This window comes from Dromiciops gliroides, chromosome 6 (genome assembly GCF_019393635.1).
Source record: "Dromiciops gliroides isolate mDroGli1 chromosome 6, mDroGli1.pri, whole genome shotgun sequence".
In the NCBI taxonomy this organism is placed as follows: Eukaryota; Metazoa; Chordata; class Mammalia; order Microbiotheria; family Microbiotheriidae; genus Dromiciops; species Dromiciops gliroides.
The window spans coordinates 1,883,022-1,995,176 of record NC_057866.1 but is presented as its reverse complement, the minus strand read 5'-3'; the positions used below and the strand labels follow the sequence as shown (position 1 = coordinate 1,995,176).

Genomic DNA, 112,155 nt, shown 5'->3' with positions numbered 1-112,155 from the left:
GCCTGGGCTGAAGTGTCTGGCCCCCAAGGTCTTGCAGACCACCTGAGCCTAAGACTGGAGCAGTGTGTGATTCCACCTGGCTGCCAGGTCAGCCCCAGTCCAAAGCTGACCCAGGGCTTGTCAGCCCTGACAAGGGAGGAAAGGGGCTGGGGCAGCCCAGGGAGAGCTCCTGGTGAGGCTTCTGCTGGGGAAGGAGGTGAGCACCTTGGGGGTCCTCCTGCTCCCTCCTCATGTCTGCCCAGAAGGCTCCCTCTGCCTGCCTCCTTGGCCATTGACTTTGGAGTGGGCCTGCTGTGGGCCCAGCTGGGGCCTCTGGGGCCAGGTAGGCTTTGGTGGCATCACAAGCACAACCATCTCAGTAATGCTGCCTCTTGGGTGAGGGTAGACAGAGGCCTAAGTGTCCAGGGGCTCAGGAGCTTGTTTTCTCTCCCTGGGCAAAGACCCTGGAGGCTGGGGCCCCTGCCCCTGCCCCTGTTGTGCTCATAGAGGCTGACCCCATTCTGCTCCTCCCTTCTCTTTCTCCCCATTTCTCGTTCTGCTCCCTCCAAAGGGCTTTCAGCCGGGCCTTCATGATGTCCTTCCTAGCTGCTTGTCCACAGCCCTACTCCCCATCCTCCCTCAGCCCTGTCACCAGCACACACAGCCTCCTAGCCCTAGTCCGTAATTCCTGATGACAGCAAATGTCTCTCAGGCCTGGGGTCCCACCTCAACACAGGCCAACTCTAGGGAGGGCTTGGAGCTCCTCTTGTGGCCTGATCTCGGCACTTGGCAGTCCTTCCGGGATAGGATGATTCCCATGAGGAAGGTGAGTTATTTAAGGGGATCATGGTGGGTGTGCAAGGAACTCATTGGCAAAGAAAGGGCTGGTGACTGCCCGGCATAGCACTGTCCTGTAGAATGGTGCCAACAGTTCCAAATCTAAGGTAGTTAGAATGTTAAAAAGCCCCAAATAGTCTGGGGACAAAAGGAAGAAGCAAAAAGGGGCTGGAGCCCTCCCAGGGTGAGGGCCCCAATGGGCCAGGATGGCCAGCTACTCAGCGCCCACCTTGCATCAGCACTCCTTGCAGTGAGCCTGACCAGGAGTGACCCACGAGGGATCACCCAGGCTCTCTGTCAGTTGGGCCAGAGTGGGGACTCATCTGCTTCGCCATAGCAATTCACAGAAACTGTCTACCAGGGCAGAGATGGGGCTGGGCTCTGTTCTGGGGGAGGAAGAGCCTGTGCTGATGCCAGGCACTGTCTAGAAGAATTCCCTGGCCAAGGAGAATGTTGTTTGGAGTGGGAAGGATAGAATGACAAAGACTGAGCTGGAGATGAGGAGATGGAAGAGTGTCTGAGCAGACCTACCCTAGTTGGGTTCTAGTCAAGAGGCCCAGAGGAACCCCACCCTGGGCATGCCATGAGGATGGGCGGAGCCAGTGTACTGGGAGATATAGAGATCTGCAGATACACTGTGCTCATTGGCGATTCTTTTTAAAAAAGCATTTAATTCAGGTGAGCAAAACATTCATTCAAAGATTCTCTTGAAAAAGACATCTCCAGAAGCCTCCATCTGAAGCATGCAAGATTTCTGGGAAATTCTACCTCAGAGAGCCCCTTCATCACCAAGGTCTTCACCGCAGACTTTACTGCCCCCCTACCTCCTTCTTAACTCTAGTCTCTAACGCTGAGGTAGCCCTTCTCCTTGCCAGGGCAAACGCATTTCTCTGCACGTACCCCCAGTGCCATCCCATCCTGCCTGCTCTGGCAGATTGCCCCGACAAACTTTAATCTTTGTCTACTGGCTTCCTCCCTCCCAATCTCTGCCAGCTATCATCTTCCATCTGTCTTCCATTTCATGGTTAAACTCCTTGGGAAAGCCATCTACACTTGGTACTCCCACATCCCTCCCCTTCCCCTCTCTTGTAGACCCTCTGCAATCTAACTTCCAACCTTGTCATTCAGCTGAAACCGCTCTCTCCAAAGCTACCTTGATCTCTTCTTGACGAAATCGAGTGACCTTTTCTCGATTCTCACCCTTCTTGACCTCTCTGCTGCCTTGACCCCGTCGATCTTCCTTTTCTCATGGGTACTTGATCCCTTATAGGTTCTTTTGAGGCAGCTGTGCTGGTCCTGAAGTCAGGCACACTGGAGGGCAAATCTGTCCTCAGACACTTCCCAGCTGTGTGACCCTGGCAGGTCACGTCACCTCTGTCTGCCTCCGTTTCCTCGACTCTGAAATGGGGATCATCAAAGCCCCCACCTCCCAGGGTGTTTGTGAGGATTAAGGGAGATGGTCATTGTAAAGTCCTTGTGGCTTTCCTCCATCCCTTCTCTCCACTGGCATAGCCATTACTGGGTGGAGGCCCTTGTGAACTCTCTCCTGAGTGATTGCGATAGCTTTCTATTTCCACTTGCTGTTGCCAGTCTCCCTGCATCTGTGCATCCTTCATTCAGCTGCCAAAGGGGTTTTCTAAAAGTGCAGGCCCTCCCTTAATCAGGAAACTCCAGTGGCTTCCCATTATCTCTGTTTGCCACCTAAAGTCCCTCAAAATCGGACCCCTTCTTGCCGGCCTCCTGCTGCCTCCCTTCTAGCTGTGACATTCGGTGACTCATCTTCTGTGCTTCCCTGTACAGGGTAGCTTTGGGAAATGGGAGCTGTCACTCGAGTCTCAAGGCAGGCTCCATGTGAAAGTGCCCAGCCCTCCTGAGGGTTCCTGGGGGCTTTGCTTCCTCCTAAGCCCCTGGATCAAGCCTGAAATCTTGTGCCTTGGTGCCCAGGGCCAGGAAGCCCAGGGGCCAGAGTAACTGGGCATGCTCCCCTGGAGTTCCTAGTGTGGTTTGCTGGGTGGATGGGAGTCCTACCTCCCACAAGCCATCTCAGACAGAGGGCTGAGCCAGACCCAAGCACCACACTTCAGTGACACGGGACAGGAGGGACAAGGAGTCTGTTCGGAATGGTCATCATGCCCATGGGTCATCTTTAAGACAGTAAGTGGAGTCAGAAGCCATGAGACCCCAGGGCTGGGGAGTGGAGAGTGGCAGCCTTCTAGCTTTGGGTCGGGGCTGGGGGAGAAGAGTGTCCCAGCCTGGGTCCATGCCTCAGTCTCCTCCTCTTTTCTTCTTCCTCCAACTCCTCCCCTACTTCCTACTTGTCCTTGGCCCAGGGAGGATGCTGTGAACTTCCTGGACGATTTGGAACTTCTCGATGGTCCCCAAATACCTAATGTCTGTATTTGGAGCTGAGGATAAACTGGATGAAATGAAGAAAGGTAAATCCAAGGTCCTGTAAGGAGCCCAGCAGGGAGCCAAAGGGATTGCAAGTGTTCCTGAGCTACCCCTTGGCCTTGTGTATCCTCTGGACTCTAGTCCAGTCTCCCCAAGATTCTGTGTGGACACATGGAGGAGCATGGCACAGACTTTTGGGGGGGGGGTTTAGTAAGTGCTCTTCTCTTAGAGCTCATTAAGTTTGACAATGATGGGAGCACACCGATGGGGGCCTGTGAGCGCCAGAGCCCCCTGAAGTAGCACTATAGGGCAGAGAGGAAATGGAACTCCTGGTGTGCCAGGGTCTGTGCCTGGGGAAGGGCCCCCTTACTCTGCACCTGCCAGCCCTGGGCAACTTTCAGGCTTGGGTCTCATTCCCTTCCACCAAGAAGCCTTCTCTGATCTCTCTCCCAGAGCACCCTGGCTGGTTCTCCCATGGGCTGCCGGTTTCAGGACCAGGAGGAAAGCTGAGTTGCCTTCTCTCAGCCCTCTTCCCATTCGTTTCCAGGCTATAGCTGCTAGTTGAGGGAGTGAGGGTTGAACCCAATTGCTTTGGCCTTGCCTGGATACTTTGGGCCATTTGGATACATACTCTCACACACACTCACTCACACATACATACAGAGACACATACAGACACTTACATACACACACAGACACCCACATACACACAGACACATACTCTCACACAGACACACACACGGAAACTCACACACATGCACATAACAAGAAGACACACAGACTTATAGATGCTAAAACTGAAAGGATGTAATATTTTTTTTTTTTTGGTGAGGCAATGAGGGTTAAGTGACTTGCCCAGGGTCACACAGCTGGTAAGTGTCAAGTGTCTGAGGCTGGATTTGAACTCAGGTCCTCCTGACTCCAGGGCCGGTGCTTTATCCACTGCAGCGCCCCCTAACTGCCCCCAAGGATGCAATATTCTAAGGCTACTCCAAGCTGAAATGACACTGAGAAGGGAAAGGCTGTGTGCATCTTTGGCTCTGAAGTGAGTCACTGACCCACCCTATGCCTCAGTTTCCTCATCTGAAAAATAATGGCAGCAATACTAGCTGACAGGTCTATAGCGCTCATAGAATTACAGAGGGACATAGGCACGCCATCTTGTTTAAGCCTCAAAACAACCTCGTGAAGCGGGGACCACAAGTGTTATCACTCCCATTTTACAGATGACAAAGCTGAGTCCTGAAGAGTAGAAACGACGTGTCCAAGCAGTAGAATTCGAATACAAGTGTCTCCTGATGATAAGCCCAACACCCGTGTTCCTGTGCCATGATGATAAAACAAATTCATGGACTCCAACTTCAGGACCCCTCGTCAGAGGATATCTAAGAAGGTTCCTTCCAGCTTTGACCCCGGGTGGGGCTATTCAACTTAGTACCTGACCAGAAACTCATTCATTTATTATTACTCATCAATTATGAGTAAAGTAAAAATTTACTTGTATCCTTATTCATTCTTTTAATCATTCAACCATACTTGTTCATTCATCCACACATTCATTCTTTCATGAACTCATTTGTTCATTCAATCATACTTATTCATTCATTCATTAATCCATTCATTATTCACTTATTCACTCATTACTTCATTCACTCATCCATTTATTCATTCAATCACTCATTCATTGGTTCACATTCACTTTTTCACTCATCTCAATTTACTTATTCATTTGCCTATTCATTACTCATTTACTCATTCATTTATTCATATTCATTCACTTATTTACCTATTATTTCAGTCATTCATTCACCTATTCAATCATTCATTCATTCATTTACTTATTTACTCATTACTTCATTCATTCACCTATTCATCCTAGCATTCATTCAGCTATTCACTCATTTATTTACCTATTCATTACTCATTTATTCATATCCTTTCACTTATTCACTCATTCATTCAATCACTCATTCATTAATACTGAGCGCATTCTGCTTCTTTTGCCTGTAGACTTTTCTCCTGGACTCTGGGTCAGTTGAGTAGCCTGGATATATGTGTGTGTGTGTGTGTGTGTGTGTGTGTGTGTGTGTGTGTACATATGCATGCATGTATGTATGTTTTATGTCCCAGGTGTGAGTCTCCTCTCTCCAGCTTGGCTCTAAGCTCTAAGTTCAGGGGCCAGGTGTCATCCCTTGCTTTCCACAATTCACAGCATCTTTGTCCTGGGCTCTGGCTCCCAGATGCCTTTCCCAGTCATTGACGCTGGGAGGCATCTGAACATCAGAACCAGAGGGAACCTGACTGGTGGGTCCCTTTCGTAACCACTCCTATGAGTGAGCAGTGCTGGCTGGTAGAGAACCACTGTTTTCTTGGTGTTAATTGTCAGGCCAGAATTAGCATAAGCAGCAGAGAATTGATCCATACTTTGTTGCATCTCAGCTTCAGAGGCTGCTCTGAATGAGTAAATCATCTGTGAACAAAAACTCCTACACTAACTCTCCCTCCACTTTAGTCTTGGCTTGTAGCCTTTTCAAGTTAAATCATTTAACATCTGACCTTGATGCTGTTTTTGTCCTCATGGAAGGCATCTGACAACATTGCTGAAAACATCAGGCTAAAAAGTATGGGAAAAAGCACACAGCCTCGCTTCACTCTATTAGAGACTAGGAAAGTACTAAAGCAGTGTCCATTATCCAGAGCCTGGGCGAGCGTGCTTCTGGGAAATCAATGTGTGACACTGACCAACTTCTGCAGCCAACCCAGTTTTGCTGTAGTTTCCACAAGCCCTCACAGGTTATCAAAGGTTGTGGTCAGATCAACAAATGCTGTGTACAGACCCTGTTCTACTCCTGCCATTTCTCCTGGAGTCGTCACAGCAGACATATGTGGACTGGTCCTTGGTTCTTTCTGAAGCCATGCAGGCTTAGAACTCATGATAGAAAATGTTCTCAACATCCAGAAAAAAAGATTAGGAATGCAGATTGAACCAGATTGTTTCTACTTTTGGACCGGGTTTTTTTTTTTTTCTCTCCTTCTTTTGTGAGGATTTTCCCTTGTGTTCTGATTCTTCTTTCACAACATGACTAATGCAGAAACATGTTTAATGTGATTGTACATATACAACCTATATCAGACTGCTTTCCTTCTTGGGGAGGAGGGAGGGAAGGGAGAGGGGGAGAAAAATTTGGAACTCAAAATCCTTTGAAAACAAATGTTGAAAACAGTCCTTACGTGTAACTGGAAAATAATAAAATACTTGTATTTAAAAAGAAAAGAAAAGAAAAAGAACAAATGAAGCCATGTGGGCTCTCAGGGAGGTGATCATCTTCCAGGTGAAGGATCTGCTCATTAAGGAGGTCTCTGGAAAGAATCTTGCCGGCAAGGACTGAAAGAGAGGGCCCTCTGTGGTGGCCAAAAGACTATCGTGGGGGAGAACGCACACTGGGCAAGCGCTGTCCAGGAGGTCAGAGAGGGCACAAGGACATTGCCAAGGTCTCTCTGAAGAACTCGTGATTGACCTGGCACAGGACCGCCCAGCTCCTCGGCCAAAGAAGGTGTGGTGCTCTCTGAGGAAGGAGAACTGCAGCCACTCAAGGAAATGTGGGATGCACCAATTTAGATGTTTCTCTCCCCAACATGCACACGGATGATTTCTGCCCGACCTGCGGTAGCGCCTTCTGAGTTTCTACCGGCCTGATCAGCTTCAGTCAGACACACCGCATCCAGACCCTGACATTGTGAGGTCACTTTGGTCCTCGGAGCACAAAGGACAGCAACCAATGAACAGTGAGTCAGTGATCGATTCCCTGGAGACTCCTTGAGGGGCCTCAGAGACCCCTGAACAGGGGCCTCTGTCTTTCAGAGGAGGAAAGGGAGCCCTTGCCCTCCACAGGGCACTAGACCAAAGCTACTTAAACTGGGGGTCACATAACTGGGGGTTGTGAAAAGTTTTCTATCCATTTTAGATACCTCTATACCCCGGGTCACGTGAACACTTTTTGGGCAAGAAGGGGTTAGTTACCTTGCCCTAGACCCTATGGAGACCACTGTGGGAGCAGAGGGTCAGAGCCTAGTAAGACTCCAGGGATCCCTTCGGCCCCATCCTCCCAAAGTTCAAAGTTCCAGCCTGCCGGGACACTGCCGAGTCAAAGCCAGCAAGGAGATGGGCCCCGTGAGGACACCAGTCAGAAGGCCGGAAGGACCACTGAAGTGACGGAACACGGCCATGACAAAGGTTGTCAAGGAGCAGGATGAGACGTGCTCAGGGCTCAGTGGTCCCGCTCAGCTCCATTCGAGCCGTGCGAGGGACCTGCAGCCGGGCCACCCCCTCTCTGGGCCTCAGTTTCCTTCTTTGTAAAATGAGCTGAGTTCGACGGTCTCTAAGGGTTCCTTCTGGAAGGACCCATTGGATATATTAAAAGTTCCCTTGAGTGGGAGCACCTGCCCCAGCCAAGCCTGCAGCCTCCCCAGGCCAGCAATGCCAATGGCCAGCTGGGCAGTGTGGTGTGGTGAGTGATTCTGACAGGGTGACGTCACTGAGAGATGGATCTGACATCCCCACCCGGGTCAACCTATCAACAGACACTGTGAGGGCTCAACATTGTGTAAACGAGCTTGTCTAGACCCAGGGATCTCTTCGGCAGGTTCAGATTCCTCTGTAACTGGGTTAAGAAGGGAATGGTGCAATTTGCTTACCATGCCTGGAGGTGTGTGTGTGTGTGTGTGTGTGTGTGTGTGTGTGTGTGTGTGTGTGGTTTCAGCAGAGGGAGAAATTTGAGGATATTCAGTCAAGTACCCTTGGGTGGGGACATGGGCCCAGGGTACACAGGAGGGGTTTAGTCTGTGTTTAGGCCCTGAGGAGAGCTAAAGTTCAGAATGAATATCGGTGGGTGGTGGGGAGGAGGAAGGGGTGGAACTCTCCTCACAGTGGACATGCAAGGGCCTGATTAGATGGAGCTGTTTCCCAGGGGATAATGCCAATGTTTAATGTAAGATCTCTGGGAGGGCCCCCAGTCAGGAGACTTGAGTCCAAACCTTGGCTCTTCCACTAACTCAGGTCATGCCCTGGGAAGTCCTTTCTTGTGACCAGGTCTCAGTAGTTTTCATCTGCAAAATGGGAGTGGTGAGGGGGCAGCTAGGTGGCACAGTGAATAATATACTGGCTCTGTATTCAGGAGGACCTGAGTTCAAATCCAACCTTAGACACTTAACACTTACTAAGCTGTGTGACCCTGGGCAAGTCACTTAACCCCAATTGCCTTGCCAAAAAAAAAAAATGGGAGTGGGGGTGATGGGGTACAGTTCTCTCTCTCTCTCTCTCTCTCTCTCTCTCTCTCTCTCTCTCTCTCTCTCTCTCTCCCTTCCTCCCTCCCTCTCTCTCTCCCTCCCTCCCTCTCTCCCTCCCCTTCCTTCCCTTTCTCCCTCCTTCCCCCTTCCCTCTCTCTCTTCCCTCCTTCCCCTTTCCTCCCTCTCCCCCTCACCCCCTCCCTTTCCCTTTCTCTCCTCTCTCCCTCCCCCTCTCCCCCACCTCCTTTGCTCTCTCTCCCTCCCTCCCCCTCTCTCCCCTCCATCCCCTTTCCTTCCTCTCCCCCCTCTCCCCTCCATCTCCTTCACTCCTCCCTGTCTCTCTCTTTCTGTCTCTGTCCCTCTCTTCACCGAGCCCCCTCTCACTGTCCCCACCAGTGAGATGGCTGAATGGAAGAGAGTGAGAGAGGACACAACTTTCTGCTGAGAGCAGAGCCTCACAGAGGGTAGCTGGAGGCCCGCCCAAGAGAGGAGCCACAGGGAGGACCGAAGTGTCCGCAGGTGGATTGGGAGAGCTAAGCAGCTGAGGGAAAAGCTGCTTCCGAGGGGCTGATGTCCTAGGACTCAGGGGTTGCTTGGGACTTGGCCCCTTGGCTGTGGGTGTGCTATCATGCCCTAGCTTCAGTCCAGTCCCCACCATTGTAGGTTAACAGTTAGAAAGGTGATGGAGGCGAATCCCATCCGACAGAGGGGAATTGGAGGCCTGGCCAAAGGGCACACAGGCAGTTCAGAGGCCTCCGGCTCAGGCCCAAGGTCTCCCCCTGCCCCCCCCCCCCCCCCCCCCCCCCCCCGGGAAGCTCACTCTTCCTGGTGTCTAACCTAGTTCCCTCGCACTTCCATTCTGCCTCAGGTAAAGTTGGCCAATGGCTTCCACCCTCCCTTCCCATGCTGGGTCTCTGGGTTCACCTGAGCTGCCCGGCTGGCAGCTGTGTCTGCCCCTGTTTACACTGCCCAGGCCTTCTTTGGGCACAAAAGCCCCCTTGTTCTGGGGCCTTCTGGGCTTGGCTGAGAATGTGTCCAGCGACACCCCCTCCCCTACTTCCCAGCCTTGGTACAAAGGGCTTCTTCCTGGGGATGGGAGCAGTGTGGAAATGGCAGGGGGGGGTCTGGTCCCTGAGCCCCCCCATCGGGCACATCCTCCTGCATGCCCCTGCCAGCTCTCTGGCTCCCCGTGAGTGCCAGGAGAGCAGGGCTGACTCCATTGCAGCACCTGGGCCTGGCCCACAAGCAGCCCAGTGCTTGTTGACTGACTGTGGGAGGTTTGGGGGTGCCGAGAGCTAGTGCCCTGTAGAGGAAGGGGCTCTGCGAGCCTGGGAGGGCTTTGCTCTTGGCCTGGCTCCTGGGCTGTGACCCATTTCCCTGAGGAGGTGGTGCTTCCGAGACTCCGTTTTCCCATGTATAAACTGGACCTTATCTTTCATGCCCTCCCCCCTCACACTGTGGCCTCACTTTGGGGTGAACCTAGAGCCTTGTCCCCAGTCAAGTCAACAAGCATCTACGGAGGGCCTACCATGCCCCTAAGTGGAATGTTGAGGAGGGAGGAGACCCAGGCTCTGCTCCCAGTAGGCAAGTCATTACCTTGCCTGCGCTTCTCCAGCACTGAGGGTGGGGACCCTTCTTCCCCTCAGGCAGCGAGCGCACAAGCCCAGGCCAGGCACTGTGTGGAGTCCTGGAGATCCGCGTCCCTGCCCTCTGGGGGCTTACCGTCTAAGGGAGAGAGGGGTTGAGGAAGGTCCCCAGAAAGGGGAGACATCTCCAGGAGTGTGGCGGGTCGACTGGCCTGGGCACCCCCTCCAATCGGGGCCAGAAGGTGACCAGTAGGATGCCGTGACCGCCCAGGTGTTGCTCTGGCGCTGCGCGTCCCCGTCTGTAATACGGGGTGAAGGTGCCCGCAGGCGGACCGGACCCCAAGCGTCTTCTCCTCCCTCCTCCAGGTTGGGGTGCGCAGTCAGGCAGCCCCAGCCTCACGCGGACACTTCCGGGGCTTGGAAGCTACCTCAGGCGGGGACAAGCTCTGATGAGCTACAATGTGTCAGGCTCCGTGTCAGGTGCGGGGAGACAAAGCTCCAGCCGACCAGCTCCTGCCCTGAAGGAGCTCGCTGTCCCGGGGACAGAGGCTCAGCCATAGCGGGCTGCCTGCTCCCTGGGCCTCAGTTTCCCCATCTGTGACCGGAGGGGTCTGTCCCGGATGGGTCCTGAGTCCCCCACCCCCACCCCCGCCACCCCACTTTAGTTCTAGGATTCCTTGTCTCTCTCGTCTCTTCTCCTGGGGCTACCTCAGTCTCCACCCCACCCGCACCCCCATCCCCACACCAGGCGGGACCCCTCAGTGCGTCCCACTCCCTCCCGCTCCTCTCTCGCTCCTTCTTGCTCTCCGCTCTCCAGGCTCCTCTGCGCTACGCCCAGTTCGGCCGGCAAGGGGCGCTGTGGCGCCGCATCGCCGCGGTTCTTCGCTCTGCGCGGACTTCATTTCCCAGAAGCGCCCGGGGCGGGGCGGAGCGGCGGGAGTGTGGTCACGTCCGGCGGGGCCGGGGCGGCGGCGGGGGAGTAGGGGGGGTGCGCGCGCGAGCCCGGGAGTGTGAGCGTGTTTACTTCCGGTCGCCGCTGCCGCTGCTGCCCCTACCGCTGCCGCTGCCGCCGGAGGGAGACTGAGGCAAGCCGAGGCGGAGGAGGACAAGGCGGCGGAGGAGAGCGAGGCTCGGCCGCCATGGACTGGCTCATGGGGTGAGTGCGGGCGCGTTGCGGACGCAGGTGGGGACCCGCGGGCGCGGGGGGGGGGGTTCCGCTGCCCCTGCTCCCGGCGTTCAAGGTCCTGGAGCGACCGAGCGAGGTCAGGGCTGGAGGGGAAGGAGGAGGGGGGCTCCGCTTATCTGGGATAGAGAGCCGGGGCATAGGAGGAGCGGGGCACAGATCTCTGGGTGCCTGTTCCCCGCTCTCCCCCGCAGCGGCCTGCGCCTGGGGGTGGGGAGTGGGGGGCGCGGGGTGCTGGGCTCGGCGCGTGCCCTGAAAGGCTCCTGCGGCCTCTCCGGCCACCGCGTCTCCAGCCTCCGAGCCTTTGCCTGGCCGTGCGTCCTCCCGGGTGACGCGACCTGCCTGTGTCCTGTTTGTCTCCATGTTGTCCCCCGAGCCCGGGAGCCCCCGTAGGGTGGGAGCCCCTGTGCTCAGTGCAGCCCCCGGCCCAGGATGGGCACCTCATCCCTGAATGTTGACTGACTGGCTGACGATGGACAGGCGGCAGACCCTAGGCTGGCTTCTTTGGGATCCTGGGGCTACCGGAACCCCAGTGACTAGTGAGGCTTTGAGGGGTCCCAGCAGGACTGATGCGTTTGGCTTGATTGGGGGTCCTTGGTCTGGGGCCCAGAGATGAAGCCCTGTTTCCTTGGGATCAGTTTGCTTTGTTGTCCTGTGTCTTGTGCCAGCACAGGGGCAGTGCCCTTGGCAGTCGGAGGAGGGTGGCTGTTGGCACCTACAAAGGGCAGCTTGATGTGCCCGCTTCTGTGGGGTCTCGAAGACATTTGTCTGCAGAACGTCCAAAGGGGGGTCCTCAGTGCTTCCCAGCTGAGAAACTGGCTTCTCCAAATTCAGATGTGGGCAGTTGTTAGCTGGGAGAGAGAGGGCTCATGGCTGGGAGGGTTGGAAGGGATCCTGCCCTTGATGCTGCCCCCCCCTCCCCCCCCCCTGCCTCTGGAGATGGGTGGTGAGAGAGGGAAGGCACCACGACAGACACTGTAAAATTTGTGTGTGTTACTCATTAACTTGGGCTTGGCCTTAAAGGGTCGAGGGGTGCGTGTTATTTATGACTCTTCCCTGAAATTTGCCAGCTAGTGATCAGTATAGTCCAGGAAGCATTTATGGAGCAGCCAGTGATTCTCAAACCTGCCGGTCCTGCCCCAGCTTCCCAGCTGACCTCCATCTCATCCCCAGCTGGATGTGCAGTCGACACCTTCAACCTGTCCCTTTCCTGTTACCGTAGAGGGCACCTCTGTCCTTCCAGTCCCCTCTAGGAGTCATCCTGGATTCCTCATCTCCCTCCTCCTGTCTGAGCACTTGTCAAGGCCTGTGAGACTTTTCACCTTCTTGATAGCTCTTGTCGATTTCAGTTCTGCAGTATCTCTTGTCCATTTCACCTTTGCAGCATCTCTCACCTCTCCAATGCCCCCTTCTCTCCTGACACCCTCATCACCTCATGCCTGGACTATTGCAGTAGCTGCTGGGGGTGGGGGGGCGGTGTGTCTGCCTGCTTCAGTCTCTACCCCCCTCCAGTCCATCTTCCATTCAGTCATCAAAATGATGTTATTTTTTTTATTTTTTATTTTTTTTTTTTTTTGGTGAGGCAATTGGGGTTAAGTGACTTGCCCAGGGTCACCCAGCTAGTAAGTGTTAAGTGTCTGAGGTCAGATTTGAACTCAGGCCCTCCTGAATCTAGGGCCAGTGCTCTATCCACTGTGCCACCTAGCTGCCCCTAAAGTGATCTTCTTAAAGCTCAAGCCTGTCGCCCCCTACTCAGTAACCTCCAATAACTCCCTGTCATCTCCAGCATCAGATAGAAAATCCTGTTGGGCCTTCAGAGCCCTTTAAACCCAGCACCTCCCTACCTTTCCACCTTATTCCCCCCTCCGCCCAGCTCTCCAGCCCAGCGATACTGGTATCTCCTGACTTTTCCACAAATGAGACACACAGTGGGGGCTTCATCAATGCTGTTGGCTTGGCTGGGCCTCCCACATTTAAGGCATTGCTCTTGCTGCTGAGGGTCCACACCAGAGCATCTACTGCTGAGCATGCAGGCCCGCCCTTAGTGCCTGACTTTTTGAAATGCGACTTTGTCATTTGTGGCCACACGACCATATCACAGACACCATTCTCCTCCTGTCCCCCTCCCCTTCTTGGTCCAGTCTTGCTGCCCTCTGTTCTGAGCAAGGCGAGGCAGTTTTATCTATCTTCTGCTGCTCCTGCTGCTTCTCAGGAAAGCGGGGGGACCCACAGGAAGCCTGGCGTGTGGGTGACGGCGCTGGCACTCAGGGAGCACGGCGCTGGTCTGGTTCCTGTTCACAGACATCTTTCCCTTGAGGCATTTTGTTGGGAGGGTCTCCGGCGTGTTCACGGGTGGTAGCTCCCATGTCTGTGGGTGGGAGGTGGCTGGAGGAGGAACCAGGCCACTTAGCTGTGGTCACACCGCCCCAGGCGGAGGCCCCTGGTGCTGGCTTTGTTGTAGGCAAGGCAGCTGCTTTTGTCACAGTACAGCAGAGGGTGAGTGTCCTTTGGGCACCAAAGCCTCAGGACTTCTGTGAAATTTGAGGCTGTTGCTTTATCTCCTTTTTGGCAAAGGAGGGCTGTCATTGCCTTTTGTTTGGGCCCCAGAGAGGCCACAGGGGTTGTCCTGAACAGCCCTTGGGGCCTCTCTGGCTCTGAGCTCTGGGGCTCCCCGGGAACAGGCTGGGCCCCCTCTTCCTTGCTGCCATGTAGACTAGGGCACTGAACGTGACAGTGGCCTTGGAAGGAAGGGAACTAGCATGTGCAGAACACTTACCGTGTGTCAGGCACGCTACAAATAGAGTCTCACTTGGTCGTTGTGACACCCTGGGAGGGAGGGGCCGTTGTTAAACCCATCTTACAGATCGGGAGCCCTCAGTAGACTTCGATGATACGGCCGGCCTGGACTTGGGTCTTTCACTTTCCAGGCCAAGCCTGGTTCTTTCCATGGGGCCACCAGCTGCCCTGCCAAGTGAGGTTTCCCACCAGCCCTAGGGAGGCAGGAGGAGGATGTGGCTGCCCTGTGTGGGCCGCAGACACTTGTCTTCCACAGACACATGCTTTTCAAGCCTGGTCAAAGTTACAGATCAGTGCCAACCCCTGGACTTAGGCAGTGGGTGCTCCCTGCTGGGTTCCCAAGGGCAGCCCGACTTTGCGCTCTGCCTCATCCTGAAGGTAGAGATGGGTCAGCATGCCCCAGGGCCCTGTCCATGAGGCGCTTAGCCTGGCTCATCCTGTCTTCTGTGAGGCGTGGTCTTTTCTCCTCCTGCCTGTGGTGGCACCCTTGGTGGGAGGCCAGGCCAGGCCTGGGGCACCCAGGGAAATGTGTGCTGGTGACCGAGAGAAGGAACAGGCAGGCCTGTCTCCTCCCGTGGATCTGGGCCCTTTCCGTGAGGGATTTGGGTTTCAGAGCGAGAGGACTTGACTCGGGCCGCGTGTGGTTCAGGCTTCTCAGCGACCGTGCAGCCGGCACTGGATCAAGTTTTCTTCAGGTGCTGCTGAGCACTTGGGAGACTTCATCCGTCTCTCTGGGATCTCTGTCTTTGGTCCAGTCTCGGCAAGTGCTTCAGAGACCCAGCACACACCTATGTGTCACCCCCGTGGCCCCCACACCCCAAGGACGCAGCATTTCTCTCCATCAGATGCTGTGGATTGGCCGCCGCCCCACTCCCAACACAAGGTACTCTGAAAACTTGCACAGAAATGCAGGCGTTTGGGAAGAGCAGAGGGGATGGCCCGGGGGTGCCCGCAGTGCCCTCGAGACCCACAGCACTCAAAGCAGCTTCTTCCCCTGGCCGGCTTCTGGGTCCTTTCATCTTGCTTGTTCCTTCAGCCAGTTCACCTTTATTAACCCTGCTGTATTCCAGGCTCTGCGCTGGGCCTTCACTCACTGGGGAGGCTGAGCTCCAGTCACGTGGGAACTGAGGGCTCCTGGCTGCCAGCACTGATGTTGGGGGGCTCCCAGAATGGAAGCCCCTCCTGTTAAGCCCCTCCCAGACTTGTGGGAAGGCTCCCTTAGGAGCCACATGCTTTGTACAGCTCCATGTCAGCACTTGTTCTTGGCCTGGTGCAGGGCAGTGGTGCCTTGTTTTCCAGAAATAGAGGGGGGCAGGGGAGCCTTTGAGGGGACACCTTAGGAGGAAAGGATGCTTAATATCTGACCTGCTGGGGGGATGTTCCCATTCCCCTCCCAGGCAGGGGAGTCGGGGAGATTCTGGGGCGCAGGGAGGCCGAGACAGACCTCCCGGCCTTCCAGTCAGCCCAGAAGGTGACCCCTGAGCTCTGCGGTGTAGGAGGGGAGGACCCGGGTGATGAGGGCATCCAGGCAAGGCCGGCCTGAAAGTTAGGGGCCGCTCCACCATCTGGGGCTCTGGGGAGCACCGGAGATTCTTCTGTCCTTCCTGAGGCCCAGGAGTAGCAGGGAGAGCCCTCGGCCAGCTGGGGACCAACCCGGCTCTCTCTCCTCCCACTCCTTCTGTGAAGGTCTGGCTCTGGAGCCACTTGTCCAGCAGGGTCAGAGTGGGTGTTTAGCACTAACTGTCTGGCAGGCCAGTGGGGGATGGCGTGGCCAGCCGTCTTGTGGGCTAAGTGGCCAGAGCAGTCAACACCGTGACCAGGTGTGGATGAAGAACAGTAACAGCAAGAAGAACAAGAAGATTGGTAACAAAACAACAGCCAGAACCGTCACAGTCGTCATAATCAAGCAGCAACAAGAGTGACAGTGACAGCTGAGACTCGGAGAGCCCTGTAGGCAGACGTCCTCTTACTGCAGGTGTGAGCAGACTGAGGCAGCCGGAGGTTGAAGGGATTCATGGAGGGTCATAGAGCCAGGATTTGAACGCAGGTCTTCCTGCTTCCAGCTCCATCTGTCATGTTTCCTAACGGCCCCCAGGGCCGGAAGAGGCAGAAGAGAGGAGGTCAGAGAGCCCTTCGTGTCCTCGAGAGGTGTGTCGTGATGCCTATTCTGAGGTTTGGCTGAGTCACCAAGACAGAGGTGGGAGGGGACTGGACTGACTCCTCCTCTTCCTCCCTTGGCATGTCTCTGCATCCAGGGTTGGAGAGAGTGACTGAGCATGTGGGAGTCTTGTGGAGGGTGCGAGAAAGGGGCTGAAAGAAAGTCTGCAATGAACAGACAGACCCCCTTGGGCGTGCAGGCGTTATTTCTGCTGCTGGAGGGCCAGTGCCCAAACCCTGCCCAGCCCTGGCCCTCTGAAAGCTTCAATTGTTCAGGATCCCCTGGAGAGAGGGGCCAGACTGGCCCCAGGGAGATTGGAGATGGGTGGGGGGAGTGTTCTCGGTGATAGGTTGGCAACACCCATTCACAGCCATCCATGCCCATCCATCGAGGACATATATGTTTCCTGCAGCTGACCCGACTCTGCCTCCTTTTTGACCTAGGGGTGCCTTGTGATTGAGCGCCAAGGAGTCATGTCCAACTCCTTCACTCTGTAAGGGTCCTGCTCACAGGTTGTGTGAGTCAAAGATAGGATTGGAACCCATGACCCTGGACTCCAGAGCCAGTGTTCTTTGTCTTGTCCTCCATTTTTTCTTTCATGTTGTATGATGAGCCACATAAATAGTAATCAAACAATTAGTTACCATCATTAGTAAAGAGTCTGTTTCAAATCCATAGATAGCAGCAGTGTCACACAGGGGCAAAGAAACTGCCTTGTCTTGGGGGTGGGGTTTAGAAAGACTTGACCTTTTCCTCTGAGTGGTCATGTGCCCTAGGAACTTCGCCACAGATGGAGGTAAGTGTCGATGTAGACCCCAGGGCTTGTCCCGTGTCGTTTCTTAATTCAGGACATTTCAGTAAGCATTTATTAGATACCTTCTGTGTACGGGTCGTGTAGAGTGGGGCAGGTATTTAGTGATCCTTTGCTGCAGGCTGCTCACTTTACCGATGGGAAAACTGAGGCCTGGAAGGATGACGTGGGATTGTGCCAGGGACACCCGGCTAGCTGCTCTGCTCATGCTGAGTTAATCTTTGTAGATGAACCCCATTTCAAACGAGATCAACGCAAACCTTGCATTACTGGACCGGCAGGGGAGGAGATTCTTAGGCCTCTTCTCTGGAGTGCACAGGGGGGGCCTGGGATTCTTTGATACAAGGAGTGTTTGCTGTGGAGGTGCCTTCATTTGTCTGTGGTCTTAAACAGTGATAAGCATCGAGAAAAGATGGTGAGATGTTCTCTGATCAGTGGCTTAAAAGGGGCGGATCCTCTTGGAATACCCCGCCCACCCAGCAGAGGGAACACAGGTGGACAGACAGGAGCCGACGGTTGGGTGACTCTGAGAGCAGAGGCAGAGGACACTGTGGGCAGCGGCCAGATACCCTGGTGCAGAGCGGCTGAGCCCTGCCGCCTTGGCTCCAGAAACGGAGGGGCTCATGCTGATTCAGAATCAGTCGTGGCTTCTAGAAATGACTGAAAAGTTATCTTGGAGACCAGGCTTGGCACGTGGGTCATTACAGCCTATTCCTGTAGGTAGCAGAAAGGGGATGGCCCCAGAGACCCAGAAAGACCCAAGCAGGTGGCTGGAAGTGAGCTTGCTCTTCTTGCCAGGCCCCTGAACCCCTTGAATGACCAGCACTGGCTGCCTCAGGAGACAGACCTGGTCTGGGGGCCAGTCAGCTCTGGGAGGCTCCATCTCTTTTATAGACTCACAGCTGACAAATCCCACGCTCCAAAGGCTGATCTCAGCATGTCCTTGAGAAGTGGCCGATAATCTGCCTGGGCCTGGAGCATGTCACGTGCTGAGGGGGTGTCGTCCCTGATCCAGAACAACTCAGGACCAGACATTTGGGGTTTTAAAAACATAGCGCTTGAGTTTTTGTCCAATTACGTGGAAAGAGTTTTGTGAGATTTTGAATTCCAAATTTTTCTTCTCCCCTCCTGAAGCCGGCAAGCAGTGTGACATAGGTTCTAGATATGCAATCATGCTAAATATATTTCCACATTAGTCTCGTTGTGAGAGAATGAGAAGAAAAGGAGAACAACACAAGAAAGAAACTACAGCAACAAAACAATAAAAAAAGTGAAAGTCTTTGGCTGTCATCTGCATTCAGACTCCACAGTTCTTTCTCTGGAGGTGGAGAGCGTTTTGCATCATGGGTCTTTTGGAATCATCTTGGATCGTTGTCTTTCTGAGAAGAGCTGATGTCTGTCACAGTAGGACCGTATATTTGTAGTGATACCTCACACTTTCCCCTGGATCCCTGGCCTCCGAGTTGTCCCAAATAACAAAGGATATTTTTCAAAGGAAAAGACAAAGGGAAGAAATAATCAGCAGAGCCTGCTAATGTGCCAGAGAATCTGAAAGCACACAGTGGGGTTTTTAACAGGTGTGACCCCACCAGATAGACATCCCTTCCGGTTTCCCTGGTCTCTCCTCTGGCTGCTCCTGGGGTCACTCACGGGCCTGCAGAGGGGGAGTTAGGGCCACTAATTCTAGGACAAAAAGCGGGCATGTCATCTCTCTGTGGACGAATGGGAAGGACCCTATGTGTCAGACAGTAATAACAGGGCAGGGGCAGTGCTGAGTCCAGGGTCTCCTTTCAGAAGTTTGTCCTCGAAATGAGAATCTCATGAGGTGATGGGGGTGCCGGAGGTGATGGGGGTGCGGAGGTGATAGTGGTACGAAGGTGATGGGGGTGCCGGAGGTGATGGGGGTCATTAGGAGGAAGATAACTGACCTTCCTAGAGGACTTGAAGATTTTACAAAGCACTAGGTGGTTAGGACCTGGGATTCCATCCATGTGGGGAACTCCCAATGTGGAAACTCCTTTGGTGGGTGCATGTTAGTGACTCATCTGTAACATCGAGTCTTGAAGAAACAGAATTTGGCTCTGCCTGGTGCTGTGTGAGCCTAGTCAGCTGATGCCTAATAACACAGCCAAAATGGGCCACAGAGAGACTTGAACCCGGGTCTTTGTGACAGTGCGGCAGCCGTGCCCTGCTCCCTCTCTTGTGGACGCCTCACATATATCATGTCTATGGTCCAAGTATAGCTATTCCCCCCTCCTCCCCCCGCCCCCATTCCTCCCAGTGCACATCATCAAGGACCGAAAGGAAGGGGATCAGGCCTTCGCTGGCGCAGAGAACCCCGCAGTGGGAAGGTCTTGGACGGGGGAGGATGTCACGAGGCCCAGCAGGAAAGGACTGTTTCTTTCCCAGAGCTAAAGGAATACGTGTGAGGCCCTTCCTGCGGGAGGGAGCTGGGGGCTCGAGAAGGCCCCAGGCATCGCCCAGGCTGGAGGAAGAAGAAAGGCAGTGGCGGCAGGTGACGCAGCCGTCGGGTCTGTTTCCTCTCTGGGGCAGGTCTCCAAGCTGTCCCCAAGGACCTTCCAAGGTGACCACCGCCCATGTCTGGGGATTCACCTGAGCCCAAGGGACACGCTCCCAGGCACCTGGAAATGCTACCAAGGAAGAGCAGGTTCTGGGCCTCCTCCCTGCCCATGGGCATGTGAACAGCTTATCTGGAGGGTGAGAGCCACAAGCCTGGACCACAGCTCCCACACCCCCAGGTTCCACAGAGCCCATTGGGAGCCCAGAGAAACAGGCAGAGTGCGAGAGGAAGAAAAGGCCCCCTGCTGTGGCTGGGCTGGTGAGAACAGGAGGAAGAGACCCCCTCCACACGCCCCAGAGAAGCTGTCTCGTCCTACTGTCCCATTTGACAGATGAGGAAACTGAGGGCTGGGGAGAGTTAGCGAGTAACTGGAAGGTCGCCGTGTCCCCTGCTGGGCTTCCTCCTAGCTTTCCGTCTAGTGCTGTCCCTTTTTCCTTGGGAGGGGAGACAGAAAATGAAAGACTGATACAGATGTTTTCTTTTTTTGGTGAGGTATTTGGGGTTAAGTGACTTGCCCAGGGTCACACAGCTGGTAAGTATTAAGTGTCTGAGGCCGGATTTGAACTCAGGTCCTCCTGACTCCAGGGCGGGTGCTCTATCCACCGCACCACCTAGCTGCCCCAACTGATACAGATTTTAAAACTATACAAGGCAGGTGCCTGCTATCTTGCTAGGGAGGGAGAAGACTGTTTGCTTCTGCCTACCACAAGAAACACACCGTGGAGGGCAGCTGCTTTGAAGGAAGCTGATTGTCAGAGACCCTCAGAATTCCCAGGACGCAAAGTCCACAGAAGGCACCACCACCGAAACCCATGGCCTTGAATATTGGCACAAAGGTCCAGCGCTGAGCTGGTCAACAAGAGGAGCTCACGGGCCTGACGCCAGGGCCCAAAGCGGGCCTCGTGGGGGCCCCGAACCGCTGTGGGGGGAAGCCGAGAACTGGGCCAGAGGGGCATTGTGCAGGTGGGAGTGGTCTCTGAGGAGGTGGGTGCGGGCCTGGTGGCCACATGCCTGGAGCAGCTGCCACCACTCTGGGTGGTCCTTTCTGCACGGTTTGCAGAAGGGTCGGGTCAGCCCTTTGCTTCATGTGAGCCCCAAGGGCTGGGGTCACGTGGGGCTGCCATGGGAGAGGAAAAGCTTCTGAGAGCGTCTGACCCCCCTGGGAGCTTTGGATTCAGTTCAGGTCCCATTGCTTAGGAGGGAGCCTCCTCAGGAGGGAGGCAGAGAGGGCCAGGGCCCAGGGGAGTGTGTGGGGGGGTGCTGCCGTGGGAACATCAGCTGAAGGGGGAGAGGGAGAGTTAGCCCAAGGAAGGCAAGACTGAGAGTGGGGCATGCTTGTTAGCTGAAGCTTGAGGAGAGGCCGAAGGCTGGTTCCATCGGGCCCCACGAGGATCCTGGGTCAGATGTTGGGACAGCTTTTGGTCCACTCGCAGGCTTTGGCTTCAGTGGTGTCTGGCAGCCTCGGAGGAGTTGCCCCAGAGGGCCCTCGTCCCCTTTAGGGAAGGGGGCGTGTTGCCTCGCTCATGTTTGAGATGCTGTTGGGCATGAGAAGGAGGGATGCCAAGCCTGGCTCTGGGCAGCTCATCCTTACAGGCTCTGTGAGTCCCAGAGCTTGTCCGGCTGCTGGGCATCAGCCTCGTGGGCTGTAGCAGGGTGGGCGATGGCATGGGATGACGCCATTGGCATCTGGCCATCAGAGCCCTGGGACTCTATAGTAGGAGGCTGCTGGGAGAAGGGCTCCTGCCGGGGCCAGAGGCCTCTGGGAATCGGCGGGCCTCACTTCCTTTTTTGTGGAGGTTTCCCTGAGTCATTGTTTCCCAAGCCGAGTTTCCTGGCTCTGTTTACCCTCACCTCCTGCCTCTGACCATTTTTCTCCTTGACGTGCTGTTGGCCTCTCTGGGCATGGCCCTCAGAGCTTCGTTTTCTCACCCTCTCTTTGCTTGGTTTCCCCATTGCTCAGTTGGGCACTTGAAAAAACTTCAGGGGCACTTTGTCACGTGGGGCATTTCTGCTGCCGTGGACCCCCACTTCCATGCCGGGGGCCTTGGGGTTATCGGGTGGCAAGTGGCAAGAGGCCTGAGCTCGTGGCTGCTGGGTCCGAGTGAGGCAGCGTCCAGCCCTAGGCCCCAGTGACCTTACCCTGTTAGTGTCATTACCCCTCCCCTGGGGCTGCCCCTCATCCTCTCCCCACCCTGCCGTTGGCCCTGAAACCAGGCCTTCTAAGCACGGCTGATCCTGTTCCTTCTCTCCTCAAAAACCTTCCATGTCTCCCCATTTCCCCGTGGAAGGAAGTACAGCCTCATTCTCCTACACAATGTGGCATCCCTCCCTTGTGCCCCCAGAGGACCCTTCCTCTCCGGATCCTCACCTCTAGCCGGTCCTGTCGCCCTGGCCACGCCCTTGCCCCTCCCCCAACATTTGCCAAAGCCGGAGCATGCCCTTCCACCTTCCTTATCTGCCCCACATCTAGATTCCGGTTCCAGCTTCCGACACCCAACCTTCCTCCTCCACTCCTCACTGTGATTCACCCAAGACCTGCGTATTTGACCTTCTGAGCATCTCCTGCAGCAAAATGACACCACAGTGCGCAGAGCCCTGGGTCTGGACTCTGGGGGGCCCTGGCTAAGTCACCCCCCCCCCCTTTGCCTCAGTTCCCTCAGCTGTGAAATGGGGACAGTCACGGCTCCCTCCCAGGCCAGTTGTGAGGATTAGATGAGCTAATCTATCCCTTAGCCCAGGGCCTGGCACGTGATTATACTATGTCTCCCACATCTTCCCCCTTCTCTCCTCTGACATTGCCCCCACCTGGTGCATGCCTGGACCATAAGACCCTGAAGGGGGGGGTCTGCCCACCTCTGACCTTACCCCATTCTCTGTTCAGATGTCAGTGATCTCCCTAAAGTAGAGGGCAGACCCCGCATCACCTCCGTATTCAGTTAATTCTCATGTTTCCCTGTCCCCTCAGCATCAAACTGTAGCTTTTAAAACCTCTTAGAACCTCCCCTGACATTTCCACACACATGTGCACAGATACACACTGTGCATGCACACATACCAGGGGCAAGAGCCTCCTTCTCCAGCCTCCAGGCATTTCTTTTTTTTTTTTTTTTTTTTTTTTTTTTTTTTTTGGTTTTTTTTGCTGGGCAATGGGGGTTAAGTGACTTGCCCAGGGTCACACAGCTAGTAAGTGTCAAGTGCCTGAGGCCGGATTTGAACTCAGGTCCTCCTGAATCCAGGGCCGGTGCTTTATCCACTGTGCCACCTAGCTGCCCCCCAGGCATTTCTACTGGCTGTGCCCCAGTGCCTGGCATGCCCTCCCTACTCAAAGCCTCCTCTCGCCTTCCTGGCTCACTTCCAGGCCCAGCCAAACTCCTGCCTTCTCCAGGGAGTTTTTCCGGATGCACCTTCACACCAGGGCCTTCCCTCTGTGATCCCCTCCCTTTTACCTACGTAGACCTTGTTCGATGCTGTCTGCTTCTCCTCTCCCTGCTAAATGTGAGCTCCTTGAAGGCAGGCTGTTTGGCCCCACTCTCAGGGCCTGTGTGTGCTTCTCTTGTCTCAGTAGACCTTCAGACCCTCGAGGGCAGGAGCCACGGCTTTGTCTTCCCCTCATCCCTTCTCAGGTCACACTGGCCCTTGTGTGGTCAGTCTCAGGTGTTTGTTGAGTGAATTAGCTTTTCTAGTTCACTTAAAACAAGTGAACACAAACACTTTCTGAGCCATCGGGACAGAGAAGAGGAAGTGTCGTGGGCATGCTGCATCTGGCCTTTGTTGGGGGTAGGCGGCAGCATCCTCCATTGGCCTCCCCTTCTGCCTCCTGGGGTTTTGTGAGGCCGGCTCGCTTGTTGTGTCTTCACTCCCATTTCCTACTCTGGGTAGCCATTCGCTGTTTGACGGGTGCCCCCTTCGCTTCCTATTCTTTGCCTCTACAAAGTGCTTGTGTCAAGGTAGGCCCCTTGATCTCTTTGGGGTACAGGCCTCGGAAGGCCAGGTACATGCCAGTGGCTTCTGGGGCACCCACTTCCAAATGGCTTTTCTAGACTGGCTGGGCCCAGCCCCGTGGCCCTCTTCCCTCCACCCCTCCAGCATCTGTCTTTTTCCTTTAGTCAACCTGATGAGTTAGGGGGTGGAACCCCAGGTTTTAGTTTGCATTGCTCTAATTGTGAGGGATATGGAGCTTTGGAGAGCTTGGATTTCTTCCCCTGAGAACTGCCTGTCTCTTGTCTGACCATTTATCCATGGGGGAATGACTCCTATTTTTGTCAGTTTGCATCCATTCCTTATATATCTTAGAAATGAGACCTTTATCAGAAACTTAGGTGGTACTTGTTTCTGAATGGGAACACAGATCCTTGCAGGGATGCTCTCCCATTGGACGCTTTTGGGGGTCCCCAGGAGCTTAGTGAAGGGGGGATGGAGAGAAGTCTTTGAAACACCATGTGTCCCACCCCCAAGGACCCCAGGCCCAAGGGAGAGGGTGCCCACTGCTCGGTCTCCAGTTACTCCTTAACTACCAACATTGTTCTGAGGGGAAGTCAAGGACTCACTTCTTCCATCTCCAGGTGCCTCCGCTCTAGGGTTTGATTGTAGAGGTAGTGGTGGGGGCAGCTGAGGGGGTGGGACCTTGGACAAGGCCCTTAGGGTGGAGGGGCAAGAAAGGGAAGGGCCTGGGGATAGGAAGGAGACTGCCAGAGATTCTTTGCCAAAGGGATGTCCCAAACTCTGCCACATTTGTCCTGGATGTGGCACCTAGAGCTGAAGCCCCAGTGAGCTGGTTAACAGCTGGTTAAAAGACATCCTGTGAAAGAGGGCCTGAGGCAGGGTGTGAGCAAGTCAGGCCTGAGGAGTCTCTGCATTCAGGAAGGAGGGCTGTGAAACACTCCATCCCCTTGGGTGTAGCAGCGCCACGACTTGGTCTGGCTTCCAGAGGTTCCCGAAAGGGGGCAGGGGGAAGAACCTGTTTGTACCAGATATCTATAGCTGCTCTTGTTGTGGTGGCAAAGAACTGGAAATCGAGGCACCAAACAAGTTGTGGGGTACAACTGCGATGAAACACTGTTGTGCTGTGAGAAATGGTGTGCACCATCAATTGGGCAATGGCCGAACAAGTTGTGGTAGATGAATGTCATGGAATACTGTTGTGCTGTAAGAAACAATGAGCAGGAGGAGTTCAGAGAAACCTGGAAGGACTTGCATGAATTGATGCTGACTGAGAGGAGCAGAACCAGGAGAACACTGTACACAGTAACAGCAACATTGTGTGATGATCAATGGGGAGAGACTTGGCTCCTCTCAGCAGTGCAACAATCCAGAACAGTTTCAAAAAACTCGTGACAGAAAATGTTCTCAACATCCAGAAAAGAGAACAGTGAATTATGAATACAGATTGAACCAGACTGTTTCTACTTTGGGGCTGGTTTTTTTTTCCTTCTTGTTTGAGGTTTTTCCCTTGTGCTCTGATTCTTCTTTTGCAAGATGACTAATGGAGAAAGATGTTTAATGTGATTGTAAATAGACAACCTATATCACATTGCTCTCCATCTTGTGGAGGAGGGAGGGGGGAGAGAAAAAAAATTGGAACTAAAAATCCTGTGAAAACAAATGTTGAAAACTCTCCTTATATAGAACATGGAGCTGGAAAATAATAAAATCCTTTAAAAAAAAGAAATGACAGGCAGGTGCAAAGAGAAGCGAGCAGAAGAGGCAAGAGCACCTTGCATCCTGAACAATGCTCAGCTGTGGCTGACTCGGCTCTTCTCAGCAGGGCAGTGAGCTGAGACAACTCCAAAGGACCCAGGATGGAAAATGCTCCCCCTCCAGAGAAAGAACCGAAGCCGACTTTTCTGTGTTTGTTTTTCTTGTTCTTCTTGTTGCTGTTGTTTTTATAACATGGGGAACATATTGCCTCCTTAATGTAGAATTTGGAACCTAAAACTCTAAAAGGGAAAATCTTCAAGTAGATAATAAATGGATTAAAAAAGAATCCCTCATTTCCTTCAGGACTCACGCCAAGCATCACCTTGTACATGAAGCCTTTTCTGATGGTCTCTGCCCTTTGTCTCCTGCTCAGGTTCTCTCCCTTGGTCCAGTGCAAACTCCCTGGGAGCAGGGCCTGGCTCGCTGGGTTTCTGGCACGGACTGCACACAGATCAGATCCTCAGTGCTTATAGATGGATAGGTGATAGTGTGTGAGTGCGCTTTTAGGCAGTGCTCACAAACAGGTGACTAGAAGTGTTCCCCTCTGGTCCCTCTTCTTTTGAGCTTCACCCGAGTGCTCATTCCCTGTCTTTGGTGGCACATTCAATGCTGTTCCTGGGGAAGTGCAGGGTCTGCCCTGATGTTTGAAGACCAGGCACCTTTGCCGAGAGGTCGAGAAAGCCTCCCAGGTCCAGCGACTGACTTGGGACGGCCTCCTTTTTCACTCTGGAAGTTGGTGACATAATCTTGATGTTTGGATGGGGAGAGCCCTCATTGGCCTTCCTTAGCTCCTCTTCAGCCTGCTGCTTTCTCTCTTTTCAACATTCTTTTTTTTTTTTTTTTGTCTGTTTGTTTTATTTTTGCAGGCAATGAGGGTTAAGTGACTTGCCCAGGGTCACACAGCTAGTAAGTGTCAAGTGTCTGGGGATAGGAGAGGAGAGGCCGAAGGCTGGTTCCATCGGGCCCCACGAGGGGCTTTGGTTGCTTGTGCCCTCAGGCCCGGGCAGGGTCAAAGGGCAGGAAGGGAGGGAACTCAGTCCTCCTGAATCCAGGGCCGGTGCTTTAACCACTGCGCCACCTAGCTGCCCCTGCTTTCTGTCTTTTAAGGATTATTTCCCATCCTGTCTTTAGCTTGCTTTGGGTAGCCTTGTCTCCCCCATCAGAGGGCAGGGACTGTCTTTGCCTCTGCGCTGAGGACAGTGCCTGGGACAGAGCAGGTGCCTAATAAATGTTGCCTGATTGATTATTGGCTTGGAGGGAAGGCCGGCCTCGGCTCCTGCCTCGGTGCCTGGTCTTTGCAATCCATGGGGTGCTGGTCCGAGCCTCAGCCTCTTTGGGAAGCCTCTCAGCTTGGCAGCCCGTTTCTGTTTGAAGGACTCTTTGCCTGGTGGGCTCAGCCTGGTCCCCAGAGCCCATTTTGATGCTTGTGCTGCCCGCCTTCTCAGCTGTTCCCCTGCCCCCCCCCCCATTATGCCATCTAGACTCTACTGCAGCCTGGGTGAGGAGCCGAAGGATGTCTCTGTGAGTGGCAGCCCCTCTCCATGGAAGCAAGCGAGTGCTGGGGAAGTGACGGCCCCAGAGAAAACCCCTCGACCTTGGCTGTGGAGGGATGGGAGCGGTGGGCATTCAGACCTCTGCCCTGCCTTGACCCAGCTGGAGTAGGCCGAAGTCACTCGGTGCCCAGGTCTCGAGTTTGATGATGTGAAGGACACTCCAAGGCGGGGAGTTTAGTGGGAGGTCCTGTGATCCTTGCAAGTGCTGAGGGAGGGAGCAGGCACTTACTATGCACCTGCTGCGTGCCTAGTCTGCCTCACAGGCAGTTTGGGCTCAGCCACTAAGAGGGACCTGGCAGGAAGATCTCTCTCAGCTGGGGGGTCCAGGGAAGGTTTCATGCCTTCATTCGGGAAGGAGAGAGGAGCCACTGGAGCTGGCGCTCCAACAAGAGTGTGGATGGTATAGACATCCCCATCTGGAGGCCCGTGGCCAGGGCTGGGGACCTGCGTGGGAAGCTAGGGCCCAGCTCTACCGTCCGCCAGCCCTAGGGCTTGAGTTAGTGAGTGCTGGAGTATCTTCTACAGGATTGTAGGCTGAGATGGTCGAGGGGGGCCTCGTCTAGCTAGCGTAGCACGGCTAAGTGGGGACGTGCCCCAGAGGAAGGCCCTCTCTCCTCCCAGGCTGTTTCCTGCTGACTCTGACCGCAAACACCCCCCAGCCTGGGCGTGCAGGCCTGAGGCCTCACCTCAGGGGTCAGACAGCTTGGCTTTCTGAGGAAGAGCCTTCGGGGACACGGGCAGGGGGCTCGAGTCCAAGGCGGACATCAGAGGGAAGGTTTTCCTTTCCCTGTCGCTGGCTGTCCAGATGACGAAGCAGGTGAAGGGGCCTCTGACCGGAGACTGGACTTGATCCTGGCACGTTGGGGTCGATGGTGATGGAAAGAGGAAACCTTCTTGTTGATGAAGAAGGAGGAATCTGGTCCTGGGGACATGAGACCCCTTTGCCACCTGGACGAAGCTCTAGGGACGATGCCCAGTATTTTCTGGTGGTGGCAGAGCCTCCAGGAGGGCACAGAGGTGGTTTTAGTCTGGGGGTCGGGCGGGCAGAGGTGCCCGGGCTGGCTCCTCATCCCGAGTGTATTGGTTTGTTCACCACACCCCGACCGATGGGAGGAGGCTTGGCGGCCATGTGGGGATCACCCTGGAAGCAGGTGGCCGTGTCAGTGCAGGTGAGCAGAGGCCATAGCTGCCCAAAGGCTGGGAGAGGCTGGACAGAAGAAGAAACAAAGCAAGGGCAGTATGGTTGATACTGAAACAAGTCATGAGCGGGTAACGGGTGATGGATGTCACAGGATGATTCTGCGCGGGAGTCTCACTGGATGGCTGGAGAGTGTCATGATCAGCAGATAGGCTTTCCTAGCCATGTGTCTGTGAGGCTTTGGTTGCTTGTGCCCCCAGGCCCGGGCAGGGTCAAAGGGCAGGAAGGGAGGGAACAAACCCACTTCCAGCAAAGCCCTCTTGCTCTTTCTTTTCCTTTTTCCAATTTTTCCAATTCATAAGTATTTGTTTCTTCTCCTTCACGATCTCCCTTCTCCTGTTGAAAAAGGAAAGGAAAAGAAAATCCTTGTGGTCCAGTTGGCTGTGGCAGACTCACATGGCAGACCCACACTGCACATTCGCAGGCCCTTCTGTCTCCTCTCTGCCCAGACGTGAGAGGGCTCTGGCTCCGGCCTTGTCCATGGCTGTGCTTGTTCTGCTGGGCGCTCTTCTCTCATTCCTCCTTTCTGGTGCTGTCATTTCTCTGGGCCCAATTAAATTCTGTCATATGTCCCTTCCCTAACCAGTAGGCATCCCTGAGGCTTCCAGTGCCTCCCTTATGGTCTGTGGGTACTCAGGCCCACAACAACTGACATTAACAATATTATCTCCTTTGATCTTCATAACAACCCTAGGGAGGTACAGACGAGGAAACTGAGGCAGAGCCCAAGGGACTCGTCCAGGGTCTCCCCTATTAAGTGACTCCTTCCCTGCACTACCTGGCTGCCTCTGAAGGCCTGGAGGCTGAGAGGGAGAGGCCTCTGGGAGCATCCTGTCTTTGGAGAATTGATTCCATTGGTATCTTTTGTTCTTGTATCACTCAATTTCCCTGGTGTCCCCCTCCCCCATCCCACTTAGCAAAGAAAAAAGAAAAAGAAGCTAAAGGCCGTGCAGCCTGAAAACCTGCAGTGTCCTGCCCCCACGGGTGAGATGTCTGCTCGAGTTTGGGGGCTGGCAGAGGGACACCCCACAAGGGAGGGAGGGAGGGATGGGGGGGTTGGAGCAGATATTCTCTCAAGGGTTTGTACCTGACAGACCTTGGTGTGTGTGTGTGTGTGTGTGTGTGTGTGTGTGCACACACACGAGCTGCTGTATGTGAGTAAGAAAGCATCAGGTTGTGTGGGTATGAGTGTGAGAGTGTCAGGGTGTGTGGGTTTGTGAGTATTGGTGTGTATGTGTGTGTAAAAGGTGGTACTTGTTACTTGTACTTGTGGGATGGGGAGGTGAGGGGTGGGGCTGGGGGCATGGCCACCTTTCTTTGTGCTTGGCCTCTGTGCTTAGGAAGTGTTTGTGAGACCCTCCTTCAGATGAGAAGGTGCCAGGCTCTCTCCAGGGGTGGGAGGAAGCCGTGGCCTCTGGGCGTTCGTGGTTCCCCCTCCGGAAGTGGGCCTCTTCCCTGGGCCTCATTAGCTCCCTTGCCACCTGGAGACCACGTCCACACTTGTCCCCATAACCTGTGGAGGAAGGTGGGTGGGGACAGGAAGAGAGGCCCTGCCAGCCAGCCTCCTCCAGCAGGAGGGCGGAGTCCCTTGCTTAATGGGAAGTGCTCATTAACTGTTGATTGACTGACTAATGGTCATTCTGGTTAGATGAGTCTAGGAAGGCGGCTGTCTGGTGGGCGGGGAGTGGTGCTCCTCCCTGAGACCCAAATGCCCCTCTTACCTCCTTTCTCTAGTCTCTCCCAGCTTGTCACCATGAGTCCTTTCCGTTTTCTGGGCTCTCCCCACCCCAGACATGGCCATTTGTCCAGTGCAGAGCCTGCACATGGTAGGCACCCAGGAGAGGCTGAGGAATTGGCAGGGCCTGGTGTGGCCCGAGGCAGAGCTGGTCCTGCATCCCATGCCCAGTCACCTGCTTTTGCTCCTGTCTAGCAGCTGATCTTTTATCTACTAGGAGAGGGATGTTTTTGTTTCCTGAGCAATGAATGTGCCACTTGGCACAGCAAAGGACCGAGCCCCCAGGGCCGGGCCCTTGATAAAAACTTGTTGATTCCTTGTGTGACCTTGGGCTGGTCATTTCCCCTCTGGTAACTGATGAGAATCTGATTAGATAATCTCTCCTCCGCTGTGATGGCTGGTGTGACCTCCAGGCCTCCATGGGAGGGGCTGCTTTGGAGTCCAGAGGAGCTTGGGAGGCCCCTCCCCTCCTCTGGGCCTTAGATCCCTCACCTGTCACAGGAAGGGATTGGCTGGGTGATGCCCCAGGGTCCTTGGACCCCTCTGGCCCTTCTGGGTGGGTTTATACAATGGGGCGATTCCCCGTTGTTACTGCTTTTCCTCCTCCTTTCCCATGGATCCCGCTCCCCTTTACCTGACTGTAGCGGACTCCAGTCAGTCAGCCAGCATTTATTGAGCGCCTACTACATGTACATTCTCAAGGCTGGGCCTGAGAAATGAGATGCCCTAATGTGAAATGTGAGAACACATTTGTGCAGCTGTCACTGTGCTAACACCTCCAGGCAATGGATGGGGATTGGGAAGCCCTGGTCCTGGAGCTGTTCAGGAGAGATGGAGTGGAATAGGGGGGCTGCCTCCCTGCCGCCTGCCCTCTCCCACTCTGTCTGGGGTCCCCTGAGCCTTAGCCACGATGCCATTGAAAGCAGCTTGGGAGCCCCGCTGCTGAGCTGTGCAGCAGAGGAAGTGGAAGACTTCCGGCATTGGCTCTTGTGGTCTGCTGGGGAGTCACTGTCCACATTTCCAGGGCGTGTTTCAGGCCTCGGTGGGCGCCCCATGCTGCTGTCTGAGGGGAGGCCTCAGCACCGCTGGGCTGGAGCTGCTGGCCCAGACACAAATGTGGAACCTCTCCCCCCCTCTCCCCCAGGCTCCTGGAGGCCTCCAGCTATCCTGGTCTTTGCACTCTCCTTGGAAGGGGAACAGATTGGGGTGCTAGGGGTGACACCCCAATATTCTGGCGGGCTCCTCTTTTGCCTCAGAAAGCCTGTGTAGAGGGGAGCTGGGGGCCCCTTGCTAGACAGGCAGCCCCCCACCCCCACATTCCCATAGGAGCCATCTTAGGTAGTGTGGGTTCACAGCTCCTGCCCCATGATTCCCCAGACGAGGGCTCAGTCCTTTGCTGTGCCAAGTGGCACATTCATTGCTTAGGAAATTCCCCAGAACCCTGAACTCTCAAGCCTGGGGCTACCTTTAGGGACTTCCCCAGAAACCTGGGGCTCAGGGACCCAAATGGATGGAGGCCTGTGGTTCCATCTAGTCCAGTTCTGGGAGGAGAGAGGCGGCCCATGGGGTAGGTGGGGTTGGGAGGAGGAAGGAACTCTTGCGGAGAAAGGAAATTTTCTGAGGCCATTGTTTTCTCTGGTCTCCACCCCTGCTGTGAGGGCAGCCTGGAGACTGGCATTAAGAGGAGGTGGGGGGGCAGCTAGGTGGCGCAGTGGATAAAGGACTGGCCCTGGATTCAGGAGGACCTGAGTTCAAATCCAGCCTCAGACACTTGACACTAGCTGTGTGACCCTGGGTAAGTCACTTAACCCCCATTGCCCCGCCAAAAAAAAAAAAAAAAAGAGGGGGTGGGAATAATAAAAGAGCTGGCACCTGAGGAGTGCCAGGCTCCTGCCACGTGCTTTACAGAGGGAGGTACTGTTGTCACCCCCATTTCACAGATGAGGAAACTGAGCAGACAAGTTCAGTGACTTGCCCAACGTCACATAGCTGGGAATGATCTAAGGCTCAATTTGAACTCATCTGGCCCTGGGCTCTCTCCCAAGAGTGTGAGGTAGTCAGAATGACCTCGTTATCTTTCCAACCAGGCCCTGACTGCTTGGCTTTTCTGGTGCTGTAGCTCATTGAGGGTCCTAATCGATCATTCAGTCAACAACCTTTATGAAGCATCTCCCTAAGGAAACCGCATTTACACCAAGTCATTTGTTTACTTAGGTCACTGTTAGGGGGAAATACAAATGAGACACCCACTCGTGGCAAAGCACACCTGAGGGACTCACATCCGAGGTGATCTTTGAAGCCGGTCAGGGAGTCTGAGGGATGGAGGTGGGGTGCCCAGGACCAAGACAAAGGCACAGACGTCCTGTGGGAAAAACAGCCAGAGGTGCCCCCTGCCTGCAGCAAAGACCCTGGGAAGGGGCCTCTACTCAGTCTGGAAAGGGGGGGTAGTGAGTGAGTCTGTGAAGGGTTTCGAATGTCACATGTGTGTGTCTTTGCATGCGTGTGTATGTGTGTCTTTGTGTGCATGCGTGTCTGTGTATTTATGTGTGTCTGTGTATATGTATATCTACGTGTGTGTCTGCGTGTGCGTGTGTGTGTCTGTGGGTTCAATAGGGACAGAGGAGCCAGGGCGGAGAAGAGTGATTATGTGATCTGGGGGAACAAAACAAGTTGTTTTTGGAACATGCTGATTTCAAGATGTCTGTGTGACGAGCCATTGGAAAGGTCTGGCAGAAGCTGGGGATGTGGTGTCAGAACTCCATGAGAGGACGGGGCTGGAGGTGGACCCGAGGGATGATTCCACTCCTGGCGGGGAGAGGCCTCATGGGTCCTGCAGAGGCTGCAGGAGGAGGTAGGGACAGAGGCCCAGAAGGCCCAGGCAGGGACATGGCATCCCCGATCAGGAGCTGGATGGGAACCTCAGAGGTGAGAAAACTCGGCTTTCCCGTCCCAGGTCCCTCAGAAGGGAAGAGGAGATAGAGGTGCGCTCACAGCCCAGGGCTCTCCCCTTGGCACCTGGGAGGAGCGAGAAGCCAGAGTAGCCTTTCTAGGGCTTTCACTTGGAAAGGAGAAGAGATGGAGAGGACACGGGCGGGAGGGACAGTGGGGTCAAGGGAGGGCTCTCTGAGGAGGCTGTAGGGAGGTCCCTTGGGCAGCTGGTGGAGTAAAGGGGGAAGCCATTGGGATGCTGGGGAGCCGTGTGGAGGGGTGGAATGAAAGGGCAGGGAGGGTTCGGTGTCTTGGAGCTGAATGTGTACCTGCCAAGCACTTTGCATATAGGATCTCAGTTGAATCTCAGGACCACCCTGGAGGTGGTGCTCAGTGACTGACCCCCATTTTACTGTTAGGAGACTGAGGCAGGCAGAGGAGGAGTGACCCAGTGTTACATCCAGATTTGAACTCAGATCTTCTGGATTCATGGCCCAACAGTCCTCCTCCTCTGTGAGGGCCCTGTGCTGGGGGTCTTGCAATTGGAGGAAGAACTGGCGAACAGGGGAAGCCGCTCAGATTTGCCTTCAGGCAAATGATATGAAAAAATGAAGTGGATCGGTCATTTATCCGGTCTTTAGTCAGTGAACACTGACTGAGCACCTGTGAGGTGCCAGGCCTCATGCGGAGGGCTGGGCACACAGAGGAGGCAGCAGGAGCTCACCAGCCAGTCAGTGAGCACTCAGGGCCCAGGACACGGCAGCATCTAGGGGGTTCTTCTGTTTGTTGCAGCAAAGATGCTTGGTTTCCCTTCAAGGTGGCGGTGCTGGCCGTGCCTGACATGGGGGAGCAGTGGCTTTGTGAATCAAAACTGGGGAGGAAGGGATCACCCCCTGTGAAGGAAGGGGGGCCTGCCATCCTGACCCAAAGCAGCTGCCAGCTGCCCAGAGCCACAGGCCCACCAGCCCTGCTTCTAGGTCACCTGCAGCTGCTCTAAGGACCACCTCAGTTGTAAATGAAGCCTCCTACTGTGTGTTGTAGGTGCCTGACTGTGAGCTCCTTGGGAGCAGGGGGTCTTGCGTGTGCATGTGTGTGTGTGCACTGCTGCTGCTACCACTTCCTAGCTGTGTGACCAAGTGTGTCTGCCTTCTTTTTCTGAACGGTCAGTAGGGATGAGAACAGCCCAGAGGATCCGATGAAGCCATGTTTGTGATGGGCCTCTCTCACACACACACACACACACACACACACACACACACACACACACACACACACACACACACACACACACACACACACACTGCTTGGTAAAGGCTTGTAAGTGCCCCAGCCTTGGAGAGGGGTGGCTCTGGCCATCCCATTGGAAAGAAGGTTCTTCTCCTTTCTCCCCCTTCATGTTCCTTTGGAGCAAAGTTTGCTTTGTGGCCATTGGGGTAGTGGGACAGGCACTGGACACAAGGCCTCACATTGCCTCTTCACAGACATCTGAAACTTGGTGTCCACCAGAACACCCCCCACCCAGGGGAAGCCAGTTGCCCCGACCTCTGAAGGACGTTACCCTCTCCTCCACCACATCCATTCATCAGTCGTGCCCCTCCTAATTCACACCCTTGTCACTTCTTTTTTTAAAAAATTAATTAAATTAAATTAAATTAATTATTTTGGTGGGGCAATGAGGGTTAAGTGACTTGACCAGATTTGAACTCAGGTCCTCCTGAATCTAGGGCCGGTGCTCTATCCACTGTGCCACCCAGCTGCCCCACCCTTGTCACTTCTTGCCTGGACTGTTGTAACAGCCCCTCATTGGTGGCTGAGCCTCCCCCCATTATCTACCACTAAGCTGCCAAGGTGGTTTTCTTAATCTCCTCCCTCCGCTAATGGCCAGATTCCCTCCTCAATCACCCTCAGTGCCTTTGTCCCAAAGCTCCCCTTCTCCTCCCATTCCACCGCTCATCTGTCTGGGTCTCAGAGGGTTATCTCCCTTTACCCGCAGCCTCCAGCCCAGGAGGCCTAGCCGATGTAACCAGAAGCTGGCCTTTGGCCCGGGGTCCTCTGCATGCTCCTCTGTGCTCCAGGGGTGGCTTCTGACCTTCGTGCTGAAGGGTATTCTCTCCTGCCCTGTCTCCTTTGCTGGGGCCCACGCCCAGCCATGCCCACTAAACCTGCGTGTCCCAGAGGTCTCTGGCCTGAGTCCTTTCCTCTTGTAGCCCCTTCCTCCCATTCCAGCCTTCCCTGTCTCAGTTATCTCCATTGGGTCCTGTCTAGAACTTGCAGGATGGAGTTGTTGGTGTGTCCTCTCTCCCATCCTGGCTCCACCTCATTGACTTGGATCCCCAGGGCTTGGGGCGTGCCCCTCAAGCATAATCACCTTGAGAAATGTGACCTCCAGAGTGGGCCAGATGGGATCACTGGGCCGCTTTATGATCGCACGGAGACGGGGCAGGAACCAGCCCTTGCTGCCCCTCTCGTCCCTCCAAGGAGTCTGGAGATGGAGACGCCGTTGTCGCTGCCGCCTTGTGGTGCTCCGCACTGTCCTCTTCTCCCAAACGGGGAAGGGCCGCTGCTCCCCCGGTCGTCGGCTTGGATGTTCAGAGCCGCCTCGTTCTTTCTTTGGGTTCTTGGTGGCTGCTCTTGGGCTGCCCCCTGGCGAGCCCCTGGGAGCCATTTCAGCTGGGCCAGAATCCAGAAGCTCGGCCCCTTTAATTCTGAGCCTTGGGAGAAGATGGATGGAGAAGAGACAGGACACAGGGGAAGCAAGTGGCTGGGAAGATGGGCTGAACTCTGCCCTTGTGCCAGTCATCAGACATCGTGGCTTTACGGGGACGCCTGCTGTCCCAGGAATAGCCGGCACATGACGGAATGGCTTCATTTAGAAGATAAGGCCTCAGAATAGCCACCCCGACATGGCAGCTGCCGGGGGTGGGGTCCAGACGGTCCGTGTCTGCAGGTCATCGGGGATATCCCCAATTCACTGAGGGTGGGGAGGCAGCCCCCCCCACCCCCCTGGAACAGCTCCTCAGTCATCTCTATGTAGATCTTTCCCAGATCTCTTTGTCCAGTTCCAGGGGTAGGGTGAGGGGCCCCATCATCAAGAACCATCTGAATGCAAAGTGCCAGGGACGGACAGAGGGTGAAAGAGGTCATGGCTGCCCTGCTGGGGGGCGGGGCGGGAGGGCAGCCTGCGCCACCCAGTGGGATTCCTTTTCCTGGCACCGGAGGAATGTTGGATGGGAGGGCGGCAGTAAAGTTTCCCTGACTATTGGCACATTCCCCTGGGGAAAGTTCGGGCCTCCTTGACCGTGGGGCATCATCTCCTCTTGGATCCAGGGACTCGAGAGCCTTCCTCAGAGCTCGACCTTCGGGCCGTACGCACGTTCTGTCATTTCAGGAAAATGAGAAAATGCCACATAACCCTTAGGAGCGAGAAGAGAGTTGGGAAGGACGTTTTTATTTTCTTCTTTGATGCACGTGGCTTCCAGAACTTGTCCAGAAGTCTTTGTTTGTGGCCACAGATTGCGCTTTGAGCTCTGTTCTCTAGCCAGCCTTTCCTTTGTGAGGCGGAGGGTCTTCCAAAGGTGGTGGCGCCTCTTTAGGTGCCCGTGTGCAGGCCCTGGGGTCTCCTCGGTCGATGAGGCGTGGCCCCTCCGCCCCAGCTCTTAGTAGGAAACACGGGTGGTGTGAAACGAGCCCTCCTGGCCGAGCTCCTCTGGGCCTTCTCGGCCCGTGCCGCTGCTCTTTGGGGGAGGGGGCAGGGCTTGGAAGGCAGGTGCTGGGCTCCCAGTCTGAGCATGCCCCCAGAGGACCTCTCCTCACTCCTGGGGCTCTTTGTGCTATGAGGTTGTTAGATTGATTGGCTTCTGAGGCCCTCGTCTTTCCTTCGGGTGGGGAGGAAATAAACATTTGTGAGGCACCTACTGTGTGCCAGGTGTGCTAGGTGATCCCATCTGGGCCTCAGGACGCCCTGTGAGGTGGAAGGGGCAGAGACTTTCAGCCTGGCTTTCAGAGCAGATCCTGGCTTCTCCCTCTGGAATTGTCTCTGTAGGACTTTGTCGATCTCCAGATTGCTTCTGTTTGAGAGAGAGCAGCCAGGTGTGGACTTGCAGAGCCCTTGGGGAGCTGAAGGCGGGGATGTGCCCAGCGCATGGGCTGGAAGCACAGCAGGTCAGAGCTGGAGCCTGGGGGTCCCAGTGTGTATGCTTTCTTCTTCCTTACTCTCTCCTTGCCTCTGTCTCTTTCCTAAGTGTTCTTGTCCCTGCACCATTGAGGGGAGATATCAGGAGGAAGCAGCTGGGAAAAGCCATGAGGTGACAAGAGCTAGATCCTTTGAGAGATGGGCAGTTGTGATGCAGCGCCCGAGAGGGGTCACCCACAGGCCTCATCACGTGTCTACCCCAAGCATGGAAGACCTCCCCGGAAGCAGGCGCTGGAGTGCCGAGAGCTTGGGCAGCCATGATGGTGCCTCCTGGGCCGTGGCCAGGTGTTCCAACTTTTGTCCTCCTCTGGACTCTGGAAGAGAGTGAGGCCATGGCGTTGGGCAGCTCTGCGCCCCTGGCATCCTGTGCCAGTCAAGATGTTGGGCGTGGGTCTTCTTTGAAAACGAAGCCCCCCCACCATGGCATCGGTTAGCCGTTAGCCTGGGCTCTTAGAGGAGCTCTCGGTCCTTTCTCTGCACATGTAGAAACCAGCTGCCCGCCTGCTCTGGTCTTTGGCATCAGTCAATGTTCTTAAACACTTTATGGCCTTTTTGTATCTGCCTAAAATATAGTGCTTGGTGTGTGCCAGGCATCCCCTCGTCTAATAATCTTCACTATGGCCCCGGGAAGAAGGCACGATTATCTTGGTCCCCACTTTGTGGATGAGGAGACGACCCAAGCAGAGGTGCTGTGGCCTGCCCAGTCACACAGCCAGGGAGTGTCTGAGGCTGGATTTGAACTCGGGGCTGGAATGTTGCAGCTGTAACCCTGGTTGGGCCAGTAGCCAGAGGCTGCAGTGTGTAGCCCGTGTACCCCTCCGTACAGATGCCCCGATATACCGGTGGGTATCTGCGTGTCTGTGGTCAGTCAGTAGTCCTCGTCCATGCTGGAAGAGGAAGGAGAGGGCATCACGATGTCGCGGTCAGCGTGCGGTGTGCCCGACTGGCGGCTCAGACTGAACAGCCCTGGAGGTGCCACCACACTGGAGTGGGACCCTCCAGAGTCAGTAAACATCCATTAAGCACCTACTGTGTGCTGGGTACTGTCTGTGCTAAGCTCACAGTGTGATGGGGCCATGACATACAATGGAAGATGAGAGAGAGAGGGGAGGCTCTGGAAGGGAGAGGCTGGGGAGGCTCCCTGGAGAAGGCCGGCCTGAGTTCTGTGCATTCCCTATCTGTAAGGAGACAACTAAATATCCAGTGAGCCACCAGGGGGCGCCGAAGCGCACAGGCCTCCTGTGCCTCCAGGGAGGAAGACTCTTCCCCGTTCAGTTGTGGCTTCAGAGACCTGTGAGCTCTGTGACCCTGGCCAAGTCCCTTCACCCTGCTGGCCCCAGTGTCCTAAAATGGGCTAGAGAAGGAAATGGCCAAGCAGCCCAGGAGCTTTGCCGAGAAGGCTCCAAGTGGGACGCGACTGAATACAACTAAACAACAAAATCTCGATGTCCACAAAGATACATAGACTGAGTACAGCTCGTCATTATTCTAGGTGCTGGGTCTAGATCTCGCCCCGCCCCTCCCCTCCCCCTGCCTCCATCTCCCCCTTCTCTCTCCCCTCCCCCTGCCTCCATCTCCCCCGTTCTCTCTTTCTTTCCCCTGCCTCCATCTCCCCCCTTCTCTCTCCCCTCCCCTGCCTCCATCTCCCCCCTCCCCCTGCCTCCATCTCCTCCCTTCTCTCTCCCCTCCCCCTGCCTCCATCTCCCCCCTCCCCCTGCCTCCATCTCCCCCTTCTCTCTCCCCTCCCCCTGCCTCCATCTCCCCCTTCTCTCTCCCCTCCCCCTGCCTCCATCTCCTCCCTTCTCTCTCCCCGCCTCCATCTCCCCCCTTTTCTCTCTCTTTCCCCTGCCTCCATTCTCCCCCACTTCTCTCTTTCCCCTCCCCCTGCCTCCATCTCCCCCCTTTTCTCTCTCTTTCCCCTGCCTCCATTCTCCCCCACTTCTCTCTCTCCCCTCCCCCTGCCTCCATCTCCCCCCTTTTCTCTCTCTTTCCCCTGCCTCCATTCTCCCCCACTTCTCTCTTTCCCCTCCCCCTGCCTCCATCTCCCCCCTTTTCTCTCTCTTTCCCCTGCCTCCATTCTCCCCCACTTCTCTCTTTCCCCTCCCCCTGCCTCCATCTCCCCCCTCCCCTCCCCCTGCCTCCATCTCCACCTTCTCTCTCCCCTCCCCCTGCTTCCCCTCACCCCAGTAGCTGTTGCAATGATTCTTCCATCTTTCCTTTTCCATCCCCCCCCCCTCCCCAACACACCTGGCTAACTTCATGTTGTTTGATGCATCCTTTGTTGCCATTTAGTTTTTAGAATTTTAATTTGCCTTTTTTTGTTACTTTGAATGGACCAGCGGGACCATTTACATCTACAAAGACCACCAGAAGACCAGGATTGGCTGGAAATCACCAGTCTCTGTCCTGTGAGTGCTGGCCTCAGAGGCAGGAAGACCTACCTCACACACTGGGTGTGTGACCCTGGGCAAGTCCCTTAACTTCTCAATGTAAATCCTCAAGAAGGTGCCAACCCCCATTGGTGAAGGGAATTTCCTTCCTTGGGAGGTCCAGGGTTCCTGCTTGAGTTCCCAAGCTGTCCCCTCCACACTTTCCTCCCTTCTCCTCTTGTGCCTAAAAATGTGTCTTGGACAGTCTTTGCTTTGCTTTGGTGGCTTTTCTCTCCCTTGTCCTTTGCCTTGTCCCCTCTCTCCTGAAGCCCACCTGGAGGCTGGTTCTCTCATCAGAGCCCCTCGCTCTGGCTGCTCTGTCTGCTGCGGCTGTTGTGATCATTCACCGTGCGCTTGGTGCTGATCCAGCGGGTTGGGGGAATGGAGGCTGTGCCCGGGGTGTGCTCTCTGCTGGGCATCTGCTTGGGTACAGTACTGAGCTCTCCATCCTGATTCCTGATGGTGTTACATGCATGCCACCTGCAGGACTCGCAGCGCTTTGGGCGACCGGCCTGGAAGATGGCCCCTGAGGCATTCTGAGGGACCTTGAACCTTTAGGAGGTGCCTCCTGTGTGCAGACCCACGTGGCTGCCATGGAGGGCAGTGCAGGCAGGGCCACAGACAGAGAGAACGCCTGCTGTCAGCCCTTCTGCTGGTCCGTGCCTGGGGCAAGGGGACTGCTACACATGTCCTCCCCACTTCACTGGTGACGGTCAGAGGGTGGTCACAAAGGAGAACCCAGCCCCGCATCCAGGTCCCTTCCCACTGTGGTGTTTTGCCTTGTATGTCTTGTCCTCTGTCGGAAGGCTCCCTGGTACCATTTGTCTGCTCTCATCCTGTCTCGAGTCACTTAGAGACAGGGGGGCTGAAGATAGAGCGCCTGGCCTGCAGTCCGGGAGACCAGACTTCACATACTTCCTCGCTGTGTGACTCTGGGCAAGTCACTTCATTCTTTTGACCTCAGTTTCTTCATCTGTAGAATGAGCTGGAGAAGGAAATGGGCAACCCCTCCAGCATCGCCGCCAAGAAACCCCAGATGGGAGCAGCTGGGTGGCACAGTGGATAAAGCACTGGCCCTGGATTCAGGAGAACCTGAGTTCAAATCCGGCTTCAGACACTTGACAATTACTAGCTGTGTGACCCTGGGCAAGTCACTTAGCCCTCATTGCCCTGCAAAACCCCCCCCCCAAAACAACAACAACAAAAAACAATTGGGGAATGACTTAAAAAAAAAAAAAGAAACCCCAGATGGGGTGGGCTGAACAACCACAGCAATTCCCCCCCTCCTTTTTGATCTCTGTGCTTGAGGCCCACTGTCATCCTTTAATGCTCTTGGCTTTTTTGGCCCCGCTCCCTTCTCTGGCTTCTCTCAGGACCCCAGGGTGAGTTCATCTGGTGCATCTGGGGACCTGAGCCAGCCCCACACGATGAGGGGCTTGCTTCCTATTCCCTGCCCGTTGGTCACTTTTGTTCTGTCCTTTCCAGCCCCAAGAAGATGGGATAAGAAGGAGCCAAGAGGCTGCCTCTTTTTCCTCACTGGTGACCGTGTCTCTGCTGGCTTCCTCCTCTGTCCCGCTGTGTGAGTTTTACCCCCTTCTGGTACCCCTGGCTTTCCTCCCCATCTTTGACTCCCTCTTCCCCCAAGCCTGCCAGGCCATGCCAGGCCCATTCTCCTTCTCCCCCGAGTGGTTTCTCTGTGTGAGCAGAGCTTTGTGTAGAATTTTCAGTCAGGGGATCCCTCTTTCCTTCTCTTTTCTCTTTGAAATCTGCTCCCCTCAGACCTGGGGGCATGCCAGACTCAGCGGTCACTTCACCCGGGCCGGTCGTTCACTCATTGCTTCGCCTGCCTTCTGAAGGCAGGTCAGGCAGTTGTGTTTGTGCTGCCGAGGCCGGCTGATGCTCCTCGTCCCGTGGGCCAGGCCAGCCACTCACTGCCCAGACCCCCGCCCTCTGTGTGTCCTCATTCTTCTGTGAGACTGCTTCCGCTCCTGCTTTTCCTGAGCTTCCCTGGATCTTCTCCCAAACACTTCCCACCACTTAACCTGATTCCTGAGCCTCTTCCATTGGGTAGAGGCTTCCCCAGCCCTCTTGGTGGTGAATGATACATGGGCTTTCCAGAGTCACATCCCATTTCTTTCAACAAGTGTTCACTAAGTATCTGTTCAATGCTGGGCACTCAGAGGCACACAGTCATTGAGACTGTGCCCCTGACTTTGGGAGCTTGGGTCCCAGGTCTCCTTCCGCCAAGCCCCCAGGAATCCAAGGAGGTCAGAGTTCTCTGTTTGTGTTCGGCCTTTGGGCGCTTGTGTCCAGACCTGGAGGGCTGTGGAATTTACGAGGGGCTCCTTTCTGGGGTTTGTCTGGGGGCTTTCCTTCCCTGTTCTTTCTTCATCACCCCCCAGCCCCCGGTGAGCTTGGAGGATGTGGCTGGCCAGATTTCTCCCAGTCCCTTCTTTGTCCCTCCAGCCTTTGCAGGCCTGGGCCAATGCCCTTCACTGGAAGCATTCTCTCTCAGAAGCCTTCATCTTTCCCTCCAGCTGCAGTGTCTGGCTTTCTTTGGACTCTGTGTGCTTATTCCCAAGCCATTGGGTGGCCAGGAGAGCACAGGGACCTCTTCTGACTTTACCCAGCAGTGGACTTGGTGAGCGGACGTGGCCTCCGTTCTTTTCCATGTCTTCCTCTTCCGCCTACCCTGAGCAATGTGAATGGGCCAGGTGTGCTGCGGAGAGTTCAATAAGCATGCTGAGAGGCAGACACTGGACCTCTGCTGGCCTTTTCTCTGGAGTCTCTAGTTCAGTGGGGCTGTGGCCTCAGTGGAGAGAGAGTGTGGCTGCTTTGTCTTGCTTTCTTCCCTCTGAGATCTGGGTCTGTCTTCGTCTTTTTCCTTTTCTTCGTGCATGCTGTCCCTCATCTCCTGTAAATTGACATGTGAACTGGGTCAGCGACTGCAACATGGATCTGCAAGTGGTGGGCACAGAGCAGGCCTCTCCTTTGTAGCAGCTGGCCCTGTGCTAAATGTTTTCTAGTGATTATCTCGGGACTCTCCCAAGAAGTGTGTTACGTAGGTGCTGTTATCCCCATTTTATAGTCATCCTCAGCTCACACAGAGGTGAAGAGAAGTGCCCATAGTCACCCAGCAAGTAAGTGTTTGAGGCTAGATTTGAACTCAGGACTTTCTACTTCCAGGGCCAGTGTTCCCTCTGACCACTGTACCCCTTAGGTGCCTTAGCTAGGGAAGGGGAGTAAGAGAACTAGAAAAGGTGGAGGGGGTCAGCTTATGAAGGACTTTTAGAGCCCAGGAAAGGATTTTTTTGTTTGATCCTGAAGGTCCTAGGGAACCATTGGAGTTTATCGAATGGGGGGGGGGGTTGGGTAACATAGCCAGACCTGCATTTTAGGGAGATCAGTCTGACAGCTGAATGGCGAATGGCCTGGAGTGGGCAGAGACTGAAGGCAGGCAAGCCCTTCAGCAGGATATTACCATAGTCCAGGTGTGAGAATGTGAGGGTCTGCACCAGGGTAGGAGCGATATCAGAGAGGAGGGGATGTATTAGATGCTGCTAAGGTGGGTTCCTCAAGAGATGGTGCAGAACCGAAATAGACAAGTGATGCTGCAGAGGTGATATTGACCAGAGATGGTGTAGAGGTGAAATGGACCAGAGATGCTCCAGAGGTGAAATGGACCAGAGAGAGATGCTCCAGAGGTGAAATCTGTGTTGAATATGGAGTGTGTACAGGGGTGAGAGTGAGGAGTCCAGGATGGTTCTTGGGTTAGGAGTCTAGGGGCTGGGATGGGGGCATTATCCTCTACAACCATGGGAAGGCAGGAGGAAGGAGGGTTTAGTAGGAATGTGAATGAGTTCAGTGAAAACATTTTACTCCTACTTCTGAAACCTTTCATTAAAAAGGAGGAGAAGAATTTTCGATGAGAGTGGAGTGTGCTATGTCGACTGTTTGCCAGGTCTTCACTCCATCTCTGCGCTGATCCAGGGCTTCTGAGAGGGACAGGCACATTCTAATCCAGGGCTGGGTATTTTCTTGAGGAATCCTCCCAGCTGTGGTTCTGGTGCTAGAGCCCCACTTCTACTTGTCCTCAGTTCAAAGTCCCCTTTCTGCTGTTTCCCTTTAAAACCAAACCATCAAGGGGCAGCTAGGTGGCGCTGTGGATAAAGCACCGGCCCTGGAGTCAGGAGGACCTGAGTTCAAATCTGGCCTCAAACACTTAACACTTCCTAGCTGCGTGACCCTGGGCAAGTCACTTAACCCCCATTGCCTCACTAAAAAACAAACAAACAAAAAAACCAAACCACCAAGTCCAGCCACCCAATCAGACAAACCAAACTTGCGAGTAATTTGCAGGGTAGTCTTGAGCTCTTGTGATTTTCCCAGCTTGGCCAAGGCTGGAAAGAAGCTATGTGGGTAAATTGAGGTAGGCCATGAGGACAAGAGCTTTATTTTGCAAGAAGCTTTCATGTGCATAATGGTGTCTTATTCCTGGGTTTAGCTCGGAGATTTCCTCACCATTTGCAGATTCCCTTTTAAGGTGGAAATATTCATATTCGGTATTCATCAGCTTATTTATTTATTCATTGAATCATCCATTTGTTTATTTTTCTATTCATTCATTCGTTTGTTTATTTAGTGAAGCAATGAGGGTTAAGTGACTTGCCCAGGGTTACACAGCTAGTAAGTGCCAAGTGTCTGAGGCTAGATTTGAACTCAGGTCCTCCTGAATCCAGGGCCCGGTGCTTTATCCACTGTGCCACCTAGCTGCTCCCCATGTTCAGTATTTCTTAAGTAGCTGCTCTGTGCAGATGTCTGGAGAGCACTTGAAGAACTGGTGAAAGTTGCAGAAAGACAAGAATGGGTTTGAGCTGAGAACCCCCTTGAAGGTAGGACCCCTTATGGGGCTCTTGTTGAAGTGGGTCTCAGGCCAAGATGGCCTCTGAGGTCCTGCCTGCCCTGGGGCTTTTGCATCAGACCATTCTGTCTGTCCCTTACATCTTACAGGCCTGCAGAGGAATGTGACTTGCCCCAGGTCCCACAGGTGGCCCACCGTGCACCGTGAGTGATACAGCTAGCATTTGAGGCCACAGCCTCTGCTTCCACCCCCTGGGCTTCCTCTTTTGTCTCACATGCAACGAGAGATGAACCAGAGCCAGTGTTCTTCACACAGACCACAGACACTTTTAAAGTTAGAATAATAATAATCATCGCCAGTTTGGTCAAACATTTTAGGTACATTTTCTCATTTGAAGGTCTGCGAGGATCTACGACCTTCGTTTTATAGTCACAGAAAAGGACACTTGGGGAGATGGTTGGCTTAGGACCATGGGGTGAGTAAGGGTCTATGGCAGGATTTGAACTCTAGGCACCACTGACCAAATCATATGTGCTTGAATCCAAGACAGACCATTGAGATCACAAGTCTGTGCTCCAAACAGTGATGCCAGAAAGGCCAAAGTGGATCAGTTCTAAGAAGACCTGCCATATCTTCTAGAAATGATGAATGCTAGAGAAGGAAATCAAAAGATAACTGGAATAACAGGCAGGTTTAGCCTTGGAGTGCAAATCAAGCGGGGCAGAGACTGGTAGAGTTTTGTCAAGATAACTCGCTGGTTGTAGCAGACGCTCTTTTTCAACACTCGCCAAATGGTCAATATAGAAATCAGACTGGTTTTGTGCTTGGCAGCCCAAAGTGGAGGGACTCTATACAGTCAGCTAAAATAGGACCTGGAGCTGACTGTGGATCAGACTTAAATTGAAGAAAGGATGTAAAAACCCCATCGGTATGACCTGAATACCACCCCTTATGAATATGAAGTGGAGGTGACAGATAGATTGAAGGGATCAGTTCTGGTAGAGAGAGGGTCTGAAGAACTATGGCCAGAGGTTCACAGTACTGGGCAGGAGGCAGCGAGAAAAAAACATTCCAGAGAAAAAGAAAGCACAGTGGCCTCTGATGAGACTTTGGAGCTGGCCAAGGAGAGAAGGAAAGCAGGAAAAATAAAGCAGAAAGGGAAAGCTGCATGACGGGATGCAGAATTCTGGAGAATGGCGAGGAGAGAGAAGGAGGTTTCCTTAAACGAGCAATGCAAAGAAATAGGAAAAACCCCATAGAATGGAAAGACGAGAGATCTCCTCAAGAAAATCAGCAATGTCAAGGGGAAGTGTCATGCAAATATGGGCATGACAAAAGACAAAAATGGCAGGGACTTAACAGAAGAAGAAGAGGTGGCATGAATACACAAGAACTACTCAAGAAAGATCTTCCCATCACTGATAACCATGATGGTTACTGTTCTAGAGCCAAGCATCCTGGAGAATCAAGTGAAGTGGACCTTAGGAAGCTTTGAGGAAGCATGAGCTTGGGTAGAGGTGGAGAGAGAGTGGAGGCCGGAGAGGCCTGGGGTGCTGTGGTCCGTGGGTCACCACTGACCGAGTGAACAGCAACCACAGTAACACTCATTCCATTCTTTCCACTGCATGGTGGCAAGGATGTGACTAGAGGGCTTTACGAGGCCCATTGGATGTGGCTCTTAAAGGGCTGGTAGGATTACCCTAGGTAGAAAAATCACGACTCTGCTGGGGATTCCAGGCATGGGATGTGTAATGATTGGGACTGGAATTAGATCTGGGAGTGGGGGTGGGGAGGTGGGGGTGGTTTAGAGAGGACCTTGAGGAGTTCCTTTGGGCAAAAGGAAGATGATGGCAGATCATGGAGGGCTTGAGTTCGAGACCAAGCAGTTGGCATTGTACTCAGTGGTAACAGTGACAGTCCTAAGAAGTTGCCTTTATCGGGAGCTAGAAAGCAAGGCAAGTGGGATCAGCCTTGTTACCCCGTGGCTGAGGGCCCCTAGTTCCCTTGTAAGCATTGGAGCCCAGGCTGGGGTTCAGATGTCTGAGGCTTAGACCAGCATTCTCCCTTGAACCTGACTTGTCCCTGGGTCTGCAGTGAGAGGAGGGTTTGGAGTGGTGGGAAACCATCCTGTGCACAGCATTTCTGATGTCCTTAGTGTGGGGAGCTTCCAGGTGTCGAGAAGCCCCATGATGTAAGGCCTGGGACTTAGGAGCTGCTGTCTTCAGAGGGCTCATGTGCCGGTTAGCCTGAAGAAGAGAAGACCAAGGTGGGTCCGCAATATTAGATGGAAGAGAAGAGACATGTTCATAGTGGTCGAAAAAACAAGTGAACAAACGAGTGAAGGAACAAGGTCCTGTTCTTGCTTGGCACTGAGCATACAAATATAAAGAGAGAGAGAGCTGGGTGGTGCAGTGGATAAAGTGGTGCTGGACCTGGAATTAGGAAGACCTGAGTTTCAATAATGCTGACTAGCTGGGGGACCCTGCGCAAAGGCAGCTAGGGGATGCCTCAATGCCTAGAATGCTGGGCCTGGAATCAGGAAGACCTGAATTCAAATCCAGCTTCAGACATTTACTAACTGTGTGACTATGGGCAAGTCACTTCACTCTGCCTCAGTTTCTTCATCTGTACAATCAGCAGGAGAAGGAAATGGCAAACTTTTCCAGTATCTTTACCAAGAAAACCCCAAAAGGGGTTACAAAGAATCAGACATATTTGGGAAAAAATGGACTAAACAGTTATCCTGGGCAAGTCCCTTAAACAAACCCTGTGCCTCTGTTTCCTTTTCTATAAAAGGGTGACAGCAGGGCCAACTAGGTGGCGCTGTGGTCCTGGAGTCAGGAGGACCTGAGTTCAAATCCAGCCTCAGACACTTGACACTTACTAGCTGTGTGACCCTGGGCAAGTCACTTAACCCTCATTGCCCTGCAAAATAAAATAAATAAATAAATAAAATAAAAAAGGGGGACAGTAAAAGCACATGCCTCCTTCCGGCGCCATCATGGGGGAGATGCCTCCTGCAGTGGGGAGGGGTTAGGGAAGGCTGCCGTGAGGCAGCCATTTGTCCTGATCTTTCTGGAGCATTGTCCGGGCCACTGTTCCTTGAGCAAGGGTTTGTGGATGAAAGGAGTCTGAAGAGGCAGCTTCCAAGGGATTTCTGCACAGCGCCAGGCATAGGGGAGGCGCTTGGTCACTGTGGATGGATGGATGGATGGATAGCTGTTGAACAGGTCAAGGACACAGCTTCCTATTTGTGGCCTATGTTTGCTCCTGTGATGCTGGCTAGGGAACCTTCTGCCAGACTCATGAAGAAGCAGCACCAGACATACACTGATTTTGTCTAATAAAATGAAAGGCTGTTATTGTGCATGAGGGACCTCAGGCTGTCTAGTTGAGCCTCTCCTCTCAAGGAATCAGAAGTCCTTTCTATTATGAATCTGAGTTGATCAGCCATTATTCATTGAGTGCCTGGTGTGGGGAGGAAGGAACCAACACATATCAAAAACGTGGAGCCCTACTGTAGAGGGAAATCCAAGAGAGCTCACGTATCATCTTCGCATGTAGGAATGTAACAGCTTAACCTTTTAATATCCCTTTTGATTTCTTTTTCCTGTCTACCTTTTTATGCTTCTCTAGGGTCTTGCATTCGAAAGTCAAATTTTCTATTCACTTCAGGTCTTTTCATCACAAATACCTGAAAGTCCTCTTTTTCATTGAAGTCCTATTTTTTCCTCTGAAGGATTATACTCAGTTTTGCTGGTTAGGTGATTCTTGGTTGTAATCCCAATTCCTTTGCCCTCTGGAATATCAAATTCCATGCCTTCTGATCCTTTAATGTAGAAGCTGCTAGATATTTTGCTGTCCTGATTGTGGCTCCATAGTACTGGAATTGTTTCTTTCTGGCTGCTTGCAATATTTTCTCCTTGACCTGGGAGCTCTGGAATTTGGCTATAATATTCCTGGAGGTTTTCGTTTTGGGATCTCTTTCAGGAGGTGATGGGTGGATTCTTTCAATTTCTATTTTACCTTATGTTTCTAGAGCATCAGGTCAATTTTCCCTGACAATTTCTTGTTTTGATCATGTTTTCAGGTAGTCCAGTAATTTTCAAATGATCTCTCCTGGATCTATTTTCCAGGTCAGATGTTTGCCCTCCATTTTTTTTATACATTTGGATTTGCTTTATTGTGTCTTGGTTTCTCATAAAGTCACTAGCTTCCATTTGTTCAATCCTCATTCTTAGGCAATTCTTTTCTTTAGAGAGCCTTTTTCCATTTGGCTTTTCAAGCTGTTGACTTTTCTCATGACTTTTCTGTATCACCCTCATTTTTCCCTTTACCTCTCTGACTTTATCTTCAAAGTCCTTTTTGAGCGCCTCTGTGACCTGAGACCAATTCATCTTTTTCTTGGAAGCTTTGGATGTAGGAGCCCTGATGTTGCTGTCCTTTCTTGAGGGTGCCCCTCAATCTCCTTTGTCATTATAGAAACTTTCTATGTTCCTCATCTTTGTCTGCTCCTCTTGCCTGTCTTTTATTTGACTTTTAATTCCTTACAGTGGGGCCCTGCTTCCAAGCTTCAGGGGGTCCCAGGTGGTACAGTTTAAGGAGAGGTGCGTTCTGCACTCACCTGACCCCCCAGGCCTACTTGCTCTCCAACCAGAAAACAACATTTTTGTTTCACTGAGTTGATCGCTCTGGCCAGCCTGCACCCCCCTCCCACGGGCTGCCACCAGTCAAGCAGAAGGTGAGATTTTTAGCTTGGGCTTCAAGAAGTCTGGGAGCTTGGTAGTTCTAGTGGAGGGGGGAGAGTGTTCCAGGCCTGGGGGATCCAGAAGGATACCCAGAACAGAGAGATGGAGGGTCTGGTGTGGGCAGCCAAGAGACTGTTGTCTCTTAAAGAGGGCAGGTGGAGAGTAAGGTGTGAGAAGCTGGGAAGGGGAGGAAGGCTTGGGTTATTTTACAGCTGCTCCCCAGGGCCCCTCCTGAGGACCTGGGTGGGGGTCTGAAGTTCCCACCTTCTGGGGAAGCCGTGCCCACTACTCTGGGGGCTTTCCTCCTGACCAGATGGAACTAAGCAGGAAGGCCCTTCTGAGGCCCAGAGTCAACTTCTCCGTGCCCCAGCCCCAGGCCTACTGCTTCTCAGGCAGCTACTCCCCACTGATGTAATCTGGGCACAGTCACCTCCCTTAAAGCATCTGTACCCGCCTGTCATTTCTGCTTATGGTTTGTGGGCCCTGCTTAGGGCAGGAGCTACCTGGCTTTGCCTTTCTTTGTTTTCCCCTTGCCTCGCCCCCAGCCCAGGGCCTGACAGTTATAGGGGCTTAAGAAATGCTTATGAATGAGGTACTGACCTAGATTTCGAGTTTAGGGGGAAAATCCATTTCCAGGTTATATATGAGCTAACTGCAGTCCTGAGCTCACTGAGATAGCTAAGGTTAGGCCTGGGTCTTTCTCCCCCGGTTTTTTTTTGGGGGGGGGATGTCAGGGGAGGAGGGGGCTAGTATTGGTTAGTTTTGTTTTTGTGCAGAGTCGTAAAGGCCTTATAATGAAGCACTGGCTTTGGCCAGGCTCCCAGCCTGGCCAGCAGCCTGGCCCCCGCCCTGGCTCCCACCCTGGCAGCCTCCCCTTTTGCCCAGTGGCTCCTCAGGGTCTAAATTTTGCAGCAGAGCTTTTTATACTAGCTGGGAGGGGTGGGCGGGGCGGCTTGGCTGGCCTCCGACTGGCTGCCTCGGTCAGCTCGGAGCTTGCTCTTTGCTCGTTGGCCCCCGTGGATGGGCGTGTGTTTGAGGACTCAGTGGGAGGCGGGACAGCCTTCACAGTTCTCCTCTTCCTGGTTTCTCGGTGCCTGCTGGGAACAGAGCCCTGTTTGTTGTTGGCCGGGTTTACATTTCCTCATTGAATGAAGGCAGCTGCTCCCCAGGGGGGGCAATGGCCTGGGTCTGAGCCTCGCGTCCAGAGGTTCCCAGACCCAAAGGCTTCTGCCAGTTTGACGAGGAATCCCATGGAAGGCAAGGGAGGGGCGGTGGAAGTGGGGTTGGAGGTCACTCTGTTTGGGACCCAGGCCTGCTGTGCTGCCCAGAGCCAGGGCCAGGAAGAGGCTTAGTAGGGTCTCACTTTGGGGGCTCTGCCTGTCCCAGCTGAGTACACGTGCCCTTTCATACTGAGATGTGGGCACAGAGCCATCAGGGATGATTAGGCAGAATGACAGAAAAGGCTGGGACACCTGTTTTGGAGACTGGTTCAAGTCAATCTTCTGATGGGGGTGTGTGTGTGTGTGTGTGTGTGTGCATGAGTATGTGTGTCTTGCGTGTTTGTGTGTGTGTGTCTTGTATGAGTGAGTGTGTGAGTGTGTCTTGTGTGTTTGTGTGTGTGTGTCTTGTGTGACTGTGAGTGTGCATGTATAAGTGTCTGTGTCAGGGGCAGGGAATATTTTTGCTTTCTAAATTTAGAATAAAAGTCCTGGCTTCCTCCTGGCTTGGTGGGAAGCAGCCACCACGCCCTTGTTCTCTCTGGGCATTACATCAGTTCCTCAAACTTATCTCCTCCGTATGGAATCTTTGCAGTAACCCCTGTTTTCCTGCTCCGCCATCCTCGCTTCCAGACACGGTCACTCCTCAGAAGGGTTTCTCTAAACTCTTTGCTGCTCCGAGTTGCCCTGACTCAAAGCGATGCTTCCTTGCTGTGATCCCTCTATCTCTGGGCCCAGCCCTGCTGTCAGCCGGCCCCCTCCCCTCAGCTCGGCTCTCCTGGCTCCACACCCCATGCTCAGTCCCCGTACCCAATGTCTGCTCCAGGGCCTCTGCCAGCCTCCGAGCTGCTGGCACATGGCCAGCTTCAGCCTCCAAAGAGGGTGAGCCTCCTGTCTCCCTCTTCTTCTATAAAGGGAAGCGCACACATCATTGGGGCTTCCAGCTCTTGCCAGCCATTCAGAGTGGTCTTTAGGGCTGGGCTAATTTGGTGTATTTTGGCCCCCGCCAGCCACCTCCCCCTGAGCCTCCTTCATTCCTTTTTGCCCGGGGTACCGGGGGGTAGGGGTTCAGTGGAAGAAGATGGGATCCCTATGCACCCACTAAGTTGTTTCTTGTACTCAGCCCCTAGAGAAGGTGCCATTGACTGAGGGATGCCCAGGGGAGGGCATCAGCCAGACAGCCGGGCTGGGTTTGGAGGGAGAAGCTGAGGATTTTCCCGGGATGTGCTCTTAGCTCCCGGTGCCTCTGGCCAAGGCCTCTGCTCTGCCTCGGGCCTTCATTTCCTCCTCGGAGCTTGTACCCAACCTCGTGTGGCGCGTGGGGCAGAGTCAGGCTGTCAGGATCGCCTGGATTCCAGGCCTTTGGGGCCCACAGCCCCCAGGACACCCGGAGGCATCTCAGGCCGAGCCTGTCATAACCAGAACTTTCTCTTCTCCCTGCATTGCTCCTCTTCTCATCTTCCCTGTTAGCTGTTGAGGGGCACCACCCTTGACTCTGTCACCCAGTCTTGCCATTGGATGTGGCTCCTTTTCTCTACTCACACAGCACCCCTGGGGCAGCCCCCCCCCCGTCACCTCTGACCTGGACTGTTACTGTCAGAGGTCAAGAGGGTTGTTGGAGCCGGCTCCTTGCTTGCTTCCTTTTCCCTCCTTGTGCTTGGCATTCAAAGCCCATCCCAACATGAGGACCTCTCTGTACCTGCGTCTCCTCCCCAGCCTGGATGTCCGCCCTGGCTCCCTTCGGGTTCAGCTCCAAGCCTGCCTTCCCTCTGCTCTGCATGGCCTTGGTCTGGCTTTGGTAATGATCCTGTTTTCTCCTCGGTTAGAATGGCATTGCTTGGTAGGCCGGGACCACTGAGCACTGAGCACTGTGCCTGGCCCCCCACCGGGCTCACGAGAGCTTTGTTCACGCTTGTGGATTCCACGTGACTAGAAGATAAAATGGACTGTGTGTGCTCCTGTGGTAGGTGCGGCACAGTCTTAACAGAATCAGCCAGACTGGACCATGAGGAGCCAGCCCAGCACCCAGTCCATAGTAGGTCCTGGAATGTTTGCCGGCCCCTTTTCTTGTGGGAGTCACCTAACGGCTCTTTTGCTTGTCAGATGCTGGGGGCGGCTCTTCCATGAGCCCCTTGGGCTAGATCTCCTCCTGGGAGAAATATCAGAAAGGACTTTAGAACATGAGACATCCCAGGGCAGCTAGGTGGTGCAGTGGATAGAGCACCGGCCCCTAGAGTCAGGAGTACCTGAGTTCAAATCCAGCCTCAGACACTTGACACTTACTAGCTGTGTGACCCTGGGCAAGTCACTTAACCCCAATTGCCTCACAAAAAACCAAAACAAAAACAGAACATGAGACATCCTGTCTCCCGTCATCATTGTTGTCTGGTCACCTTTCAGTCGTTTTTGTCTCTTTGTGACCCCATTTGGGGCATGCTTGGCAAAGATAGCGGAGAGGCTGGCCATTTCCTTCTCCAGCTCATTTTACAGATGAGGAGATGGAGGCACAAATGATGTTAAGTGACTTGCCCAGGGTCACACAGGTAGGACATGTCTGAGGCCAGAATTGAACTCATGAAGATGAGTCTTCCAGACCCTAGGCCTGGTGCTCCAGCCATTGTGTCACCTTGTACCCCATTGGCACAAACGTGGGGTGGCTGTCCCCTGGCCTCCTATACCTTCCTTCAGGTAACAATAACAATGATGATAGTAAAAAAATGACTAAAATTGATAATACCACCTACCATGTATCAAGCACTGTGCTGAGCACTTTACAGTGTTATCTCATTGGATCCTTACAACAGCCTTGGCAAACTGAGGCAGACAGAGGTTAAGTGACTTGCCCAGGGTCACACAGCTAGTTAATGTCTGAGGTTGGATTTGAACTCGGGCCTTCCTAACCCCAGGCCTGGCCCTCCATGCCCTCTGGTGCTATGTCCCTCTTCCCTCAATGCTGGTGCCTTCCCTCCATTGACCATCTCTGGTTGATCTTGTTTGTGTTTTACATGTACAGAGTTGTCTGCGTGTTGTCTCCCATCAGAGCGAGTGCCTTGAGACCCAGGATGGTCTTTGGCCTTTCTTTGTGCCCTCAGCACTTAGTGTGGTGCCTGGCACACAGTACGTCCTTAGCCAGTGCGTGTTGACTGGACTGTAGAAATGCCAGCCATTTTTTCTAGCTTCAAAATGAAGCCAGTGATTTCTTCGTGAGAACAGGAGGTGGAATGCAGCAATTCTGGGTGACCCGAGCCAGGACCCGGGCAGGGGGTGTCAGGGCGAAGGCAGGGGCGGAAAGCAAGCGTCTTCCATTGTGGCTTCACTTCAGTGCCCGGGCTGGATGCTTTTGCTTTTTCTCCCTCAGAAGGCCGTGTGAACAGTAGTGGGGCTGGATATAACCCCATGCAAGGGACAGGCTTTTCTGTGCAGCCAAAGTGTGAAATCATGAAATGAGTGAAGAAGCTGGAGTCATCACCACCTGTCACTGACCTGCTTTCAGACCAGGAAGTAGTTGGGGACCTGCCTGGAGGCCAAGGCCACTCTAGGCATCTAAAGTTTGGGCAGCTGCGTGGTGCAGTGGACAGAGTGCTGGGCCTGCAGTCAGGAAGACCTGGGTTCAAATCCAGCCCCAGGCACTTCCTAGCTGTGTGACCCTAAGCAAGTCACTTCACTCTGTTTCCCTGTCTCCTCATCTGTAAAATGAGCAGGAGAAGATAACGGCCAGCCTCTCCAGTATCTTTGCCAACAAAACCCCAAAGGGGGTCAGAAGAGTCAGACACAACTGAAGTCTCTGAACAGCATCACCAGACAGGGAAGACGGGGGAAAAGGAGGGGAAGGAGGGGAATTCTTTCAGCTCCAGAATCATCCTTCCCCTCTGCCCCTGCTCCCCCCAACAGCGACTGCCGAAGCTCGGGGGTCTCCAGGGAGGAGGAGGTGGCACCGTAGGCCGAGTTTGACCTCTGACTCTTCTCTTGCATTACTTTCTCCCTTCCTCCAAGTGGAGCCACTGGGCAGAGGCCTCTGCTTGTCCTCAGTCGCCTTTTAGAGGCAGCTTTTGTTTTCTCTGTCTCTGGCTGAGGAAGGGGAACTCTTTGAGGCTCTTGGTGTTGACTGGGCTTTGGTCTGCTCCTTGTTCCCCAGATGAGCCTCCAGGGAAGGTCTTGGGATTTCAGGCAGGCCTTTCCCAGTTACCAGAGCCTGAAGGGCTCTGGGCTAAAGCCCTTCCGCCTGCCGGACAGACAGTCAGACAGACATGCACACACGAGGTCCTTCTTGCTCATCCCTGGAGCTCTCAGGCGTGTCCCGGTGTGTTTCTGTGTGAGCAGAGAGCAGAGGAGCCTTGAATTTGGAGATCCGAGGGTCTGCCCTTCCCAGGTCCCTTTCCTGTGACTGCAGTGAGTTGTCTATGACCCCTACAGGGGAATGAGAAAGAATGCGAGTGAGAGCACGTGGAGATCAGGCCAAGCCAGCCCAGCTAACTTCCCTTGTCTGGCCTAGTAGACATTTGGAGACTTTTCTGCCTGGCTCCAGGATGAATGGTTGGTGTGTGGGGTGCTGGGAACGAACCTTGATAGGCGACCCTCCTTGCCTTCACTAGCCCAGCCGAACTCCTCTTGGCTTGTCTTTAGACCAGAGTCATGGGCGCTTTGGGGGTGCCGGCAGCCTTGCCCTTCCCTCTCTATCCCAACTGTCTTTTGGCACACTCTGTCCTTGGCAGTGGTCCCCGGCCTCTGACGTCAAGGTGGTGAGCTGTGGTGGGGACAGCCCAGTTTATATTTAGCCTCTGTGTTCCCATAATCACTTCCAGAGGGATATGGTGGAGAACACGTGGCTGGCTGGGGCTGGGACTCCACCAGAACCCCCAAGTTGGGGAGGAGAGAAGGGTTCCAAAGAAATGGATGTGCAGAGAACTCTACAAACAACTCAGCTGTCACTGTTCTTGTCCCCTCTTCTCCTGATGAGTCTTGTCAGTGGCAGAGCAGTTAGTGCCCAGTTAGGCTGTTGGTTGTGAGTTCTGAATGGTTAGAACGCCCGAAGCAGTCTGTTATCGCTTCCGAGGGCCTGTGAAGCACTCTACAGATAATCTCATTCACCCCGCACAACCCCCCTCCCCCCGGGGATATTAGGGTTCCCATTTCACAGTTGGAGAAACTGAATCAGGCAGTTTAGTGAGTTGCCCTAGATCACACATCTGGTGTGTGTCTGAGGCAGGATTTGAACTTTGGTCTTCCAGACTCCAGGTTGTAAAGGGAGACTCTCCATTCCTCTGCAGACTGTCACTATCTGGCTGTCCCCTGAGGCCTGGTCCCTTCACTTCTCTTCCCCCATTTTCCTCTCTGTCATATTAGATTTTCTTCCTCTTACTTCCTCCCCTGTGATACCACACATATGAGGGGGTGCCAGAACAAACAGCGTGTCCTGAAAGTTTTAGTGCTGTTTGACACTTCAGTGGCTCCCAAGTACTCTAAGACTTTAGGAATGCCTCTGTCCCCACCCCACCCCTGTTCCCCCTCTCTCTCCTTCTCTCTCTGTGTCTCTCACCCCCTCTGCTTCCCTCTTTTCCTGTCTCCTTCGATGTTCTATAAAGAAAGCTGCCTGGTGCTGGCTGTATAGACTTTGGTTTTTGCCTGTACTCGGTCCTGCCGTCTCTAAAGGACCGCCATGCACCACTCCTTGCACAACTCCTCCCACTGCTCCTGGACATGAGGGAGCACAGCGCATTCCACCTCCAAGCATCCTTTACTTGCTGCTCCAGTCCTTGGGTTGTAACCTGGACTCTTCATGTGATCTTTGGTTAGAGATATCACCAGAGAGCTGCAAGAGCCCACATTGCCAGCTGAGCACAAGGTACTGATGAAGCTCTTCCCTTGGCCCAGTGGGAACTGCTGCTGAGAATGGATGGGTTGGCGGTCTGTGGAGCTCCCTGCGACACCATCCCTGGGACCCTTGATGTTGAAGGTCTGGGTTTCAGTCAGAACTAGGAGGGATCACCTGGGGCATGTGGCTTCCCCCAAGAGGGATGATTACATACATGTGTTAGAAATGCGGCTAACAGCTCTAGTGTTGCTCGCAGGTTGCCGCCGCTCAAAGAATCCAAGCAGGCAGCTTCTTTATTCATCTTTGTAAAGCTGGGTACTCTTCTGAATGTGCGGGAGAGTACACCGAAGTGAGGTCCCTTACCTCTACTTATACCCCTCAAGGGGCCCTCTGGACCAATCACATGACAGTTCCCTTTTACATTCAGCATTACAAAAACAACCAATCACAGTGTGTATATGATAACTGTAAGGATGAATCAGATTGCATCAGTCAACCAGTCAGACTGCCCTGTTAACATCCGATCAGATTGCACTGGTTGACCAATCAGGTTGCGGCACTAGGCCTTAACCTTATTCTGGGCAAGAATGTCCCCATTCCTCACTAGAATAGTGAGAACACACAGAACCATAGGTCACTTGTCAAGAAACACAACTTAAGTTGGGGTTTGAACATCGGGGTCACACAGGGATCACCTCAGGTGCCTCCAGGTGAGCTCCCACAAAGTCCAGGCCCTGTTCCAGGCCCTGCTCGGGCCTAAGGCCCAGGGGCCTCTGCTTCTCAGAGCCTTTCGGGCTGGCGGCCCCCGCTGGGAAGCTCAGGCAGTGAAGTGGTGAGACTTGGAACTCGACTCCCTCTCTGTCTTCAGGGCTCTGAGAAGAGTCCAGGTGTGGTCTTTTCTCTCAGTCCCTCCTATTTTTATTGCATCATGTGTGGACTCTGCTCATCCCACTGTTCATAAAATGTCTCTACCTCCAAGTCTAAATCGGCCAACCCGGGCTCCATCTTTTCGTAATACCATCGTTCGATACCCTCTTTTCCCTGTGGCTAAAGACACCACTTGCATTCCCTCCACAACCCTGGTGATAAGGTTTATGAAAAAGGTCTTAAACAAAGTATGAATAGTAGACCAGCTGCAGCACATATTAAGAAGAACCCTGGTTGTTTCCACCACTTTCCACCAAACCATGATATCCAGTTATTCTCAGAGAGGGATTCCCACCTTTGCACAGGTACAGGAGCCATTTTTCTAATGTTAGCTTGTTCTGCCAGGAGGTCTAATGCCTGGGCTGTCTCATTCGTAACCCTTTCCACCACTGCTCGCAGCCTAATTGACTTGTTTAATATGTATATGGCTGTTCAGTATCCCCAGCTACCATCTCAGGCCCAAGTGGCAGGCTCGTTTGTTTGAATTATCCTTTCGAATGGCCACTCATTTCCCCATCCAGTGCTAGTAAGACTGGTATCTAAACTCCTTTTAGGTCTCACTTCTCCCAAGTCCTCATACAACATTAGGCCTAATCCTTTGCCTTGACCTTCTTCTAATAAAAAGAATTCTGGTCTAATCAGTCCGATGTAACAGACCCCTACCCAGTTCTGGGGTAACTCAGAATAAGCAATTTTTCCACAAATCCAATAATGTCCCTTTGAGGCCTGTTGTGTTTGTTTAAAGAATCTTGCATGATTTCCATACTGGCTAGCCATGTAAGGCAAGTGATATAGATCCAAGGGGCCCCAAAGACCCCCTCTTCTTTTATCAGAGGGATCAAACCCATATCTACACTCCCACAAGGCTTGTTCTTTCTTCTCTCCCATAACGATTTGTTGAACTCCAAAATTCGTAGAACCCTAGGATCGAAGTCCCATTTTTGTGATGCCACTTCCATATTAGCTGTTTGGCATTATTTACTTTAATGAGCTGGGACTGGCAAGTCCAGGCACAAGAACTCTAACCCAGTGACACTAACTTCGTCGACCCAGTTAGTCTGGTTTAGACAATATTGCCCTTCAACTTTCCTGGCCAGAGTCGACTTGTGTCTTTTACTGGGTGCCCCCAAACCCATGCCATTGTGGGTGTCAGATTGATTATGTAGGTGACAGTGGGAATGGTACCCAGGACCATGGTCCTGATAACTGATAACCTCCATAAATCCAGCACCAAAAATACCAATGCCCAGGACTCCCTCCCTCCCTCCCTTGGTAACAACTTGCCCTTAGATATGTTAGAGCTCACTCGATCCCCCACCCACTTTGTCAGAATCCAATCACCATCCATCCTATTGCCAGTGACCTTAATGATGTTGTGAACGGCGAATAGCTAGGCCAAGAGGCCCGCGCTTCACCAACCTGGCACGACCTTCTTCGTGTATTCTCTGCACAGGTGGTAAATCAATCCGATGCTTAGAATTCCTTTTACCAGTCTGCTAACAACAACCCCTCCCCACAAAATACCCATCAAGCCCTATTTCTTCTTAAAGTCGCTTTCAGTGACTATTCCATGGAAACCACAGTCCAGTTCTCAGTCCGGAGGGCGACTCACAGGTCCTTTCACTCGATATAACGAGTCCGCTCCTTCTCAGCTGTCTGAATGGCAGTCTCAGTGGTCTGCCACGCTCGGAAGGGGCCTTCTCAAAAAGGAGTGAGCTTAGTCTCTTTCCAGGATTTGATGAGGACCCAGTCACCTGGTTGGGTTTTGTGGACCGGGAACTCCAGAGGAGGGGTCTGAATGAGAAGACTCTTAATCCTGAGTTGGGACAGAGAAGAGAATACTGCCGGCACATAGTTCTTTACAAATACATCCTTAGTCTCAAAAGTTGGGAGATCTTTGTCCCTACCCAGATATGGGAATCCAAACAACATTTCATAAGGTGAAATCCTAATATCTTTTCTAGGGCTTGTCCTTATCCACATTCAGAAAGGTCTTTCCAGGGGCAGCTAGGTGGTGCAGTGGATAAAGCACCAGCCCTGGATTCAGGAGGACCTGAGTTCAAATCTGGCCTTAGACACTTGGCACTTAATATCTGTGTGACCTTGGGCAAGTCACTTAACCCTCATTGCCCTGCAAAACAAAAACAAAAAAAACCCAGAAAGGTCTTTCTGAAGAAAGTAGAGCTAGAACAGGTACCTCCATTAAAGATTTCTTTAACCCCTCAACCAAATGAATTTTCTCCTCCCAATTCAAAGTGTTAGGAGCTTCATCTAAAAGTTCTGTATGTAATCTGTTTGTCTTTTGGGCATAAGAGTCAATCCGCGGCCTACAATAACCAGTCAGTCCCAGTAACTTCCTCAACTCTTGCCTGGTTTTTGGTAAGGGGGGCTCCACTATCCCCTTTATTCTCAAATTGGATCTTCAAAGGTTCTAAGTAATGAGCGAGAAATCCTTCTTCTTTAACTCCTGAGACTGTTAGTTTCTCGCTGCTTAATTTGCTATATAGCGGTGGTACTACCAGGGAGGCCTCTGCAGCCCCAGCATCACAAGAAATGCCACTTCCTCCATCCCTGGTCCCACCTGTAACTTTACGAGGGGCTCTGGGTAGGTTTTCAGACTAAAGAACCCCTGACACCCCTAGACTTCATCGAAGGTCATGAGGGGCATGACTTGCTCTTCCCCCTTTAATATGGGACATTCCCTTCTGAAATGCCCTGGTTTCCCCCACTGATAACATTTAGCTCCCTGTGGGCTTCTTCTTGGGTATCCTTCATCCCTCCTCTGACTTTGGATTTTTATACCGGGGGAACTACCTTCCATTTTCTTTTTCATAACCTCCTCAACTGTTGAAACCATTCTTTTCGCCTTCTGTTTCTGTCTCTCTTCCTCTCTCCTAACAAACACTTTTTGAGACTCCCTTAACAACTCCTCTAGAGGTCTCTTGTTCCATTCTTCTATTTTCTGCAATTTCTTCATGATGTCAGGCCAGGATTTGGTGACAAAATTTACCTTCAACATTCCCTGAGCTAGTGTGCTCTCAGGATTCATTCCCGAATATTTTCTCATCTGGTCCCTAAGTCTCTCTCAGAAGGCCAATGGTGATTCCTCTCTGTCCTACTTCACATTAAAAGCAGCTAGGTGGCACAGTGGATAGAGCACTGGCCCTGGAGTCAGGAGTACCTGAGTTCAAATCCAGCCTCAGACACTTAACACTTACTAGCTGTGTGACCCTGGGCAAGTCACTTAACCCCAATTGCCTCACTTAAAAACAAAACAAAACAAAAATAAATAAATAAATAAAGCTTTATCTAAATTTTTAAACTTGGGGACTGCTTCCTTTATTCCTGCCACAAGAAGATCCCCTTATATCCCTTATATGTCCCCTATGGGCCTGGTCATTGCTATCCCAGTCCGAATCTACATTAGCGAACTTCTGCTCTGCAGCCATAATGCCTTGACCTGGAGGGTGCTGCCTTTCCCCTATGGTCATAGCAGTTTTTCTAATCGTTCTTCTCTCCTCCCCAGTAGCCCCAAATTACTTCTATAATAAGCAACCTTATAAATTCTCAGTAAAACCATTCCTTGTCTAGGAATTTCAAAACCCCTACCAAGCTCTTTTCTGGAGAGTTTACACATTAAGGGGAATCTAGAAAAATCTCTTTTTCTGTGTCTTTTCCCATGGAATAATTTACCAACTTTCCCCCTTATCTCCAAAATTATTCCAGTGCTTTCCTCTTTGTCTTAGAGAGGAAACAAAACATGGTCTATAACGAAGTGGGTAGGAGTACCAGATAATTTAAAGTTACCTTAAAATTGGTCAGTACTTAACTTTAGTTTGCAGTAGCTAACTGGATCTTCCAATCAAACTCAATTATGTTTTGGTCCTTCCTGGACTCACAACTTTTTTTTTTTTTTTTTTTTTTGCGGGGCAATGGGGGTTAAGTGACTTGCCTAGGGTCACACAGCTAGTAAGTGTCAAGTGTCCAAGGCCAGATTTGAACTCAGGTCCTCCTGAATCCAGGGCCCTGCTTTATCCACTGTGCCACCTAGCTGCCCCACAACTCACGACTTTTTAATCGAAGCTTAGCACTTAAAGCCACTGTATGCTCCTTTTTTCTCTTCTTTAAAGTTTCCAAATTGTTTCTACTGTCAGCGCAAACAGGGTCCAACTTACTTTCTACTTGCAGACCCTTTCCTTCTGCCTTTGATCTCTTTGAGGCCCATTACATCCCTGGGAGAGAGATTGCTGAGTGGAAGGGGCTGTCTGATTTCATGGTCTCCAGGTCAGTGGGACCAATTCTCTATTCCACCAACAATGTACTCATTTATCTAGCCTCCTGTAGCCTCTCCAGCCTTCATTGTCCTAGTCTTCTGTCATTGCCCATTTGCTGGATGTTAGGGGAACTTGGGGTTGTTTTAATATTGATTTCTCTTATTACTGGTGATTTAAAACTCTTTTTGGGTGTGGTGGTTGGTAATTTATATTCCTCTTTTGAACGTTTAGTGCTCATCCTTTGACCCCTGACCTCAAAGGGTGAAATTGCATGTTGAAGGCTTTATCATGATAGCAATTTTCTCCAAGTGCTGGTGTGTTTATTGGTCAGCTGCCAACATGGAGCAGACAACACAGAAGGCCCCAAAGAGGTCTCTGTGCACTACCTGCAGTGCCCAGTACTGGGCAGTGGTGTGCAAGGAGGCCTGAGCGTGCTTAGCGTAGGAGACATTCCCAGAGAGGCTCCTGACGCGGTGGCTGGTGGCTTCACAAGCAGCCCAGGGGCCCAGAAATAAGGGCCAGACGGGGCCCATCTCCTGGTCAATGCCTGTTCTCCCTAGTGCCTAGGCCTCTGAGATCCTTCTCCAAGTATAGCACAAAGTCTGTATTTAATGCCCAGACAGCCCTTTAAGGTCAGGGGTTAGGGGAGGGAGAAGGATAAGAGAGGGGAGAGATTTGGGGGCTGGGGACAGAGAGTCAGAGTCAGTCTGTGTCAGTGTGATGGTTGGGGGAAGGGTATACCCTGGGAGTGGTCTCCCTGGGGTTTTCTTCCACTTTTTACTTTGTCCTTCCATTCCAATGAGATCTCTTTTAAGTCAGCCACTGTTTTGCCTTTCTTTGTAAATCCCTGTTGCCTCTGTCAAACTGGATGTGCAATAGGTGTTTTAAATTCATTACATCCCAAACTGAACTCATTATTGCCACCCCAACCCTCCGCCACCTCCTACCTTCCCTATTACTGTGGAGGACACTGCCCTTCTCCCAACCCCCAGGAGTCATCCCCCAAGACACTGCCTTCTGTGCCCTGACATGGCTCTGGCCCCGGGGCAGACGGAGCTACTGAGGGTCTGCCTGTTTCCCTCTCCCCTGCCCCAGTGTATCCTCCAGCCTCCAGAGCAGCTTTGCTGAAGCGCGGGTCCTGCTGTGTCGTTCCTTCACTAGTAAATGCCAGGGGCTCCTTGTCATCCTTAGGATCAAATATAGAATCCTCTGGCCTCGCAAGCTCTTTGCAGCCAGGCACCTTCCTGCCTGCCCAGGTTTCTGATACTCCAGTCACCACTCCATATGCTGCAGCCCAGTGACCCTGGCCTCCTTGCTGCTCCATCTTCCTGCTCTGGGCAGATCTGCTGTCAGTCTTCCATTCTTGGGATGCCCTCCTTAGCCCTGTCTTCTGGTTTTCTTTAAGTCACAGTTAAAATACCACCTTCTGTAAGAAGCTTTTATTGATGCCTTCCCTCAAAGATTCTCTCTCTCTTATACACACGCACACCATATATACATGCAATGTCCATGTCATGCGTAGTATGTGTATGTTTTTTGTGATGTATATAATACACACGTATATGCACATTGGGTATTGTGTGTATATTGTGTGTGGGTGTACTCCCCCTCCTTTTTCTCTCTCTGCTGTCTCTCCTCTGTCTCTCTCTCCTGTGTCTCCTGTCTCTCCTATGTCTCTCCTATCTCTCCTCTGTCTCTCCTCTCTCTGTCCATAGCTGTTTGCAGGTTGTTTCACCCTTCGCCTGGGGGCTGGGCCTTCCTTTATATTGCCATTGCTTTGCAGCAGTGCCTGGCTCATAGGAGGCGCCTGATCAGAGCTCATTGAACTGCCTTGAATCGCTTCCTAGAGAGGCCACTGGCTTTAGGGAAGCTTGAAACCCATGCCTGAAGCCCAGCCTCCTGCATTTCCTCCTCCCGTGGTGTCACTTGAGTCACTTCATTTCCTTCCATCTCTGTCCCTTCTGTGTCGGATGGTGGTATCGAATGAGATGGTCCCACAGGTCCATCCAGCTTTATCCTATGACAAGGGAGCACAAAAGGCATGGGAGTCTTTCCCAACCCTTCAACACAGGACTACAGCTGTGGCTGGTGTCACTTTCTGCTGTCAGGCCATGTCCTTGGTCCCACGGTTGCCTGTTGTATGCAGGGCCACTGGGGGAGAGAGAGGCCATTTCTTGGCCAGATGTCCAGACTGATGACAATGAAGAAAATGCCTTTCTCCAGTGCAGTTGTCAGGCTGCTTCTGGACTGGCTGGTGCTGGCTGGGGCCTCCTGGTCTCCCTCTCTTTTTCCCAGTTACATGTAAAGATATTTTTTGAGTTCCAAATTTTTCTCCCACCCTCCCTTCCCTCCCCTCTTTCCAAAGCCAGCAGGCCGTTTGATATAGGTTATCCGTTACAATCACGTTAAACATATTTCCACATTAGTCATGTTGTAAGAGAAGGATCAGAACAAAAAGAAAAAAAATTCAAGAAACAATAAATAACAACAACAACAAAAGTGGAGATAACCCGCTTGAATCTGCATTCAGACTCCACAGTTCTTTTTCTGAGTGTGGAGAGCATTTTCCACCATAAGTCTGTTGACATTGTCTTGAATCATGGTATTACTGAGAATAGTTAAGTCCTTCACAGCTCTTCATCAAACAATGTTGCTGTTTGTCTCTGTGCACAACATTCTTCTGGTTCTGCTCACTTCACTCAGCATCAGTTCATAGAAATCTTTCCAGGCCTTTCTGAAATCCTCCTGCTTGTCATTTCTTAGAGCACAATAATATTCCATCACCATCATCTACCACAGCTTGTTTAGCCATTCCCCAGTTGACGGGCATTCCTTTGATTTCCAATTCTTAGCCACCATCAAAAGAGCTGCTAGAAATCTTTTTGTACAAATAGTTCTTTTTCTCCTTTCGGGGATATCTTTGGGATACAGACCTGGCGGTGCTATTGCTGGCTCAAAAGGTAGGCACAGTTCTGTAGCCCTTTGGGCATAGTATGGAGAGGTGTTGATGTTATGCTTAAGTCTGGCTCACTGTCCCTGCCATCCATGGGTTGTTCTTCTCCCAGTAATGCTACCTAGAACACAGTTACTCCGTCTCCTGCATAGGACCCTGTAGGCTGGTTTCTTCCCCAAGGCTGCTCTCATTCTCTGGACATCCCTGGTTCCTGCAACTGCTTTCATCCATTACTTTTGAACAATTAGCCTTTTAAATGTTACTTAAGTCACTTTCTTAAGCCCAAGTGACAAATTAAGTTCACAGAATTTAGTTCAAGATCTTGCATGGCTTTCCGGCTGGGTTGTGTCTATTTCTCCTTCTTGTAGTGCGTAAACCAGATCACTGCAAAGATGGCAGCTGTGGTGGTCCATGCATCTTGTCTAAGTGAATGGGCTTTAGGGTGGGGTGGCAGTGTGTGCACTGTAACCATCCCAGCCATTCCATTGGCTTTGGTGCCTTGCTGGGGCAAGCAGGACAATGCATTGGTTGGCTTGGTCTGAGGTCAGGATGCATTGCCCAGCACGACCATCATTTCCCATAAGAATAGAACAACTTCAGGAAAAAAAGGACATTGCCTCCCTTTCTTACGACACCTTGTCCCCCAGACCATCATCCCTTAGGCAGGAGTGTGTGTTGTCAGAAGCATATTCTCATCCCTGTGGGTGTAAGGGGTGCTTGTGACACTGGCCTGTAAGGGAAAGGAGAAGCGCCCAGGGACATCTGCCAAGAGAGAATGTGGGTCTCTGGTTCCCTTCTTGGGTTTATTCACAGCATTTTCTCTTTCCTGTCTACACTCATTCTGCCTGGTCTTGCTGAGAAGCCTTAGCCACAGCGAAGGGACTCAGGCCTCCTCAATAGCGGCCTCTGTCCAGGAGCTTAGCATGCGTGGACTACTCCCTCTTCTGGCCCTGACCTCGCCCAATAAAGAAGCTTGGCGCAGGCACTGCCCTCTGCGCGCAGATTGGTTCTCTCCAAGTTGGCTGCAAATCCAGAGTTGTTTGACCTGTGTCTGCTGGGCAGTATTGACATAAAGTGGTGAAAACATGTATGCACCCATGTGAGGTCAGAGGGCAGGTCAGAGAGTGCTGAACGAGCCTGTGGGACTGAGCCAAGTGTCTGTGCTTATGGCCACTTGGTTTAGCAGCTTCGGTTTGGGGAAGAAGAGAATGGGTACACTTTAAAAGCCTTCTGACTGGCAGATCTCTTAGTAGACAAGCATTTTCTTTGATGATTCCCAGAAGTGTGCCAAAGGGACTAAAGACGTGCCCCTGACCGGTCACCCGTGTGCCAGGCTCCACGTGGTCTTTCAGCTTGGTGGGACAAGGGTCTTGCTGAGTGCCATGACTCCTGCAGAGTCAGGCCCAGATGGGAGGCTTGGGGTTAGAGGCAGAGTGCTGGCTCACAGTAGTGTTCCCAGGGAGCTTAGAGAGCAGGTGAAGCTGTGGAGATGCCAGGCCCTGCCCTTGGGGAGCCTCTTCTCTTTTGGGGCAGGCCGCATGCTGTGATGTAGCTGCTATCTGGTGCCCATGGGAAGCAGCAAGAGAAGCCAAGGAGAGGGCCGGGATGGATGCCCGGCCATTTGCCAATGGATGCAGATAGGGTGGCGGCTGGTGACTCTCAGACACTGCATTTGTTTGCTTGGTGCCATCGGTGCCCTGGCCTTCTCTTGTCGCCTTTCTCATTCTCTCTGCTGATGCCAGTGTGACCAATCCATCTGCAGGTCCTCATTCTTTTAAAATGGGCACAGTCCTGCACCCAGGGCCATGGAGCTGGGTGTCTGATGGGAACTTGCTGCCCCATGACTGTCGCTTCCCTTGGCGTGGCAGGTGGTGCCATCACCCACCCAGTTATTCAGCATTGATTAGGTACCTGCCATTTTATAGATGGAGATGAAGAAATTGAGTCAGGGGATAAGTGACTTGCCCAGAGTCACACAAGCAGGAAGTGTCTGAGGCTGGACTGGGACTCCTGTCTTCCTGACTCCGGACCCCGTGCTCTGTGCCCTGTGCTGCCCCCTAGCCACCATCCAGGGGAAGCTTGTAATGGTTTATCTTCTCATCACTGGCCCCAATGCCTTGGGACTGTCATTGCAAGAACCCTCTGAGGGCACTGTCTTTGGATTGCTGGCCTGATTTACTCTTTCATCCATTCGTTTCCACCTTTAACCAGCTGCCCCTTCCAGCCTTCCCCACTGTCATTGTGTGGGATGACATTGTGCCCCGCAGCTGCTCCTGCAAGGGGTTCTGCTTCCTGCCCTGCTCTGTGACTGAGGCCAGAGGAGGCCTTGAGAGAGCAGAGCAATGCCAGGTCGCTCTCCACGTCATAGACTAACTGGGAACTGCAAGCCCGGTACAGGCAGACAGACAGCATTGAGTTGGCCCAAGGGATGGGGGCCACACTTGGAGAGCCCGGGTGGGGGCTGCAAGCCGTGTGTCATCAGCTGCACTTGGTGTCTGCAGGATGATGGGCCCAGTCGGCTTCCTCCCGGCCTTATTCAGGCTCTGGGGATTTGCCTCTGGTGTCCCAAGCCCCTTGATAGCAGGCTGTGGATGTGGCCTCTGTGTTGTGACAGTTCTTTCACTGCCCAGCCTTTGCTTAGAAGACAGTGTAGAAGCGCCTGTGAGAGTTAACAGGTGTTCCTCTGCACACAGAGTTGCGGAATGTGTGCTCGGCATCACTCAGACTGTTTTATGGCCTAGCTTGGGGAGGTGGGGAGGGCAGTGAGAGAGAAGGTGGGAACTGAGGGGAGAGTTGCTCCTGAGCTCTTCCTGGCTGGTTCAGAAGCCCCCAGGGTATTTGAGAAAGCCTCTCCATAGTCTCAAGGGACCTTTACCTGTCTCCTCGTCCTCCCAGGTGGGAGAAGGGGTCCTAGAAAGTGCTCTGCTCCACTCTTTTCCCTTCCCCACCTTATCAGGCAGGGCCCCTCAAGGGCTTCGAGAATTTCCCTCCTGCCTTGATCCTAGAAAGTCCAGGCTGTGAGAGCCCATCTCCCTGTCCTTGGCCTCAGTCAATAGCTGTTTTTCAAAGTAGCAAGCACTGTGGCTGTGTGTAAGCACCCACCCTTAACATGGGAGTCCCCGGAGAAACCACAGCATGGACTGGAAGCTGCCAGAGTGCTGGGGCCCTCTCTGCCTGCCCCTCACATGGACCCCCACTCCCTGCAGACCCAGCCATTCAGCCAATGTGCCTTCTCAGGTCTTCAGGACAACCCTCCCCCTCCCCCTTCCCCCCCCCCCCCCCCCCGCCCGAGTTTGCCACCTTGCTTCCTCCCCTCCTCCCCCCCAGTAGGATGTAAGCACCTTGAGGGCAGGGGCTGGCCTTTTTGCTTACTGTTGTAACCTTTCTGTTACATTGCTGAGCACTGTCCTAAATGCTTGCTGACTGACTGAAAAAAAAAATGACTTCTCTTCATTCTTTTGCAAATCTTTTTTTGTTTTGGTTTGGGTTTTTTGGTGAGGCAATTGGGGTTAAGTGACTTGCCCAGGGTCACACAGCTAGTAAGTATTAAGTGTCTGAGGCCGGATTTGAATTTAGGTACTCCTGAATCCAGGCCCAGTGCTCTATCCACTGTACTACCTAGCTGCCCCTACTTCCCTTCTTTCTTTTAGGGATTCTGAACCTGCTGCCACAAACTGATTTTTTTAATATTTGATAACCGTGTTTCAATATTGGTGGCACAGTGCATAGAGTGCTGGGCCTGGAGTCAGGAGGACCTGAATTTAAATCCTGCCTCCTAGCCATGTGACCCTGGTAAGTCACTTAGCCTTATTTGCCCACGTTTTCTCATGTGTAAAATAAGGTGTGGGGGGGCATGGCAAACTGTTCCAGTATCTTTACCATGAAAACCCCAAATAGGGCCGGAGTCAGACCCCACTGTAAAGGACTGCAGAACACCTCGGTCTGAATAGTGGGCTCTCTTTGTAATCCGCCACATTTTAGGCTCCCATTTCAAGCCCGGTTGTGGGGGGTCTCCAGAGGCTTCCTGGTCAGGCTGCCCAAGGGGTGCTGGGCCTCAGGAGGCCCAAGAACCCCTCCTCTAATGGACGGAAGGGAACGAATGGCCATGAAGTGCCTGGTGTGTGCCAGGTGCCAGCGAAGGACTTCACAGATAATCCCCCTGAAAGTTTGGTCAAAATAAACCCTAACTCTTCAAGCTGAACAGATGTTCAAAGGATAAGGACATTGTCATAGGAGTAAGGGTTTTTTTTGGGGGGGATGGGGGGCTGGAATGGCAGGAGAAGGTAGAGGGCTTGGCTTTTGTCTGCAGTAGGGCCCTGGCATGGTGAGAGGCAGGGGAAGAGGAGCAGGGTGGGGCAGAAGGCACTGAGTGTGATAGGGGATGAGGAGGAGCGAACTATAACAAACGGTAATAACCAGCATTTCTGTAGTGCCTACTGTATACATACCAGCTTTCACAAATCGGATCTCATTGGCTCTTCTAGGCCCTTCTGGGCAGGCCCAGCTGGAGGAGGGGGGCTGCTGTTGGCGGCCACCTTCCTTACTGTGTGCCCAAGTCCAATCCAATCCAGACTTTGTTCGTTGTTTTATTGTGTGTGCTCATCACCTGCCAACTCATAGCCGAGGGGCTGCGCGCTGGGCTTTGGGGGGGTAGGGGCACAGGATTCTCTCCCCAGGTGGCCGGGACAGACCGGAAAGTTGCACCCTGCCGGCTCCTCCTCCACCAACCATCTCCTCAGAGGCTGAGCGCAGCCCTTCCCTGCCCCTTTGGCTCTGCTCTGGCACGCTTCGGGCGATGCCAGGCCCGCCCCTCCCAGGTGGGCGGCCCGGCCCGCACACTGGGCCCCTGTGCTGCGGGCTCCTTGGCCGCCACTCCAGACGGGCCGGGTGCAGAGCGGGCCGGGGCAGCGACTGTTTGTCTGGTCCGGGCTGGGCTTCCCCTGTCATTGGCTGAGCCGCAGCGGGAGGTGGGCAGGCCCTGAATGTGGTAGGACTCGTTTTCAGCCCAGCCAAGGAAGGAGGGAGCGAGACCTGGGGCCGGGAAGGAGCCGCTGCCCTGCGCTCTGCCCCCGACGCCCTCGCCCCTTCGGGGCTCTGTCCGGACCATGGTTGGAGACCATTGTAACCTCCCGGGGGACAGAGCCATGCTCGGCCCGCCCCCCAAAACGGGTCTGAGTTGCAAGATGGTCCTGCAGGCCGTGGGTAAAGTGCTCAGGTAACGATGCGCTCGCTCCTCCCTCCCTGGCCGGGCCGGGCCGGGCCGGGGTCCTCGCAGCCGCTGCTTCCGGCCTCCGGCTGTGTGTCGCTACCGGCGAAAGTTAGCAGCACCAGGAATGTGCTTCTTTGGGGGTGGGGACGGAGCCAAGGCAGCGATCATGTTCGCTTCTGTCTTAAATCGTAACTTCTAAGTCTGGGTGCCCGTGTGGGGGGGGGGTGTGGGGGGGTGAGACAGAGAGAGGGTGTACAGGGTGTGTGTGTGTACTGTGTGTCTCTGTGTACAGTGTGTATGAGTGGGTACCGGGTATGGGTGTGAGTTTGTGTACAGTGTGTGTGTGTGTATGTATACTGTGTGTGTCTGTGTACAGTGTGTATGAGAGTGTGTACTGGATGTGGGTGTGTGTCTGTGTACAGTGTGTGTGTGTCTGAGAGTGGGTGCCGGGTGTGGGTGTGAGTTTGTGTACGGTGTGTGTGTGTGTGTGTTTACTGTGTGTCTGTGTACAGTGTGTATGAGAGTGTGTACTGGATGTGGGTGTGTGTCTGTGTACAGTGTGTGTGTGTCTGAGAGTGGGTGCCGGGTGTGGGTGTGAGTTTGTGTACGGTGTGTGTGTGTGTGTGTGTGTGTGTGTGTGTTTACTGTGTGTCTATGTACAGTGTGTATGAGAGTGTGTACTGGATGTGGGTGTGTGTCTGTGTACAGTGTGTGTGTGTCTGAGAGTGGGTGCCGGGTGTGGGTGTGAGTTTGTGTACAGTGTGTGTGTGTGTGTGTGTGTGTGTCGGAGAGTGTGTACGGGGTGTGTGTTTGTGTGTGTGTGTCTGAGAGTGGGTGCCGGGTGTGGGTGTGAGTGTGTGTACAGGGTGTGGGTGCTGGGGGCGGTGCACACTTCCCAGCAAAGCAGTGCCTCCGAGCTGGAGGGGCTTCGAAGGTCCCTGGGTCCTAGAGAGAGACCCCTGAGGGACCTTTGTTGTTGCCTGCGCTGCGGCTGCTGTGCGTTAGGGCAGCCTGATTCCTGGAGGGGATTCAACCCGCCTCTATGGGGAGGGCAGCCCCGGTCCCCCACCCCCAACCCAGAGGGCAGTGCCGATGGCCCGGGGCTAGTGAGGGGCACCAGGACTTCTGTTCAGTGGGGTCAGACAGACTGATGAAAACTTGTTCAGGCTTGTCTTGGAGTTGGGTGTGAGTCTGAGTGCCAGCGTATGAGATGCTAGTGTGTCATGTGTGCACTCATGTGAGCATGAGGGTGTGTGCATGTGTGAGGAGGGATGTGTATGCCAGCGTGTGAGATGCTAGTGTGCTGTGTGTGCACTCCTGTGCATGCATGTGTGAGCATGAGGATGTGTGCGTGTGTGAGGAGGGATGTGTGTTGAAGGAGGTAGTTCCTCTATTCTCTCTGTGGCACATGCTGCCTCTCCAGCCCTCTCCACACAGAGGAGGACTTTTAAGCACCCCAATAGGCCTGGTTTTCATTGGCTTCTCAGTTCCTTGCCTGCAGACCATGGGTGTAAGAAGTGTTTCAAAGTGGATGTTTGGCCTTGCACTTAGAAGTACAAAGCAGGACTGAGAACCCACCTGCCCTGGCTAGGGCTCTGAGCTGCCTACACTCCAGGTGCACCTCATCTTCAGCCTCATGCCTGACTACTACGAGTCTTCCCTCTTTTGTGAGGGGGCGGCTGAGGGCTGGGGTGGCCAGGCCATCCCTCCATCCCCTTTATCCCCTTATTGTTCCTGGCTCTCCCCTGTATCTGGGGTGACCCTTCTAAAGGGGGACAGGAGAACAGCCCTACGAGGCCTCCTTCTGGCTGAATGCCCCCAGTCAGTTCTTAAATAGCTCCTATCATGAAGTCCGCCACCCTCCCCGGTCACCATCTTGAGCTGATTGATTATCCAGTTCCCAGAGGAGAGAGCTGGAGACTTGAGCACTGTGTGGAAGTCCTGCTGTGAGACAAGGGAGCTGACTTTCTCCCCCTATGGACCTGGAACTCACAGCTTGGCCCTGAGTCTTAGGAAACTGCCCAGTGCTTCCCAGGGTCCCACTGCTGGCATCCTCCTGACTTCAGTCCCAGCAGTAGCCCCCCTGTGCCTCCAGCTCCCAGGAGTGCTGTCGATGCGCTCTGACGGCCTCCATATTCAAACTGAGCTGGGGCCTCCTGGGAGCGGGCGGGGGGGGGGGGGGTGCCCTGCAGGGATGAAGATTTCATCCCAGCCATGCCTGGCCTTCTGAGGTGCCACCAGGAATCCACTTTGACACTGCAGGGCTCTCAGAGGAGCATATGGCCAGACCAGTCCCTCTTCTTGGTTCCTTTTTGTTGGTTGTGCCGCCTGTTATCCACCAAGGCCTCTGGGTTATCTGCCCTGTGATCCTCCTTCTCCACTCTTCATTCTTCAGTTGTGTTCTGTCTCACAGTCATCGGCCAAAAAGGTGCATTACTGAAGGTCATGGATCTACTCTTTTCTCTTCGCGGTTAATTTCGAGCCACACTTGTGTGCAGGGTATATTTACTGACGCCAGATTTCCAAACAATGTGAATAGTTAGGCCAAATTTGTTTGAGTGGTTATAGCTCATACGGGAGCCCCAGTGTGCCACTATCACAGTCTCACTCACCGTCAAGAGCCTTTGGAGGACCTCAGTTTCCAAAAGGAACCCATTTTTAGGGGGCAGCTAGATGGCACAGGGGATAAAACACCAGCCCTAGATTCAGGAGGACCTGAGTTCAAATCCAGCCTCAGACATTTGACACTTACTGGTTGTGTGACCCTGGGCAAGTCACTTAAGCCTCATTGCCCTGCAAAAAAAAAAGCAAAGAAAAAAACCCCAAAACAAAAAGAACCCATTTTTAACCTGGTTCCAGTATGACAGTAGTGAACCTCCTTAGTATGTGTTTGCCTGTTAAATGTCACAGCTTAGTATGGTCAGAAGGTTGTTTCTTTTATGAAATCTTGAATTCTTGATGTGTTATGTGGATGGGAGACTTTTTTTTAAAGTATAATATCTTTTCTCTTTTTTTCCAGCAACAAACATTTATTTTATTTTCCATTTACATGTAAGGGTAGTTTTTAACATTCATTTTCATAAGATTCAGAGTTCCAAATTTTTCTCCCTCCCTGCCTTTCCTCCCCCCTCCACAAGATCACAGCCAGCTTATATATGTACCATCCTGTTTGTCATTTCCTTAGCACAAGTCCATTCCATTACAATCATATAACACAGCTTTTTCCATCATTCCTCAATTGATGGACATTCCCTTGATTCTCAGTTCTTAGCCTCCACCAAGAGCTGCTATAAATATTTTTTGTACAATTTTCCCCCTTTTCTCTTTTTCATGATTACTATTGTTAACTATTTCCCTTCCCTCCTATTCCCTTCCCCATGATATTTATTCTATTATCCCTCTTCTTTCATCCTATCCCTCTTCAAAAGGGATTTGCTTCTATCTGTCCCCTCCCCCACTCTGCCCTTCCTCCTTTTGCCCCTCTCTCTTTATCCCCTTCCTCTCCTGTTTTCCTGCAGGGTTAGAGAGATTACTCCACCCAATTGAGTGTGTACATTATTCCCTCCTTGAGCCAATTCTGATGAGTGTTAGGCTCATTTACTGCCCAGATTAAATAGATTACTCCACCCAGTTGCATGTGTCTGTTAGTCCCTCCTTCAGGTAGCTCTGATGAGTTTAAGGTCTTTGAGCCTTTTCTGATGAGTGTAAAATTCATTTACTGCCCTGCTCCTCTCCCATCTCTTCCCCAAGTACATAAGCCTTTTCCTCTTACTTTTATGTAGGATTTCACCTCTGCCCTTCCCCCTCCCCCAGTGAATTCCCTTCACCCCTCAATTTAACCCTAAAGATGTCATCACCTAGCTAAGTGACACAGTGGACAAAGCATCACCCCTGGACCCAGGGGGATCCCAGCCAAAACCCGGCCTCAGACACAAGACAGTCTCTCACTGTACCACCCCAGGTATGTCCCCCAGCTCCAATTTTTTATGGTTCTCTGGGGTCTTGTATTTGAAAGTCAAATTTGCTATTCAGTTCAGGTCTTTTCATCACAAATATCTGAAAGTCTTCTTTTTCATTAAAGTCCCATTTTTTTGCTGAAAGATTATGCTGAGTTTTGCTGGGTAGGGGATTCTTGGTTGCAATCTCATTTCCTTTGCCCTTTGGAATATCCTATTCCATGCCCTATGGTCCTTTAATGTAGAAGCTGCTAGATCTTGTGCTATCCTGACTGGGGCTCCACAGTACTTGAATTCTTTCTTTTTGGCAGCTTGCAATATTTTCTCCTTGACCTGAGAGCTCTGGAATTTGGCTATAATGTTCCTAGGAGTTTTCCTTTTGGAATCTCTTTCTGGAGGTGATTGGTGGATTCTTTCAATTTCTATTTTAGCTTCTTCTTCTAGAATTTCAGGGCAATTTTCCCTGAGAATATCTTGGAAGATGATGTCTAAGCTCCTTCCTTGATCATGGTTTTCAGGTAGAGCAATAATTTTCAAATGATCTCTCCTGGACCTATTTTCCAGGTCAGCAGTTTTTCCCAGAAGATATTTCACATTGCCCTCTATTTTTTTTTTTATTCGTTTGGATTTGCTTTATTGTGTCTTGGTTTCTCATTAAGTCACTGGCTTCCATTTGTTCAATCCTTATTCTTAGGCAATTATTTTCATAAGAGAGCTTTTGTACCTCCTTTTCCATTTGGCCAATTTGACTTTTCAAGCTGTTGACTTTTTTCTCATGTCTTTCCTGCATCTCCCTCATTTCTCTTTCCATTTTTTCCTCTACCTCTCTAACTTTATCTTCGAAGTCCTTTTTGAGCACCTCTATGGCCTGAGACCAATTCAAAAAACAAAGCAGCCTGGTGGGATCTTGTATTCTCTATCCCTTTTGTCAGTTATGTGTTCTGAGAGGGAGATCTCCTGTGGAATATCTCCTAGGAAGTGCTGCCAGTGCTCTCCCTGCAGGTGTTCACTCTTGGGCTCCAGCAGATTCTCATGAAATTTTGATGTAGATAGGAGAGGGGGCCTGCCTAGGCAGCGGGTGGGTTTTGTCTTTTTTTGGATACTAGTAAGTTCCAGGATTTTTTTTCCTAATAAATACCTTTCCTCACACCTGGTCTGCCTTCTTTCAGATACTGTGTGTGCCCACACAGTTATTGCCTCTCCTAGACTCTATCTAGTCAAGCTGCTTTCCCTGTCTTTGCTTTCTTTGCGCCCCTCCTGCCTCCTATCGAAGTCAATTCAGCAATATGACACTGCCTCACTCTGACTAACCTGGCTTCCTTTCGAGGCTCGTGCCTTCCCTCCGAGGTAGCCTGCCGTCCTTGCTGTGCAGGCCTTGTTTATTCCCCCTTAGAACAGGAACAAACCTCTTTGAAGCCTGCCTCCTGTGGCCTTTCTTCCTGTCCCCAGAGATGCTTCTGGCAGTCTTGAGAGTTCCAAATTTTTCCCCCTCCCTCTCTTTCCTCCACCTCCATAAGACATCAGCCAATCTGATCTAGGCTATATGTGTACAATCCTCAAGTGCTCTTTTAATCAGTTCTTTCTATGGGGGTGGATAGTAAGCTTCCTCATTAGTCCCTTGGGATTGTCGTGGATCATTGCACTGCTGAGAGTAGTTAAGTCATTCACAACTGCTCATGGAACAGTACTGTGACATAGTGACAGCACTATGCACGATGTCCTCCCGGTTCTGCTCACTTCACTAGACATCAGTTGATGAGTCTTTCCAGGTTTTTCTGGGATCATCCTGTGTGTCATTTCCTATAGCACAATACCATTCCACTACAATCATATGCCACAGCTTCTTCAGTCATTCCTCAATGGATGGACATTCCCTTGATTCCCAATTCTTAGCCACCACCAAGAGTTGCTATAAATATTTTTGGTACACTTTTTCCCCCTTTTCTCTTTTTCATGATTACTATTGTTAACTGTTTCCCTTCCATCCTATTCCCTTCCCCATGATATTTATTATCCATCTTCTTTCATCCTATCACTCTTTAAAAGGGATTTGCTTCTGTCTATCCCCTCCCCCACTCTGCCCTCCCTTCTTTTGTCCCTCTCTCTTTATCTCCTTCCCCTCCTGTTTTCTTGCAGGGTTAGATAGATTACTCCACCCAATTGAGTGTGTATGTTATTCCCTCCTTGAGCCAATCTTGATGAGTGTTAGGCTCATTTACTGCCCAGATTAAATAAATTACTCCACCCAATTGGGTGAAACACCAGGATTCAGAATGACCCTCCTGGAGGGATCCAGTCTCTTGGCTTTTGTGATGGTCCTTCTGATTCTTTTCTCAAAGCTGTTCTGAACATACACACTCAGTTGGGTATAGAATTTTATCTTAAAAAAAAAAAAAGAATTTTATCTTACCCTATCGAAGTAAAAGGGGAAAGAGGAGAGAAAAGGGTGGGGTACTGATAGAAGGGAGGGGAAAACCAGGAAAGGAAAGGGGAAAGGACAAAAGGGAGGTGGGGCTGATAGAAGGGAGGGGCCCTGCCTGAGGTGGCCAGAATCCAAGCAGTGCTGAAAGGGTGGAGGTGAAGCTGAGGACTTTGCTGCTCTGGTCCAGTCTCTGGGGTCTCCTTGGGAGGCAAAGTGAGATGATGGACAGCCTTGGGACTTGGGGACTAGGCCGATGGATCTTCTTCTCTTCTCCTCTTTCTCTCCCCCCCCCCCCCCCAAGCAGGGCCTGGAACTGTCCTGGGTGCTTCCCAAATGCTCTTCTAACCCATTTATGCCCCCACCTCTCTAGACACAGTGCTTCCTCTCTCCCCCTCGGGTCCTTGTGAGCTTGACTTCTCAGACCCTTCCCTTCTGCTCTTCTCTTCCTTTTCCTGCTCCCTCCCCCAACAAGAGCAGCCAGAATCCCAGAGGAATTTTGGTTCTGTCCCTGGGAGATCTTCCTGAAGGCTGATGTCTTTGGCGGTCTGGTGAGAATGAGGGGGGATCAGTCCAGCATCATCCATTGATTTCTGATTCTTACATTACAAGGTGCTGGGCTGCAGCACCTCAGAGCCCTGAAGTCAGAGAAAACCAGAGGAGTAGCAGGCACAAGCTGGTTGACCTTGGGCAGGTCATCTGCCTGCTCTGTGCCTCAGTTTCTCCATCTATAAAAGGGGGTGATGGCACCTCTCCACCAGGGTGGTTGTGGGCATAAAATGACACAATGTAGAAGAAGCTCTCTGCACCCTTTATTGGGCTATGAAAAGGTCCACTCTGGCCCAAATCTCTTCTTCCTCCTCTACTTTGCCTCTGGCATCATGATCCTTTCTACAGGGGTGGCTTCTGCCTGGACCCTCCCCCACAGTTATCACTCAGCCCCAAAAGATAGAAAAAGAACCTGCAGACTAGACATTGTATTTCCTTTGCATTGGCATCTGGGGCCACAAGAGAGTGAGCACAAAGAGGGCAAGGCCAGCATCTTTGCCTGGCACACATTGAGGGTCATCAGACTGATTCTTAGAGGGTGCAGGCAGAGAATCCTTCATCCATTCAACAAAGCAATGATTTCGTGCTTCTATTAGGTGGTCAGGGTGCTTAGGGTACAAAGACTTTCTGTAGCAATTTAAGGTTTGCCAAGTGCCATTTGATTCTCACAACCACCCTGGGAGAAGGGCATTACAATTATTCTCACTTTACAGACAAGGAAACTGAGGAAGACAGAGGTTAAGTGACTTGCCCAGGGTCATCTAGCTAGCAAGTATCTGAGACATGATTTGAACTGAGGTCTTCCAGACTCCAAGTCAGTGCCTAGACTAATAGAAAGCAGTCCCTGCTCTCTAGGGGCTTACAGAAGTTCTGTAGGGATAGTAACTAGAATGAGCGTGCAGATAACTAAATACAAATCACTTTCCTTTAGGGACAGGGGTCAGGACAAGACCTGCCTTGGCGGGAGCAGAGAGGGCATTCCAGACCTAGAGGCCAGCCAGCCCCTGCTGAGCAGAGGGTAGAGGGCTGAATTTGCAGCACAACAAGCAGGCCAGTGTATCTGTGTGTGCGGCCCAAAGACTGGCTAGAGAAGGACAACGGAGAGACGGGGAAACCCACTGGGAAGCGCCTGCCTGATTCCAGAGGAGGGTAGAGACTGTATGGGGAGAAGTGGGGAGGAGGAATCGGGCAGTGGGAGGGATCGCCTTGTGGTGGGAAGAAGCAAGGATGACTCCAGGACCTGGAAACGGGAGGGGGGTGGTGCCCAGAGGCCATTGTGGTAGAGCAGTGGCCCAGCACCTGGCATGGGGAGCACCTTTTGTTGTGGTTGTCCAACTTGGGGACGTGGAGTCAGACCCTCGGCCTGGGTGACCACGGACACGGCTCCTCCCTCCCTTGTAAGAGCAGATCGGTTGGATGGGGGCTGAGACCCCTCTATCCTCCAAAACCTTGGAGTTGGAAGAGGGGAAGGGTCATTTCCCACGGCTTTCTTCCCCCAAGTCTCCTTTTCCTCTCTCCAGCCTTGCTTAGACCTTTGGCAGCTGGCCAGGGGAGAGTACCCAAGCAAAGGTGGAGATGGCTTAAGCCATCCATCCTCCTTGTAAATCTCTCTGCCCTTTCTGGCCGGGGCATCTTCTCCAATCCCTGCCCGGCTCTACCATCCAGACGTAGCTCTAGGCCCCCTCCTTCGTGAAACCTGGGCTTCCCCAGCCAGAAGTGTTCAGTCCTGCTCACGCCTCCTTTATGGGACCTCCCACCCCATCTTTCCGAGCATCAGTGAAGGAATGCCAAAGCACTTAGTAAGCCCTTATATTGTGCTAAGATGCAGGGATACGAATACAGGAGCGGAGGCAGCCTCTGCTTGGTCAGGGGAAGAAGAGGGGAACCAAGCACTTGGTCAGAAAGAAGACTTTGGTTTAGTGAGCCCTGGCATGTTGAGTGGAGCCGTGAAGGACTTTGACCTCCTTTTCCCAGGACTGGACCAGAAGGGCCGGCTGGCCTGGAGCTGGTCTGGCTGCTCAGAACACTGTGCAGACACAGGAGAGTTAATACAAACTAGCAATGGCTGAAGGCATTGAGGTTTGCTAAGTGTGATTCCCAGATAGGCTCTCAGTGGAGCCCCATGGCCATCTGGGAGAGCATGCTGCTTTGGAGAACCATTTTACATTTGAGGGGGGTGAGGCAGATGGGTGACACACTTGCCCTGTGTCCCACAGTAGTTGGGATCTGAAGCTAGATTTGAACTTAGATCTTCCTCACTTGATCCCAGTTGGTCTCTCCTTTAGCCACAGTTGGACTGGTTAAGAGATGGCCAGAGAGCTCAAAAAATGGTCTGTAAATTTTTAAATAGTACAGTGTGGATATCTTGCTCAACTAACTTGCCTGCTGTGTCTATCTGTCTGCCTTCCTCTCTGTCCATCTGTCTGACTGCCTTCCTGTCTGTCTGTCCATCCACCCATCTGCCTGCTGGTCCATTTTTAGATCCAGAAAGCCCTTTGCCCTCCTTCTGCCAAGGGGAGGATGAGCAGCACCTGGGGTCAGGAAAGGGTTTGTGTGAGAGAGGGCGGGTAAGCTGAATCTTGAAGGAAGCGGGGATTCTGGCTCTCAGAGGCTGGGCCAGACAGAGGCGCAGAGGTGCTGGCTAGAACACGGTGTGTGAGGGATGGCCTGCGGCCCAGTTCATGAAAGGAAGTATGGTGGGTAAGTCTGCAGTCAGGGGTGGCAGAGCTGGTGCTCAGGCCTGTCGTGGATGGAGCCGTGGACACTTTTTCTTGCGCAGGACTCATCCTGCGAGCCCAGATTGGAACCAGGAGGGACATGAGAGGAGACCCTCTAGTCTTACCTCCTCTACTTTACAGATGGACAGACTGAGGCCTTTAGAGGTCACCCAGATTGGTGGCCAAGCAGCCTCAGACTCCAAATCCCCCATCCCCCCAGCTCTTGCACCCACAGTAGGAGGAATTCTGATGCTGTCTCCTCCACTCATTGTGTGAGAAAGGGCCCGAGGCGCCGCCCCTGTCCATCCTGGGCATTGATTGCCTTTGGCTTTTCTTCTCAGTAGGACTCTCCTTCTTTCTCCCCTTTCTGGTCAAGCCCCCAGGCACAGAGGAGGTCACCGGGCTCCTAGGCATCTGAGACAGGCTCTAAGCCCAGACCTTCCTTAATGCCCTCAAGCAGCCTGTGCCTGGGGCCCTCCTCCCACAGACTGGCCTTCGGCTTGGGCCATAATGGGTGGGGTGGAGCAGGACAGGGCCTGCATTTGATCCAGTCCTTAAAAGGGAGAGGAAACTAGGACCTTCTCCCAAGGGAGTAACCAGCCTTCTCTCGCTCTGGGCAGAACTGAGCTGGGCCCTTTGGAAGCCAGCCCTCCAAGCCGTGAGGAGGCCTGGAAACGAGTCAGGCCTTTGACCGCAGTGCTGGCCCTGGAGGCGCTGAAGGGGGAGCCTTTCATTGACCCTTAGGCGATACTAGATCAGGCTGGCACTGGGGCCCCGCATGGGAAGATGGGCGGTGATGCCAGGAGGCCAGCGTGCTCAGAGGCCATGGAGCAGCCTGTGGGCAGCCAGCACTCCTTATGAGGACCCGGCTGACACCCAGCCTTTTCCCACCCATCCCTTCTTTTTCAGCCCCCAGGGCTAAGCAGGATGAGCCACCTTTGGGGAAACAAAAAGGCTCTTTTCTCTTCCAGACAGCGTTGTCTTAGAATTTCCCAGGAACACTCCCCCTCGCCCCCATCTCACTGCAGGTGGGCCAGCGTGCCTCTGCTTTCTTTTTCTTCCAGGTGGACTTACCTGTCACTTTACCAAACCAAGACTAAGCCATTGATCTTCTCTGTTCTTTCTTTTTAAAAAACTCATTTTTAGGGGGCAGCTAGGTGGTGCAGTGCATAAAGCTCCAGCCCTGGATTCAAATCTAGTTCAAATCTAGCCTCAGACACTTGACACTTACTAGCTGTGTGACCCTGGGCAAGTCACTTAACCCTCATTGCCCTGCCAAAAACAAACAAACAAACAAATTAAACCACCTCATTTTTATTTTACTTTCAGCTCTAGATACTTTCCCTCATCCCCATCTCCTTTCAAAACCCTCCCTCCCCAAAATTGAGAATTCAAGAAACACAAAACTCAGTACAAATATAAAGTTGTGCAAAACCAAACTGAAGTAAAAACAATCCTTGCTTTGGTCTTCTCTGTGAGTCCATCACTTCTCTGTCTGGAGGTAGGCAGGGAGACTCCCAAGCATTTTGTACTGTCTGCAGTCCTTTTAAAGGGAATTTCTTTCTGTCTCTCTCTTCCTGCTTTATGTTGCTGCTAGATATAGAAGTGCTGATAATTTGTGTGGATTTCTTTTATATCCTGCATCTTCACTGAAGTTGTTCATTGTTTTGCCTAGTTTTTAGTTGACTCTCAAGGGTTCTTTGAGTAACCTATGCTTATATCAGCAGAGGGATTGTTTTGTTTCCTCAGTGCCTGTACTTATTCCTTTCATCTCTTTTTCTAGTCTCATTCCTAGTATGATATTGTTCAATGATGGTAATAATGAGCATCGTTGCTTTACCCGTGAGTTTACTGGAAATGCTTTATGTTTGTCCCCATTGCAGAAATGCTTGCTCTTGATTTTAGACAGTGCTTATCGCTTTAAGCTCTGTTCATTCCTTTGTTTTCTAGTATTTTTAATAGGAAGTATTATATTTTGTCAGAAGATTTTCTGAATCTATTGATATAATCATATCATTTTTAAAAAATCGACACGGGCAGCTATGCTGATGGTTTTCCTAATATCGAATCAGCTCAACATTCCTGGTGTAAATCCAGCCTGGTCACAGTATGTGTGCTATATTACTGTCATCTCCTTGCTAGTTTTTTTGGTCTGTAGGTTTCCTTCTCTGTTGAGGTGTCAAAACCCTATCTGTGTCATAGAGGACAGTTGGTAAGACGCCTTCTTTTCCTGGTTCCCCCCCAGTTTGGGTAGTATTGGAATTGACTGCTTGACCTGGGCCTGGGGTGCTTCTCTTGGGAGCTCATTTTGGGCTGATCATTGCTGCTCTCCATGCTTGAGACAACTGGTAGGGGCCCAGAGCTCAGAGCAGGCTCCTGATCACCTATTGCAAACAGATGGTACCAATGAGAGCCGACCGGCCGGGGCTTTGATGAAGTGTGCAGATGCTGGTGAGGCTTGGCACCTTTTCTCCTGAATTTCCTTCGAATGGGGAAACAACATGCAAGTGATTATGGACAAATAACATAAAGTCGGGATCAGTCAGGGAAGGAGGATGACTGAGGGAGATGGCATGTCACGGCTGGGGTCACTGGATCTCAGAGGACATATAGGAAGAAGGAGACAGGAAACCAGGCTAGGAGGGTTTCACAGTTGGTCCTGGGAGATAGGAAGGAGCTGCCCTTCAAAGATCACTGGACAGCTGTGGGGAGAGACTGAGGCAGGCAGAACCACCAGTGGGCCAGGTGTGAGGTGATGAGGGCTTTCACCCAAGGAGTGGCAAGGCCAGAGGATAGAAGATGGGAAGGTAGAAAGCACCGGCCCTGGCCCCAGCTTGGCAAAAGGGGGACCGGGGAGGAGGTAGTGAGGGCTCCAGGCAGAGCCTGGGGCCTGGAAGAGGGCAGAGAGAGAGAGAGTGCTGGGGCGTTTTGTAGATGACCTTTATTGCCCAGCGAGATGACTAAATCAAGTCTCTGGTTCACGTTCTTTCTCTGACCTGCTTTTTAGTTGTGTTCTTTTTCCCGTAGCACAAAAGTTTCTTTACTCCGAGGAATGAAGGAGCATCTTTACGTGTGTGCCGGCACTTTCTCTTCTCTCTCTAGCCCCATTTCTCTCTCATTCTCTCCCCTCCTTTCTCTTTCACTCTCCTCTCTGACCCTGTAAAATGGGACAATCAAGTGGAGAGAGGGGAGATGCTCCTGGCTCATGGTCAAGGCTGACCAAGTTCCCCTTTGCCCTTCCCCACGGTGTGGTCCGCTCGTTTATCATCAGCACTCTCAGCTGCAATACAGAACAGCTTGTCTTTATCTGGAGACAAAACTCATTGTAAAACCGACAGTAAACAGGATGTGAGGGGAGCTGTGCCAGTGATTGGGAGGATGTGGATGGCGGCTGAACGGGCCTGGTCCCAGGGCAGTCTCAGCTCGTGTTGGTCTCAGTCACTCCTTCAGCGGTTCATGAGCCTTGAGCCTGAGTCGGCACGAGCTGCTTGCTGGGCCTTGCCTTTCCCTGGGCTGCGTGCACACGCATGCACACTCCTGCTCCCCCAAACCCTTGCAGTGCGGCTTCTCCCCATAAAGTACTACCTCCTGGCACCCTTCAGTTCCTGCTAATAGCAAGGTTAAATCACAGTTCAAGAGTACATCTAAGGGCAGCGAGGTGGCACAGTGGATAAAGCGCTGGCCCCGGATTCAGGAGGACCTGAGTTCAAATCCGGCCTCAGACACTTGACACTTACTAGCGGTGTGACCCTGGGCAAGGCCCTTAACCTTCATTGCCCTTCCAAACCGCACCCCCCCCCCCCAAATAAAGTAATTTTGGCCGGCTCTTTATCCACTACGCCACCTAGCTGCTCCCCCCCCCCCCCGCCAATTTTTTTTAAAGTACATCTAAAAATGTCTCAGTGGCTTTTCCTGCTCTAAGAAGTGGAGGGAGATGCTGGTCCATATATGTGGGTTCCATGGACTGGCAGGGCTTAAGAACCTGTCACTCCAGCCATGACCTGATGGATGATGTTGTTCGTTGGGTATAGGTGGGGGTGGGCCCAGCCAGGGCTTCATCAAAGTGATGGGAGATGAGGCTGGGAGGTCAGGGTAGGCCTAAAGGGCCCAGCAACCTGGCCCTGAAAGACAGGCCTTCCTGAGAAAGCTATCATTCAGATAGATCAGAACCAGCTCTTAATTAGCTAAGGTATGGCTTCAATGAATTTTCAACTAATAAAGCTGTGTGTGTGTGTGTGTGTGTGTGTGTGTAAGCTCTATGGGCAGCTAGGTGGTGCAGTGGAAATTCAAATTTGCCCTCAGACATTTCCTAGCTGTGTGTCCCTGGGCATGTCATTTTACCTTATATCTGTATCTATAATTTGTCAGACATTTTCATGCTTTTCAGAAGTTGTTCTAACAGGACTTTCCATTCCACTCTACTTTCCTTCTCTAGACCCTAAATTGCCTTTCCTTCCTTTCTGATCATGGTCCTCAGTAATGTCACTCAGCTAAATTCGGATGTAATGGAAAGAGTATAGAACTTTGAAATGTCTCTCTCAGCTCTGCCACAGTATCTGATCTCATCAAACACTGATTGCTAAGTCCTAGAGCTACATCCAACAAAACCAGGCAGTCTCTTGTTCTCTGGGTGCTTACATTCTTTGGAATGAAAAAGACAGACAGTCCCGTTTAGTCCTGGATCAGAGATGGGCTGGAGATACAAGTGTCATCTCCCCCAAGAAATCTGCAGGGCGGTCAGAAACCCCCATCAGGGCCCTTGGAATCCACCAGAAGCAGCCCCATACAGTGGGGCCAGTCTCTAGCCAGGGCAGCCCAGATGTCCCTCACACCCTGCCTTGAGATGCCATCTGGGGCTGCCAAGAGAAGCTTAGTCCAGGGGACCCAGAGTGAGGCCAACCAGGGCTGACCCCCCTGAGAGAGAAGTAAAGTAAAAAAAAAAAAAAAACCCAATCCAAGTTCTTTTAGGTGTAGAAAGAATGCAGTCAGCTTAGAAGGGGAGAATCACTGGAGAGCTGCCCGCAGTGTTTCAAAGGAGGAAATGAATTAAAAGCTCTAAAGGAGAATCCATAGCTTAGAAAAGAAAGCCATCCACGTTACTCAAGTGAACAGACTCTTACACTGAGAAGGGCTCCACAAGAATCAGTGATTCCATGAGGCAGCAAGAAAGATTAGAACAAAAGCAGAAGATTGGGATGACAGCCAGGAATCACCCACCCAGCAAAACTCAGTATAATCTTTCAGGGGGAAAATGGGAATTCAGTGAAAGAGAGGACTTTGAGGCATTCTTGACCTGAACTGAATAGAAAATTTGACTTTCAAATACAAGACCCTAGAGAAGAACAGAAGCAAAAGATTGAAAAATAGAAGTAAATGGAAGCTATTTGATATAAAACACAATGGACCTGGAAAATGGGTCCAGGAGAGACGGTTTAAGAAAACTAGGACAAGCCGTGGAAAACCACAATTTTTAAAAAAGCTTTGGCACTGTATTTCAGGAAATCCTAAGTGTAACTGCTCTGGTCTATTAGAACTGGAGGGTAAATGAAGCTAGAAAGACTCCCCTGAACACTTCTCGAAGGCAGAGCCAAAACCCAGAACTTGCATGTTAAAGACAAAAATGCTGCAGGCCACCCTGAAGGGTCAGCCCAAGTACCAAGGACCTACCATCAGGATCCTAGCAGGCCCAGCAGCTGAGAGCAGGCTTTGCGTTCGCAGCATTTATACCAAGGCCTGGCACACGGTGGGCATTCAGTCCACGCTCGTCCTCTTCCTTCCTCAGAAGAAACAAGTGTTCCTGCATGGGGTTAGTGTCCTTGAACGCCCTAAGGGAATTAGACAAGAAAAGCAGGGCACTCGGGGTGGGGCGGGTGGGGAGGGCTGGTTTTGTTCTTAGGGTTTTAAGAGGGAACAGAAAGGGGGACAAATGGAGAATACGCTAAATGTAGACAGGAGGAAGAAGGGGGTGGAAGTTGGAATGTGTGAAGGGCACACAAACATAGAGGAAAGGACGGGGGGGGGGGGGAGCAGACATCAGATGAGGCGCCCCCCGCCAACGCACACGTACACACAAACGCAGTTTGGTATAGAGATGCATCCTCTTCAGCAGGGAAACAGATGCATACAGAAATACCCCCACAGTCCTGAGTATGTAGCTGGAGGAGCATAGGATAAAATTCAGTGTTTGAAGAGCCCAAACTCCCTAATTTTACAGGTGGGGAAACTGAGGCTGGGGAGAGAAAAGGTATTCCGCTCACAGGCACAAAGAAAATGACAGAACCAGGGTTGGACATTCGATTTTTGACTTGAAGTGTTATGTTCTTTCCACTCTAAAATGGGGAAGGGGAAGCTGAGGTTCCAGGTGGACCACAAGCCAGATCCTCAGGATGTAGGGCAGAATGAATCTTGGACTCTGGGCGCCAGAAGGGGTTGGAGCAGCATCTGTGTGTCCAAGCCCTCCCGCTGCTGCAGAAGGGAGGGCTCCCTTTTCTTCCTCCTAAGATGTAAACAGTCGGCTCCAAAGAGTGCCCTTGCCCATCTTGTCCTTTTGACCTGATGTCCGCTAGCGTGTTTTGTTTCGTCCTTTGACGGCTGTGCTTGTGTGTGATTGTTTGAGAATGTGGTTCTGAGCAGGGGTTCGTGGCCATCGGCCGATGGCTGCCGTGGGGCCCAGCACTCAGACGAGGTGGAGAACCCAGCTCTTGGGAGCTAGCTCCCTGCCTGCACACCCGGCCCAAATTGTTAAAATGCCTGAGGAGGTGGTAGGCCCCATGACTCCAGAGTCCCTCTGTCGTGCTTCCCAGCGGGGCAGAGTGGAGTGACCCTGACTTGTGTTCTGGTTGCTCACCCTGAAAGGATCCCAAAGCGCAGTCACCATGGCCAGAGCCTTGCACAGGCCATCCTGTTCCCATTCCTGTTTTACTGGTGATTGCAGAGGGATCTTTCACAGGCCCAGAGCATCTGGCTCTGGTCACAGGAGTCCCGGTCAGTCCACGCTACAGCCAGGAGTGCATCTCGTGCCGAGGCTGTGTGGGCCAGGGCCTGATTGGGCCTTTGCGCCTCCCCCCAGGGCCCCTTCAAACAGAGTTTCAGACAGCCTAGAGCATTCTATGAAGTCTCTCCTGTGAAGCCCCTGCCAGCATCCCCCTGGTGGTGCCCACGGGTGGGCAAGCCGCACATCAGATGCATTTGGGAATTTGGGGTGGGGCCAGAGCCCTTGGGCCACCCATTCTGTGCCTTGGTGTTGGGGCCTACGTGGCAAAGGAGTTGCTATTTGCCAAGTGCACCCCCCACCCCAATTCGAAAGAACTGCAGAGGATGTAGCAAAGCTTTCCTTGAGGAAGGCTGAGCGTGCCAGGGAGGAGAACAGCTTTGGATCAAGTGAACAGTGACTAGATGACACTGGGGCCAGGGTGGACTTCTGATAGGTGGGGTCGGGCCTCACTGCTCCAAGGAGCGGGGCTGGATTGGGCGTCTTGGAAGAGTTCAAGATGGTCCCGTCTCCCCCAGTCTCAGTTTTCACCCAGGGGCCAGAGAACAGGTTCTCTGTGCCCCATCCCATGCCATCTCTTGGGGATTTTTTGTGCCCACATACAGAGGGCTTGCCCGGTCTCGCCTTCTCTTTGGTGCTTCTTTCTGCAGGGAACTTCCGTCTTCAGGCCTGAGGTGACATGCAGCATTCCACCAACAAATAGGTCATCTCTTCTGGGGAGCTCAGCTGGGGCTGAGGTGCCTCCCCTTTGGGGCAGCTCCAGACCTTGGGGGACTTCCTCGGAGACCTTTGGGAAGTCTTGTGGCTGAAGCCGACTGGGCATTTTCTCCCATGTAGCTAGAAGGGGCCGATTGTCTGGGCCAAGGGGGCTCGGGTGTGCTGGCTTGGTGGCGGGCCTACCAGTGAGGGGTTGCTGGAGTGTGATCGCCAGTGGGTCCCCAGTGGAAGAGGGGCCAGAGCTCTGGGAGGACAGCAAGCTGCCCTCCTGATGCCATTTCCAAATGGGCCCCGGGGCAATGGGTGAAAGTGCTCAGCCTTCTTTTTTCGGAATTCCTGAGTGCTGACTGCTCCCAGCGCCTTGGAGCAAGTATGCGCTCTCTGGGGCTCAGCTTCTCCATCTGGCGGGGAGAGTTGGCATAGGTGGCCTCCCCGAGTGTGTGAAGCCTCCTCACTTCCCTGTTGCTCGCCCACCTGGGCTCCAGTGGCCACAGCACCAGCCAGGATCTGCCCCCGCATACCCCCTCCTTTGTTCCGGAGGCGTTGTTTCTAGGTCCATTCTTCAGGGTAGCAGGTGACATTGGCTTCCTTTTTTCTTGGTTCTGGGGAACTTCTCCAGATGACAACAGCCCAAAAAGCTGAGGAGGTTCAGACCTTGGGGGTGGTTCTGGTTCTGGTTTCTCTTCCCATCTGATTTCAGGCAAGGCTCGAGAATTATGGGAAGGCCTGATGGGGGGGGGGCGGGGGGGGCAGTTGCTGTGGTCCCTATTTCTAATGATCTGGTCGGAAGACTCTCCCAGGGAGAGCGATGGGAGGTATTGCACCAGAGATCTTTGAACTCCGACAGGAATTCGAACTCCCCACCCCTGAAAAAGGGAGAGAACAGAGGCTCCCTTTGTCTGTGGCCTCGGAGCCTCGAGAAGGGGCTGTGGGGGTCCTTCTGGAAGGCAGGGGGTCAGGAGACAGGGGGCGGGTGGGGCCGAGGGCTCTGCGGGCCTTCTTTCCATGAGGCGTCCTCTTTGCCGAGGGGAGGTTCTGAAGGGGAGTTGCCTTCTCTGCCCAATTCTCTGCAGGGCTGGAGCTGGGGCCTTGCCATGGGAAGGCTGCACAGGGTCTGTCCTTGAGTGTCTCAGGCAGGGTGCCCGGGGTGGGAGGAAGGAAGGGGGCAAACAGGACTGTTGGTTGGTGACAGTCTCAGGGGTCAGGGGTCAAAGGCCCCTCTGTGGGGGGGATTCCAGAGACGAGAAGGCAGCGCTAGAGGCTCCTTGGATTGAAGCAGAGATGGACAGTGTGGTGGAGGCCCCTTCTTTCCTACAGAGAAGGAAGCCCAAGTCCAGAGGGGTCACAACTTCCCCAAAGACACCCAGCTGGTGGGCATCAGGCCTGGGTGGCTCCACCACCCTCGAGGTGGTTAGCCGATCCTTGACTCAGGCCCCTGGCCATTCTTACAGTGCATGTTTAGAGGCAGGCGTCCTTTACTTGTGAAGAAGTTCGACAGCTTCTCGAGGTCAGGAAAGCTGTTCTTTCCTTGTTCTATCCTTTTCTTTTGATGGAAGGGGAAGGGAAAACTTGTTAGGCCATCAGACACGCGAGGATGGGTGGGCGGCAGAGGGTCGGCCCCAGCAAGTGAGAAGAATGAAGAAGGGAAGCCTGGGAGCAGGCTGGGCGGGCACTGGCCCAAGAGGCCGGAGCCGTGGTTTCTCCTTCCAGCTTATCCCTCATGCTCCAGGCTCGCATGAGCCAATTACATCGACTCTGTGGCCTCCCCTCACCTGGGCAGGGGATCAGGCTTCCCCCTTGGGTGAGACTGAGGATCCCCTTCTTAGAAAGTCATGTTTGTAAATGGCTCAAAAGACAGAACATTGCCAAGAAAACGGCATGAAAAGGTCCATTCCCAAAGTCCACCCCAGCAGCTGGAGCCTGCCAGGCCTTTCTGGCGTCCACCCTGGGAACTTTGGGGCTCCCCCCGCACCCAGTGATCTCCTACCGACCAAGTCCTTTTGCCAGGCCTCCCTAGGCTGTGGGGGAGGCCTGGGGAGCTCTGCCCCTCCCCGGGCTGGGAGGCCCTGTCCCTGCCTTAGCGTCCTCCCTCTCAGATCTGGGAGGCCCCATTAGCCCCGGCCAGCCAGGCCTCTCTCCCTCCCCAAAGTCTGCAGTCTGGCATTTTCCTGGCAGTGCCTTAGTTAGACAGACCTGTTTGTTTGTCTGCCCCATTAGCAGGTGCTTGGTTTGTGTTGGCCTTTCAGTTGTGTCTGACTCTCGGTGACCCCATTCGGGTTTCTGGGAAGAGATCCTGGGGGGGGAGGGTTGGCCATTTCCTTCTCCAGCTCATTTTATATATGAGGAAATGGAGGCACACAGGGTGAAGTATATGAGGCTAGATTTGAACTCAGGGACTCCTGACTCCAGGCCCAGGGCTCTACCCACTGCACTCCCACTTCAGTGTTTATTGGCTGGCTGGTTTGGAATCTAGCCTTAGACTGTCAGCTCCTGGGGGCCAGGCTCACCTCACCTTGCCTTTGTTTCCCTAGCAGTCATGAAGTGCTTGTTGGTGCATGCCTGACCCCCTCAGGTAGGTGAAGCAGCCTGCTGAGATGCCCAGTGATGATGCCTGTGCCTCTGCCCACCTCCCCTTCCACACACACACCACATTCACACTCATACACCATACACACACACACACACTCCTGTGGGGTATGCAATGCCGCTGGACCTCGTGGCCATCAGTCACTTCCTTATAAACCCTAATTCCTCCCAGTTCCTCCTGCCAATGGGGAGCCCCTTTTCTCCAGAGCAGACTCTGTGCTAAAGGCAGAGTGAGGAAGGAGAAGCTTGGGGAGCACTGGGGCGGGCTGGCCCTTTGTCCCCATTCAGGAGGGGAGCTCCGAGCCCTGGCTGGTCTCTGGGTTGTGGCCTCTGCGGAAGGCTTGGCTGGGCCCACCGACTGTCACAGGGACACCCCCCCACCCCATGCTGGGGCACCAAGGACAGCTCGGCACTGGCACCGGCACGTGGGGTCCAGCTCCTGCCTCAGAGCCTTCACTTTGAGAAGATGAAGGTCGCCTGTTGGGAGACCCAGGGCTTGGAACAAGATGCTGTGCCGGCCATGCCAGGCACTGGCTCTCGGGTGGAGCATCTGGAGACGAAGCACAGATTACCTTTTTAGGCAAAGGGCTGCCGTGAGAATCTGAGGGAAAGGAATTCCCTGGCACACAGGGAGCATTCTTTCTTCCTCCTCCTCAGAAATCAACCATCAGCAACTTTAAAAAGCCAGAAGAGAAAGAGAAAAAAGCCAAGGTCAGAGGTGCCCCCCCCCCCCACCGAAGGGTGGGGCTCCCCACAGGGCCTCAGGATCGAGGCCCAGCATCTGGCTGAAGGTTCCATCTCCTCTTTCTGGGCCCCAGCGGGCCAAGGTGGCTGGCATGTCCCCCAGGACAAAGAGAGGACCCACCTTGGGGTACCCCCCCTGACTTTGTAAGCAGGACTCAGTGAGTGGGTGTGCAGGCTTGGGCCTAGCCTGCCCTGCCAGTGTGCCCAGGGATGAGCAGTGGGAGGCAGGCTTTAGATCCTGGGTATTCCCTGGTCCCAGGGATGTCGTTCGTGGCCACCCTTCAGAACATAACAGGAAGCAGGGAGGGGGCTTGTGACTATGCTCAAGTGGAATGCACACTGTCAGCTTCTTGGGTCCAGGGGCTGCCCTGTGGAGGGGCTGGATCCTTCTGGGGAAGCCTTGGTAGAATCTGCCTGCAGCCCGTGGAAACTCCTTACTGGACCTGCTGTCCTAAAGCTGGACAGCTCCCCAAGCAGGGGAGGGCCTACCCTGCTCTGGCAGAGTGTCCCTGAAAGGGGGCGGGGGGGGGGGGGGGGGGGGCGGCAGGCTGCTGAGCCACCACCCCAGAGGACCAGAATGTGCAGGAAGGAGAGGGAGGCCTATCGGAGCTTTAGGATGGCCCCTGGCAATGTCTGCCCAGTTTTGCCCCCCTTTCTCAGGGAGCTGGGCCAGTCTTCCTGCTGAGGAGAGGCTGGGTGGTACAGAAACCTCCTCCCAGATGAGGCCAGCCCTGGCAGTCCCAGGCGCCATTTCCAGGCCTGTCTGGGTCCAGCCCCTCCCTTCTTTGCACCTCAGTCTGTCCATTTGCAAAATGAGGATCAGAAGGTGGGAAGGGCCTGTGTTCTGGCTGTGAGCCACCCTTCCCAGACCCTGAAGCAGGCAGACTGACGGGCTGAAGGGGGCTGCTGCTGATCGTTGAACCCCGGAGCAGATCACTTCTCTTAAGCACTTCCCTTGCTAAAAGTTGAAAGCTGGGGCTATAAGGAGGGTGGATTCCGGATAGACTGGTCCTTGGGCCTGATCCATGCCCTGAAAAGTTTCCAGTGTAATGCCCGCATTCCCAGGAGTGTGTGGGCATCTTCCACACAGAATCTGCTTTAGCCTCAGGCTAGCCTGGGGCCTCTCAAGTGCAAAAGGGGGAAAGTGGGAGTCAGTCATGGGGTCTGTTGTGGGGACAGCTTGGGAGGCCCCAATTTTAAAGTAAAAAGTGTGGAATGAGGGAAGTGTAACTTAATGCAGCTCATCCATCTGACAAAGATCTTGGTATCTGAGTGGGCAGCAAGCCTTTGAAAGCATTTATTCCAAGTGCCTTCTTGGAAACAGGTGTCACTTGCACAAGTTCACACAGCTAATTAGTGACAGGGACTGGGCCTGGAGCCCAGGTCTTGTGCCACTGTCAACAAACATTAAGTCCAGGCAGTGCGTTGGGCAGTGGGGAGACAAAAGGGAGGCAGAGTCTGCCCTCCTTCCATTCTGTTGGGGGAGGGAGAAGGCATGTTTGAAGACAAGTCTAGGATATAGCTTAAAAACTTCCCAGCTTCTGCTTGAGGATAGAGAGGGGAAGAGGCAACAACGGGGGGGGGGGGGGGGGGTTCTTTTCTTTTTTCACTCAGAATACACTTTTAATGCACATTTAAAAAAAAAGTTTCATCTTACAAATTGTTTTGCAATCCAAATATACGATAGCCTGGAAAACAAATAGTTTAAAAAACAAAAGCCAATGTAAGAAGGCTGATCACACGGCTCTGATTTTAGTTTTCTTACTGCATCACCAATATCAGAAGTCCGTTCCTGCAGCTGGCTCCACTGTTCTGGATTTAAAGAAATACCTTTTCTACCAGGTTTCATTTCACCTTCTTGATCCATCCAATGTTCTCTAATATCAATGAGGACTTTTCCCTTAAAGTCCCGAACACTGACATATCTCATTTTTCCAGTCTGAAGCCTATGATCATCTCGGCTGCTGCTTTGCTTGGATGAAGCTGGTGCTTTAGAACTTTCTCCTGTCTTCTGCTTCTTTATGGGTTTTTCTGGAATTGCTCGCTTTTTCCTCTTTGCCTTTTTGTCCATTTCGCTGTCAGAATCACTCACAGATGAGCTTGAAGAAACAAGTTCCTTTGATTTGGGCATCGCTCCGTTCCTGCGGCCGCACACTCTGCTGGTAGCTCGGGAGTCAGGGGGGAGGGTGTCTTGAGGGAGGGGTGCTAAGCAGTGCCTTTTACAGATAAGGAAATTGAGGCCCAGGGTCACATAGCTAAGCAGGATGCAAAGATGTAAACTCTACTCCCCAAAGGGCCCTAATTGTGATAGGCTTTAAATACCCAACAGAGAGATGGTCTTCTAAAGGAAGGGTAGTGGGGGGAAAATCAGTAATAAGTAGAGTTGCTGTTAGGGCCCCAGCAGGTCTGAGGAAGGGGGGACAGTGACACTGGAGGAGGGGTCACGTCAGGAGGGAGCAAGGGAGAGCGAAGGGCCGAGTGTGACTCACGTGCAGGCAGAGGCCTGACCTTCACAGAGGAGACCTGAGAGCACTGGACAACTAGAGAGGGAGCTGCAGGAGAAGAGGAAGTTGGGTTTGGGGACCGAGTACGAGGAGAGAGGTGGGCAGCGATGAGGGCCAGCGCTGCTTCTGGGAGAGGCCCAGAGGGAACGTGGGCAGGTTTGGATGCCTCAGAGAAGGCGTCGGTGGGTGAGGAGTTGGAAATGAGTGAGCGGAGGAGGCGAGATCCCGGGTCATTTCCCAACACTGCCCCGTCAGAGCCAGAGTGCAAGTGGCCCCTTCAGCAAGTGCTCTGTGGGTCCGTCTTTTGGTCTCCTTGGGGAGAGGGGCTTCCTGGGAGCTTCCTTGATTGATGACTAGATGGACATCACAGGCAAGACTGTCCCTGGGATGGCCACTGGGGCACGCACAAGAGCCAGTGTAGGGACAGGTGTGGACTATGTCCCATCTGCTGGTGGCCCGTCCCTGGATCTGAGAGATGTGAGCCCACAGTGAGCATCCCTGAGATCTCGCTGACCTCCTACTGTGGGCCGCTGGAGGACGCAGCAGGGCCTGCAGCCACCTGGCCCGGAAGCCTTGGGCTGCCGCCTTTCCCCGATGATGCCTCAGTGTCTTGTGGCAGTCGCTTGTGAAGGACTAGTGGGCTGCCGAGCACTTCTGGGAGCACAGGGAAGGTCCTTTGGATCCCAGGGGTCATTCAGCAGGGTCCTAAATGTAGAGCTGCAAGGGGTGTCTGCAGCTCATCAACCCCTCCAGGCATATTACCCCCACTTTACAGAGGACAGAACTGAGGCCGACAGGTGAGGTGAGTGGCCCAGAGTCACATTAGTTAGGAAGTGTCCTCTGTGAGAGCTGCTGGACCAAGGGTGTCTTCCTAGTGCTGTACACTGTGGTGCCCCCAGCTGCCCGAGAGCTGAGCTAGGCAGTGGCAACTGGGATGGGTGAGCGGGCGGTGCCAGTTACCCTGTCCTTGGCAGCAGCATCCTGTTGCATCTTCCCCATTCTGCCGCGTTGGGGTGAAGCCCAGGCTCCTATCTGTGCACAGTCAGGGCTTGACCAGGTGTGTTTGTCACAGGGGTTGAGCCTTTCTGTTTTCCCATGGGAGGGAGGAAAAACGAAATGCTTATTTTTTGGGAAAATCCCCACTGCCCGTCATGGGAAAGGACCTTCGATGTAGCCTGCATTCCTGTATGCCACCAGCGGGGTGGTGGCGTCTCTCTGGCCACCGGCAATGCCCATACTCCCCCATGAGCCTAGGGCCCCCGGCCCAGTGCCCAGGCCTGAGGGCTGGAATGTTCTTCACACCCTCTTCAGGAGACACTCTTCTCCTTAGAGGCACCCAAAGGGCCAGGTGACTCTAGATCCATCTGGCTGAGGCTGACTCAGCCCCAAGTCATCAGTTCTGCCTTGGGTTTCTGGGAGGTTTTTCAGGTGGGGGCTACATGTCTCCTGCTCCCCAGTGACCCCTGGGCCTGCCCTGTGGGTGGTTGGGGTACTTGTCACTTGCAGTACTGTAGCCCACATAACCGCCTCCGGGTATGCCCTGCAGTCACTCCACTTCTGTCTCTCACCATCATCCGAAGGCCCAGAGCTTTGGAGCAGGGACCAGCAGCCTAAAAGCCAAGGTCTCTCTTTGGTTTGGCCTAAGACTTCCAGGGCTTCCCTCCAAACCCCTCAGGGTGGGCCGGGCCGGCCAGGGCTGCCGCGTTGGCTCACCGGCTGGACAGTAACCTTCTCTTGCCCCCTGTCTCCCCCTCTAGGAAGTCCAAGGCAAAGCCGAATGGGAAGAAGCCCGCCCCTGAAGAGAAGAAGTTGTACCTGGAGCCAGAGTACACCCAATCTAGAATTACGGACTTTGAATTCAAGGAGCTGGTGATGCTGCCGCGGGAGATCGACCTCAACGAGTGGCTGGCCAGCAACAGTAGGTGGCCCTCCCACAAGAGGCACATCCTGTCCGCTTGCAGAGGGTAGTGGCCCTGCCACAGAGTCCTCTTCCCCCCTACCTTGCAGGACTCCTTTGCCCTCACTTGATGCCTTTTGCTTTTCTGAAACCCTCGTGCCCCCCCCCCCCCCAAGTGAGCCCTCTCTTATGGCAGAGTTGAGAAAGAAGGGTACTCGCTTCCCAGGGTTCTGTGAGCTCCTCGGGTGTGTCCTTCCTTACGGTTCTGCACTGAGTCCTTTGGGGACATGGCGCTGACCAGCGGGGGGGTCTTGGGTCAGAAGGTCCATTTGTGGGTATGGGGGGACCCTCTGAGTTGGCCTCATTTTCACTGCTCTTATCCCTGCTGACTTGGAGCAGACTGGGGGCGGGGTAGTCTGTCCAAGAGTTTGGGCACTTCCGGTCACACTGTTCGTGTCAGTTCTGCTTAGCCCCTTCCCCAAGACTCCAAGACAGTGAAGTCTGATTGTTGGCTCCTATAACGCAGGGAGCCTGCGCCCGGAGAGACGCCTGGGTTTGGGCTCCCGTGGGTTGTTAGTGAAAGCCCCCAAGGAGGGCTTCCAAAAGTGGGCTTCACTGCTCCTTCTGCCTCTGAGCTCTGCACAGAGGCCAAGCCAAGGGAGTATCGTTTCGGACAGAGCTGTGTTCTGCCCCAAGGGGCTGCTGCCTGTGCCAGGTGTATCCCAGGTGTATCCCGGGAGTATCCCCTGTCTCTCCCCAGGCCAGAGTCACCCCTGCTTGGCCCGGTGTGATTCCTGTCACACTGCAGGTTAAAGGCCCAGCCTGAGCTTGGGGGACATGGCAGAACCTCAGCTGTGGGGGGGACAACAAGGGGTGGAGCAGGAGATTGGAGGTTGGATGGAGCACTCCTTATGGTGGCGCTGAGCAATGGGCCCAGACACTGAGGGAGGCTTGCTGGGCGGGGTCACAGGTCTGCAGGGACATGCCCGGCAGAGAGGAGTGGGTGGGTTCTTGTCTCAGGGCCTGCCTGCGCTTTCTTGTTCAGACTCGCTGAGCAAGAGAAGTGCTCCCATTTAGGGATCCCGTGGCTCTTTGTAAGGACCCTGTCTAGTCCTGGCCCTTGGAGGTGCCACCGAGCATCGGACCTGAAAGGTGTGACAGGGCTGCTGGTTGGCCTTGGAATGGCAGCTGCTCAGGACCTAGCTAGATGCCTCTGAGCGGCCCTGGGGGGTAGGAATAGCAGCCCCTGGAGCTCAGAGCGCCTGGTTATTCCTCCAGGACAGTCGGCCTTCGTCAGGGGTTTATCTCCCCAGTGTGGTGGGCGGCCGAAGGCACAGGGCAACAGAGCTGCCTCACCCACCCCCAGGCCGGGCCCTGGCTGACCCGACCCCAGGGAACTCGGACTCCTGTTTTCTCTTCTCTCTTCCAGCGACTACCTTCTTCCACCACATCAACCTCCAGTATAGCACAATCTCCGAATTCTGCACAGGAGATACTTGTCAGACCATGGCCGTGGGCAACACGTGAGTGACCCTGTGACCCTGGGGCTGGGGAGGGCTTGCTTCTCTCCCAAGAAGCACCTCAGAGTCCATGGGGATGTAGCTGTTAAGGCTAAAGTTTGTGCCTGTGCACCTGCTGGGACCCATATGTGGTAGGGGACAACCAGCACGAATGGCAGGAGCAAATCTCAGACCAGCGTGGTGACTCCTTACCATGTGTGTGCTACGGTGTATGTCAAGAAGCATTTCCTACCTAAGCCCCTCTCATGTCCCCGACACTGTGGGAAGTAAGCACTAGAGGAGGGGGGGAGTGGGTGGCATTCTCTGCCGGCACCAGTGAAAGAGCCTGGACAGGCTTTGGGGCCAAGGACCAGCTGCACAGTCTCACAGAGCCTCAGTTTGCTCCTCCTTAGATGGGACAGTGGTGACGACTCTGCCTCTCACACACATTTAGTAGAAAAGTAGATCCAAGTTTGACAGAAAGGGGAGCCAAGGTAGACCAGAAGCACTTGGGAGCGGGGGGGGGGGGGTGTAGGGCTTCCCAGAACAGGGGCCGCACCTAAAATGGGCCTTGAAGGAGGACAAGGGTCAGGAGAGGCAGAGCTGAGGAGGGAGCACTGGGAAACCTGGGGCGTGGTTCTCGCTAAGGACATGCTCATGGTTGGGTTTTTCTTGAGCATTTGGGTGGGATTTACAAAGCAAAGGTGAAAGACCTGTCTCCAACTTGTATTGGTGATACCTCAGTTGTTACCTTCAGAACCCCTGAGAGAGAGAGAGAGAGAGAGAGAGAGAGAGAGAGAGAGAGTGTGTGTGTCCGTGTCCGTGTCCGTGTCCGTGTCCGTGTCTGTGAGGGTGTGTGGACACAGTTTAATCTGGGGACTCTTTGGAACCGTGCCTGTGAATTCTTTGGCAGAGGGGCTTTGGTAGGAGGCATGCTGTCTTCCAAGGAAGGTTGCCAGCTTCTCTACCATCAATAGTCTTGGCAGGATGCCAAGGCCACTCTATGCCAGGTGCCTAGCCCAGAGTGCCCCATACCAGGCTTGAACCCCAGCTCTTGTTCTCTACCTGCTGCATTTGCTCCACCTTTCTAGTTGCAAGATTGTTCAAGCTCTTTACTAAAATTCTTCCCACTCCCCTGCTAGGCCAGTGATTCCTGGGCAGCCCTGCCCCAAGGGCACCTTTAGTCCCTGTTTGGGGTTTGGGAGAGAGCCCCAAGGGCTTCTGCCCTGCAGCCAACTCAGTCAAAGTCAGACCCTGCCATAGTGTCTCAGGACCCTTCAAGGAGCCTGCCTGCCGCTAACTTAGTGTGAGCTTTCCTGATAGGCTGGGGAGAGCCAGGCAGAGCTGCACTCATCTCACCTTTGCCAGGTCAGTCAGGGAGAACCGGCTCTTATCCATCTTAAAGAAATTTCCAGGATCATTCCCACTGTGTGGGCCTCCTCCTTCAGGCCTCCTAGTCTGCCTGGGGCTGCCCGTGAGCCTAGGCACAGGCTCATCCACACCCAGCAGGTCTAGCCAGTCCCCTGTGCCAAGACCTTGAGACAGGCCCCTGCCCAAAAGGAGTCTCTCTTTTGCTGGCTCTGACTTGGGCGGGGGTGGGGGGGGTGGGGGGGTGGTCGGGGAAGACGGGCGGCTGCGGTGGCTGGGTTTCGAAGGAGGCTCAGGCTGCTGAGTGTAAAGGTGACAGACACACTGTTGGGTCTTAAGAGCCACCTGTTACCTTAAAAGAACAGACTCAGGGCAGTGAGGTGGCGCAGTGGATAAATCACCGGCCCTGGATTCAGGAGGACCTGAGTTCAAACCTGGCCTCAGACACTTGACACTTATTGTGTGACCCTGGGCAAGTCACTTAACCCTCATTGCCCGCCCCCCACCCCCCAAAAACAAACAAACAAAAAAGAACTGAGACCTGGCAAGCAGCAGAGACAGGAAGGGATCCATTGATGTATCTGACTCCCTTCATGTGCAAGAAACACGCCCACATTGCCAGCCCAGTTGGGGACCTGCCTTCACCAGGGCCCTGGGCTACTCTCCCCTTGGCTCAGTTACCCAGAGGCCACCCACAAGTGGTCATCTGACCTCTCCCTGCTTGAAGATTCTGTTCTGAGAGCTGGCCTGAGGGCAGGGGAGGGTATTTTTAGGTTGGATACCACTAGGCTGACTAAGCAGCCGTGGACAGAACCGAGAGTATGTGTGTGTGTGTGTGTGTGTGTGTGTGTGTGTGTGTACACTTGTACGCGAGTGTGTGTTTGCATATCTGCATATGTGTGCGCGCACGTGCTGTCTGCATTCAGAGGGCTGTTGGCACATAGTAGGCCTGGAATACAAGCTACCACATTGAGTGATGGATCAGTAGACTCTGTCAAGCATCACATTATTCGAGACATTCTGGGAAATGGGGCCCAGGTGTAATCTCTGGGGGTTGGGGATCTCGCATTCCCCAGAGGCAGGAAGCACATCAGGATGTGGCTGGGTCCATGCCCTGCCCCAGGGTAGCCCCCTAAAGCACTCCCTTCTTAAAGTGATGGGGCTCTCCCAGTAGGCATAGGTGGGTAGCAAGAGCTGTGTTTAAGCCCTGCTTCCATGGGACTCCTCTGCTACCTCTACCACCATCTTTCCAGAAGTGCTTTGGGAGGCTCAGCAGTTTCATGCTCTGCTCCCAGAATGTGTGGGAGGACACTGGTTATTTCAGGGCTGTCTCAGTTCATAGGAGGGAGGAGTGGCTATGAGCACGTCTGTCTCCAGTGCCTTATAATTTCTTTTTTTTTTTAGTGAGGCAATTGGGGTTAAGTGACTTGCCCAGGGTCACACAGCTAGTAAGTGTTAAGTGTCTGAGGCTGGATTTGAACTCGGGTCCTCCTGACTCCAGGGCCGGTGTTCTATCCACTGCGCCACCTAGCTGCCCCTAGTACCTTATAATTTCAAGGGAGCCCTGGGACCTCTTGCTGTACCTTCTGACATCAGGTCAGTAGCTGCCTCACCTCCCTTGTGCAAGAAGATGGTGTTTAGGTGGAACTGACTCCATCAACAAGCCTTGTTGAGTGTTTTCCATGTGCTGAGCACTGAAGAGGTGAAGATGGGCAGAAGTGGGGTCCCAGCCCCGAGGGAGCTCACACCCTACAAACAAGCACACAACAAGGAGTATACATACTTAATACAGGGTAGATGAGGGGAAGGCACATGCAGCTGGGGGAAGGAGAGAGGAAACTTGGGGATACAGGGGCAGGAAAGCCCAGGAGAGAGAACATCCCAGGTATAGGGGAAGCCAATGAACATGATGGGGAAGGAGGAGCAAAGAGGCCAGTGTTGCTGAACTGTGGTCTGTGGAGGGGTGGGGGGGGGGCAGTCATGTATGTGTAACCGGATTGAAAAGGCATCAAGGGGCCAGGTTGTGAAGGGCTTTAAAAGCCAAATAGAGGATTCTGTCATAGAGGGAAGGGGTGTGACATGATCAGTCCTTTACCTAAGAAAGGGGTGGATTAGAATGGGCAAGACAACAGGCAGGGAGACCCACCAGGAGGCTGTGGCAGTAGTCCAGGCATGGGGGGGGGGAAGAAGAGCTGTATTGGGGAGATGCAGCAGAGGTGAGACTGACCAGAAATGCTGTAGAGGTGAAACTGACAAAAGTTACAGCAGAGGTGAAACTGACCAGAAATGCTGTAGAGGTGAAACTGACCAAAGTTACAGCAGAGGTGAAACTGACAAAAGTTACAGCAGAGGTGAGACTGACAGGCCTTGGCATCCTATGGGATTTGAGGGGAGTCAGAGAGTGAGGAGTCCAGGATGACACCTACATTTGGAACCTGGGGAATTAGGTGGTGTTGCCCTGCACAGTACTGATTGGGAAGAAAGGGCTTTGGTGAGGAAAGAAGGTGCCCATCAACAGAGGGACAGTATGAGGGTGAGACTGGAGGTACTAGGAAGTGGGCTGGTGTGTTGGAGAAGATGGGGGTAGGTGTCTCTGTTACTCTTCATAAGAGTGTCAGCCTGTATCTCCGTGAGGGCCAAGGCCTCAGTTGCAGCCATGGGGTACACTCAACTGACCAAAAGTCACCAAGAGTAAATAAGCAAGGTTCAGGTACATCATGTTCCTGTGGTCTCCTGTGCTGTGGCCCTTGCAGTTGGGCTGGACCCAAGGAGTGTTCAGGTTATAGAGAGCTCCTGTTTCTTGCCTTGAAGCTGGATGAGGCCCAGTTAATTCTAGAATTCACACAACTGGGAGCATGGGCCACCCACCTTGCATCTCTGCTCCAGCCCTGCCACCTTCAGGGTAGACTCTAGAAAGAATGAAAAGGACCAACCCTGTAGATGAACCACCTAAAGGAACTGACTAAGCCTGCCAGCTGGAGCAGGGCCTTGGGGGATGATAGTCCTCTACCAGCCCTCTCACACGTGCCTTTAGGAAGCCTCACTTGCACATCCGTTCCTGAAAAAGGCCCGAGGAGGAAGCAGCATTGATCCACCCACCACCAGGCTGGCCGAACTATAGCTTTGGTAGCATTGGGCCTAGCTAGGTGTGGGAGTGAAGAGAGCCCTGGCCCCGCAGGCAGGAGGCAGGTGTGCCGCAGATCACTTCTGAATAGTAGAATTGGGTGTTGCATTGGGGGATGGTGGCCCTTCAACTCTGGCCATCTCTGACCCTGCCACTGACTTGCTCTGTGACAGAGAGCAAGACCTTTCGCTTCTGCCGTCTTCAAAATGGGTGTACTGGGCTCTCCATGCTCATTAAGACAGGGAAGGTGGTCTCACCTCCTGGTTCTGTTTCTTGGGAACTTTACACTGATGAAGGAAAGAGGGTTACTTTCACCCAGTTTTCACTTTGCTCAGAATCTTCACATCTGTCGATAGATCTTTATTAGAGCCTTCCAGAATACTGAGCGTGTGTCAGGGGGTGAGGCTAAAAAGGAGCCCCCCTGCCCCGGATCTGAGAGCTCCACAGGACCTCACCTGGCCAGGCCAGAGCCAATCCAGCCACACCTGACTTGGGCACGATATCACAAATGGGACCACTATCCAGCTTGGGCTTCAAGTGCTCACCATCTCCACTGGCTACCCCTTTGACCATTCCATTAGGGTGGCTCCAGTGGTGAGCAGCATTTCTGCCCTGAGAGGTGACAGTCTAAGCAGGTGTGTAGAATTCCCCCCCAGCAAAGAGCAGAGAGTAGAGGAGTGAATCTGATCGTGTTAGATTTGGTTCTTCATCCATTGCATGGAGATCCATTTCTAGAGGGTGCCACAGCAGACCTTCCGGTGCTATGGAACTGAGCGCTGTTACCACCATGACCTGTGTTCATTTGGGTGAAGGTTATACCCACTTTAGAGGGGAGGAAACTGAGGCTCATCAAGCCCAGGCTTGGCCATGTTTGCTTAGCCACGAAGAGCTGGTTCAAAGCCTTTCAACCAGAGGCCTGACACCACAGCTTGGGTGTCACTGAGGACACCGAGCCTTAGCCTGGGCCTTCCTTCCTTGCTGAGAATCCTTAGGAGGCTTCAGACCAGGAGTAGGTCCTGAGGGACTGGCCCTGGCCCTGACCCTGGCCTGGGCTTCCAGCTGCCAGCTGCCTCAGTGGAACTCCTCTGTAAGGGCTTTGCCTGCCCCTGACTTCCTGGGAACCTGTGCTGGGGCCCACTAGGCAGTGAGGAAGGTGGAGTCAGGCTTTGCTGACGTTTTGTTCTCACTGTGTCTGAGGGGGCACAGGCACATCTCTGCCCTTCTGGAGCTGCTGGATCACGTGTCCCCTCCCAGTGGGCAGCTCTTGTCTGTGACCTCCATAAAGGGTCTACTGTGCAAGGAGGAGAGCCTTAAAGCCCAGACCCCTGAATAATGGGCTCTCCTTCCTCAGCCCTGAGTCCCTGAGGGCAGAGGGCCTGCCCAGCAGCAGGGATCGAGCCCAGGGGAGGCGGAAGGGTGCTGTTACCATGGAGGGGAGCCGGGGAGGAGCTGCGGGTGCCAGACCTCTGGTAGCATCAGCTGAGGCCGAGGCTGTGGCCAGGGAATAGGGGAGGAGGGCGGTGCAGCAGGCGGGCCAGCAGCATGACAGGTAACGCTGCCTGGGACAAAGCAGCCTGGCTTGGCTGGGTCAGGATGGGACAGTCCCTAGCTCACCGAGAGTGAGCACAGCAGCGTGGGAGGCTGCCGCATTTCAGGCCTGCAAGTCAGACTCGTGGGCTGACCTGGCCTAGTTCTGGAGGCCTTGGGCTTTTCTTGGCTGTTGTTTGACTTGACCTTGGGTTGTTTGTGTCTTCCCCTGCACTCAGCATTACGTTGCAGCGGAGCGGGAGCAGGGACGTTCATTTCTTATTAGTATAGCCAGCCAATCCTGTACACAGTAGGTGCTTAATCCACGTTTGTTAAATTGGATAGGGGTTGTCTTGGGGCCTAGCTGACCTCCTAATCAATTTTGGATGACCAGAGGAGGCAGGGCCTGGGAGCCCGAGACTGAAGCGGGTCATGCCGCCAGCCTCCTAGCCAGGGCACCTAGCCTATCAGAACGTCCCTACCCTGGGGGGCGTGGCTGCTGGGTTTGGTGACTTTCTGGGCCCGCCCTCCCCGCAGGCAATACTACTGGTATGATGAACGGGGAAAGAAGACCAAGTGCACGGCTCCCCAGTACGTCGACTTCGTCATGAGCTCGGTGCAGAAGCTGGTTACTGACGAGGACGTCTTCCCCACGAAGTATGGTAGGCATCCCGCCCCCGGGGCACTCGGCCCCCAAAGAAGGAGGCTTAGCTTCCCCTGCTGCTCCCACTTGGGAGCATTCCTTTTCCCGAGACCTTTGGGTGCCCTCTCGTCCCTGGTCTGCAGGGGTGGCTCCTGGCTAAGACCAGCACCAGGCTGGGCGGATGATGAGCCCGGTGGGGGGCGGGGGGAGGGGAATCTGTGCAGGCCTTGGAGAATGCAAAGACCACAGGCCCAGCCCCCAGAGAGCTTCCCCTCTGCCACATGTGCACGGAGAAGTAGAGAAAGAGGTTTGAGGAGGAAGAGAGCACTGATCAGTGGGGGATTAGGAAGGGCTTCGTGGAGGAGGTGGCCCCGAGCTGAGCCCACTTCTAAGCAAGTGTGTGGAGCCTAGTGTTACAGGAGCTGATGCTTCCACAGAAATGGGAGGGGGCCATGCTGATGCTCCTGCTTGCTTGGTCTCTGGATCCGGGCTCTGTGGGAGGCCCTCTTGGAAGGAGGAAGAGAGTCCCAGTGGAGAGACCCTGGCCTCTCCACAGGGGCAGCGAGTGCCCTCTGAAGGGATGATGTCTGGCTGTGGGCACTTGTGGGAGGCTCGGGCCATGTCGAATTCCTTCTGGGACAGGGCAGACTGCCCCAGTGAGGCCCAGAGGGGTGAAAGGACAAGGAGGGGAGAGCGGGGTGCTCAGCACAGTGACCGCTGACGCCCCGGGAGGGAGACCTCCGAATGACGGGAGCCAGCCCTGGGGGAATGTGGTTGGGAGCTCCTAGAGCGCAGAGCCTGCCAGGCCTCTCGGTGCCGCCAGCGCCTAGCCCAGTGCCTGCCTCATCAGTGTGCACTGAGCAAGTGAAGATACTCCGGGGCCCCTGTGCCCGCCCTCAAAGCCGGCGGTATGAGCACCGGCCTAGCAGGGGGCACGTCTGGTGGGGCAGGGAGGGAGGCGGAAGCCTGGGTTCTGCCTCCTCGGACGGGAGGTTCTGACTGTGCCTTCTCTCCCCGCCCCCAGGCAAGGAGTTCCCCAACTCCTTCGAGTCGCTGGTGAAGAAGATCTGCAGATACCTGTTCCACGTGCTGGCGCACATCTACGCAGCGCACTTCAAGGAGACGCTGGCCCTGGAGCTGCACGCACACCTGAATACCCTCTACACGCACTTCATCCTGTTCATCCGAGAGTTCAACCTGGTGGACTCCAAGGAGGTTACGGTCATGGACGACCTCACGGAGGTCTTGTGCAGCGGCAGCGGCAGCGGCAGCGGCGATGGCAGCGGGGGCGGCGGGGGCAGCGGCGGTGCACAGAACCACGTGAAGGAGAGATGAGCCTTCCCTGGGGACCCAAGCCTAGTCTCTATTCGATTTCTGCACGTGCAGGCACACGTGGGTGTGCGCACGCGCGTGGGTGTGCGCGCCAGGTTCTGCGGCTGTGGATGCTCACACCCACCCACGAGCGCACACCCACGCGCGCCTGCACGCTCACGGACTCAGCAGTGGACGTTTGGGAGATGGGGCAGTGGACGTCCCCAGGACTCGCGGGACGGGCGCCATGGCTGCGCCGATGACATTTGGGGGCTTGTCCTGGTTCCATTCTCTTGGCTGGCTAGGGGAACCCCCGCCTGAGTGGGACTGATGTTCGGGCCGGTCCGTGTCTCGTTTTGTTCTGGGCTTTTTCCTGTCTTTGGTTTCCTATGCAGAGAAGTCGCTCCCAGCAATCTGTTCTGAAAAGTGACTTTTCCTTTTGAAGTGGACTAAGGGGCCGACTCCTCGTCTGGGCTTCTTTGGGTTTCATTTGGACCTGGATTCCCCTCGAGCTATGCCACCCCGGCCCACAGAGGGTGTAGTTGGGGAAAGAAGGGCGTGGCCAGGGTGCCACCGGAGACCTGGCCAGGGCCATGACGTCACCACGTCGGCTTCTTTTACTTCCATCTGTTCAATAATAATAATAAAAAAATCCTCCCCCAGGCCTGAGGCCTGTTTCTTGTCCAAGTTCCAGTGGGAGGTGGGGGGTAGGCACCTCATTTTGCCTTCCCAGAAATGGCAGCTCCTGGCTTCTTTCATTCTTGGTTGGACTCACAGATCCATTCTTGCCCAGCCAGGGATCTCAGGAGGACAGCTGGGCATTGGGTGGACTTAGGGTCAGATTAGGGAAGTGATGCAGCCCACCCAAGAGACAGCCCACACGCCAGTTGTAGACCCCCATGAGTTACTGGAGCAGAGCCATCTAGGCCAGGAGCTGATATTCCAATGGAAGGTGTAGCATGTACACACATGAACACCTACAGTGTAGACACATGGTCAGTCACCTTGAGGAAAGAGACCCACTAGAGGGCAGGCAGGGAAGACCTGTAGAAAGTGTCAGCTAAATTTGAGCAAACTAAATGAATTACAGATAAATTAATGTGATTAAAAAGGAGAAAAATGACAGAGCTTTGGAGGAGGGACCGAAGAGGGAAGAGGCTGGAAGCAGGAAATCAGGAGGGCATCATCTTTTTTCCTTTCTTTAAAATACTCAAACACCCCCCCCCATACCCTTTTTTAAAAAATACCCCAGGGGCAGCTGGGTGGTGCAGTGGATAGAGCACCAGCCCTGGATTCAGGAGGACCTGAGTTCAAATATGGCCTCAGACACTTGACACTAACTTTGTGACCCTGGGAAAGTCACTTAACCCTCATGGCCCTGCCAAAAAACAAAACAAAAAAAATAGCCCAAATAACATTTCCGTAAACATGAAAAAGCAAAAACAAGGATTCTGTATGAAATCAGGAATGCTTGTTCAATGTGTGTGTATGAGTGAGGGGTGTGTGTATATGTGTTTGTGTGTACCCATATGAATGTATATGTGCATATTCGTTTATATGTATGAGTGTGAATATGTGTATGGAAGTGTATGAGAGGATTGTGTTCATGTAAGTGTGTGCACATGTATTGGTGTATGAGTGGGGGAATATATGTGTGAGTGTAGATGTGGGTATATTGTACATGTGTGTGTGCTTATGTATGTATTAAGCGTGTGTAGGTGTATGAGTGTGTGAGTGTGAGGTGTATGTGTGAATGAGTGAGTGTGTGTGTGCACAAGTGTACACCTTTACTTCCAAAGCTGCTTAGCTGGTGTTTTTTTCAATCCTCTAGTGCAGTTTTTGTTTGTGTTTTTGTGGGGCAGTGGGGGTTAAATGACTTGCCCAGGGTCACACAGCTAGTAAGTGTCAAGTGTCTGAGGCTGAATTTGAACTCAGGTCCTCCTGAATCCAGGGCCGGTGCTTTATCCACTGTGCCACCTAGCTGTCCCCCTCTTGTGCATTTTAAAGTGTGACGATGCCCTCCTTTGTTGGCCCTTTCAGTTAAAATCTGACTAATAGGAAAGCAGACCCTTGTGACAGGCATGTCCCTTCTGTAGGGGTGGGTCTAGTGAGAGCTCCCGAATCTCTGCTCAGCTCCCTCCCCTCCGGGTCAGGCTCCTCCAACCTCATTCCTTTGGTCATTTCTTGCCCACAATCAGCCTTCATTGTGAACACTACAGGATCCAAGTGCAGGGTTTTTCAGAAGTGATGTTCCCTGTGCCTGTTTGTAGGAGGCTGCAGGGAAGGAGCCGAAAGATCGTGATGAGAGAAGAGAGGGGAGAAATGATGGAGGGAGACAACTCCCGGGGGCGGGGGGGGGGGGCCTGGGATCAAGGGCACAGACTCCCAGGGGCAGGCCTTGACAAGAAGGGTCACTGGCTCAAAGAGAGTCATCACCAGCTCATAGTAAGTGTGTTGGCCACTGGGTTAAGTGTGCCCTCAGTTCTCATGGGGAGCTGAAAGGGCTGGGGGGCGGGGGGTGATGAATGAGGTTTCAAGCCCAGGGCAGGAGGGATGGCTGGTCTGGGCGCTCCCCCAAATCAGAGGTTCTGAGAATGTCCCGATGGCCTGCTCCAGGCCTCAGGAGTCAGGGAACGAAGCAACAGGGTTAGGGTGTATGTTCCATCGGACATGGGAGATGAGGCAGAGGCGGGTTCCGTGAGCCCCCCACTGCAGCAGCCACAAAGAGTCATCAGTCAGGGTCCTGCTGGTGGTGGACTCAAGCCCTGGAGCAGGAGTAGGGAAGATGGATGACGGGTCACCCTGTAGGGCTGAGGTTTGGCAAGAAGAGAGAAATGAGCACACAGAGGAGCAAAGCGGAACCAGATGAGCCAGGAGGAATGGAGTGCTGGGGCAGGCCATTCTCGGGGAATGCTCACATCAGGAGAGACCCCCATCCCTGAGGCAAGGGGCTGGCACAGAAGCCATGGGAATCTAGCAAGTCTCAGAGGATGAGGGGGCCATGGGGGGCCAGAGGGGGTGGAGAGGGAAGAGACTAGAACCAGCAGACGGCAGTACATGCCACATGGGCTGAATGACCCCCGGAAGGGGGCTGGGGCTCCCTCCTGGGCAGCATGACCAGCTGTGAAGAGGTGTAAGGAGGGAGGTGCCTGCAATGAATTGCTACAAATAGATGGCCCCAGGATGCCGGGGGCCTGGCTGGGGCTGAGGGGAGGGAGAGATGGCCAGAACAAAGGGTCTTTACCTCCAAGGGAGAAAGTGGGGGAGAGCCGGGGAGCACTCTCCCCCACCCCAGGTCTTGGGAGGCCTGGGCCAGTCAGTGAACAGACACTTAGCCCTCAATGAGCTCATGGTTCAGTGGGAGAGACAACACGCAAGCAATCGTGTCCTCTCGAATCTCTACTATTTCTCCCATCAGAAGGGAAGCCCCCACAGGTGGGGAAGGCCCAGAAAAGGCTTCTGAGTCCGGAAGGAGCCAGAGGAGGAGGAAGAGCATTCCAGGCATAGGGGACAGTCCATCCAATGCTGGGAGTGCAGCTGGATTGGAGGGTGCAATGGTTAATCACACAGGTCTAACCTATATCTGGTTGCTTACTGCCTTAGGGAGAGGGGAGGGGGGCGGGAAGGAGGGATAAAATTTGGAATTCAAAATTCTAAACAAAAATGTTTATTATTAAAAAAACCACAGGGGGTGCAGTGGTCAGTGAGATGTGAGAAGGCTGGGGAAGCAGAAGGGGACGTGTGGGGAGACACTTTAACAGAGCAATCCTGGGGGGAGAGGGAGGGCTTGGCTGTACTGTTAGTCCCAAGGACCTGGGGGAGCTGGGGCCCTGCGATGGGGGTCTCCCATCCTGGGAGACCATCCTCAGGTGATATCCAGTGTGTGTGGGGGTGTGTGAGAGATCTCCAGGACACCCTCCCTCCGTGTGGACAAAGCACTTTGGTTTATAGCAAGTTCCCCCCTCCCTTTGGCCTCAGGTGCCTCCTCTACAAAACGAGGGGATTGGAGGAGTCGCCTTTGGTGCCAGTGAACCCCACTCCTACTGGAAGGTCTGTGCGGAGGGGGTCCAGGAGCTCTCCTTGGAAGGAGTCCTGGGGGCCCCCTAGTTAAACTCCCGCATGCTCAGGGATCTCCAGCCATGCCCTCACAGAGCGAGGATCTGGCCAGATGCAGGCAGGAAAAGCCCCATTGAATCTGGCCATCAAGATCACAGACCACCTCAGAGAAGAGCAATAGGGATGGGTGGGGAAGTGATGGAGAAGTAGGAAACAGAGGCAGCAGCTTCTCCAGTGCTGCCAGCATCCTCTTCCAGGCCCTGGGCAGAGAGCTCAGAGTTTGGTCAGGAAGGCTGTGCTCAATACCAGTCCCTGCCTGCACTGAAGCCGTCTGATCTGCACTTTAACTATGTAGGGGATTCCCACCATGGACATGCCCTCCTTCCCAGGCTACCCTGGTGGTTTGAGGTAGCCTGGGACACTGGGGGGCTGGGGCTTAGCACCTCCCAAAGTGTCAGAGGCTGGACCTGGCAGTGCCAAGGCCCTGGGAATGGTAATTATTCTTCTGTCCCAAACCCCAGGCCCTAGGGTAGTTCTAGGCAGTCCTGCCCCCTCTTTCCATCTAGCATTGCTTAGCCCGAGGACCCCGAATGAGGTGGGATCACCTTAAGGATCTTGCAAATGTGAGCACCTCTTATTAACGGTCCCAGAGGACAGCTACAGGATTGGTGAGGGGGAACGTGAAAAGGAACAGTAGGGACTAAACGAGTGACTGCCCCCTCCTGGACCTTAGAATCCCCTTTCCTCAAAGCCTGGCTCTGCACAACCCCCAGGGCCCAGGTCCTTGGCCATCCAGCCCACCCCCATATGCTTCCCACTTCCCTTTCCTGTCCCAGCCCTGACCACTGCTCGATGGGTGGCCTTCGCTCCATTAGCCCAATATGATATATTCACTATGGTTACTCCCCTTATCCTGACATTGTCCTGAGGGTGGGAAGGCCATTGAGAAGGGAGAGAGGACTCAATGAAGTCTTCTCGACAGAGTCAGCGTGTAAGCAGCCTTGAAGAAGAAGGTGCAGAAGTCTCTTCTAGGCATAAGAGAGGATGTGTGTGAATGCATAGACGGGGGAAATGAAGTCAGTCTCCAGTTCAAGGGACAGTCTCACAGGCCACTTGGCCAAAAAGAAAATCGAGTCCAAGAAAAGGAGTAACATGAAGCCAGTGTGGAAAGGTAAGTGGGAGCCAGGTAGTAGTTGGTTCTCTTTTTTGTTTTTTTGGTGAGACAATTGGGATTAAGTGACTTGTCCAGGGTCACACAGCTAGTTAAGTGTTAAGTGTCTGAGGTCGGATTTGAACTCAGGTCCTCCTGACTCCAGGGCCCGTGCTCTATCCACTGCGCCACCTAGCTGCCCCACCTTTTTTTAAAATAGAATTTTATTTTCCAAGTAAGTTGGTTCTAAATGCCAAGAAGAAGGATTTGTATTTTATCCTATAGGGAATAAATAGGGCATCACCAAAAATTTTTGAATGTGGAGGAGACGTGGTCATATCTATGTTTTAGGTATATAAATTTTGCAACTTGTGAAGGATGGGAGGGAAGGGAAGGAGGAAATAAGCACTTATAAAGCACCTCCTGCATGCTACATTGGGCTAGATTCTTGACAAATATGATCTCTTTAGATCTTCACAACAACCCTTGGGCAGGTGCTGTCACAACCCCCATTTTGCAGTTAAGGAAACGGAGGCAAGCAAGTTAGGTGACTTTCCCAGGGTCACACAGCAAGTAAGTTATTTGAGGTCACATTTGAACTCAGGTCTTGACTCCAAACCCAGCGTTGGATGGACTGTGGCGCCACCTAGCTGCCTCTGTGGATGGATTTGAAATAAGAGAGACTAGAGAAATAGTCCAGGGAGAAGTGATAAGAGACAAGCTAGCATGGCTTTATGAGTAGAGAATGGGAAGGATGCAAGAGATGCGAAGGGAGAATCAAGACTTGGCAACGGATTGGGCGGACGGGAAGTGGGGGGCGGGATCACAGGAGGAGCGTCTGATCACACAAAGTCGGGTGACTGGTGGGATGGTTTTGTGAGGACCCGTAAGTTTGAGAAGCATGGCGGCGCCAAGAGGGAGCTGTCCCGCAGGCCCTTGTCTATTTAAGCAGGAGCTCTTCAGGGAGGCCAGGGAGAGGGGACACTGTAGCTCTGATTTTGGCGTGAGGGAGCCCGTGGCGTGGCCCAGGAAGAGAGTGCAATGCAGAAGAGGACCTGGGACCTAGAGGAAGAGCGGGGCGGGGGGGGGGGGCAACAATAGAAGGAACGCCCCTTGGGTCCAGCGCTGGGGCTGTGGGACCCCCACTCTGCGTGAACTCCAAAAGGAGGACGCTGGAATAACTGACGGGCAATCCTGGGGAAAGTGCCCGGGTTTGAATCCTGCCTCTGACGCTGCCTAGCTCTGGGCCCCTGGGCAAGTCATTTCCCTGAGTGCCTCCTTCACAGGGCTGATGAGAGGGTTCTAGAAATGTGTTATCGTTATTATTGACTACAGCAACAATAATAATAACTCCAGGGATAGCAGGCACCTGTACAGGGATTTAGTGCCCTGAATAAGGGGCAGTAAAATATATAATTTACCTGGAATCTTAGAAAACTGGTTGAGAGGACTTTAAAATGGAGGCGAGGGGGAAAAACAAGCCCCATCTGCTTGGATCTGCCAATTCTTATTCCATCAGAGCAGTCTTGGGAAGGGCTGACCGCGAGCTCATGTGGGTCCACAGGAGGTGGGGTGGAGCAGCTCAGAAAGCTCAGGGGAGGAGGAGCAAGCAGTTTCCGGGGCTAGGGAGGCATGAGTGCCTCTGCCCTCGAGGGCCTCTATCCACAGAGTGTTGTGAAGCGATGGGAAGCAAATTGAAGCCAGTGCCAGGAAAAGCTCCCTCCCAGTGTGGAAGAGGCTTCTTTGGAGGGGCAAGTCCTTAAGGACAGTGTGAAGGGGATGGGGTTTGGGGGGAGGTGGAGTTGGAAAAGTTCCTCCTGACTCTGAGATTTGGAGATTCCTTGGGAATATGAGGCTCAGCCCGAGGAGAGCAGCAGGGAAGAACTGGACATGGCAGTAAGGTTTCCCCCATCTCCTGCCTCTCCTCCACCTTTCTACGTGGTCCACAGGAACAGCACAAGGGACAGATGGGCCCAGTGTTCAGGGAATGTTGCAAAGAGCTCACCCTGCTGGGCCCTTCCCAAGCATTCTGGGATGATCAGGGTGGGGTTGGGGTACTCTTCTGGCTGGCCCCAAAGCATTGCATTCTGGCTTTAAAGTCTAGACTCACGTTGTTTGTCCTTCATTCTCAAAGACCATGAGAGAGGGAGGTGAGATATATATGTTTGTGTGTGTGTGTGTGTGTGCGCGCGCGCGCGCGCACACACACACACACACAAAGTGTCTGAGCCTGGATTTAAACTCAGGTCCTCCTGACTCCAGGGCCAGTACTCTATCTACTGGTCTACCTAGCTGCCCCTGTTGTTTCTTAAGGTTCTTCCAAAATGGGAAGAAGTAAAAATTACATTGCTTGATGAATGAGAATTTGAATGTTTTCATAACATACAATATAGTTCAAAATGATTTAAGAAATGAAGACTTTTAGTTATATTATAAGACTATCTAAAAAGCACTCAGTTGATTCCTGTTGAAAGGAAAAACTATTCTAAATAAAGAATGCTTTCTCATGAACCACAGAAACCCAACAAATGTTTGGCCTCTTAGAAGAAAAAAAGCTGCATAGATGTTTTCCATATGAAATATTTAAAAGGACTTATCTCAATGCACGACTGCACTGATGGATGGAGTTTGAGGTTTTGTAACAGAGTAGCCCCCAAGTGGGGCAGGATGGCTCAGTAGTCAGTTTCAGATTTGGAGCTCAAGACCCTGGGTTCCAATACCAGCTCTGCCCTCCCTTACTGCTTGGGGTCCTCAGGAGGCCCCCTGCCCTGCCTGCATCTCCTCGTCTGTAGTTTTCCTCCTCCCTCTAGAACCACGTGTGTCAGGGGAGGTAGGACCTCAAAGGGCTTGCACAGATCACCCAACTGCCTGTCAGAGGTGGGACCAGAACATCTGAAGCTGACCCTCTTCTGTCTCTATGAATACAGCCTAGAGTTTGTCTGGGAATCTGGATTATTAACCTTTCTCTGATCCCGTTCTCCACCAGATTCCCAACACCGGTGATCAAGTCCAGCTCCCTCGTGAGCTCCAAGGGATGTGATATGCTCTGAGGTCAC

At 53.2% G+C, this 112,155-nt stretch overlaps 2 protein-coding genes across 3 annotated transcripts; one reads left to right on the top strand and one right to left on the bottom strand.

Moving 5' to 3' along the window:
• Positions 1–11,075: 11,075 nt before the first annotated feature.
• MOB2 (MOB kinase activator 2) lies at positions 11,076–104,556 on the top strand. 2 transcript variants are annotated; one of them, XM_043972578.1, is made up of 5 exons: positions 11,076–11,235; positions 94,282–94,442; positions 95,851–95,944; positions 102,477–102,601; positions 103,607–104,556. In XM_043972578.1, exons 1-5 carry the CDS (start codon positions 11,219–11,221, stop codon positions 103,915–103,917), a joined length of 708 nt encoding a protein of 235 aa, XP_043828513.1. In that variant the 5' UTR covers positions 11,076–11,218; the 3' UTR covers positions 103,918–104,556. The 2 variants fall into 2 exon arrangements, with proteins under 2 accessions (XP_043828513.1, XP_043828512.1); XM_043972577.1 differs by lacking the exon at positions 11,076–11,235 and adding an exon at positions 69,110–69,347.
• LOC122730877 (activated RNA polymerase II transcriptional coactivator p15-like) lies at positions 90,363–92,199 on the bottom strand. The gene is made up of 2 exons (XM_043970441.1): positions 91,761–92,199; positions 90,363–90,529 (listed from the first exon to the last, which is right to left on the bottom strand). The coding sequence occupies exons 1-2, from the start codon at positions 92,149–92,151 to the stop codon at positions 90,363–90,365; spliced, it is 558 nt and encodes a 185-aa protein (XP_043826376.1). The 5' UTR covers positions 92,152–92,199.
• Positions 104,557–112,155: the final 7,599 nt, after the last annotated feature.

What these genes read in the sequence shown, in the direction of transcription:
- MOB2 (XM_043972577.1), top strand. Translation starts at nt 69,238, where the DNA reads ATGGTTGGAGACCATTGTAACCTCCCGGGGGACAGAGCCATGCTCGGC. An exon ending in GCCGTGGGTAAAGTGCTCAG is followed by an intron (nt 69,348 to 94,281) that starts GTAACGATGCGC and finishes CTCCCCCTCTAG; the next exon opens with GAAGTCCAAGGCAAAGCCGA. An exon ending in ACCATGGCCGTGGGCAACAC is followed by an intron (nt 95,945 to 102,476) that starts GTGAGTGACCCT and finishes CCCTCCCCGCAG; the next exon opens with GCAATACTACTGGTATGATG.
- LOC122730877 (XM_043970441.1), bottom strand. Translation starts at nt 92,151, where the DNA reads ATGCCCAAATCAAAGGAACTTGTTTCTTCAAGCTCATCTGTGAGTGAT. An exon ending in AAAACTAAAATCAGAGCCGT is followed by an intron (nt 90,530 to 91,760) that starts GTGATCAGCCTT and finishes GCCCCCTTTCAG; the next exon opens with GGACACTCTGCCAGAGCAGG.